General features: G+C 35.8%; 5 protein-coding genes and 2 long non-coding RNA genes across 8 annotated transcripts in view; 2 read left to right on the plus strand and 5 right to left on the minus strand.

Moving 5' to 3' along the window:
* Positions 1-14,445: 14,445 nt before the first annotated feature.
* Positions 14,446-45,467, minus strand: LOC132557821 (neuralized-like protein 4). Its single transcript, XM_060222348.1, has 26 exons — positions 45,297-45,467; positions 43,873-44,245; positions 41,537-41,820; positions 41,164-41,275; positions 39,116-39,204; positions 38,267-38,522; positions 37,390-37,486; positions 36,255-36,522; positions 35,521-35,683; positions 33,061-33,303; positions 32,347-32,425; positions 31,445-31,614; positions 31,014-31,148; positions 29,149-29,288; positions 27,198-27,410; positions 26,856-26,954; positions 26,230-26,364; positions 25,702-25,875; positions 23,738-23,896; positions 22,983-23,162; positions 22,161-22,242; positions 21,908-22,012; positions 21,358-21,496; positions 20,440-20,555; positions 15,941-16,088; positions 14,446-14,650 (listed from the first exon to the last, which is right to left on the minus strand). Exons 1-26 carry the CDS (start codon positions 45,465-45,467, stop codon positions 14,446-14,448), a joined length of 4,335 nt encoding a protein of 1,444 aa, XP_060078331.1.
* Positions 45,468-45,988: 521 nt separating this feature from the next.
* Positions 45,989-58,133, plus strand: LOC132557814 (inhibitor of growth protein 5-like). The gene is made up of 7 exons (XM_060222341.1): positions 45,989-46,049; positions 48,607-48,678; positions 49,008-49,174; positions 49,775-49,886; positions 50,994-51,081; positions 51,866-52,028; positions 53,731-58,133. Exons 1-7 carry the CDS (start codon positions 46,013-46,015, stop codon positions 53,830-53,832), a joined length of 741 nt encoding a protein of 246 aa, XP_060078324.1. The 5' UTR covers positions 45,989-46,012; the 3' UTR covers positions 53,833-58,133.
* Positions 58,134-60,026: 1,893 nt separating this feature from the next.
* LOC132557819 (uncharacterized) lies at positions 60,027-72,819 on the plus strand. Of its 2 annotated transcripts, XR_009554533.1 has the most exons (10): positions 60,027-60,069; positions 63,399-64,261; positions 66,551-66,733; positions 67,507-67,839; positions 69,082-69,190; positions 69,345-69,574; positions 70,084-70,210; positions 71,501-71,768; positions 72,074-72,681; positions 72,786-72,819. XR_009554533.1 is itself a non-coding variant. In XM_060222346.1 (8 exons), the coding sequence occupies exons 2-8, from the start codon at positions 63,524-63,526 to the stop codon at positions 71,638-71,640; spliced, it is 1,860 nt and encodes a 619-aa protein (XP_060078329.1). In that variant the 5' UTR covers positions 60,027-60,069; positions 63,399-63,523; the 3' UTR covers positions 71,641-71,870. The 2 variants fall into 2 exon arrangements, 1 of the variants encoding a protein (XP_060078329.1); XM_060222346.1 differs by lacking the exons at positions 72,074-72,681; positions 72,786-72,819 and having other exon boundaries at positions 71,501-71,870.
* A 24,553-nt stretch (positions 72,820-97,372) lies between these two features.
* Positions 97,373-105,860, minus strand: LOC132557806 (ADP-ribosylation factor 3-like). Its single transcript, XM_060222335.1, has 5 exons — positions 105,836-105,860; positions 105,132-105,209; positions 101,014-101,087; positions 100,143-100,380; positions 97,373-99,461 (listed from the first exon to the last, which is right to left on the minus strand). The coding sequence occupies exons 1-5, from the start codon at positions 105,858-105,860 to the stop codon at positions 99,235-99,237; spliced, it is 642 nt and encodes a 213-aa protein (XP_060078318.1). The 3' UTR covers positions 97,373-99,234.
* A 6,027-nt stretch (positions 105,861-111,887) lies between these two features.
* On the minus strand, positions 111,888-116,551 carry LOC132557815 (uncharacterized). Its single transcript, XR_009554532.1, has 3 exons — positions 116,454-116,551; positions 112,911-112,988; positions 111,888-112,056 (listed from the first exon to the last, which is right to left on the minus strand). It is a non-coding gene; the product is annotated as an uncharacterized LOC132557815 (long non-coding RNA).
* A 10,502-nt stretch (positions 116,552-127,053) lies between these two features.
* On the minus strand, positions 127,054-128,907 carry LOC132557811 (uncharacterized). Its single transcript, XR_009554531.1, has 2 exons — positions 128,458-128,907; positions 127,054-128,157 (listed from the first exon to the last, which is right to left on the minus strand). It is a non-coding gene; the product is annotated as an uncharacterized LOC132557811 (long non-coding RNA).
* A 206-nt stretch (positions 128,908-129,113) lies between these two features.
* Positions 129,114-144,179, minus strand: part of LOC132557810 (uncharacterized) — a 23,110-nt gene continuing 8,044 nt past the window's right edge. Inside the window, exons 2-5 of the mRNA XM_060222339.1 lie at positions 135,221-135,298; positions 131,181-131,254; positions 130,310-130,547; positions 129,114-129,676 (exon numbers count right to left, since the gene is read on the minus strand). Coding sequence (XP_060078322.1) covers positions 129,450-129,676; positions 130,310-130,547; positions 131,181-131,254; positions 135,221-135,298 — 617 coding nt within the window. The 3' untranslated portion in view covers positions 129,114-129,449. The remainder of the gene's footprint in view (positions 129,677-130,309; positions 130,548-131,180; positions 131,255-135,220; positions 135,299-144,179) is intronic.

Here is a 144,179-nt window from a genome sequence, read left to right on the forward strand (position 1 = left end):
TGCCTTAATATTAATATTTACCTAAACATACACTTCTTACTTGTTTCACTACTAAAGTGCATATACCACGCGGTATTACAGGTAAAACAGAACACACCTCTTTGGGAATGTACCATACCGCATTACAGGTGTAATAGACCACACTTCTTTGGGAATACAGGAGTACCAGACCACACTTCTTTGGGAATACAGGTGTAACAGACCACACTTCTTTGGGAATACAGGTGTAACAGACCACACATCTTTGGAAATATACCATACCGTATTACAGGTGTAACAGCCCATACATCTTTGGGATTACAGGTGCAACAGACCACACATCTTTGAGAATGAACAATATCCGTATTACAGGTGCAACAAACCACACATCTTTGGAAATGTACCATACCGTATTACAAGTGTAACAGACCACACATCTTTGGAAATGTACCATACCGTATTACAGGTGTAACAGCCCATACATCTTTGGGATTACAGGTGCAACAAACCACACATCTTTGGAAATGTACCATACCGTATTACAGGTGTAACAGACCACAATTCTTTGGGGATACAGGAGTAACAGACCACACTTCTTTGGGAATACAGGCGTAACAGACCACACATCTTTGGGAATGTACTATACTGTATTACAGGTGTAACAGACCACACATCTTTGGAAATGTACCATACCTTATTACAGGTGTAACAGACCTCACTTCTTTGGGAATACAGGAGTAACAGACCACACTTCTTTGGGAATACAGGTGTAACAGACTACACGTCTTTGGGAATACAGGTGTAACAGACCACACTTCTTTGGGAATACAGGTGTAACAGACCACACATCTTTGGAAATGTACTATACCGTATTACAGGTGTAACAGACCACACATCTTTGGAAATGTACCATACCGTATTACAAGTGTAACAGACCACACATCTTTGGAAATGTACCATACCGTATTACAGGTGTAACAGCCCATACATCTTTGGGATTACAGGTGCAACAAACCACACATCTTTGGAAATGTACCATACCGTATTACAGGTGTAACAGACCACACTTCTTTGGGAATACAGGAGTAACAGACCACACTTCTTTGGGAATACAGGCGTAACAGACCACACATCTTTGGGAATGTACTATACTGTATTACAGGTGTAACAGACCACACATCTTTGGAAATGTACCATACCGTATTACAGGTGTAACAGACCACACTTCTTTGGGAATACAGGAGTAACAGACCACACTTCTTTGGGAATACAGGTGTAACAGACCACACTTCTTTGGGAATACAGGTGTAACAGACCACACTTCTTTGGGAATACAGGTGTAACAGACCACACATCTTTGGAAATGTACTATACCGTATTACAGGTGTAACAGACCATACATCTTTGGAAATGTACCATACCGTATCACAGGTGTAACAGACCATACATCTTTGGAAATGTACCATACCGTATTACAGGTGTAACAGACCATATATCTTTGGAAATGTACCATACCGTGTTACAGGTGTAACAGACCATACATCTTTGGGTATTACAGGTGTAACAGACCACACTTTTTTGGGAATGTACCAATTACAGGTGTAACAGACCACATATCTTTGGGAATGTACCATACCGTATTACAGGTGTAACAGACCATACATCTTTGGAAATAAACCATATCGTATTACAGGTGTAACAGACCACACATCTTTGGAAATATACCATACCGTATTACAGGTGTAACAGACCATACATCTTTGGAAATAAACCATATCGTATTACAGGTGTAACAGACCACACATCTTTGGGAATGTACCATACCGTATTACAGGTGTAACAGATCGCACATCTTTGGGAATGTACCATACCGTATTACAGATGTAACAGACCACACTTATTTGGGAATACAGTTGTAACAGACCACACTTCTTTGGGAACACAGGAGTAACAGACCACACTTCTTTGGGAACACAGGAGTAACAGACCACACTTCTTTGGGAATACAGGTGTAACAGACCACACTTCTTTGGGAATACAGGTGTAACAGACCACACATCTTTGGGAATGTACCATACCGTATTACAGGTGTAACAGACCATATATCTTTGGGATTACAGGTGCAACAGACCACACATCTTTGGAAATGTACCATACCATATTACACGTGTAACAGACCATACAGGTATAACAGACCACACATCTTTGGGAATGTACCATACCGTATTACAGGTGCAACAGACCACACATCTTTGGGAATGTACCATACCGTATTACAGGTGCAACAGACCACACATCTTTGGAAATGTACCATACCGTATTACAGGTGTAACAGACCACACTTCTTTGGGAATACAGGAGTAACAGAATTCTTTAACAGACCACACTTCTTTGGGAATACAGGTGTAACAGACCACACTTCTTTGGGAATACAGGTGTAACAGACCACACATCTTTGGGAATGTACCATACAGTATTACAGGTATAACAGACCACACATCTTTGGAAATGTACCATACCGTATTACAGGTGTAACAGACCATATATCTTTGGAAATGTACCATACCGTGTTACAGGTGTAACAGACCATACATCTTTGGAAATAAACCATATCGTATTACAGGTGTAACAGACCACACTTCTTTGGGAATGTACCATACCGTATTACAGGTGTAACAGACCGCATATCTTTGGGAATGTACCATACCGTATTACAGGTGTAACAGACCATACATCTTTGGAAATAAACCATATCGTATTACAGGTGTAACAGACCACACATCTTTGGAAATATACCATACCGTATTACAGGTGTAACAGACCATACATCTTTGGAAATAAACCATATCGTATTACAGGTGTAACAGACCACAATTCTTTGGGAATGTACCATACCGTATTACAAGTGTAACAGACCGCACATCTTTGGGAATGTACCATACCGTATTACAGATGTAACAGACCACACTTCTTTGGGAATACAGGAGTAACAGACCACACTTCTTTGGGAATACAGGAGTAACAGACCACACTTCTTTGGGAACACAGGAGTAACAGACCACACTTCTTTGGGAATACAGGTGTAACAGACCACACTTCTTTGGGAATACAGGTGTAACAGACCACACATCTTTGGGAATGTACCATACCGTATTACAGGTGTAACAGACCACACTTCTTTGGGAATACAGGTGTAACAGACCATACATATTTTGGATTACAGGTGTAACAGACCACGCATCTTTGGGAATGTACCATACCATATTACAGGTGTAACAGACCACACTTCTTTGGGAATACAGGTGCAACAGACCGCACATCTTTGGGAATGTACCATACCGTATTACAGGTGCAACAGACCACACATCTTTGGAAATGTACTATACCGTATTACAGGTGTGACAGACCACACTTCTTTGGGAATACAGGAGTAACAAACCACACTTCTTTGGGAATACAGGAGTAACAGACCACACTACTTTGGGAATACAAGTGTAACAGACCACACATCTTTGGGAATACAGGTGTAACAGACCACACATCTTTGGGAATGTAACATATCGTATTACAGGTGCAACAGACCACACTTCTTTGGGAATGTACCATACCGTATTACAGGTGTAACAGACCGCATATCTTTGGGAATGTACCATACCGTATTACAGGTGTAACAGACCATACATCTTTGGAAATAAACCATATCGTATTACAGGTGTAACAGACCACACATCTTTGGAAATATACCATACCGTATTACAGGTGTAACAGACCATACATCTTTGGAGATGTACCATAACGTATCACAGGTGTAACAGACCACACATCTTTGGGAATGTACCATACCGTATTACAGGTGCAACAGACCACACATCTTTGGGAATACAGGTGTAACAGATCATACATATTTTGGATTACAGGTGTAACAGACCACACATCTTTGGGAATGTACCATACCGTATTACAGGTGTAACAGACCACACTTCATTGGGAATACAGGTGTAACAGACCATACATATTTTGGATTACAGGTGTAACAGACCATACATCTTTGGAAATGTACCATACCATATTACAGGTGTAACAGACCATACATATATGGAAATAAACCATATCGTATTACAGGTACAACAGACCACACATCTTTGGGAATGTACCATACCGTATTACAGGTGTAACAGACCACACTTCTTTGGGAATGTACCATACCGTATTACAGGTGCAACAGACCACACTTCTTTGGGAATAAAGGTGCAACAGACCATATATATTTTGGATTACAGGTGTAACAGACCACACATCTTTGGGAATGTACCATACCGTATTACAGGTGTAACAGACCACACTTCTTTGGGAATACAGGTGTAACAGACCACACATCTTTGGGATACAGGTGTAACAGACCACACTTCTTTGGGAATACAGGTGCAACAGACCCCACATCTTTGGGAATGTACCATACCATATTACAGGTGCAACAGACCACACATCTTTGGAAATGTACCATAACGTATCACAGGTGGAACAGACCACACTTCTTTTGGAATGTACCATACCGTATTACAGGTGAAACAGACCACACATCTTCGGAAATGTACCATAACGTATTACAGGTGTAACATACCACACTTCTTTGGGAATACAGGTGTAACAGACCATACATATTTTGGATTACAGGTGTAACAGACCACACATCTTTGGGAATGTACCATACCGTATTACAGGTGTAACAGACCACACTTATTTGGGAATACAGGTGTAATAGACCATATATCTTTGGGATTACAGGTGTAACAGACGACACATCTTTGGGATGTACCATACCGGATTACAGGTGTAACAGACCACAATTCTTTGGGAATACAGGTGTAACAGACCATACATCTTTTGGATTACAGGTGTAATAGACCACACATCTTTGGGAATGTACCATACCGTATTACAGGTGTAACAGACCACACATCTTTGGGAATGTACCATACCGTATTACAGGTGTAACAGACCATACATCTTTGGGATTACAGTTGTAACAGACTACACTTCTTTGGGAATACAGGTGTAACAGACCATACATCTATGGGATTACAGTTTAACAGACCACACTTCTTTGGAAATGTACCATACCGTATTACAGGTGTAACAGACCACACTTCTTTGGAAATATACCATACCGTATTACAGGTGCAACAGACCACACATCTTTGGAAATGTACCATACCGTATTACAGGTGTAACAGACCACACTTCTTTTGAAATATACCATACCGTATTACAGGTGTAACAGACCACACATCTTTGGGAATGTACCATACCGTATTACAGGTGCAACAGACCACACATCTTTGGGAATACAGGTGTAACAGATCATACATATTTTGGATTACAGGTGTAACAGACCACACATCTTTGGGAATGTACCATACCGTATTACAGGTGTAACAGACCACACTTCATTGGGAATACAGGTGTAACAGACCATACATATTTTGGATTACAGGTGTAACAGACCACACATCTTTGGGAATGTACCATACCATATTACAGGTGTAACAGACCACACTTTTTTGGGAATACAGGTGCAACAGACCGCACATCTTTGGGAATGTACCATACCGTATTACAGGTGTAACAGACCACACTTCTTTGGGAATGTACCATACCGTATTACAGGTGCAACAGACCACACTTCTTTGGGAATAAAGGTGCAACAGACCATACATATTTTGGATTACAGGTGTAACAGGCCACACATCTTTGGGAATGTACCATACCGTATTACAGGTGTAACAGACCACACTTCTTTGGGAATACAGGTGTAACAGACCATACACATTTTGGATAACAGGTGTAACAGACCACACTTCTTTGGGAATACAGGTGCAACAGACCGCACATCTTTGGGAATGTACCATACCATATTACAGGTGCAACAGACCACACATCTTTGGAAATGTACCATAACGTATCACAGGTGGAACAGACCACACTTCTTTTGGAATGTACCATACCGTATTACAGGTGAAACAGACCACACATCTTCGGAAATGTACCATAACGTATTACAGGTGTAACATACCACACTTCTTTGGGAATACAGGTGTAACAGACCATACATATTTTGGATTACAGATGTAACAGACCACACATCTTTGGGAATGTACCATACCGTATTACAGGTGTAACAGACCACACTTATTTGGGAATACAGGTGTAATAGACCATATTTTTTTATAACATACGACACATCTTTGGGATGTACCATACCGGATTACAGGTGTAACAGAACACAATTATTTGGGAATACAGGTGTAACAGACCATACATCTTTTGGATTACAGGTGTAATAGACCACACATCTTTGGGAATGTACCATACCGTATTACAGGTGTAACAGACCACACATCTTTGGGAATGTACCATACCGTATTACAGGTGTAACAGACCATACATCTTTGGGATTACAGTTGTAACAGACTACACTTCTTTGGGAATACAGGTGTAACAGACCATACATCTATGGGATTACAGTTTAACAGACCACACTTCTTTGGAAATGTACCATACCGTATTACAGGTGTAACAGACCACACTTCTTTGGAAATATACCATACCGTATTACAGGTGCAACAGACCACACATCTTTGGAAATGTACCATACCGTATTACAGGTGTAACAGACCACACTTCTTTTGAAATATACCATACCGTATTACAGGTGTAACAGACCACACTTCTTTGGGAATACAGGTGTAACAGACCACACATCTTTGGGAATGTACTCGTACCGATGAATCATTGCGTTACATGTGATGTTCAACCGGACAGGTAATTCTGGTAAGACTTCACAAATAAGGGCCTACGTACAGTCACGTGCAGGTCTTACTTGGATTAGTTAACAGGACGCTCAAAGGTCAGAGTCAATGGGAAGGTTAATTATGCCTTATTAATAGAGTTATTTTAACGGTGAATTTGAATACATTTCCAAGTATCCAGAAAAATATCAAAACAAAACTCCTTTAGTAGAAGACACTACCAGATCACTACCACTTCACTCAAATGATACGTGTAGGAAGGCTCTCAAAATTTTGAGTATTCTTCCCCTTGGAAACCAAAGACATATCCATACTCGCACACTCACCCCAGCAGAGGGCACTACTAGACAACTGAATTGATGAGAGTAAAACGTTTCTTGGAGTTATCTCAAACAGTTTTGGAAAATACTCCAGAAACACTGGAATCAGTTACTGTGAATTATTGTTTTCATGAAATAATGAAACTGAAGACAACTGAACCACTTCATTGATGTGTGTATAGGGTTGTGAAGTTATCTGAAACGGTGTTGTTAATAAGCCGCATGAACATCACCGGATCGGCGGACAAATGGACAGATGGACATACAAGACCAGTTTGTGTATCCCCTCCTCATCTCTCACCATAATTGGATGGAGATAATAACAACACTTCTGCTACTTTGTGAGTATCATATGGTAATTTATTCCATGAAATTTTAAAAAGTATTCCAACAAAATCTAACTAATCAAAATTATCACATGATCTGACAGTAAATCTTTTCAACACAACAATGACAATCACAAAGCTCTGCCACAGAACTCAAGCTCAATAGTAACAGCTCTCATTCACAATATATATCAATACAGCAGGCAGGGAGTTGTGGCCAGCAACAGAATATCAAGTCCAATGTCAAGTAACGGGAAATCAGGTCAAATGTCAAATAACAGGAAGTCAGGTCAAAAGTCAAGTAACGGGAAAGCAGGTCAAATGTCAAGTACCAGAAAATCAGGTCAAATGTCAAGTAACGGAAAATCAGGTCAAATGTCATGTAACGGGAAATCAGGTCAAATGTCAAGTAACATGAAATCAGGTCAAATGTCAAGTAACGGTAAATCAGGTAAAATGTCAAGTAACGTGAAATCAGGTCAAAAATCAAGTAACGTGAAATCAGGTCAAATGTCAAGTAACGTGAAATCAGGTCAAATGTCAAGTAACGTGAAATCAGGTCAAAAATCAAGTAACGTGAAATCAGGTCAAATGTCAGTAACGGAAAATCAGGTCAAATGTCATGTAACGGAAAATCACATCAATGTTATTGACTGATTATTGATTCAAACAATGACATGATCAATATTATTGGAAAATTGTTCTTTGTCATCTTTTCTGAACATTTCATCACTTTTAACAAAAAAAAGGAACACTTTATTGAAATTGAAAATGTAACAACGTCATATCTTTGGAAATCTTAATGCACCTTAAGCGTTATGTTAAAAAAATTGTGTGACAAAATAATATAACATTGTGATATTACATCGGAAATAAGTAAAAGTGATGATTTTTCACAGAATGTAGAAATAAGTCAGCCATTACAGTGATGTAATTCTCCATTACTGCTGTATAGATACACAAACACTCTAGTCTATTTATAACCACACCAGAACACAAATTAGCACTCACATATATAGCATCATACAAAATATTACCATAGCCATGCATACCAATAAGTACAGTGTGAGCTAGGTATTTAAATAGGATCTCTGTATCGTCTTACCATAAACCCAGTTATTTGTACTGAAAATTGATTCTTTTGCTTAGATTTAAAACAAAATTTAATGCATCAAAAGAAAACAGAAATAACTTCCTTTTAACAATGCACTAGAAAACATTTACACTAGTTAAATTGCTTGCTATCACTTGAAGTAGGCTAGAATATCCAAACATATAGAGTCGGAGTAAGATTATAATGCTTAAATTGAGTATTTATAAACAAGATATGTAGCATATCAGCTTTTTAAAACTTCCAGCTTTCAAATCAAGTGAGGCAACTTCGAATAAAAAATGAAAAATCAAGCAACCAGGTCAAATTTCAGTTTCTGACAATACTAAGAAATACGATCACATTTTCCTCCTCACTCTTTGGATTCTGAAACCTATTTAGAGGATAATTCAACGAAATTTTTTTTTTTTTTCGATAATCATATCATAAAACCGTTTATATATAGACATGATCAAGTTTAAAAAAAAAAAAAACTAAATTTTTATCCCTAACCATGGATTCCATAATTGTATAGTTGTACATTAAAGCAAATATTTTTATTTTTTATATCAAATATGCAAATATTATAATGTGTAAAGGGTTGAGGTTCCAATCTGATAATTAGACAGGATTCTGATCTTGATTCTTGTTTTGGTTTAGAATTAATCATAAAAAACTGTTTCTCACATTAGATAATGATACATACCTTTCATTGTACTTTTTAAATGAATGTGAATTTGCTGCATCATCCCGGTTTTTGGTAGAGCTGAGTTAATGGTCTGTTTCCTTAAGATAGAAACGGACCAGAATATTGGAAATAAGCTTTCTTATTTCTTATCAACTAGCAATGAACTGGATCATATGTAAACTTAGTACCTGTGTAATTGTAAATTTTCTGTTCGACTAAATTGTCCCTTTCAGGTGTCAATAACGGCAGGAAAATAAATGCTGCAATATACAATAATTAACCAACAGCCCCTCCCTCCCACACCCCCTCCCCCAACTGCCCAAAACAGACAAAGATGTCAATAAAATCAGATTAATCATCAATAACATAGAATATCACATTTGTTTGGTTTTTTATCAAAACAATCAATTGTGTCTGCAGTGCTGTAAGTACATCACTTGTACTTATAAGGTCAGCTGATATCAATGTAAGACACTGACACCCGAATAACCCAGTTCTAGGTCATATAAATAAATAATGACAATATCCTTATGTAATGTGTCCGAAAATAATACCTTACTGCTTGGAGGATGGACTTAACTAGCTTACAGCTCTGAGCTATGTTTTAACTAGTTCACAGCTCTGAGCTATGTTTTAACTAGTTCACAGCTCTGAGCTATGTTTTAACTAGCTCAAGGCCTTGAACTAGTTCACAGCTCTGAGCTTTGTTTTAACTAACTCACAACTCCAAGCTATGTTTTTAACTAGATCAAGGCCTTGAACTAGTTCACAGCTCCAAGCTGTGTTTTAACTAGCTCACGGCTTAGAGCTATGTTTTTGAAATTTGTTTAAACTAGCTAATAGCTCTGAGAATGGTTAAAACCAACTCATGGCTCTGAGCAGTGCCAAGGACCGTTTGAACAAGCTGACCATTCTGAGGATCATTTTAACTTGCTTATGCCTCTGAGCATCTTGAAGCACAGTTTTAACAAGCTTAGTGCTCTAATCATTAAAAAAATTCAAGCTTTGAGTATTAAAAGCTCACACTCTGATTGAGCTTTGTTTCAGCTTATGACTCTAAGCATTTGAAAGCTTACAGGCATTAGCATTGTTTAGAAACACATCACTGAACATAAAAAAATCACAGATATCACAAATAGCACATCAAAGGTATTGAAATTTGAAAATATAACAATGTGAACATGTATATTGTGAGATTATCAAATCCATCAAACACATACTGTATCTGTGAACATCTTATCCATTAGAATACACAAGTCAATCTAATGGCTGGATGAGGTTCTTATAAACATTTTGTAATTGTTTGAAATGTTAAACAGGAATCATTTTGGGTATACATTTCACATATTGCAGCTTTAAAAAGCGTTTTCTTTTATTATCCTTTTCTACATATCTGCATTAACAACACAATAATTGTAATACTGACCATTGTTGTGACTGCTCGTCATGATTGCTATAATGTTTCAGGAGACAGATTGGAACACATGTTTTATAACAATGATTCAGGTCAGTGAAACTCAATGATTATTAAAAATTTTGGTACAAAAGATGTGAAAATATTTCAGATATCTTGTAAAAAAAGCCAACATTTTGTGAGTGGAATGATTAACCTATAAGTATACACAGTGACTTGAAACATGAAAATTTGTTTATACATAACAATAAGGTTATTTTTCCAAAACCTGTATATTATTGTTTTGTTTCCAGTGTATTATTCACACACACCAATCAGCTTGCTCTTCTCCCACAAAACATAGACCTGTCAAATTCAGAATTTGCCATTTTATGGTCATTTTTGTTTAAAGACGTCAAATACTTTAATCATCAAAAGTATACAAATGTTAATGCTATGGGTAACAGACATCAAATCCTTCTTCAGAATTAAGCAGCTCAGAATATGAGTGTCGTGTTAATCTCGTAACAATTAATCTATTCTAAACCACAATTAAATTATCTTGTTCAACAAAGAGCGTATAAAACACAGTATTAAAGGAAATGAAACATGACATTCTCATTTAATAACCAACTAAAGGGTTTTGGTGGCAATTTTTCATAATGCCATATTTCAGCCTAAATTGGTGGAATAATGTCGGTGATATCCCATCTCTCTTGGCACATAGACAACCACAAAAGCTGGTCCCATGCCCTTTGGGTTAGTCTGGCGAATGTACACATTTTGAATGCTAAACAAGGTCACGTGACGTGTGAGGTGTTAATTTTGCAGGAGCGATACTCTATTTACCTACTGAGACCACACAGATCACACCTATGTTAATTTACAACTGTTCATAATCATTTTAAAGTGAAACATTTGTGTACAGTGTATTGTTTACAAAATGATGTAAGACAGTGAAAAATAATTTTTTTTTTTGTACTTTCCTTTAAAATTTATTTTGAAAGGATGCAATAACCCGAGTTGGCTATATACAGAGATGAAAGTGGCTGGCATTGGAAAAGGCGGAAATCTGCCGATCGATGGAAATTTTTCATCTCTGTTGTAATTCAACTATAGCTTTCAAACGTTCGACTGATGTAAGAGTTATCTTCCTTCATATTATCGATTTGACAATACCGGAAACTCGGTGCTCGTAACTGCTCGATGTTTAATTTTACAGTTTATAAGGGCATATAAATCGAAGGATTTAAGAACGGAGTTGATGAAGATTGCATCATCAAGACATACCTAACCTCCCCCCTCCCCACCCCCACCCCTGAAATTTTCTCACCGGATTTGCATCGATCTCAAAAATGACCAAATTTGTCATAAAAAATGCAGAAATCCACCGATCGGCGGAAATTTTTCATCTCTGCTATATATATGGAGATAGGTGAACAATCTTGTCATAGATGATGCTTAGTCTATGTCTGAAATAACTATAGTTAATCATTACTTAAAAAAACAATTTCATGGTATTTGTTGATAGCAAATATCATAAAAATGCCACAATTGTTAAATAACGCACATCATGGTGTTGCAGTAGTCCACACATTCTCAGTAACCATTAAAGTGATTCATCTCAAGCCCAAATCAAACTGAGGTTTTTTGTGTAACAATTGAAGTGGTGGGAAAAAGATAACAGGAGACATCACTGTTGAAACCAACCACTCCAGACAGACAACAGTAAAACTGAATGAAGACTATATCTCACAACACTGTTTAGTGTTCGTGTATGTAGTTACCCACCGATGTCAACTGGTTGTTTCCTCTTTTATACATGTTGTAATCATAATGTAAACAGAATGTCTTAGGATACCACTGTTTTGACTTGTACAACATGTACAGCTTGCCGAACATGGGAACACCACCCACACTACATGTATCTATACATATAAATCAGCCCTTTCATCCTGTCTCGGATACAATTTTACAATTGGAAACTATGTATCAAAAATTCTTCCTTGTAATTTGAAAAGTTTATGTACACATGATTTGTGCACGTAAATATATATACTATCGTAACATTTCCATACTGCATATGACCAATCAGAGCATGTATGCCATACAGATATTTGTATTGAAAAAGTTAAGAAATCTGAACACTATCCACTAACCATATTCAATTTTACATATCAAAAACTTATTTCATAATGGTAACAGCTGCTCGTACCATGATCATGTATCGGGAGATGTACATACATGTATAACTGAATATCGCCAACTCATGAATTGGAGATGTGGATTTTCCACTGATTTCATTTACTTAAGGTTTTGTCTGCTCAAGTTTATGGATTTATAGTGTTAAGCTAAAGCAAAATATTTAACTTTCAATCAGGGATATCTCACAAAAAATAGGATCAAATGAAAAGTGTCTTATACACTGCAGTTTACACATTTGACATGGTCAGTCAAAGGAATACCTGGAAGCCATTTGTACCAACTGAGCAGTTACCTCATTAAATTTCTCACTGATAAGTTACAAGTATATTTGACTGCTGAAAAACAGGTATTGGAATATCTTTTAGTGGCACAATCTTGGTGGTAGTGTTATCTAGATTACGATGTAACAGAATTGAAGAACTGGAATTATGACCAAAACTCTTTAAAGTTGATAATTACCTGCCCTAAAATATCTTGATTAATAATAATTATCAAATTCTACTAGCACTATATTTATGATTTACATAAACATCAATAACTGATGTCCGCCTGTATCAGTACAGAGAAATACAGAAGATGACGTGCGCCTGCATCAGTACAGAGAAATACAGAAGATGACGTGCGCCTGCATCAGTACAGAGAAATACAGAAGATGACGTGCGCCTGCATCAGTACAGAGAAATACAGAAGATGACGTGCGGCTGCATCAGTAAAGAGAAATACAGAAGATGACGTGCCCCTGCATCAGTACAGAGAAATACAGAAGATGACGTGCGCCTGCATCAGTACAGAGAAATACAGAAGATGACGTGCGCCTGCATCAGTACAGAGAAATACAGAAGATGACGTGCGCCTGCATCAGTACAGAGAAATACAGAAGATGACGTGCGCCTGCATCAGTACAGAGAAATACAGAAGATGACGTGCGCCTGCATCAGTACAGAGAAATACAGAAGATGACGTGCGCCTGCATCAGTACAGAGAAATACAGAAGATGACGTGCGCCTGCATCAGTACAGAGAAATACAGAAGATGATGTACGCCTGTATCAGTACAGAGAAATACAGAAGAATTGAGTAGACATCTGTTTCATTTTTATCCTGACAAGGTCAAAACACATTTATGCATTTCATATAAAACTGGAGTAATACAAAATAAACAATGTTATTGGAATCCTTGGTAGCTTATCACAGCGTCTTTGAAGACAATATCGGTGTGGGGGACACGAAAAAAAAAACAAAACTTTGAGTGGAGAATATTTTTTTCAGAACTGTCCAATCTTTAAAGGTTTGCTGAGTTTCATAAAAAAACGACATTTCTCCTAAGAGGTAGCTGGACAGCAGATTTATTATCAGTCATTTTTGTGCCGACTGCGACATTGGTTACCACCCAAATATAGAATTATTTTTTAATATTGACTTGAAAAATTATGGTATACTGGAGGGAAACTTTAAAACTATTCGAGCACTATAAAAAAAACATTAGCAAGTATTTATTAAAATCTTAACTATTTCTGTGAAGTGGTGCCAGTTGACGGTAAGAGAAGTTTGAAATGTGTACTTGTAGTACATCTTTGTGAAATTTGTAACGGACACAACGTTCCTATGAATCAATTTCAGATCTGACCTCACACACTCATTCTATCTTGACAAGTAGTCCATCCAACATGATTGAGCCACGCTCCTTTGTTGACCATTCAAGTTCATTGTTACTAATTTTGGGGTCAATTTGTTCATTGACCCCCAGAGACTGAGGTCCTACTTTGTAAGATCCTGGTTTCAGCCACACCTGGAATGCCACTCGAACATGATATGTCTTTCTTGTCTTAGGGTCGACCATTCTGTACAAACAAATACAAACAAATAGCTTTACTGTGAAGTGCAGAGTTAAAATCTGTCGCTCATTATCTAAGCTGCCAAGGAAAAAATTCTTCTTATCATCAACTAAAGTTCTGTTAAGTTTGACTTTTTCCTTAATTGTTTGCAGTTTTATCAAAAGCTTAAAACAAAGATATATTGTATCTATATGCAATTAAGCCTGTGCCTACAAATACGTCCAATCCTCATTTTAGCAGTGTCATCGATTCTACAGTAAGCATTTCACAATTCTGTCCTTCTTGGACTTTAATATGAAATCTTACAGTAACGGAGGGGGCTTTATTTGAGGATAAATATGGTATTTTTCATGAAAGTTATGAACCACAATATGGATTTATAAGTATTAATTTCAACATCAATTTTTTTTTATCAATCCTTGAAAATGGAGCCCTTCAATAATAAAATCCTATTCATACTTTATCTCTCTATTCCTACTGACTTTGAACACTACCTGATATCATTTAGGAACTATAACATTAACATCAGTTCAATAATTTGACTGCTCAGCCAGTATACATATTCCACAAATTAACTCAGAGTTAACTGATTCATTTAGCATCTTAACCATAGAGCAAGTTGTCTCATTCAGAAATCACTGAGCAAGTTGACTCATTCAGAAATCACTGAGCAAGTTGACTCATTCAGAAATAACTAAGCAAGTTGACTCATTCAGAAATCACTGAGCAAGTTGTCTCATTCAGAAATCACTAAGCAAGTTGACTCATTCAGAAATAACTAAGCAAGTTGACTCATTCAGAAATCACTGAGCAAGTTGACTCATTCAGAAATAACTAAGCAAGTTGACTCATTCAGAAATCACTGAGCAAGTTGACTCATTCAGAAATCACTGAGCAAGTTGTCTCATTCAGAAATCACTGAGCAAGTTGACTCATTCAGAAATCACTGAGCAAGTTGTCTCATTCAGAAATCACTGAGCAAGTTGTCTCATTCAGAAATCACTGAGCAAGTTGACTCATTCAGAAATCACTGAGCAAGCTGTCTCATTCAGAAATCACTGAGCAAGTTGACTCATTCAGCAATTTACCCACAGCTACCTTACCCATCTATCAATTTAACCAGAATTAGCTGGCAGATTAGCTTCGAAGTCAAATCATAGGGATGATTGATTAGTTGTTTGACTTTGACCTGCTAAACAACCTATGCTTTAAATTTTGACCTCTTCCTTATCACATAACAGTTTCATTTTCTGCTGAATGCCTGAAACTAGAAAGAAACTTTTAGGAGGAATTTACCGATATTTTGGAGAGAATTCATTACAGCCTGCATATCTTATTGTTGGTGAGAGGAAGATCTGTTTAAGACCACAGCCGTCTGGACTGGACTTTTCTGTGACTGGTACTGGCTGTGGCAACAGTATACTACCTCCTGTTGCCACCTCACCTAGAACATACAGCAGTAATACACTTACAACATCATACAGATTAAATACTTCCACCTGGACATACAGCAGTCATACACTTACATCATACAGATTAAATACTTCCACCTGGACATACAGCAGTCATACACTTACAACATCATACAGATTAAATACTTCCACCTGGACATACAGCAGTCATACACTTACATCATACAGATTAAATACTTCCACCTGGACATACAGCAGTCATACACTTACAACATCATACAGATTAAATACTTCCACCTGGACATACAGCAGTCATACACTTACAACATCATACAGATTAAATACTTCCACCTGGACATACAGCAGTCATACACTTACAACATCATACAGATTAAATACTTCCACCTGGACATACAGCAGTCATACACTTACAACATCATACAGATTAAATACTTCCACCTGGACATACAGCAGTCATACACTTACAACATCATACAGATTAAATACTTCCACCTGGACATACAGCAGTCATACACTTACAACATCATACAGATTAAATACTTCCACCTGGACATACAGCAGTCATACACTTACATCATACAGATTAAATACTTCCACCTAGAACATACAGCAGTAATACACTTACAACATCATACAGATTAAATACTTCCACCTGGACATACAGCAGTCATACACTTACATCATACAGATTAAATACTTCCACCTGGACATACAGCAGTCATACACTTACATCATACAGATTAAATACTTCCAACTGGTAATCCAGCAGTCATTCCCTTACAACATCATACAGATTAAATACTTCCACCTGGACATACAGCAGTCATACACTTACAACATCATACAGATTAAATACTTCCACCTGGACATACAGCAGTCATACACTTACATCATACAGATTAAATACTTCCACCTAGAACATACAGCAGTCATACACTTACAACATCATACAGATTAAATACTTCCACCTGGACATACAGCAGTCATACACTTACAACATCATACAGATTAAATACTTCCACCTGGACATACAGCAGTCATACACTTACAGATTAAAACATCATACAGATTAAATACATCATACAGATTAAATACTTCCACCTGGACATACAGCAGTCATACACTTACATCATACAGATTAAATACTTCCACCTGGACATACAGCAGTCATACACTTACAACACACTTACACATCATACAGATTAAATACTTCCACCTGGACATACAGCAGTCATACACTTACATCATACAGATTAAATACTTCCACCTGGACATACAGCAGTCATACACTTACATCATACAGATTAAATACTTCCACCTGGACATACAGCAGTCATACACTTACATCATACAGATTAAATACTTCCACCTGGACATACAGCAGTCATACACTTACAACATCATACAGATTAAATACTTCCAGATTAAATACTTCCACCTAGAACATACAGCAGTCATACACTTACAACATCATACAGATTAAATACTTCCACCTGGACATACAGCAGTCATACACTTACATCATACAGATTAAATACTTCCACCTGGACATACAGCAGTCATACACTTACAACATCATACAGATTACATACTTCCACCTGGACATACAGCAGTCATACACTTACAACATCATACAGATTAAATACTTCCACCTGGACATACAGCAGTCATACACTTACATCATACAGATTAAATACTTCCACCTGGACATACAGCAGTCATACACTTACATCATACAGATTAAATACTTCCACCTGGAACATACAGCAGTCATACACTTACAACATACAGATTAAATACTTCCACCTGGACATACAGCAGTCATACACTTACAACATCATACAGATTAAATACTTCCACCTGGACATACAGCAGTCATACACTTACAACATCATACAGATTAAATACTTCCACCTGGACATACAGCACAGATTAAATACTTCTACCTGGAACATACAGCAGTCATACACTTACATCATACAGATTAAATACTTCCACCTGGAACATACAGCAGTCATACACTTACAACATCATACAGATTAAATACTTCCATCAGGACATACAGCAGTCATACACTTACATCATACAGATTAAATACTTCCACCTAGAACATACAGCAGTCATACACTTACAACATCATACAGATTAAATACTTCCACCTGGACATACAGCAGTCATACACTTACAACATCATACAGATTAAATACTTCCACCTAGACATACAGCAGTCATACACTTACACAACATCATACACTTACAACATCATACAGATTAAATACTTCCACCTGGACATACAGCAGTCATACATCATACAGATTAAATACTTCCACCTGGACATACAGCAGTCATACACACCTGGACATACAGCAGTCATACATCATACAGATTAAATACTTCCACCTGGACATACAGCAGTCATACATACACTACAGATTAAATACTTCCACACATACAGATTAAATACTTCCACCTGGACATACAGCAGTCATACACTTACAACATCATACAGATTAAATACTTCCACCTGGACATACAGCAGTCATACACTTACATCATACAGATTAAATACTTCCACCTGGACATACAGCAGTCATACAGCAGTCATACACTTACATCATACAGATTAAATACTTCCACCTGGACATACAGCACATCATACAGATTAAATACTTCCACCTGGACATACAGCAGTCATCATACACTACTTCCACCTGGAACATACATCATACAGATTAAATACTTCCACCTGGACATACAGCAGTCATACTATTACAACATCATACTGATTAAATACTTACACCTGGACATAAATCAGTAATACACTTACAACATCATACAGATTAAATACTTCCACCTACAGCAGGACATACAGCAGTCATACACTTACAACATCATACAGATTAAATACTTCCACCTGGACATACAGCAGTCATACACTTACATCATACAGATTAAATACTTCCACCTGGACATACAGCAGTCATACACTTACATCATACAGATTAAATACTTCCACCTGGACATACAGCAGTCATACACTTACAACATCATACAGATTAAATATTAAATACTTCCACCTACAGCAGGACATACAGCAGTCATACACTTACATCATACAGATTAAATACTTCCACCTGGACATACAGCAGTCATACACTTACAACATCATACAGATTAAATACTTCCACCTGGACATACAGCAGTCATACACTTACATCATACAGATTAAATACTTCCACCTGGACATACAGCAGTCATACACTTACATCATCATACAGATTAAATACTTCCACCTGGACATACAGCAGTCATACACTTACATCATACAGATTAAATACTTCCACCTGGACATACAGCAGTCATACACTTACAACATCATACAGATTAAATACTTCCACCTGGACATACAGAAGTCATACACTTACATCATACAGATTAAATACTTCCACCTGGACATACAGCAGTCATACACTTACAACATCATACAGATTAAATACTTCCACCTGGACATACAGCAGTCATACACTTACAACATCATACAGATTAAATACTTCCACCTGGACATACAGAAGTCATACACACTTACAACATCATACAGATTAAATACTTCCACCTGGACATACAGCAGTCATACACTTACATCATACAGATTAAATACTTCCACCTGGACATACAGCAGTCATACACTTACAACATCATACAGATTACATACAGCAGTCATACACTTACATCATACAGATTAAATACTTCCACCTGGAACATACAGCAGTCATACACTTACAACATCATACAGATTAAATACTTCCACCTGGACATACAGCAGTCATACACTTACATCATACAGATTAAATACTTCCACCTGGAACATACAGCAGTCATACACTTACAACATCATACAGATTAAATACTTCCACCTGAACATACAGCAGTCATACACTTACAACATCATACAGATTAAATACTTCCACCTGGACATACAGCAGTCATACACTTACAACATCATACAGGACATACAGCAGTCATACACTTACAATATCATACAGATTAAATACGACAGCTACTCTCTTACAAATTTACATAGAAGTATTATCAATTTTCATTGTCCTATATTTAAGGAAACATTCAAAATATAGACCTAGACTACAACAACCCTGCCTCCATAGACCAATTTAACACAATCGGAACAACAACACATGATATAATGAAAAAGTAAAGGCAGCAGAAGATAACTTTGGTGCAATATATTGTCAATCATAGGATTTTCATTTTTAAATTATAAAGAATATGGATTGCTAGTCAAATCACTTGTACGCCCATATTTTATTTTTTTAAAACACATTCCTAGAGTTATGTGCCCCTTACCCACTGCATGAAGATCTCCACTATCGAGGATTCTCCGTACTGCTTCCATTCGGGCTCCATAATAACCAACATGCCACTTCTCCGCTATATTCAATGTATTTGCTTTATTTAGTAACCTGCAAGAATAAAATATAAAAAAGCAGTTTAGAATCACAGTTTTTACGTTATCATTAAAACTAAATGTACATTTAACAACTAATAATGATAATAAAGAGAACTCCAGTTGGTAATATATCTGTTATCAAATATCATCTTCTTCTTAATATCATCTTTTCTTGAATCACCATCGTTTTCTCCTTACAAGTTATGTAGAATTGTAGCTTTTCCTTATGTGATTGATTTTGGTGTGATTTCATAAATAACTTGGCTTTAGTTGTCATCACAGAACTTTACAAGGAGATGAGGAAATAGACTGTAGATTTATGGTCCATGAATCTGGGGTAACACCTGGAGGGTCACAATGATACAGACTAACAAGTCGACAATTATCAAATCCTTTTACACGAAATGTTTAGCCAGGTGTGTTGGGTGTGTTGTAAAACATTGTTATATTTTTTGTGTTGGGTGTGTTGTAAAACACTGTTATATCTTTTGTGTTGGTGTGTTGTTAAACACTGTTGTGTCTTTTGTGTTGGTGTGTTGTAAAACACTGTTGTGTCTTTTGTGTTGGTGTGTTGTAAAACACTGTGTAACTGCTAACTTATTCAACTGACAACTTTTTGTAGACATGGCTGGATCTATTTTCAAACAACATGAAATGCTTTTCAAGTCACCAGTTATCAAACCTGATTTGAAAGGCACAAAATCATGTCTTTGTTCCAGGTTTTTATAAATAATTGACATAAACAATGAAACATGAAGGTGCCTAGAAGTTAAGAAATCTTTGTCTATTGATGTTTAAAAGTCACAGTCTCTCACCTAATAGAGAATCTGCACCAGCCGTACGGAAGTGCATACTCGCGAGGAGGGTCCCCACGCTTATGATATACCTCCTCACGTCTGATCTTGTGACACGTCTCACAAAAACACATATTACTCTGAACATCAAAGTAATTTTCTGTAATACAAAATAAACAATTCATGATAAGGTTGTAGTGAAGTATACAACTTTGTTACACTATTCCAGATTAACTGCTGCAAAGACAAGAATTTTGTTTTTTTAAAGAAAACATCTTCCATCACATCTAGATGCAATAATAAAAAAACCACAGAGAATGTCAGAAGAAAAGATGTAAAATATTTAGTGAAATGTTCTTCATACTGAACTAACTGTTTGGTTGATGGGTTTATTGGCCTATAAACAACCTGGGCCTTTATTAGGTGTCCTAGTCCCTTTATAGTAGCTGATGTCTATGAAGAAATGAAAAACTAAATTATCCTACCATTGTAAAAACCATGACACATGACACCTCTTGGATTTACACAACTCTTCCACTATAGATATAGGTATATAATCTGGGACTATTACCTGGCAGTCCTAGTTGAGATTTGATCCTGGCACAGATGTTCTGGTATTCACAGTTTCTGTTGACATTTACATCACTGCTCACACGATGAAGCTTCTCCTTCACAACTGAATGTAATAACATCAACAGATGGTCAGTTTTGCATTGATATTAGTTTAAAAGCATTTTGTATATAGAACAACTTTCTCTAAATTTGGCTAAATTAGTCTGACTAATCAGGTCCTTTCTGTTTTCATTAACATTTCATTAACTCACCATCATCTATATCAGCTTTTTCTCTCTCGTCTACGGTACTAACCAGCGATGAGACACTTGTGTCTTCTGTTACCACCGTGATCTGTACCAACAGTAAAAATTCTCAATAAATATTATCATTGTTGATAGATTTGCAAAGCAATTACAAAGAGCAAGGCCATTTGATAAGTCCTTTCTTTCTGTGAAAGCAGCTTGAATTGGAATTCTATTTAATATGTCAAGTAAGTTTAAAAGCATGTCTGATGGCTATGATTCACTAAAACCTTTCAACCAGAGACCAGAAATGTGCCTTTACCCATGAGAGAAGTTACACTGTCCAATGAAAACATGAGTGTGATTGCATTTCATTATTTCAAATACCTTACACAAAATATAAATGATTTTAAATGAAATTATCTACATTTTGAAATCTTATGACTACAAATATTCACCAACTCTTGACCAATGTAACATTTACATTGAGAAAATAAAGAACTGAGTTTAACAAGAATTGTGGGCTATAGACTATCTTAACAGTCCCTCTATTACTCCATAGTCATCTAATGATTCTATGCTCACCAACAATAGATGAATAACGTCTTTTCAATGTTTTGCAAATGCCTTCCCCAATTCATTTAATGCAGAGTAAAGTCCTTTTAGTGATAAATTTGACCATTTCATCAACACTTCACCTAAATTAGAAGAAATCTGAGGCAAGTATAACAGTTTGGACTTTGAATTTGATTTTAACTTTGACACACACACTGTAATGAAGTGTTGGTGTACTTCGGCATACCTCCCAAGAGTAGATTATATAATACTTATAGTAATCTATGGTACTACCTCCTGACACTGGCCGTACAGGTCCACCAGAGCATGACAAGGGTTAGGGACATCACGAGCTGCCACACCCTGGTCTACCCCATTGACGTAAAGGTGAAGACACGCCTCTTCATCCACTAACACTCCTACACAGTGGCCTGATTGTAACTGGTCGATGTTGGGACCATAATGCTCCTTCATCTTGAACAGAAAACACTTATTTCATTACATGCTTTCCTTGTTATTCACTAAATGCACTGACGTCATATTACTGCAAATTCCATTTTGTTTAATGAGCTTTTTGTAATTTCACTTTAGCTAATGAAACGATGTTACAGATTCACAGATGGCATTGTGGGTAACAGTGGAGACGATAGACACTGAGCGGACGTGACTTCAAGTTTGACAAATAATTGTCAGTTTTCTAACATGTTTCTTAAATATCAATTTTGTGATATAAAGGACCTTAAATTTGTTTTAATTTCTTTGTGATTTACAAACTTATCACTGTTTTGTTATTGATTAAGCACGCCACAGACTCACTAAGATGAAAAATTCTGAAGGCTTACTTCATAAATTCACAAAACAAATGGAAAATCATGCAAGATCCTATGTATATTGTGAATTCCATCCAACATCTGAGAAATTTAAACACTTAGCATTACATTTATTGCTTCAGAATTCCTTTATATAATTCCTGTGTATGAACAAGTCTAAAACACTTCTCTATTGGTAACACCCTACCTTAGATCCTTCCTTGTATATAAATACCCTACCTTACAGCCACAGTTGTAGACTGAGTCTCCCTGGATGATCATACAGGATTTTTTAATACAGATTGCTGATACAGGTAAGTTGTATCGCTCAGGTGAGAAGCCAAGTATTCCTATCATCAGTGAAGCACTCCACTTGGAGTTCAGGCTATTCAAACGCACCTGTGACAAAATCAGATTTTAATTTCATTGTTCCTTTTCATGTCAATAGGATCTGAAATCAGGACAAATTAAAGGTGGCATCATATTTCTAATTATGTAGAAGTCAAATTAACATTTCTAAATGTAGGCAAGATTCTTACTTCAGTGGAATAACTAACTGCAAAGAGCTGGAAAGAAAGTTGTCATATTTGAAAGCACATGTACCTAGTATAATACAGTTCATTTCAGTAATTGGATGACTAGACAGACACATTCCTACCCATAGTTCAATTCAGGAGTTGGATGATTAGACAGACTTATCCAATAAACATACTTTCCCTATTGTTAAGTTTAGTATTTGGATGACTGGACAGAAACATACCTACCCATAGTTCAATTCAGGAGATGGATGATTAGACAGACTTATCCAATAAACATACTTTCCCTAATGTTCAGTTCAGTAGTTGGATGACTAGACAGACACATACCCCAAAGTTCAATTTAGGATGGATAATTAGACAGCCTTATCCCATAAACTTACTTTCCCTAATGTTCAGTTCAGTAGTTGGATGACTAGACAGACACGGACCAGTTCTCATATCTATAAAATATTTTTAGAGTATAAATATGGTAGAGATGCCAGTGTTTGATGACTGTGGCTACATCATACCAGGAATTTGAAGAGCATCAGTAGCTGTTGTAACAAAGACACTGGGCTCACAATGCTTGATCATCACTAGACTGATGCAGGACTATGATGGACGAGTGTAAGGAACAAATAAGACCAAAGTAACATCCTGATAGCGGTAACATGTTCAGAGTATAATGTCAACAATGAAATGTAGTACAAAGGAATAAGAAAGTAAAGAAAATGTGAAATGGAGCAAAGAACAGAATTGTTTTAAATTAGTAGTATCGTGATTGCCTTCACGCTAGTGGATTTTTCCTATTTTACCATGACCCTGTCACTATATCATAGATCATAAAACTAGTTTATCTTTGTTCCTTGTGAAGGGGCTTTAGTGGATGAGTGATATTACATTATCACATTTACATCAAATGATTTTGAAAGGCTTCTTTCTTTTTTTTGTTTTTGTTTTGTTTTGATTTTTGTTTAGCCTATTGGAATTAAAAAAAAAAGATTTCAGCATTGAATAAACACTGCAATCATTATCAGATTATAACAGCTACATTAATGTCATCTTCAATAGTTCTGATAAATTTATTTAGAAGTCATCATTTCTTACACAGAACTAGAAAAAAAATCTTATCATGAATGCAAGTATATTGAATTTACAACAAGATATCAATATTGTGTAAGTCTGCATTAGACCTGATCTGAATATGTAAAATCATTAAACTAGGAAATTCAAATTATTGTCAAATATTGATAACATAAAGAGAGCTCAGTGTATTTTTATTTCTTCAAACATGTTTGTAAAATAGACAAATTATTTCAATAGGTTACTGTATTTTCCCGGTTATAAGTCACACCAGTATATAGACTGCAGAGTAAAGTTTTTTTTATTTGATCCATAAGATTGTTCATATAACAGACAACAGAAGGCAGATTATCAAGATGTCAATCGAACAGTAAGTAAAGAGGCTTCTTATCCAGTAAATACTACACTTATATTGACAGGTACTTAACAGGCCTGTACAAAGTAAGCTTTCTTATCCAGCATCTGTGTAGTCTACACACATCAATCACTGTATAATATGTATTGAACTCCTGCGGTTGAGTATTGCCTAGTCAACACACATCAATTACTCTATAATATGTCTTGAACTCCTGTGGTTGAGTATTGTATGAATTAGATACTTGCCTGGAAGAGTTTGTTGCGTTGTAGTGGTCGACTAGATATCAGGATTCCCTGGTTATAGCTGGCTGTCCGCCGGGCTGTCAGGTTGTTGTTGCTAAGGAGAACATTTTTACCATGGTTACAGTGGAATTCAAAACAGCAAGATGTGTTAGTGTCCTGGTCTTGGTCCCGTTCAGTCTGAAATGTAAAACAACAACCAACTGACGATAACTAGTAATATACTGTTATATTACATCTCTCTCAATTACAATCTACCACATACTTACATCCTGTATGTTACAAAAAATATGCATACTTCTATATTTATTTTTGAATCAGAGCTAATGTACAGGTCTCCTGCACTTATTGTCCTGTGATAAGGGTGACCCCTACTTTTGAATCAGAGCTAATGTACAGGTCTCCTGGACTTTTGTTCTTTGACAAGGGTGAAATCTAACACTGAATCAATGGTTATTTATTAAACTCTGGGCTTATTGCAGAATAAACATGTCATGTATTTCATGCTTAACTCATTGTTTTGTATTTGTTTACCTCATTGTTATCTGTTAAGTCTGACACGACACTTTGTGACTGCTGACTGAGCATCATGAGATTGTCTGTCGAGGCACTACTGGTAACAGAAACTGTCTCCACAACACCAAACAGATCAATCACAGCAAAAACATTCTGTAAACCAAAGTTATTTCATAGAATTCTTCCACAGGATCAAAGTCATGGTCATGACTGATGCATTGACACATCAAGTTTATAAACACTTTTCATATTTGAGACTATTAACCTTGAATATTTTTGAAGCTGCTAATCTTTTGTATATTCACGACTGTTCCCCTTTCATTTATCTAAGACCACAATCCCTTTGTATATTTAGAGCTGCTAACCTGTATATGTAAGGCCGCTATATTCTACAGTACGTCTACAGCTGCTGACATTTTGAATATTCAAGACTCCTAAACTTCAGTGTATTTTAAACTGCTGTCCTTTTATATATATTAGGTTTAGAACATTTTGGATGTTTATAATTCTAACCTCTGTATATTTGAAGCTGCTAACCTTTTGTAACAGATTTATCTAAGACAGTTATCCTTTGGTTTATCTGAGACTATTTCCACCTAGTAAGTTAGAGTTTATTTATCTATTTCATGTTTGGGACTGTATACCTTTTGTATGTTGGAGGCTGCCACTCCTAAGTCCTCCCCATTCAGAAGTATATGCATAGTACCGTCCCGACATCTCTTTACACCAACCTTGTCACCAACCTACGAAACAATAACAAAAACATATCTAATACATAATAAATTACAAAAAATAAACAACACTTTTCTAACATTTAGTATATTCACAGTATTAGTGATTTCCGTGGAATGAAAATCATTATTTTCAATATTTTCTGATTTTTCAATCTCAATCTTTTCACTTGCTGTCTGTTTTTCTATAAACTCAAGTGAATGAATCTGAGAAATATCAAATCCATAAAAAACATACGATTTACAATGCCTCACCTCCAAACGTTCTAATGATGGGGCATAGTTTTCCTTGATGACAATGCCCGATTTCCTGACCTCTGAACTTGTGACAATCCAAGTAAGTTTTGTGGTTAAGGCCAGTGCAGATGAAGGTATAGACGAGATGGGTGTGGAGTCCGAGATGGCTAGAGTGGTCAGTCCAATGTGAAGTGACCCAGACCATACCTTTGACAACTGTTCCACTTTTATCTGTGTAAAAGGACATACAAGAATTACCTATATCATTTTTGCCTCTCTTGTCTCACTCTTGGTGTGATCTTAACAAAATGCAAAGTAAGATCCAAGACATGTATATCAATTTCCATAAGTCTATGAACCTGACAGCTTGATTAAACATTTACTAAACAAACATCACACATGCTCGTCAGGTACATTGTAGTCATGTTATGGTATATTGATGTGTTGCTTACTGTAAAGTCTTCATAATGTAAAAATTGCTTTTTCTCAAATTTGGTCAACAAGACAAATTTCATTTTTTAATCTTCATTTCAATATTGTGTTTAAATAAACCTTGAGATAGATAAATCATAACAAAATTGAACAAATGTAAAAAAATTAGGATTAACAGTAAATAACTAAAACTGACAAAGGTCCTCCTGACTGTTGTACCACTTATAACAGTAAATAACTAAAACTGACAAAGGTCCTCCTGACTGTTGTACCACTTATAACAGTAAATAACTAAAACTGACAAAGGTCCTCCTGACTGTTGTACCACTTATAACAGTAAATAACTAAAACTGACAAAGGTCCTCCTGACTGTTGTACCACTTATAACAGTAAATAACTAAAACTGACAAAGGTCCTCCTGACTGTTGTACCACTTATAACAGTAAATAACTAAAACTGACAAAGGTCCTCCTGACTGTTGTACCACTTATAACAGTAAATAACTAAAACTGACAAAGGTCCTCCTGACTGTTGTACCACTTATAACAGTAAATAACTAAAACTGACAAAGGTCCTCCTGACTGTTGTACCACTTATAACAGTAAATAACTAAAACTGACAAAGGTCCTCCTGACTGTTGTACCACTTATAACAGTAAATAACTAAAACTGACAAAGGTCCTCCTGACTGTTGTACCACTTATAACAGTAAATAACTAAAACTGACAAAGGTCCTCCTGACTGTTGTACCACTTATAACAGTAAATAACTAAAACTGACAAAGGTCCTCCTGACTGTTGTACCACTTATAACAGTAAATAACTAAAACTGACAAAGGTCCTCCTGACTGTTGTACCACTTATAACAGTAAATAACTAAAACTGACAAAGGTCCTCCTGACTGTTGTACCACTTATAACAGTAAATAACTAAAACTGACAAAGGTCCTCCTGACTGTTGTACCACTTATAACAGTAAATAACTAAAACTGACAAAGGTCCTCCTGACTGTTGTACCACTTATAACAGTAAATAACTAAAACTGACAAAGGTCCTCCTGACTGTTGTACCACTTATAACAGTAAATAACTAAAACTGACAAAGGTCCTCCTGACTGTTGTACCACTTATAACAGTAAATAACTAAAACTGACAAAGGTCCTCCTGACTGTTGTACCACTTATAACAGTAAATAACTAAAACTGACAAAGGTCCTCCTGACTGTTGTACCACTTATAACAGTAAATAACTAAAACTGACAAAGGTCCTCCTGACTGTTGTACCACTTATAACAGTAAATAACTAAAACTGACAAAGGTCCTCCTGACTGTTGTACCACTTATAACAGTAAATAACTAAAACTGACAAAGGTCCTCCTGACTGTTGTACCACTTATAACAGTAAATAACTAAAACTGACAAAGGTCCTCCTGACTGTTGTACCACTTATAACAGTAAATAACTAAAACTGACAAAGGTCCTCCTGACTGTTGTACCACTTATAAAAACAGGTTTCATCATACTCCGTAAAGGTCAACTTACTTCAAATAGCTCGTCCCGTCTCAGTGGATCCGAACTAAAGATGAGACCGTGTTGGAAGTTACGGGCTCTGCAGGCCATAGCCCCGTTATTTTTTATGGTAATGTTTTTTCCACAACATTGACTGAACCTATGGGTGACATCTGTGGACACCAATAAAACTGGATCAATGATATTCCAACATGCAGTGATGGGGTCTATATGTCTGTCAGGTCAACAGGGCACATCGGTGAGAGAGGGAGGGATGCTTCAGAGGGTACTATCTATTTAGGTCTGAGGGTGTGATGCTGTAGATTAACTGTCTCCATAAATCTCAAGTCTGTAAGAGCCTCAGAGATTAATGCTATAGAGTATAGTATCTCCCTGGGTCTATGAGTGTGATGTCACAGAAGGAGCTATCTCCCTGGGTCTATGAGTGTGATGTCACAGAAGGAGCTATCTCCCTGGGTCTATGAGTGTGATGTCACAGAAGGAGCTATCTCCCTGGGTCTATGAGTGTGATGTAGCTATCTCCCTGGGTCTATGAGTGTGATGTCACAGAAGGAGCTATCTCCCTGGGTCTATGAGTGTGATGTCACAGAAGGAGCTATCTCCCTGGGTCTATGAGTGTGATGTCACAGAAGGAGCTATCTCCCTGGGTCTATGAGTGTGATGTCACAGAAGGAGCTATCTCCCTGGGTCTATGAGTGTGATGTCACAGAAGGAGCTATCTTCCTGGGTCTATGAGTGTGATGTCACAGAAGGAGCTATCTCCCTGGGTCTATGAGTGTGATGTCACAGAAGGAGCTATCTCCCTGGGTCTATGAGTGTGATGTCACAGAAGGAGCTATCTCCCTGGGTCTATGAGTGTGATGTCACAGAAGGAGCTATCTTCCTGGGTCTATGAGTGTGATGTCACAGAAGGAGCTATCTCCCTGGGTCTATGAGTGTGATGTCACAGAAGGAGCTATCTCCCTGGGTCTATGAGTGTGATGTCACAGAAGGAGCTATCTCCCTGGGTCTATGAGTGTGATGTCACAGAAGGAGCTATCTCCCTGGGTCTATGAGTGTGATGTCACAGAAGGAGCTATCTCCCTGGGTCTATGAGTGTGATGTCACAGAAGGAGCTATCTTCCTGGGTCTGTAAATATGATATTACACACAAGTATCCTGGGTGTGACAGTGGGATGCTACAAAGAGTGTTATTTCCCTGGGTCTGTAAATATGATATTACACACAAGTATCCTGGGTGTGACAGTGGGATGCTACAAAGAGTGTTATTTCCCTGGGTCTGTAAATGTACACACAAGTATCCTGGGTGTGACAGTGGGATGCTACAAAGAGTGTTATTTCCCTGGGTCTGTAAATGTCATGTTACAAAGAGGGTACTAAAAAATGCAACAAGTAAGAAGTTGTACTTAAAATACATGTGTACGCTTATAGTCATCAAGATGAGGGTTTAGACAATTAAAGAAGATAAGCAGGTAACACTATCATGGGGTACTAATCAAACCATCAAGTGGCTAATTACATAGTTACCTGTTCCGCCACAGAGAGTATTATCTCCCTTGGTTTGAAATTGTGATTCTGCAAGGTCCACTATCTACCTTATTGAAACGAAAACGGCCCTGGTGTATGTTTATGCTGACAACCCAGTTTCTCAAATTTTCAATGTAAAGTTATGGTTGTTAATCATGTATATACCTGCATATTTTTAAACACAGACAGCAGGTTAAACAAAATTTTTACCTGTGATTACAGGTGAGTTACTGACTTGAAGCTACACAAAATTTTACGTCTGATTACAGGTATATTACTAACTGCCGATTACATTATATTATTACATGTATTTACAAGTAAAGAGCATTATTATATTCTTATATTTTTACCTGTGTTTACAGGTGAAGCAGCTGACTGTACCATCTCTGTATGAAGGACATTATTGTCTGTCGGTAGTATACCAGAGCCACTGGTTATTGACACCTGAGCACACTGACCGTACAGGTCAATCACAGCGGACACACCTGTTGGAGTAAGCAACTCATTTATTAGTTTAAAGAACAGATGTTCTTATATCATAACCAGTTAGAAAATAAAACTGAGAATGACATAAGAACATCTATTACATTTAACAACGAAGAGAAAACATTCCAAGATAAGGATCACTTTAATGAAAACTGTACATATTCCATTGAGATAGCAAAATATAAGTAGGAATGTTAGATCTGGACATTTAGGTTTGAGTTTGGACCAACCACTGATACACATCATTACTGAAGAAAAATAAATATGAAGTGAAGCATGAAGGAAGGTAACCAACCTGGTGGAACATCAGAGCATGCCACGCCCTGGTCCATGCCATTGAAATAGTAGTGTAGAGTGCCATCACAACACCTCATCATCCCAATACGACAGCCTACCGACATGACATCAAGGTCAAGTGGGTACCCATTTCGGATTGTGGAGCCATCCTGCATAATGGCAGAGCCACTGAAGCGAAGCCATGTAAATAAGCATTTAGGACGGTCGAGGGATTGAATTACAGTGTGTATTAAGATTATGTTTTGAACAGTATATATAGTAAATACTGTGTTATCGTTGTACTGGTTTCAATTGGTTTACCTGTGTCTCAGAACTCTTTAGCAAACGGCTCTCTATCTTCATTTTGTACACCATATAAAATATATCAAGAGGGTATCATGGGGAAGTAGTGGAATGTTTTTCTAAACACAAATGTTCTTTATGCTTAGATAATCTTTTATCTTACTCTCAAGATGTGATGATTGATATCAAAGTATCCAGTATCTCACTGTATTCTAAAGTATTACCTCAGTATCCAGGTATTGTCCTCAATATCTCACTGTATTCTAAAGTATTACCTCAGTATCCAAGTATCATCCTCAATATCTCACTGTATTCTAAAGTAAAGTATTATCCTCAATATCTCACTGTATCCTAAAGTATTACCAAACTATAAAGGTATCGTCCTCAATATCTCACTGTATTCTAAAGTATTACCTCAGTATCCAGGTATCATCCTCAATATCTCACTGTATTCTAAAGTATTACCTCAGTATCCAGGTATCATCCTCAATATCTCACTGTATCCTAAAGTATTACCAAACTATAAAGGTATCATCCTCAATATCTCACTGTATTCTAAAGTATTACCTCAGTATCCAGGTATCATCCTCAATATCTCACTGTATTCTAAAGTATTACCTCAGTATCCAGGTATCGTACTCAATATCTGTCATTGTATTCGGGAAGTCCAAATCTTCTGCCTTAATAAGGGTCACACCTGGAAACATTGAATAATGAATACCAATATGACAAAGGTTGTAATGAAAAAGTGGAGAAATTTTGAATTATTTCCATCAAGAAATTGGAAAATAACTTTGATTCTATAAATTGTGCAATAAAACATTATCATTACTTTAGAATTACTGGTAATGCAAATTCTTTTCAAATATGATTAAGATGAGAGTCAGCAAATTCATCTATGCATTCACTTTCCTTGATACTGACCAGCTACCAAGCTATTAGCTTCTTAAAATCATATACTTGCTTCTAAACAGTCTATAAAATTTTCTACATACAAACTTATATAAAGCCTAAAAAATAATCAGCTACCAGCTTCTATAAAGCGTATAAACTTAAAAGCCTACCAGCTTCTATAAAGCCTATAAACTTATCAACCTACCAGCTTCTATAAATCCTATAAACTTATCAACCTACCAGCTTCTATAAAGCCTATAAACTTATCAACCTACCAGCTTCTATAAAGCCTATAAACTTATCAGCCTACCAGCTTCTATAAATCCTATAAACTTATCAGCCTACCAGCTTCTATAAATCCTATAAACTCATCAACCTACCAGTTTCTATAAAGCCTATAAACTTATCAACCTACCAGCTTTTATAAAGTCTACTTACCTGCTTCTATTGAGCCTGACCATCTATCCACCATTTTCTCTATGATGACTTCAAACAGTTCGTTATCTTTCAGTGGGCGGTTACTCATGATTATGGCATCATTAAACTCTCCTGTAGCATTGGGCCGAGCTGCTGTTCGGCCATTATTTAATACAATGGCATTCTGACCATGCATGGTGTGAAATTTAAGTTCCTCTGTCTCCAGGGCACAGCTTGAATCTGCATCAGGTGAAGACAGTGATTCTGTAATAGCATATCAGTATCATTTAATCATTGGATGTAAATCTCTGGAGTTACTGGACTAAATATAATGATTTTAATTCTATAATTGTGTACATGTATTAGTGTATAATTACAACTTCCTTGTTTCCTTGGTAATGCTATGGGTAAAGACAAATGACTGTCATAACTACTGATTCTAATCAAATCATATTGGAAAAAGCTCTTTCCTTTGAATAAATCCACATCCAAATGCCATCTTTGATTTAGTATTTGAATAAATCTATTGACTAATAAAAAAAAGAAATGAAAAGTCTGATGACATGGATAATTGTAGACATCTATTTTGTAAAGATTTATGATATCTTGACATAATGATCATGTGTTCTGCCAATGACAACATAGGGTTCAAATTTGGACTTGAGAATTACAAAAGGCAATGGCATAATTTTTCCATTGCAAATAAAACTGATCTGTATATATGTATGCATTTTCAAAATTAAATAACATTGAAACAATGTTTTCTGTGGGGAAAAGTAACAAATACACACACATATTGAGCCATGTTTTTCAAAGTTCATACAGAAAGGACAGTAAAATCATATTGAACAAAGATTCCAGTTATTAATTGAGTGATTGACTTTTTTAGCCTGGGCAACCTTAGTGTCCAGACTGCTCGAGTTAGTACCTGAATGGTTGACTACTGTAGCCTGGGCAACCTTAGTGTCCAGACTGCTCGAGTTAGTACCTGAATGATCGACTACTGTAGCCTGGGCAACCTTAAAGTGTCCAGACTGCTCTCGAGTTAGTACTTGAATGATCGACTACTGTAGCCTGGGCAACCTTAATGTGTCCAGACTGCTGGAGTTAGTACCTGAATGATCGACTACTGTAGTCTGGGCAACCTTAAAGTGTCCAGACTGCTCTCGAGTTAGTACCTGAATGATCGACTACAGTAGCCTGGGCAACCTAAAAGTGTCCAGACTGCTGGAGTTAGTACCTGAATGATCGACTACTATAGCCTGGGCAACCTTAAAGTGTCTAGACTGCTGGAGTTAGTACCTGAATGATCGACTACAGTAGTCTGGGCAACCTAAAAGTGTCCAGATTGCTCGAGTTAGTACCTGAATGATCGACTACTGTAGTCTGGGCAACCTTAAAGTGTCCAGACTGCTCTCGAGTTTGTACCTGAATGATCGACTACAGTAGCCTGGGCAACCTAAAAGTGTCCAGACTGCTGGAGTTAGTACCTGAATGATCGACTACTATAGCCTGGGCAACTTAAAGTGTCCAGACTGCTGGAGTTAGTACCTGAATGATCGACTACAGTAGTCTGGGCAACCTAAAAGTGTCCAGACTGCTGGAGTTAGTACCTGAATGATCGACTACAGTAGCCTGGGCAACCTAAAAGTGTCCAGACTGCTGGAGTTAGTACCTGAATGATCGACTACTGTAGTCTGGGCAACATTATTGTGTCCAGATTGCTCGAGTTAGTACCTGAATGATCGACTACTGTAGCCTGGGCAACCTTAAAGTGTCCAGACTGCTGGAGTAAGTACCTGAATGATCGACTACTATAGCCTGGGCAACCTTAAAGTGTCCAGACTGCTGGAGTTAGTACCTGAATGATCAACTACTGTAGTCTGGGCAACCTAAAAGTGTCCAGACTGCTGGAGTTAGTACCTGAATGATCGACTTCTGTAGTCTGGGCAACCTTATTGTTTCCAGACTGCTCGAGTTAGTACCTGAATGATCGACTACTGTAGCCTGGGCAACCTTACAGTGTCCAGACTGCTGGAGTTATTACCTGAATGATCGACTACTATAGCCTGGGCAACCTTAAAGTGTCCAGACTGCTGGAGTTAGTACCTGAATGATCGACTACTGTAGCCTGGGCAACCTTAAAGTGTCCAGACTGCTGGAGTTAGTACCTGAATGATCGACTACTGTAGTCTGGGCAACCTTATTGTGTCCAGACTGCTCAAGTTAGTACCTGAATGATCAACTACTGTAGCCTGGGCAACCTTAAAGTGTCCAGACTGCTCGAGTTAATACCTGAATGATCGACTACAATAGCCTGGGCAACCTTAAAGTGTCCAGACTGCTCGAGTTAATACCTGAATGATCGACTACAATAGCCTGGGCAACCTTAAAGTGTCCAGACTGCTTGAGTTAATACCTGAATGATCGACTACAATAGCCTGGGCAACCTTAAAGTGTCCAGACTGCTTGAGTTAATACCTGAATGATCGACTACTGTAGCCTGGGCAGCCTGTCCATAAAGATCAATGACCCCGTACACAAACTCTGGGACATTGGAGGCAGCTTGTCCCTGGTCTATACCGTTAACATAGAAGTGGAGTGTTCCATCTGTCTTCCTCCTTACACCCACACGGTCTCCTGTCTGCATGTCCAGCAAATATTAATTAACACATAATAGTATCTCTCACAATCTTTTCAATTCTTATATTTGTGAATAATGCCTATTATAAATGATGACTTACATGCATCACTAAATCTTCATTATGACAAAAGATAATTTCATCATATTACAATATTATATTAATATTGTATTTCTAAAATGTTATGATACAGTATGATAAGACACTTAAATATGATTTTTCCAATACATAACATTATCTATTTCAATGTTTCTGTCAGTGAAATGTATATTCAGTATACTTGTTGAAAATTAAGTATTTGATGTACACGTCTTAATTTTTTCCAGTTCACTTTGAGGAAAAAAATATCATACAATATCTTACTCCATTACAATTCTTTTATGATAACTTTCAGAATTTTGAGCAAGAATAACTTTTCAAAAATACCTAGGTTTTTGATCTTTACAATTTTGTTAATTTATTTCAAGAAAAAGGTAACAGAGAAAATATATTACTTGTAAAAATTTATTTCTAAAGATAGTATACTTTTTGATATCTGATAATTAATTGTAAATCATTAAAATATCTTCCTACCTTGAGTCTATCTAAATTTTGTCCGTACTCATCAATGATCGTGGTTCCATTGTGCATCACACCGTTCCCCGTCATCATCCATGTACCAGATCTGATGTTTGTCATTGTAGAGGGAAAGTCAAGGTCATGTGGAGAGTGCAAAGTTACACCTATTTCTATTGACCCTGCCCACTTGTCAATCATTCTGTCTATCCGCACTTCAAACAGTTCCTCTGGCCTCAGGTGTCTACTTGTCAGGACAACGCCATTGTTAAAATCATCTAAGGCACTGTGTACAAAGTTAGATTATCAGTATCAGTATTTTTCATCCTCCAGTTTATGTCAAACATTGTTTATATTTCACACAATAAATATCCTAAACTTCAAATTTAAATCTTGTCCCAGTCTTCAATTGTTATTACAGAACTTACTTAGGTCCATTGGGTGTAATAGAACTTACTTAGGTCTATGGGGAGTAACAGAACTTACTTAGGTCTATGGGCTATAACAGAACTTACTTAAGTCTATGGGGTGTAACAGAACTTACTTAGGTCTATGGGCTATAACAGAACTTATTTAGGTCTATGGGGAGTAACAGAACTTACTTAGGTCTATGGACTATAACAGAACTTACTTAGGTCTATGGGGAGTAGCAGAACTTAGTTAGGTCTATGGGGTGTAACAGAACTTACTTAGGTCTATGGGCTATAACAGAACTTACTTAGGTCTATGGGTTGTAAAAGAACTTACTTAGGTCTATGGGAAGTAACAGAACTTACTTAGGTCTATGGGCTATAACAGAACTTACTTAGGTCTATGGGGAGTAACAGAACTTACTTAGGTCTATGGGGAGTAACAGAACTTACTTAGGTCTATGGGGAGTAACAGAACTTACTTAGGTCTATGGGCTATAACAGAACTTACTTAGGTCTATGGGGAGTAACAGAACTTACTTAGGTCTATGGGGAGTAACAGAACTTACTTAGGTCTATGGGCTATAACAGAACTTACTTAGGTCTATGGGGAGTAACAGAACTTACTTAGGTCTATGGGGAGTAACAGAACTTACTTAGGTCTATGGGCTATAACAGAACTTACTTAGGTCTATGGGTTGTAAAAGAACTTACTTAGGTCTATGGGGAGTAACAGAACTTACTTAGGTCTATGGGCTGTCTTCTGTCCACTAATGACTGCTGCATGAGAGCCACAGTGTGGATGGAAAAGAAGTTTCTCCACACATCCCTCTTCCTCAACTGTGATTTAAAAAAATGGATGACAATGGTTTAATTTCTCAGAAATTTTATCAAACAAATAGATTTCCCTTATTAAATTTCATTTGTTATAAAAAATATCTTTAAACTTTTTAAAATCAACTCCTGGACCCAAGAACCCATTAAAATGTGCTGGAAATGAAATATCACTGTTTTAGTATGATGACAAGAACTATGAACCATCACCTTTCCATCTACTCCTGTTTATATCCCATATATGTTCCACTGACATTCATTAACACTTAATCTGTATCAATTAACAACCCATCAACAATTAGTATCATTCATGTACAAACAAAACTTTGTCTACAAAAAGATACTTCCAATTGGAAGAAGAAATACCTTAAATTTAATGAAACCACAACATAAAAGTATATTAGAGACAATGGCTAATATATAATCAATTATAAATCACACGGTAACAAACATCAATTTTTCTCACAGATTGTAGCTTAAATCACACGGTAACAAACATCAATTTTTCTCACAGATTGTAGCTTAAATCACACGGTAACAAACATCAATTTTTCTCACAGATTGTAGCTTAAATCACACGGTAACAAACATCAATTTTTCTCACAGATTGTAGCTTAAATCACACGGTAACAAACATCAATTTTTCTCACAGATTGTAGCTTAAATCACACGGAAACAAACATCAATTTTTCTCACAGATTGTAGCTTCGAGAATGATCCACAAGAGATTAAATTCCAATTGAGTGTAGTATCAAATAAAACAAAGTTACTAGTAGATCCTCTTACCCTCCTGTTCATCATCATACATGTCTGGGTATTGTCTGAACACATTGGTGTTGCGTGGCGCAGCCACAGGTAAAGTGTTGGGATAGTTAGGATCATTCCGGTCCAGTATGGTTACCTTCACAGCCATACCATACAGGTCAACCACACCCCAGATTGTGACTGGAGCTTCAGTTGAGGCCACCCCCTGGTCTTGACCATTGATGTAATAGTGGAGATGACCGTTTGATTTTCTCATCAACCCAATTCTGTCTCCTTGCTAGATTCATTTTTGAAGAAATTAAATCTGATAGTTTTTTTTTTTTTTTTTGCATTATCAAAATATACATATATTTGCATATAATTTACTTACAACACATGATGAATAAATCAAAAAATAAATGACAGGGTCATGTTGTTCAACATTAGTGAATTTTTGGCATTTGGCATTCCTGCCAAACTGTCATGCTACATTTAAGACTATAAGTGTATTGAGAAAAACCTTTTTCAAGAAAACTTCCGACATGTTTTACAAAAAAACATGACAAAGTTTTACTGTTCTACTTTTATAAGCTGGAACTGATTCTCAATAAATATAGCACAAGAAGCATTATAATTGTCTTGTATTGCTACCATTAGCCTATGTATCTCAAGGGGAGATAATCTGTAAATAAAGGGAAAATATGCAAGTAAATTTTACAAAAAATGTTTACGGTATGTATCACTGTGTGACTACTTTAATTGTCTGGGTGATCCCTGTTTGATAAATGTGGAATCATACAATATCTTCTCTTACTTAAGCTCCCTAGGGGCATAAATCTTTAAAAATAAAAATAAAAATCCTTCCAAGTCTCAGAGATTCAGAAAACTAACCTCTAGTTCATCTAGGTTGTATTGACCATACTCTCTCCGTGTACCTTTCCCATTGGTCAGTATCCCGCAGCCACTCATCATTATTGTACCTTCAAAAAAAGATGAATATCACAATGCTTAATTCCTTTGTATGATCAAACAAAATTTGCAATTATATGTTTAAAAAACTTGTAAAATTACAACTCTGTAAACAAGTAGTTGACACAAGTACATCTGTGTATGTATTTAAATTATGGCATATAAAGAAGGCTTAAAATTGATGGTTAAAATATTTCAATCATTCCTAAAATGTAGAGGAAACACTGTGTCAAACTCTTGTAATGTCAAACTCCTCATTTCCACCAATCAGTGGCCATAGAAGGCAACCTCCACTCTTGTCCATCAAAGTAGTTAGATTTCTTAATCAGGGATCAAGGAGGGGGAGAAGATTCCAAAACAAAATTTCGATAAACATGATGAATAGCATTCATATAGCCAGTGTTTCATCTATATATCAATAGTAATATTATGTCAACATTGAAATTTGATTTTCTCTTCACATGATGAGAGCTAGAGGACATAAGTCACACAATCTACTCATTCCATGAATGAATGAAGGAATGCTTCATAGCAAAATTGGTTGAGGTCCTTTAAGTATACTAAATGTTTATACTATCCTGTATGCAGACTACCCAGCACTTCTTGACAAAAAATTAGGGCTAATTTTAGGACTGAAAATTACAAAATTTTAGGGCAAATTCAGGGCTAAAATTAGGAATTTTGTAACTAGAATAGGGAGTATGAAAGCATTAAACTGACTTACCTTGCATATTTGACAAAATAGAAACTAACATACAATGCCTTAATTGCAGGAAAGGTGTCTTCCAGGGTTTCAGTGTCCCAGCTGCTGTTGGCTGTGACCTTAAGAATCACATCTCTGTCACTCAGTCACAACCAATAACAATCTGGGTACATAGATCCACTGGTCAACTGCCTTTCATTGTCTACCCTGAATTAGAACTACAGACTACATTAAAATACATTTTAAGTATGAATTTAATGAAAACATTTTCAGTAAATTGTAAGAAATATAGAAAAGTAGGAACTGAAGTGAAAAATTAGGGCTTTTTTAGGAATTCCCTTTGGATTTTTCATTTTTTAAGGAATTTTAGCAAAACTGATAAAAATTAGGGCTTTTTTAGGAATTCCCTTTGGATTTTTCATTTTTTAAGGAATTTTAGCAAAACTGATAAAAATTAGGATTTTTTAGGAAGTTTAGGGACGCTGGACAGCCTGTGTATGGCCTAGACATGACATTTGTTTCAAAACGGAGTGGAAATGTTGTGTGGGTCTTCAGTTCAACAGCAAATGGCTGTTAAGATATAAAACATTTCTGCCAGCCACAAGGTCTTCGGTTATTCTCAACTTATTAATAGATGTATCATAATGAAAAAACTTCTCAGAGGTGAAAACTTAACATATCTTTTTTTAAGTATGCTGTTTTTAAGTTCCAAGAGTTGTTGATAAACCAGTTCTCTTAAACCTATTAAGAGAACTGGTCTATCTTCCCAATGAGTGTTTGATAAATGAGATTGTGATGTCAATGATCTACACACTTATTACCATGTATGTTTTGTATGAATATATTAATAAGTAAAGTTTCAGAGAGAGAAAATCAACATACATGTCCATACACTAATGCTACTCCTTGTAGCCATTCATGGATGTTTTTTTCATAAAGTTTACAGTAAAGGGAGGAACCAGGTACGCATTGTGTAGAGGTGAGCGGTATTACCGGTATACCACGGTACTTTATTTTTCGTGGTACCCAGATTTAGCATTGTGTAGAGGTGAGCGGTATTACCGGTATACTGCAGTACTTTATTTTTTTGTGGTACCCAGCTCTAGCATTGTGGTATTTCCTTGACTACGTCATACCAAGATCAAACTTTGTCCAAATCCACAGTTGTTTTAAACCCTCTTCTCAAGGTTTTAACAGTAAAGTTAAGAAAAGATGCCATCCGAATCCAACAGAAAGATAACGGTATTTACAGTATATTCATTTATACCTGATCTCATATTTGTCATTGTTGCAGGGAAATCTAGTGTTGATGGGTTATGTGTTGTGATGCCGACTTCTATAGACCCCGACCACTTGTCCACCAAGATGTCAAGTCGTATCTACAAGTAATCAATGATGATTTATTCCTGAAAATAAATGTTATTCAAAAGAACTTTCACAACAAATCTGAACAACTTCTTCAAATCCTTAACTGAATCTGATAAAAGGTGTTGACCATTACCAATTTTCTTCTTTTTACATACTGTATTGTGCATGACGTTGTGTTCAATTCAAAATGAAAAAAAAATAATGAAAATACTACAAAATGTTTATGATAAAGCTCTGACATGCATTAAAAAGTCATGCTGCATTTTCCTTACTTCAAACATTTCATCATTTTTGAGTGGTCTGTTGGTCATGACCACTCCATTGTTGAACTCGTCCAGTGGTCGCCGCCTCTCAGCTGTTCTGTGACTCTTGCTTAACTTCACTAGGCTTCCACAACGTTCATGAAAGGTTAATCTTTCATTTGAATGAACAACACTCTCATCAGAAACGCTAAGGGCCTCAGCACCTCTTGTTAAGTCATTCACTATCTGGTTGGACAATTGTGTCAAAAACTCATTGGCTAACTGACTAGCAACATCATTGGTCACTGAAACAGCTGTAAAGAGATAAATACACATTTGAAGACATTTTAAAGACTTCTTTGTATAAACAATATAAAAATTTGTTGTTATTTCTACTAATTCCACATCCGCCTTGATCATCTGCAGTTAGCTACAAGGTAATCATATGTCACATAATGAGTGATTGACGGCCCCAGTAGGTACCCACAGTATGTCAGTAATTTTTGAAGGATTTCTTCATGCAAGTCCAGAGCACCATTTCCAAAATTTTATGAGTTAAGCTATGCAAAAATTATAACAGGTTCTCAAAATCTGATTAAGACCCACAGGAAAAGCATGAGTTCTGATCTCAATTATTTGAGTTCTAGAAATTACTGTTTGTCTGACTCAAACAAATGGAACGATTTGTGACAGATACAAAACAGTGTTTTGTACTTTAGTAATAGTTTGGCATTGCTAATTTCAAAGTAACCTCAGATGAGAAAATATTACAACCATCACACACACTTATGATATTCTATTTTCAAGACTAAAGTATTATGATAACCAAGAAAGTTATTAATCACAAGGACTGCAAGTTAAATAACCATAATAGTCAAACCATGGAATTAGATTATGTGTTTATCTAAATCTGCATTACAACCTATTACTACATACTTTAGACAGAGATGAAGAGCATTGTAATATCAATGAATAATTGCTTTTTAGAAAAATTAAAACCAACATGAACTATTATTTTTACAAATGCCAATTGATGTATATTTTGTTTTTGGTCAGCAGTGATTTTGGATAAGATAATAATTTATACTTCCACTTTTAGTTGCGATTTTAAGAACCAAGTTGAACTGAAGGCAGAGAAGATAAATGTAATGCAATTTTCAGTTAAGCTTATGTGAAAAAGACTAATCATTACCATTTCATAATGATGTCAATTTTGCTGAAAAAATCTGTTGCTTTGCTCTGGTAAATGTCTATACCATTTTACCATGTGAAACAAGAATGCCATGGACATAATATACACTGACAAAATATATAATTCTTACAAAAATCTTACAACGTTGCGTTCACAAAGCTCCACTAAGAGCTAGCTACAGATACAAAGTTGAAAATGGCATAAATCTTACAAAAATCAACAAACCAAAAAATTGCCCCTTCATGCGCATCTACCCATTGTAGTAGTGACATTGAGCAAGTTTCATGAAAATCTGACGATTAGTTTAGGAGGAGTTGCATTCACAAGAAATGGACATACGGATGTATAGATGGAGAAGATGACCCCAATATACGACCGCCTCCGGCGGCAAATAAAAAGTTGTGACTATCATGTCTCATAAGTAATAAAATTATGTAATATTCCAATTTGATTTGATAAATCTTTTCACTAGATCCTCTGTAAGTGTATTGATAGGAAAGAAAAAAAAATGTTGAATCCCTATACATGAATAAATATGACACTGGTGTGAACATCAGCCTACTTCTGACACCATGTTTATCTACAAGTACATGAGATGCAAAACTGATTTTCTTGCAGAGAACAGATGTTTTCTGGTTATCAAAAACAAAACTCTTGTTAAATAGGAGAGTGCATTGATCCTATAAGCCATGCTGGAACATAAAATTACTGTCTGTGCCATAAGTGTCTAGTTAGACTTATTTAAGTAATAAATGGTTTTATATATAATGTTGACACTGTTTACTGAATGTAAGGGTTTAATCTTACCTAAACTGAATTAAAAAGGTGGGACTGGCTACCTAGGGGTGTCTCCATGATAATTAGCAGATAATTAGTGTCACAAGGAACAGCCCAAGTGTCAGACAATAAATTATATATAATGTTCAACTGTATCATAATAACTGCTTTCTTTACTTGATTTATATAGAGAACATTCAATACATGGAAAAAATATCATAATAAGTAGAATCCACTATACGCCAATATTCTAAAGTTAAAATTGAGTAAATCATACTTGGCACGTGAAATCAAATTTCACACATTACACAGAGTGTTACAAATACATGTGATCTTCTCTTGTGGCAACTTAAATAGTTACATCCAACTAGCTTTCTGAAACTAGATATTTCATTACCGTTCTGTTGATTCTCTTGGTTGACATTGGACACACTTTCAATGATAGATACTTGAGCACATTTCCCATATAGATCTACAACTGCATACACCACTGGTCCTATATCCACAGCAGCCATTCCTTGGTCTGTACCATTAACAAAAAAGTGCAGAAGTCCATGTGAAGTCCTCATCACCCCAACCTTGTCACCTTCTGAAAGCTGATCAAGATCTGCTCCATACTCCTCTATCACAGAATGACCATCCTTAAGGATGGAACTACCAGACATTACCCATGTGCCTTCACGGAAACCTGTAGCACTTATAGGAAAGTTAAGATTATTTGGGTCACAGGTGGTGACTCCAATTTCTATTGAACCACTCCATGAGTTCACCTGTAAAAAAGAGAGAAAAGGCTTGTGTACAATGTTATATTGTATATGTAATAGGAAGGAAAAATGCACCTACTATGGCTTGATCTGTATTTAATTGTCAATCTCAAGGCTGTTATCATACAACTAGCTTTAGTCTAAAGAGAAATACCACAAGCCAAGACTAGTAAGGTCATGTGGCTGAACTGTGGTCTTTAAAAATAATGGGACAAATTCATAATTATCCAATGTGTTCAAGTAAAACCAGTTACTTGCTTATTATGTGTATTGATATCATTCTTCAAAGTAGCAGACAAGAAAAATGATCAAACTGACTTTTGTAGCAGCAAATTGTACATTTTTTTAAATTTATTTATTTATTTATTTATTTTTTTTTTTGCAATAAAACACACCATCTGAGTACATTTAAAAGTAATTACTTGTTATAGAATACAAGATACTAGAACTTCTGATAAGTTGCTGTATTCCTTTACAAATACACACACGTACAAACAGGATATCAACTTCTACAAAATTAAATGAATATCAGGGATACAGATTTCTCATCAAGTGCATGGAGATTGCCTATAATAAGAATAAAATATGTGATTCAGATTGAACAGTTTTTATCATTTTTTACTCTCACGATGTTACTCCTATACCTATAAGAAGCCTTAGTCTGGCTGATGAACCTATGTTTGAGCAACAGAAAGGTAAAGTATTCGACCATCTTATTATGTAAATACTTATTCAAACTCTTAAGTTATATAGGAGTATGGACGTGCTGGCGTTGTGCTTTCTTGAGAATTAGGTTTTGGAGTAATCAGAACATCTGGATCGTTTTCATTATTCAGTTTGACCAGTCATAAACATATAGCTGATGATATCGGCACAGCGAATAGGCTCAGCATATTTCGGACTAGCTAACATTAAAATTAACATGACTGTCTGATGTGAATAACAGTTATGATACCTATTCACAGGTGAGCTGCCCTATATAAGATCGATTAAAGTATTGAATGAGTTTGGGTTAGTTTGTTTGATTAAAAATAGTAAAAATGCAGTCTGACTTCACCTTTTTATCTATTTTCACTTCAAATACTTGATCATCTTTCAGTGATTCTGCACTCAAAACAACACCGTTGTTAAATTCTTGTGTTGGGTGGCTTCTCTGTGCTGTCCGACCGTCGTTACTTAGAGTGACTAGCGACCCTGTCCGACTATGAAATTTTGGCAGGGCCGCCATGTTTATGTGGGTTTTATAAAATGCCGGTGACCGTATCAGAACGAACAATAAAGCTTTTCAATGTGCCAATTCCTCATATATTCCACAACAATTTATATTGCTATTTATGTTGTAATTCTAAAAGGTAGTGATGCATTGTTCATGTTTTGAAAGTAGCTTGCACTTTTAAAAATGCTGTTAGTGCGTTTCGGTTATTCAAACTTACAATATATAACAACATAATAATAATAATGTACACAGTGATTAAAGACATCATGTTTGTGCAAAAACATGACAATTCTCTTCTTAAATTTTGAATTAATAGAAAAGTTTTTTTTTAAATAAGAAAATCATGGAACGACTATATATTTAAAAGGGTTATCATTTAGAAATAAGATACATGTTAGATTTTTTGATAGTTTGACAAGAGCGATAGACCCTTAACTGATCTGTGTTGTAAAGACGTTTGTTTAAATATTCATTCTGTGTACACTTGATTCAAACACTTCGAAGAATGGATGTGTTAATCACGTGATATATCGATATATGTGAAAAAATCTGCCGAAATGGCGACTGCTATGTATCTTGAACATTACTTGGACAGTAAGTGTGTTTCTTAACGATCGACTGAAGTAATAATGGGTTTATGAAAATAATTGGTTTCAGTTCTTTTATTCGAACTATTAAGTTCGATTGATTTGTTCGTTTTGATGCCTTTAACTGGCTGACACACTTCCCGCCTCCGCATTTGGCCGCCTTTTCAATTTATAAATTGCGCGGTCGACACATAATGCATGACCTAAATTTGAGATAATTTATGGTTACTTATTGCGTTAGTAACATCTTTTGTCAAGTGAGTCTGTAAGCATATGTCCAATACGACTACGTTGGCCAACTTTTGCGTAGGCCTAGAATGTCTCTTATTTTGACAGGCCATGGAAATTTTAGCTGTTTTAAAAGCAAAACATCTATTTAAAAATGTACCCAGAATATGACAACATACCATTTTAAATAATAAGTAACACATATATTCCATTTTCTAAATCTGACAAATCGGTGATGGGAAGTGATGTTGGAAAATGAAGTCTTCCCCGATCTAGTGCCCATTTATTGATGGAGAAAATAAGGTTCATCAGTATGATAAAAGCATTATGTATATATAGCATTATTTTTATAAATAGGTCTACTACTCCTGGATATCAGGAGCAGGTTGTTGTGGCTTGTTTATAGAGTTATGTACTGTCTCTGTCACTCAGCTGATGGAGCATGCTTCTTTTGCTTAGTTGGTAGAGCTGGTCTATTACCAGGTTTGATTTCTGGTTGGGGCACTCAACAAGAATGTGTATTTCTCTTGTTCTTTCACATTGGCGCCCAACAAAATCCCACCATTTGTGGTATTTGGAGTCTCGAGTTGAGATTTAGGAAGTCTCAAGAAAAATGGGGGAGTAGTGTAATAGGAGCAGGTTGATGTGGCATGTATATACAGTGTCTTCCACTCAGCTGATGCAGCATGCTTTTTTGGCTCAATTGATAGATCTGATCGATTATCATGCCAGAGAATCAGGTTCAGTTCCTTGTTGGGGCACTCAACAAAAATATGAATTTTCCTAGGTCTTTCACAGATGTTAACTATGACACTAGAGAAAAGTAACTTTTTTCCTGGATTTTATCCTGACAACTCGTCATGCTCTAAAATTGACTTAAGCGAAGTATCTTTCTTAGGTAGCATAAAAAGAACAGTAGGTAACTGACACAATACATTTTTAGCTTGCGTGAAACATGTAACGGAGGTTATTATTCATTTCATTTTCTCCACTACGACTTGAGCCCCTGGTTTACAAGTCAGACACTCTACCGATCGAGCTATTCTCTATAGCCGAGTGGTATATTGCCGCTAGTATCATATAAGGGTAGCATACTCCACCTTCCGGAAATAACTCGCATGAGTTTCTAGGGTTACACAATACTTGTGAAAGTAATGCCAAGTATTATTCCAGAGTCCTTACATGGGCACCAATGTAACAGAGGTCATTTTCATTTATTATTTCAATGCCTCTCTTAGGAATTGAACGGAAGACCTATGGGTTACTAGCCAGATGCTCGACCAATTAAGCTAAAGATAAGTTCTCTGTAGAGGAGTGGTATATTGCGGCTAGTATTTTACCAGGGTCACATAATCCCCCTTCAGGAAATAATTGTTCTCAAGTTTCCAGTGGTTACAGTTTCGCTAAGTATTATTCCTGAGTCCCTACATGGGTGCCAATGTTATGGTGTCATTATTTATTTCAATGTCTCTGCTAGGATTCATACTGGCCACCCTGGCTTACTAGTTTGACGCTCAACAGATTGAGCTAAAGAAAAGTTCTCTCTAGCTGAACGGAACAATGTGGCTCGTATTTACCAGGATTACAAACATTTTTGTCAATTTTCAAGGCAATTCTTTAAATATGTAGTAAAAAACTATTTAGAAAGGAAAAGAAAGCTTTTTAATTAGGACAAAAACTTGAACCTGATGAGACTTATATATGAGCAGCAGGTCATGATACAACAGTGGTAATGTATGACTGTAGCTCAATTGATTTAGACAACTTAACCTTACATTGTCATGACTCGGAAGTAATCCTATGCTGTTTAATACAGAAGGGATGTTGGGAAACAGACTCCTTTGTTATTGCTAAGTCAGTACACTTTGTAACAAGAAAAAAAATACACTCGGATAGAATATAGTTATGTTTTGTCTATCGTCCCGATAATAGACTGTCAGTACTTGGTTTTATGTGAATGGTATGTAAATGAAATCAAAATGATAAATTATTGTTGTTGTAAAATATCCTTAATGTAGCTGTAAAATTAGATAATTTTCCTTGATTAAGAAAAGATAAGTCTTGTGAAAGAAATAGAAAGAAAGAAAACTGCTCCTGTGACACAAACCCATATTGAGTTACTCTTCCTTTACTGTAAGTCTGCAGAGTGTCAAAAGTTATTTAACACTTTAATATTGAATATTAATGAAAAATTAATATTGTTTCCTATATGTATTACACATATTTATAAAAAAAAAAAAAGAGGTGTTAAATCAATAACTCTAACCATCGTTGATAAGATGTATTGATAATTACATTGTTAAGTTTTAGACATTTTACATTTTCTTCTTTTCCAGGTCTAGAGTCCTTACCAACTGAACTTCAAAGGAATTTCAATCTGATGAGAGACCTAGATCAGAGATCACAAGGTAGATTTTAAGACTGAGTAATTGTAAGAACTTTTTCTGATGTAAATATTTAGCTGGACATCAGCTAAAAATGAAAAGCACTGATTGTTTGGTGAAAGAATATAGGGGAAAAAATTCCTGAAAACTTGATTATTTATAGACAGAAAGAAATCACATATAAGTGAAATAAAAGGATATTGTAGTTTTATACAATGTAATATTTATTTGTATCGCACATGTAATTGAAGACCAAGTTTACGTGTGCTATCGGTCTTATAAAAAAAATTTGTATCTTGAAGTCATTGTCCACATGTTCATATGTTAAGAAAAGTTGAAATTTTCAATTCCAGACCTGATGAAGGACATTGACATGATGGCTGATGAGTATTTGGTGAATGTTCGTGGCATGACGACAGACAAAAGAACAGAACACCTTGATTCCATCACAAGTCTTTACTCCAAGAGTAAAGAGTTCGGGGATGACAAAGTTCAGTTGGCAATGCAGACATATGAAATGGTATGTATTGACAACTAGGATGAGTTGTAATGGAACAATACAATATAAGATGAAATTAGCAATCAATTTTAGATTTTATTTCCTGCTTAACAAATAATGATCTGGCGATGCAGTGGTATGTAAACACACTTGCATTTCACCTATCAGTCTGGGATTCCTTGAGCACATGTGAAAATGTATGAGGTTTGTCGCCTGTGTTTTGTCTGGGTACTTCGGTAACCTCCCACATTAAAACCCTTGCATGCTTCTGTCCGTGCCAACAAGATGTTGGATATAAACTGGTAGCTTGTTTTGCAACTGTCGTAAAAAAAAATAAAAGTTTGAAGAAAAAAAAGTGAAAAAAACCCAATATACTTGTCTGCCACATCTTCCAAGTGAGAATCAAATGAAGGAGTTGTTACAAATGTTAAGTATTGTAATTAATTGTCATATATTTCATAATAATTAACAAGCAAAATTACCATTATTGCTTTCTGTCTCAAGTTTTTAAAGAAATGATACCTAGTTGTGCTATTATTTATCTTTTTTCCTTTAGAGATGTGAGACTGGCTCTAACAGGTTAAGATTGACTATTTATAAAGGATGCAATTTTTCATGCAGGTTGACAAACATATACGCAGACTTGATGCAGACTTGGCTAGATTTGAGGCAGACCTGAAGGAACGAGGATCTTCAAACATGTCAAACACAGATTCTGATTCTGGGAAGAAAAGTAGGGGTTTTAGTGAACACCTTACGCTGTTGTTATTGTCATGGAGTTCTATAATTTAACATTTTCAGGAGTGGAATAAGATAGCCATTTTTTTTTCAAGAGTGGGACAATATAGTCAAAGGTAGAATAAGTGAAAGTCACATTTGTAATGAAAAACATATTCTGTGTATTTGAGTTTTTTTTCTACTGAAAGATTAGATTTCTTGAATTTCAGTTAAATATCTTATCATGGGGAGGATTTCATTTTATATATACACTTGGCCATAAGTTAGGGACTATCAATTTTATCAAAACTGGTTGTTCTTTTTATAAAGATAAACCTTGTACACCTTGCATTCTCAACTTTTGTATTTGGTGCCACCAAGCAATTCACCCAACTTAATGGTTATCTACACTTAACTTAGGTACCCCATAATCTGGTAAATCACACATGTGGTCATACTGCATTTAAAATTTGCACATCAAAAAATAACTAACATGTTTTGGATGATATGATGATGTATCTGTTAATAAGAGACAGTTAAAGCTTTTTTTTAGACTTTGAGCAATTTTATTTCAAAAAGTGATACAGCATAACATGTCCTTAAATTTTCCTATCGACTGTGTATACTTTCCTTAGATGTCTGAAAAGTATTCCTACGTATCTTGTTGAGCTGTCATTGAATATTTTTCATAAATAGAGCAATTAAAAGCGAGCACCATCTCAAATATGGGTAGTCCCTACTTAAGGCCAAGTATATATTATCAAAAGGGGCAAATTCATATTACACTATACACAGTTACACACAGTTTTCTACAATTTCTCCAACATATTTTACAATGGTGTTTAACTGAAATACTGCTCAGCATCTTTCACTGTGATATCTATAGCTGCTGTTGTAAAATATTACTGTTGATTTAAGTTCTGTTTGTAATGAAACATTATTTGTTTAGCAGTGAATGAAAATTGGTTTCAAAACACTGAAAATTTCTCTACGAATATTTTTTCTGTCATTGAAAAATGCACTAAACAAATTAAACTGTAAATTTGTGAAAAGTCTTGTTGACAGTAGTTGTTTGCCCAGCAATTTAGTGTCGGAGTATCAAATTTCCTACATTCACTTTCAGCTAATAAAGACAAGGACAAGAAAAGAAAGTCTATGAAAGAAAAATTTGAGGATGAAATTCCAAGGAAGAAAAAGAAAAAAGGACAATCGTTAGTACCATTATTTTTGTCATCATTCTTGATTTGTTTCTCAAATTAGAGTTAGAGGTTCAGTTAATTACAACATTGATTTTCAAATGATAATGTGTAGTATGGCGGCATCAAGCTGTATACATTGCAAAACATATTGACAACTGCATAACTATTTCAACTGCCTGTTTCATTTTGAACTGTTTTACATATATTGTGTTATTGAACCCCCCCTCCCAAAAAAAAAAAAAAATATTAAGTACAGACATGTTGTATTATGTTACTGTCATTAAAATCTTATTTACTTTCTATAGTTAGCTGTAGTTATATGACCTTAACATCAAACTAATATTCTACATATAGCATCTTAGCTCACCATTTGTGATAGGGTAGCCAGCAGAGCATTGAATTTCACAAACTCCAGTGAAGATTTGCTTTGTCACTGTGTAGGTTAACAATCCCTACCTGGGACAGTTTGTGTTCATACTTGCTAAATTTTCCCCGATTTAGGTGTGAGTTTTCTGAATTTGACATTCCATCCCCACATCCACATCATATTGATCATAAATTGGGTTATCTCTTGATTTCAGAGGTCCTGCTAGATAGGTCACAAATAACCTTGTCATGCATAAAAATAGTCAAGTTCTAGGGCCAAGGAACCATCATTATTTCAGTATGGGGGAAAAACCAGAAAAGATAGAAAGAAAGAAAGAGAAAAATGAAATCATATATTGTATAGCCAGGTGATTGAAATTCAGAATTTTTATAACAAACTGACTTCTTTTATTTGCTTGTATGTTTACAGTGTTCCTGAAGTAGAGGAGCCCCCAGCTCCAGTAACCATTATCCCTCTTCCCATTACCCATCCCTCTGACGTCCTCGACATGCCAGTAGATCCCAATGAACCTACATACTGTCTCTGTCATCAAGTGTCCTATGGTGAAATGATTGGCTGTGATAATCTTGAGGTAAGGATAGGGAAAAGTCTTTGGGATTTCATCAAGTAGAAAACACTGAAGAAAATCACTCAGAACTTTTATAGACTTTTGAAACATTAATTAATTGAGTAGTTATTACTACGCGAAAAAAACAAAAGTGAAATTAAAATGTTAAATGTCTCATTTTTGTGCATGTCATTGTCAAGATTAGCCTTTAGATTAGTTTTGAAACATATTTTTAAGTTGTAGGATATACTGCTTAAATCAAGATATTAATAAGGATTTGGGATGCCTTGATCAAAAGTTTTGGTGGGAAAATATGAAATCGTTATATAGTTTGAGAATTGACGAAAATCTGAAGTCCTTAGGTTGGAAAGAGCCCTAAACAAAACCTGGAGGCCATGGGTGGAATAGATGTTTTACTGGAATAGGCCTAAACAAAACCTGGAGGCCATGGGTGGAATAGATGTTTTACTGGAATAGGCCTAAACAAAACCTGGAGGCCATGGGTGGAATAGATGTTTTACTGCAATAGGCCTAAACAAAACCTGGAGTCCTGGGGGTGAAGTAGATGTTTCACTGGAATAGCCCTAAACAAAACCTGGAGGCCATGGGTGGAATAGATATTTTACTGGAATAGGCCTAAACAAAACCTGGAGGCCATGGGTGGAATAGATGTTTTACTGGAATAGGCCTAAACAAAACCTGGAGGCCATGGGTGGAATAGATGTTTTACTGGAATAGGCCTAAACAAAACCTGGAGGCCATGGGTGGAATAGATGTTTTACTGGAATAGGCCTAAACAAAACCTGGAGTCCTGGGGGTGAAGTAGATGTTTCACTGGAATAGCCCCAAACAAAACCTGGAGGCCATGGGTGGAATAGATGTTTTACTGGAATAGGCCTAAACAAAACCTGGAGGCCATGGGTGGAATAGATATTTTACTGGAATAGGCCTAAACAAAACCTGGAGGCCATGGGTGGAATAGATGTTTTACTGGAATAGGCCTAAACAAAACCTGGAGGCCATGGGTGGAATAGATATTTTACTGGAATAGGCCTAAACAAAACCTGGAGGCCATGGGTGGAATAGATGTTTTACTGGAATAGCCCTAAACAAAACCTGGAGGCCATGGGTGGAATAGATATTTTACTGGAGTTGGCTTTAGTGCTGTCTTTAGTCCATCGTCATTAGATAGTGGGCTGTTTGTATTGCTCTGCATTCCATTCTGTCTGCCTGTTGTCAGTCCTTGAACAATTCTTGTTATCTCAGTTTCAAAAGTATTGCATTGGATTGTTCTCAAATTTCATAGTAGATTTCTGTTGGTTTTTAGTCGTGCCCTTTGATTTAAATATTAATCAGAAAAGTAAAATGGGTGACAGAAGGCCATCTGGAATTTTGACAATGAAAGCTTATAGTTGCTATTTGAGATGTCTTGATGCATCACTCTTTGATTTCGTATGTAGCTTCCCCTTGGACATTCACTATTAGTGTAGTTTTGACACTGATCAGAAAAACGAAATGGTGAATATTTGGTCACTGTGGATTTCAACAATGAATATTCTTATTGTTGCCAATATTATTTTCTTAAATTGAAAGCAAAATCAATTGAAAGAAGAGAAAAGGTCCATCTTTTAAATAACAAATAGTGATGGACGCCAAGATCCCTCTAGGATCTCTGGTATGTGTAAGTACATGGTAGACCTGATATTATTTAATATTTTTATTGCAGTGTCCCATTGAATGGTTTCATTTTGCGTGTGTGGGTTTAAAAACAAAACCTAAAGGCAAATGGTACTGCCCACGTTGTACAGAAGAACGGAAAAAGAAATGATAGTACTGCAATAGTACTGTAGAACTGTTTATAGGATTCTATAACGAGGGGCATTCCTGTGATTGACAGCTGTGACATGTTGAACAGGGCAAGGAAGTGAAGAATCTTCCATCATCACCACTCATCATGGTCTGGCTTGACTGGTCCATGTCGCATCTCTGGAATGTGCTGTTATGCATGCCAAGGATTTCTACAAACTAGAACAGCAACATCTTCATACAACATACCCTGCTCCTTCAGCTACCATTATACAATTTTCATTGGTATCATCTATCATCTCGAAGGGTTCAAAAGAGCTGTGAAAAAAATGCCTGGTCAACAGATGTTCTATGATGTTGGTTCATCTTCTGTGTTCCAATATTTATCCAGTTCCTAAGAACTAATCTTGCTATTACCAGGTACCATACTAACTGGCAATCACTACTGCATGTGACAAAAATTCTCTGTACAGGTGATTATTGTCAAGATGGAATATGTATTATTTCCTTTTTTCCCTTCAAAATGGATATTTAATGAATGATAGGCTACATTTCCTAAGTAAGGTGGGAACAATTATTTTTCAGGTGTGCAGAAATATTATTCCTGAAGTAAAATATTTATATCCGGGAATTAACCCATCTCTGTTGATAATCCCACCCACATTTATTGCAGTTTTATACAATATTTTGTTCAGGGCTTAACTTATTCATCATTGTAGACATATTGAATAAAACTCCAGACATATCTGCATTATAGCTATACAGAGCACTTTGTATTATATGCGTTAGACTAAGGTCAACATTAGTGTTTAATTTAATACACTTAACCTGGTATCAGGACAGCTGGTCATATGATTTATTTATCAAATGTAACAATTGTGGAGCCTTCAGTCTGTTTCACAGTATTAAGAATTTACAATACAATTGAAGTGCACTAGGAAAACAAGTGAGTATATATTTTTAATTGTGATAAAATGTTTTGTTTAATTTCTCCACTTTTAAATTTTGTACATTTGCAAATTTGTGAAAATGTTAAATGTAACTTGTATCTAAATATTAATGTACTTCACAAGAAAGTTTAATCATCTCATCACTGATAACATTATTATGTGGTATTACTGGGTATAGGCCAGTCATACCGGTAGTACACTGGACCACCATGTATCATGGGCCAGTCATACCGGTAGTACACTGGACCACCATGTATCATGGGCCAGTCATACCGGTAGTACACTGGACCACCATGTATCATGGGCCAGTCATACCGGTAGTACACTGGACCACCATGTATCATGGGCCAGTCATACCGGTAGTACACTGGACCACCATGTATCATGGGCCAGTCATACCGGTAGTACACTGGACCACCATGTATCATGGGCCAGTCATACTGGTAGTACACTGGACCACCGTGTATCATGGGCCAGTCATACCGGTAGTACACTGGACCACCATGTATCATGGGCCAGTCATACCGGTAGTACACTGGACCACCATTCAATCTCATTATAAAGAACACCTAATGTTATTGTTATATCATACTACCATCCATTCTTGTTATATGAAGTTGGTTTCACTGCAATGAGCATCTTTTTATATTATTTAATTCACAGTTATCAATATTGAAGAAGCCAATATGTATTATCTCCATCGTAATGAATTTAGAAAATCAGAGAAATATTGGGATTGTGTTGGACTGATACCCCTACTTGTCTACTCGTTTGTGTTGAACTCAATTTTAGAGCAAAGTTTGCTTAAATTGTAGTTCCTTTTTTCATGATTTTTTAAAAAAATATTTTGGAAAATAATGTCACTTTTCAGCTATGAATATTTATTGGGCTCTAAATCAAGGTTTGAAAAAATCTCTTGATTTGGTGTCAAATCATTGTTGTGATGAAATATTGTTATTTGATGGAATGTTAGATCACAAATTTATAATTTCTACAGTCATTCAAATTTGTCAGAAATTTGTGGTGGTATTGTTAGTCGAGACATCCGTAGAGGATGTATCAGATATTAACTCCATGGTATTAAAACTAGGATTAACAAGATGAATATTTTCAGTATTCTAGTTTTTGAAAAAAAAACAGTGAGCTGTAGTTTTCTTTTCTAATGATGGTACAGTTGTCAATATATACCAGTACCAAAAGATGTGTAAAGATTATAGAAAAATGTACATGTAGGTAGATACTGATGAAATCAGTGATATTATTTAATTTTCAAAGTGTTACAATCAGTATTATGTTCTGCAATGTAATCTAGACTGATTGATTTGCCTTGTGAAATCCTAACAGCAAGGTAAGTAATATAGACCGGTGTTGGTTCTGTACCCAACAGGGAAAAGTTGGTTAGATTTTTTTTTTTTTTTTCCTCATTAATTGCATTTCTTAATCAGCATGTGTCAGTTGATATCCCCTATATCATTTCAAAAAATATATTTAGAATTGTAGTTGGTGTCATATATATCACCAGTGTCCTGGTTCCAGTTATGTATTATATAAATAATTCAATCAAAAGTAATGAAAATTTAGATCGTATTGTTTCTTTCAGAAAAGAAATCACTGATAAAAAAGTGTTATTTAGAAAATTAAAAAAGAAAAGGAAAACAATTTGAGTTTTCAGTAAGCCTCTATAAGATGTTAACTTCCATACGCAGTTGAATGGTGATGCTCCCTTCTGAATCTCTTGATTTTAATGGTATATATTTTATCATGTCATCAACATATTGGAGGTTCAGATTTTAATTGTGAAGTGAATGTATTCTTGGTTGGTCAGTAGCTAGAGAGAGCTTTTCTAGCTTGATTATTAGGCTAGTAATCCATAGGTTGGTGTTCCTAACCTAGTAAAAGCACAGAAATAAATCATCATGTCTGTTACATTAGTGTCCATGGAAGGGCAAGGGATTAATAGTTAGAATGGCTCCACAGGATTCATTCCAACTCTTGCAGGAAACTGAAATATTGAGTTGTTTCCTTAAGAAGGACGAACAGGTATGTAACCCTGGTAAATGCCAATGTTGATGCACTGCTTTGTTTAGCACTGATGAGGGTACTCAACATCTCAGGATTCTTCTCGCTTTATGTTGATACTGAGTGTCTTATTGTACTGCACACTTTGCTCTCAAACTACACAAGAATTACGATGATGTTGATCAGATTGTGTTTTATCAAATTGAAGAAGTGAATACACTTGTTCAAATTTTATACACAACTTTTAAATGAAAGAAATGTTTTCCGTATAGATATATGACAAAATCAGCTCTGCTGTGCAAAATGAGAATCATTTGTTTGTAAAAAATGAAATGGAGAATCCTATCTGAGTCATTTTTGTAACCATTTTCTATATTTTCACAAAGTATGGTAACTATTGTTTTTAGAAAACAACATCAGTGGTTTTAGGCAAGGCTACACCAGAAAACCTGAAAGCTGTTGAGACAGCCAGAAAGTGGTTTATGTAGAGGAAATTCAGTATCAAGCAGAAAAGTGCTATCTGTTAGACTACTAGAGATATATCATATTAGTAAGATTTTTCTGGAAAAAGTTGATTTATTGATTTAAGTTGACAAGGAGTTTGATATTTTGTTGAAATTAAAGTTGAAATTTTCTAGGAATTGTTTTATTGATAAATGTACCAGACATTCGGTTATTTTTTTTATTCAACATGAAGAAGTGTTTAAATTGTATTTCATGGCCAATTTTGAGCTCTGATAAATATTGTTTTAGCATAATATTATGTTACTCTTTTGACACAACATATCTTCTGTAATTTGCAGTCCTCATGAAAAATACCCACAGGACTGTATAATGTCCTCATTTTCCATCAGAGGTCCATAATACACCTCCGTAATAAAACTCTTCTAAATAATAACTAAAAAATTCTAATACAGAAAATATGTTTGTGGAAAATAGTGCATCACATTCTATAGAATTCGTAATTTGGCAAGTTAGCAGTAATAGATTGAATCAGTAAAGAAACTGCTATATCCTTGCCACTATACTCTTTTATTTTCCCATTTAAAGATAGACCTTACTTTTTCAACTTGGCTTGTGAATTCTATATCCTTTGAAATTAACTAGCGCTTGTGGGATCCATACACATTGGTCCATACAGGACTCGAGATTGTGAGTTTAATAAATATTGGACAACGGCTGGAACTTGTGGGGTCCATACACATTGGTCCAGACTTGAGTGTTTTAATTCTGTACACATTGGTTTATGACTTAAGCTTATCTGTGTGTTCTGTAAATAGTTAGAGCTCCCAGGTGTCAAAAGCTTGTTTAACTGTTAACTGCATCATTAAATGTTGGTGTTATCTGCATCTAATATTTTGTTTTAGTTGTTTGTTATAAATTTTAATTTCAGCGTTGAACCACAGACTGTAGTACATTATGTAGATGTTGTTACGAGAGAAATATCCCAGTTATAAATTTTAATTTCAGCGTTGAACCACAGACTGTAGTACATTATGTAGATGTTGTTACGAGAGGAACATCCCAGCTTATAGCATACTTTAACACTTCTAGTAGCTTATAATTATCTAGACAGATGACTTTTGAGAAATGAAATGGACTTAAGGCGATTAACCAAAACAGCTAGACTGATAATATTTAGGCTGCAATGACGTTACCCGGGTGAAATTGTTCAGGTGGTCAGGAATTATTCCACTATACACAAACGTGCTTGTACTGGATGCTGGATCTGATATAAAGTTAAAAATGCACAGTTTCCGAATTTACTGTCCAGCATAAATCAATTAACTTACATTAAGATACCATTCATTTCACTCACACTTTATAACACAATGCTCTTGGAAATACGTGAGTGTACCCATCCTACTTTTTATGATTAAATTCTGAAAACTAATGTTATTCAGCAAATTGGTTTTGTACAGGAATGGCCGGACCCCTCAAACTGCACTGCCAAATATTCAGCAGTCCAGCCTCAGTCCCGATCTCTACCTGGTTCATGCGGTCCAACCATTTCAACTGCTTACACAAAAGTGCCTGAATTCAGTAGCTTGCTGATGTTAAGTGGTTTTTTTTAAGTTTGTGGGAAGGGATCATCTTGGCTTAGATTAAAGGTCACATGGGTCATACTAGTGCGACAGCTTGGACTGATTGAAGGACAGTAAATGGTGGTAATAAAACAATTGCATAGAGTACTGCGTAAAAGCTGGTATTATATTTGCACATTGCAAATATAAATTGCCCTAACCTTTATTCAAGGTCAAAGACTTGAAATATGGTTACTCTCCAACAACTCCTTATTAACTCCTGTAGACGGTGTTTGGTGGTGTTCAGAAAAACGACCATTATTTACTTTAGTGCATTACAACACTCTGTAATCCCGATCAGGAAATATTAACCAGTGAAAAAAATGCCTGAAGGAGAGGCCTCCGAGGTGAAATTGGTAAAACTCTAATTGTAAGGATTCATGAACCGAACGGCACATGATTGTTATATTAGATAGAATCCTGGCATTGAATGTTACAGTACAAAGTTTTCTTGGTGTGCCATATCAACCTAACAGCTTGTCTGGTTTTACAGTTTTGCCACATAAAATGTATATATTCAATGAATAATTGAAAAATAACATAATGGATGAATGTGTTTGTGATCAGAGCTGATTTCCATTCCAGGCCAATATTGAACTGTTGGTGTGTGGCTTTACAAAATTCAAACCATTCTTCATATAAATACATGTCTGTCAATTGTCTAGACCTCGAAGAATACAAACAAAGACGTTTATATTTGTTAGATTGTACACTTAAATTTAGATTCTCTTCTTCATAAACTTCATGATAAAATGATCCTCTTCATTACCACTTGACTTCGAGCACTCGAACCCTGATGTCCTTAGGGGGATGCTGTAAGCAATCGTCTGCCATCTTGAAATTCCAGATATTGGTATATCCGAGACCCTGATAGTATTAATTAATATCTCGGAGCAAGGGAATATAATTTAATACCATAAGTTTACATGAATTTCCAATTGATTTGTGATTTATGAAACGATTTTAACTATTTCAAAATAAATTACTGCACTAATCTTACACGAGCTAAAAGGAGGAAGAAAAAAGAATTTGATATGAGATATTAGCACGAGATACCGTCTTTCTAATCATTTGTGTTTACATCCCCATGAGGCGTTGCAATTTGTTACTCCAAATAGGACTGCGCTCCTTTTAGTATACATTTTGGTAATACTGTTAGCTTCCGGTTGATATCGCTCGCTCCAAACTCCAAAGGTAATCAAAACGGTGAGTAATATCTGATGCACTATATAAATGCTATGACAATTTAGAATCTGGCATTTTATATGCATGTTCTTCTCAATATTCAAACAGAAATTGATCAAAAATTGTCAGAAATGATGATCAATACATTTCATGCGTCAGTGATGATCGTGCTCATTCTAACCTCCTGATCAAGACGTTTTCATGGGGGAAAATGATCATTGCTGGGGTCTCACGGTCTCTTGTTCTGTCTAAAAGAATACAACTTGTGACAATCGTTGTAACCCGTGTATTATGATCAAACACTACACATTAATACATTCTTGTCGACAGAACGTCAGATCCAATTGATCCACCCTCCTGCCATACAACCAATGTTTACATGTAGAGAGGAGAACAAGGGTCACCTTACTAGCTGCGGATAGCGTTGATTTCCCTTTACTGAGTTGAAGAGTCGCTAATCCGAACACAAGAGGGAACAGGGTGTTTTCCATAATTCATATAGCTGTTGACTCTTTTTAATCTTAAATGGAAAAAAAGCCTAAAATAAATGTAGTTTTATGAGTGACATAGAAAAATCAGAACAAAACAAGGTATAGATAAATGTATACTGTGTGTAATCAGATTTCGTTTGTGACTAAAGCAAATAAGAAGGAGTCATGCTACACTGATAACAAATTTAGTTGTTTCTAGTTTTGATAGCTGGCCTTTTATGCCCTATTTTCATCTGCACCAATAGTGTGTCACCATGTCTGGTTGGTTAACATATTTAACATCCACATTTACCTAGTTTTCATTAGACACAGGGGTAGTGATTTTCAATATCCTGACCTCTGGTGAGATAGGGCTCTGTTCATCTAGAGAGTCGGGACAACTCTCTGGAATAAACTGTTGTACAGCAGAAGGCAGGGGTTCCTCAAGTGCTGTTGTCACTCCAATGCTATCACTTTATATAAAAATCTGGTATCAAAATTGTTCTTCTAAGGATCTACATGTACCACCCTGTATGTGAAAAAAATCATCCTGCTTTCAAGTCGACATTGTTTTCTATAGATCTTCAAAGAATGATCTGAGGTTCTACTGAGAGTGTCCATCTAAAACAAGTTCTCAGTTACCCTGCTGTCATATATACTTTTAACTATTTAATAAACATTTATCAAATCTCCTCTCTTTCTTCTATGAACAAGTGTTGGAAGATTGAGTTTCTCCAAAAGTTGGGAATATGTTAAGTTCTTGAAACTGGGAAGAAGCTTTGTTGCTCTTCTCCGAACATTTTCAGTCAAATTGATGTCCTCTATTTTGAATGGATTCCATACACGTCCAGCATGTTCCAAATGGGGTCTGACTAAAGCTTTAAACAGTTATTTAAACATTGATTCATCTAAATAAATAAAATATCTTCTAATAAGCCGAACTATACTGTTGGCTTTGTTCACCATCGCCTGAATATGAGTTTTGAAGTTCAAGTCCTCATCTATTATGACGACAAGGTCCTTTTCGTGTGTTAGATTTTCTAACTGAATAACTTCGCCTTCTGTTCCCCACATAGAATAGTTTCCTTTTCCATCTCCCTTTACTGTCATGACCTTGCACTTGTTCGGATGAAATTTTGATTGCCATTTCTTCGACCAAATTTGAAAATAATCTAAATCTGCCTGGAGAATTTTTAAATCCCCAGGATTACTTATTTGTCGGTATAATTTAGTATCATCAGCAAACAAAGGCAATGAAGAAACAGGTATTTCTGGTAGGTCATTGACATAAATAAGAAATAGGATTGGTCCCAAAACACTTCCTTCAGGGATACCGCTAATCACAGGATATTTTTTCAAAGACTCTCCATTAACAATAACTCTTTGGCATCTATTACTCAGAAAGTCTTTGATCCAATTGATAATTTGTAAATTTATTCCATAGCCGGCAAGTTTTGTGATTAAACGTTGATGTGGCACCTTATCAAATGCCTTCATTAAATCCATATAGATTACATCCAGCTGACCTCTGTTGTCAATTATATCTGTCCATTCTTCCAACACTGTAAGTAGTTGCAATTGAGTTGACCTGCCAGAAATAAATCCCATCTGCTTAGAACTTAATAAATCATTTTTGTTCATGTGGTTTACAATACTATCCCTGACTAGTTTTTCCAAACTTTTTACCACAATACTAGTAAGACTAACAGGTCTCTAGTTCCTCCATGACCTTATTGATTTACTCCAGAATTTATCTGCTTTGTCAGCATCGTTTGTTGCCATCTGTTGGTTATTCCCGTTCAAACCTGTCAAATCTGATATCCCAGTTTTTACCTTCCTTTTCAAATTTACGTATTTCCTAAAACGTTTTGGCTGTACTTTGATGTTTTCTGCTATACTTCTTGCAAAATCTTTTCTTGCTTTCATTATTTTACATTTGAGTTGGTTTCATATTTTTGCATATTCTTTATATCTGACCTCACCTTTGGTTTCCATATATCTCTGCCAAATTCTGTGTTTTCTTTTGATTTTTTTCCGAATGTTCCGTTTAAGTGGTGGTTTTTCATTGCCATTTATCTGTTGTCTTGGATTACTCTTTGGAATATGTTTAGTTGCACTATTATTCATAACATCCATAAGTTTTTTGTACATATCCTCGATGTTGCTGTTTAATATCTCATTTCAATTTACCAAGACGTCCTCTCTCATGCTTTCATAATCACTTTTGTCGTCTCGCAAACATGGTGTTTTGTTAACAGGTGAAGTTGCTTCACAGAAGAAATCAAAACTTGGAACTAAATGGTCACTATTTCCTATTGGGCTATTATATTAAATTTCTCTAATCATTTCCTCTTCGTTTGTTATCACTAGGTCTAAAATATGTGGATCATTTCCTCTTCTAAATCTTCCATTTGTGAATCCCAGTCAGGTTTTCCTGGTGGTTGCTAAGGCCTGCTCCGATTTGTTTACATCCTGGCTCAATGAGCAAGAATCTGGCATCATTAATATTTATTGTTTCACTAGGATTACACCAATATAGAATGTCCCGTGGGTGTGACAAGCAATATGAAATTGATTCACCAATAATAATCAGGAGTTGAATTTCACGGAAAATTACTTAGCCTCATCAGAGCTTTGAATAATTACATCCACCGCCATTGACAGCAGAAATAGTATTCCTGTTGATTGTATATTCCACACAAAACATGTTGCAATTAAGTAAACGGAGATGAAGGATTTCAAGCTGTTTATTAGCAACATTATTGGCTATCCTCTAGTCATCTCTCTCTATATATATATATTTGTTTCAAAGATCAATTACATTTATGTTGTAATGCTTAAACATGTATGATATTTACTAGATCTGTCTTTATTTTTTAGGTTTATGTTTATGTAAACTATTAACATGATGCCAGGGTATCACCATTGACACTGAAAAGAAGGTTTCTCAGGTTTGTGATGATGCTTGACTTACTTCTGGTGTAGCTGTCATCCACAGCATCATTATGGGTGTTCAGGGGCTGTTGTCTGCCTGTATGAGGCAGAGAAATGCTTGTGTTGATGAAGTTGACCTTGTACAGGTGGCTCGAGATCAAGGCGGAATAGAGATACTTGTAGACTACTACTCTTTTGAGATGTATGTTTCGGAGCAGTTTTGGTTTTCATTGTGTCATCACCAAAGTAATGATTACCTGTGGATCATGGGGGGTGAATATGCCTCCATGCACGCTTACCTGAGAAAGCTTATCTTAGACTTGAAAGCTTTACGCATCAATTTAGTGTTTTTTGTGGACGGTGCCAAAGGGGCATCCACAGAAACGACTCGCGAAAAAATGGATACATGGATTGAAAGACATCATCGTGATATCGGAAAGATAAGCAACATCATGCAAGTATGTTGTGGTGCACTACCTATCACTGAACTTCAGGAAAATGTGCGACCACTTCTACAGGAGGAACAATTTATACACACCCTGAAACAATGTGATTGTGAGGTTTATCTAGATCCGGCAGGAGAAGCTGACTGCGTCATAGCACAAGCTCTGCATCAGCGTGAGAAAGCTTTCGCAGTGTTCAGCAATGACTCAGACTTCTGTATATTCAAAGACAGCACATTTATTCCTAACACACAGTTTGACCTAATGGGAGACCTCAAGCTAGGCGAAGCATGTGACATGCCTATTAAACCAGAGCGTTTGATAGTTGGAGTAATCACAACAAATCGGGTCATGTCCATTCTGGGTGTAAGTATTTGAGTATAAGGCCAAAAAAAGGTGTTTTCATTTCCTGTTTAACACCTCCCTTGAATTGTCTAAGAAGAAAAAAAAATATTTTGGAGACTGTTCAGTTTTGAAGAAAAAAAATCTTAGATTTACATGGTTTTGATTAAAGGTGACAGAAAGAGGGAGAAATGACAGCTTAGTTAAAAGATTTCATTTTGACAAGAAATGAACAAATGTATTTTTATTTAACTTCATATTCTACATTTATATACTGGTATATATTAGCTCATCTTGCATATTGGTCCACCTGTCATCAGTCTGGCATCAATGTTTTCTCTTGAAAAAGAATATTAATACCAAAGTGGTTAAAAAGTCAACGTTTGTGGCTGACAGGACAGCTTTCCAGTATGTTTGGAGAAAAGAATTTATCTTCTTATATTCTGGGTCAAATCGATCAATGTTTTTGTGTAGTTAAAATGTTCAAATGACATCATCTGCAAGGCTTAGAATCATTTTTTATTTTTTTTTTTTTAATTTTTGAAAGTTTTATATATATGCATAATATACATAAATAAATGCCAGAAAAAACAAATGTCACACAGACTGGCAGAGGCAGCTCCTAGTGGATTTCAGCCAAATATATTCTTGTTAGTTATCATATATAAAAGTTATGGCAAGCTAGTTAGGCATTGGTATAAAAAAGTGTCTTGAACTTTAGTGAGACAAATAATGAAATGATATAAATATTTTGAGAGTCTATTAACTTTTAACAGAATTAACACCTACTGATAAACACTATAAACCTTCAGTAGAATTGTATAGTTGGCTGGTACACCATGTGGAGTGGCTCTGTATTTACTTTGTTAGTAAACGTTTATAACGCTAGTATATATACATCAAATTTATTTCCAGTACAAGATCATTTATGATCATGTACACCAAACTTATCAATACATCAAAATTATTGTAACAAATACTGACAAATTTCAAGGGTTTTTTTATTTAAGTGAATTTACTGTTGGTGATGAGAGTCAACAGATATATAACTTAGCATTATTTTGTTAAACTGCTAAATTTATATTTTAAGAATACAAAATTCAAATTTTAAACTTTTACATCATCATTAAAAGTCCCTCAAGATAAAATGTATTTCATGCTTGTTTTGAAACAGTTCAGATATCTGACTAGTAATTAGTTAATTATTTTCATTAATGTTTGATACATGTAACAGATGTGTTTCTCATGCATGGCATTTAATGAAATATTGAAACATCAAATATTAAATGAAATAGAATTACATTGTTAGTGTGTCATGAGGATACAGATATGCCTGTCAATATACATGTGTATATTACGTAACTCTATTCTTATCAGCACTTCGTTCCTTCAAGGATTTTGATCAAACTTCACACACTTCTAAAAGTTTTGATGTCAAATTTCAGGGTCAGGGTCAGCTTTACAAATGTTTTAAAATCCTTGTTAGAGGTCTGACTTCCTTTCTTGAGGGATTTCAATCTACCATCACACATATAGAAAAGATCATATTTTCTCACACCAGTTGGAGTTTCCAGTTGGAGTTTCAGGGTTCTAAGGTCAAAGACAAGGTCACTGGTTTTTTTTATTTTTTTTTTTTTTTGTTTAGAAAATCTTTGTCAGCAATCTAATGATTTCATTCCTTGGGTGACCATATTATTACAGACAGGTTTGAGGAATGCCGGGGTAAGGTCAAGGCCATTTTTTTTATTTCTAGCAACCTTGTGGCTTCATTCTTGGAGGGATTTATAAAATTCTTAACTTTCATATAAAGGAAAATAATATTACAGACAAGTTTAAGTTACAGGTTTGTTGGGTCAAGGTTAACGTTACTCTGTGATGGAAATCCCTGTCAGAAAATCTAGTGAGCTCATTCCTTGGGGGATTTTGATTAAACTTCCAATAATTGACTATCTTGTTAATTACAATTATGTCATGGTGGAATTGTAAAGGAATTTGAATTATAAACCTCACCTTGTGTTCTTCATTATGAAAATATGACTAGAATTAGTCTTTAAAAACTCTTTGACATCAGATGTTGCAATTTGTGGGAAGCAAAATAAATCTGATGTATTCTGGATGTTATGGGGGGGGACAACTGTTGTGTGAAATATGTGTAAACCTTTCTATGGTATTTTATAAATTGTTACAGTGTGAGGTATTCATGATAATTGATATAAACAGTTTTGTGACTGTATTATAGAGTTATATTTGTATACCGTACTTATCAAATGACACCTTTTGTGTTTCATAACTCATGGATTTTTTATTTTGTAGCTTCCCAGACATGACCTCTTGGTTGAACTAAGTATAGTAGCAGGAAATGATTTCACCGGTCCGTACATGAGAAATGGACTTCAACGCAAACTTGAGATCAAAGGTCGTGGGATTGAAGGTGTGGCTGAATGGATCAGAGAGCAGTCTGTACCGGAAACTCACCCAGTCTTTGCTCAGGAAATGGTAGGTGTGATATGAAAAATGTCATTGATGTTGACACCTCTCCTCTCTTTCACATATCCTATCACTTCAGATCATGACTCTCATTAAACAAACTATGTCTGATAAATGAACCAGCTGTCAAGTCACTCATGGTTGACATAATGAGCATTTTATTAGGTGACTATATAGTGTGGATGTATATTGTCCAAACAGTATCTCAGCAATGTTTAGTGTTAGAGCAGATAATGGTTGTCACAGCTGGATGTAATAAAGGGAGGTAACACCTGCGATATTTACTTTCCATCTCCCTTATGCGGTGCACCATAATACAGTTCTCAGCCCGATAGAAGTATCTTAACATGTACAAGTGTTTAAAAGGAAAAATTATTTAAGTTATTTTGGCCTGTTCATGCCTCCAGTTACCGTTTCATCCCTACATGTATCTATACATTATACTTACCATGTTACTATAGGTAAGAAGAAAAGACTTAACCTAGTTCTACCGCTTGAAACAGATCTCATCCCAAGTAAATGATTAAAATCAAAAAGCTAATGTGTTACAAGTTACTTAGTAATAACTGGTCAATGTGTCTGTTCAGCAGTCAGTACATTACATCAGACATTGGTTCAGCATGATGACTGTTTTGAATTACGATTGACATTTTAATCAGCAATAGATGTTTAATTAACATTAGTAATCAGATGGTGATGTTTAACTCATTTGATTACCACCTTTGTCAACTGTTGTCTAATGTCTGCCTCAGATCCTCTACAGTATGTATGCTTCGTTCTAGAGACACAATATGAGATTTCGTGGAGCAGTAGTCCACAGTCGTAACTTCTACAACCTTGGAATTCCCCCAGAGAAACCCAGCAAGACTGGGTACCTGTCCCAGATTTTGGAGAAGGGAATTCGAGAAGGTCGCTTTGTTGCTAGGGTGATGGGAATACATAACAACTTCTATTGGCATCGTGCAGTCGCAGAGGACATGAATCAAGGCCAGCCATGTGCCGAGGTTGCCTTGACTCCACTCAGAGCTCATGTGTACAGAATCGTTCTTCAGCGACATGAGAGTATGGTTGAGGAGTATGGCCGTAGTCCATGGGAACCTCTAAGAACAGCAGGGGTAAAAATTATTTTATTACAGAATACATATATTTTCTTGTATTTGACCTCTGTGGAAATATGTTTTGATATTTTTTTTTCTCTTTTTTTAAATTGTGCATTTCAAAAACTGAAAGCAAAAAAGCAAAAGACAGGAAGTATCTTCTTCCTATAGAAATGTCATGTATGTAATATATAACTGGTATTATTGTGGCTCCTGTATGCTCCAGAGTAAGGTTGATGGGAGACGAGGATTGATAGAGATTGTGAATATGCTGGATTCAAGCTGTCTAACTGTTTGTTTGTAGAAATCTGTCCTACTTGAATTTTCTTGATTTCTTAACCAGGTTCTGTGGAGTGTAGTTGACATAATGTAATCAGTTTCTCTTAATAAATGTAATTCTGTGTACAAGATTGTATTTTACTTAAAATGTTTGTGTCCCACTTATAAAGGAGTGGCTAATTGAATTTAGATAGTCATAATGATTGAAGCAAGCTTGTTTTAAGGATGTTTCTCTTTCCATGAAGCTTGCCATTGGCTTTTCTGATAAAGTTGTATTTCAGTTGATGTGTAGATGTAATAACCAATAAATGCATACAAATTCTGACATATTGTTAATTCTTAACAGTCCTTAAGGGTTGACCAGAAAGTATCATATTTTCAAAGTTCAAGGAATTGATATTAATACTGGATGATTTGATGGTGCAATGGTAAAACACTCGCCTTTCACCTGAGTGTTCAGGTTTGGATTCTTCCATAACAGACCTGAAAAGGTTTGGGATCATCTGGTATTCCAGTTTCCTCCCACAGTAAGACCCATTGCGCTATTCCATCCTGGACCAACAAGAGTGGTATATGTAAGCTTGTTTCACAATTGTTATAAAGGAATAAAGTTTATATTTTAATGTTAAAGTGCATTAAAAAAATTCCTACATAATACTTGGTAGTTCGACTTGTTACTATCCCCAAAGTTAAAAGTAATACCTTGCTGTGTATGTCTACTAGGTTATCTCCCCTTCCCATGAAACTCTGAAAGAGATCAGAACTCAGCAATGTTTTATTTTTTTCCCATATGAATTAAATAGTCTAGAGACAGGGACCTGTCTACTAGGTATGTAAACTTAGTATGATGTTTGGTTTGAAGGGATTCAGCCATTTTCTAAAAACCATTTGTTCTGACTGATGTGTACTCTTAATTTCACTAGGTATATAACTTATCAGAAATATTCATGTTGGAAATGTGGTTTGATTTATATATTGTAGGTTTTGGCCGTTGAAGATGACATGATTCCTTCTATAAACCGTATACAACCAAATAAGATATTCTGGAATCTCAAACATTTCCATTACATTATGTCACACATGGAACAAAGTAAGTCTGTCTCTGATACATTTGTTTTAATTCTTTTGCAAAGTATTTGAAAAAGGTACGATGAGAAAGAAGAATTAGAATACACAACACTTACTGTATCTATCTGGCACACAGCTATACATGGTCTTCACACTAATATACTGTTTATTGATAGGAACAGGGTCAGAGAGTAAATGGTTTGAACGCTACGGAAGGAAAACAGGCTTTTCAGTGTATGTTCTACGGTACTTCCTATTACTTAACTGGGGTCGCAACCTGTATGTGACAGAGAATGAGTTTCTGGCCTTACTGGCGATGATGTTGGGACGTCCATCAGCAGCTAAATATCAAGGGTTATGTATACGGCCGACACCACGATGTGTCACCTTGGGCAACTGGTACCAGGTAACTGTTACTCTGTCTGTGTTAGGAGGCTTTGTGAAATATCTTTCTGAGGTACTCTGCATTGTTAATATTAATTTTATTAGAATTCCTGGCATATGATCTTTTGGGGTGTTACTGTGGCATAGTTGTTGAATATCTACAACAATTTCCCAGCAGTCAATTCAGCTAGCACAAATATTATCTTCATTTGTCATTTAGGACTCTATCGAATATATAATGTGTCTGTGTACAGTTGAAAAAAAAAACTATTAAGTAAATACAGTGTACATTGTATTTTTTTTAGAGGGTTCAAGATATACACTACCTATCATGGCATATATTTTGATTTCTATACATATTTAATAGATTGTAAAGTATAAAAAAAAAATAATTATCACATCCCATGACGGGATATATGATGATTACCAACAGGACAAAATACAACCTTAACATGACAAGTAAAACATAAAATGTACTCAGTAATGTACTGTTATATTTACTGAATGCCTCTATAATATTGTTTTCTGTAGGACCTATACTACCATGCCTACTGTTTCCTGGGAAAATTGTTGAACATTAGTCATGAATTCCCGCTGCCCAGTGAGGTCTACTCTGGGGCAGTGTGGACAGCCTTCTACACCTGTGCCAAGGATGAAAGTGAGTACCCAGTAAACAGAAATATTTACATGTCACTAAGAGCAGTTAACAGAATTATGTTAGGTGTCACTAAAAACAATAAACAGAATTATGTTAGGTGTCACTAAAAACAATAAACAGAATTATGTTAGGTGTCACTAAAAACAATAAACAGAATTATGTTAGGTGTCACTAAAAACAATAAACATAGTGATGTTAGGTGTCACTAAAAACAATAAACAGAATTATGTTAGGTGTCACTAAAAACAATAAACATAGTGATGTTAGGTGTCACTAAAAACAATAAACATAGTGATGTTAGGTGTCACTAAAAACAATAAACAGAATTATGTTAGGTGTCACTAAAAACAATAAACATAGTGATGTTAGGTGTCACTAAAAACAATAAACATAGTGATGTTAGGTGTCACTAAAAACAATAAACATAGTGATGTTAGGTGTCACTAAAAACAATAAACAGAATTATGTTAGGTGTCACTAAAAACAATAAACATAGTGATGTTAGGTGTCACCAGAGCAAATACAGTGGAGTTATAATCCACTTGAAGATGAATCTTTGTTTTCATTTCATAGAAAAAATTGGTGACATTGGATTGATCAACTATGATGTGATTAGTATGGTAACTAATTTAGTTATTACAAGCCTGATAACATTTGTAAAACAATAATCAGTTAAAAGTAATAATTAACAAATTAATCAATTATCAAACAAGTGTTTCGAGGAACGGATCAAAATTTCAATCAGGTCATTAATTATAATTTATTTAAAAACTGTCCTGTTAAAGATGTTTTCTCCAGTACCAGTGCCTATATATAGCTAGTATATGAAAATTTACATCATTGGAGCCAGAAAACTTTTGTTAAGTGAATTCTTTATGCGGTCTTGATTTTTCATATCTTGTATGTAATTGAATTTAGTACGAAGCAATGTGTATAGGTGTTTCTCGTGTTATTTTCTGGCTTGCCATTAATATCACTGTGAAAAACTTCATTCTCTGTAGCAAGTTTGGCAGAGTGTAAACAAGGTCAGTACTGTTATCAGTTGGTGATAGCCTTCATGCTGTAGTCACTGGCTACCTATTGTAATGTAATATTAGATATTTGATTGTGTGAATTTCTAACACAGACCTCTTGCAATGTTCAAACTATTGCAGTAAAAATGCAATTACTTGTATATTTTCTCATCTTGTATAATGTTGTTGTAAAATTACCTTTTGATATTTATATATAATGTATTAAAAACACACGTAATGTTGTAGAAAATGAAAAACAAATAACTTACTCTTCCAGCTTTCAAGGCAGCACTGCATCAAGTACCTTTTGATGTGTTGAGAAAAACCCAAGGAGAAATGAACGACATTATAAAAGAAAAGCGTCACATGATTCGATACATAGCAGAAGGGGTTTTCCCTTTTGATGATCGATTCTGATTGGTTGAGATCAGACACATTACTATCAAGAGGACGAGATATTTTGATAATGAACTCTGATTGGATGGTGGTATCGTGAATTGCTACCAAAAGGACAAGATATTTTGATGATGAACTCTGATTGGAAGGTGGTATCGTGAATTGCTACCAAAAGGATAAGATATTTTGATAATGAACTCTGATTGGAAGGTGGTATTGTGAATTGCTACCAAAAGGACAAGATATTTTGATAATGAATTCTGATTGGATGGTGGTATTGTGAATTGCTACCAAAAGGATAAGATATTTTGATAATGAACTCTGATTGGAAGGTGGTATCGTGAATTGCTACCAAAAGGACAAGATATTTTGATAATGAACTCTGATTGGAAGGTGGTATCGTGAATTGCTACCAAAAGGATAAGATATTTTGATAATGAACTCTGATTGGAAGGTGGTATTGTGAATTGCTACCAAAAGGACAAGATATTTTGATAATGAACTCTGATTGGATGGTGGTATTGTGAATTGCTACCAAAAGGATAAGATATTTTGATAATGAACTCTGATTGGAAGGTGGTATTGTGAATTGCTACCAAAAGGACAAGATATTTTGATAATAAACTCTGATTGGAAGGTGGTATTGTGAATTGCTACCAAAAGGACAAGATATTTTGATGATGAACCCTGATTGGATGGTGGATTGTGAATTGCTACCAAAAGGACAAGATATTTTGATAATGAACTCTGATTGGATGGTGGTATTGTGAATTGCTACCAAAAGGACAAGATATTTTGATAATAAACTCTGATTGGAAGGTGGTATTGTGAATTGCTACCAAAAGGACAAGATATTTTGATAATAAACTCTGATTGGATGGTGGTATTGTGAATTGCTACCAAAAGGACAAGATATTTTGATGATGAACTCTGATTGGATGGTGGATTGTGAATTGCTACCAAAAGGACAAGATATTTTGATGATGAACTCTGATTGGAAGGTGGTATTGTGAATTGCTACCAAAAGGACAAGATATTTTGATAATGAACTCTGATTGGAAGGTGGTATCATTGCTACCAAAAGGACAAGATATTTTGATAATGAACTCTGATTGGAATTGCTACCAAAAGGACAAGATATTTTGATAATGAACTCTGATTGGAAGGTGGTATCGTGAATTGCTACCAAAAGGACAAGATATTTTGATAATGAACTCTGATTATTGTGAATTGCTACCAAAAGGACAAGATATTTTGATGATTGTGAATTGCTACCAAAAGGACAAGATATTTTGATAATGAACTCTGATTGGATGTTGGTATTGTGAATTGCTACCAAAAGGACAAGATATTTTGATAATTAACTCTGATTGGAAGGTGGTATTGTGAATTGCTACCAAAAGGACAAGATATTTTTGATGAACTCTACCTGTGAATTACCAAAAGGACAAGATATTTTGATAATGAACTCTGATTGGAAGGTGGTATCGTGAATTGCTACCAAAAGGACAAGATATTTTGATAATTTGCTACCAAAAGGACAAGATATTTTGATAATGAACTCTGATTGGAAGGTGGTATTGTGAATTGCTACCAAAAGGACAAGATATTTTGATAATGAACTCTGATTGGAAGGTGGTATCGTGAATTGCTACCAAAAGGACAAGATATTTTGATAATTTGCTACCAAAAGGACAAGATATTTTGATAATGAACTCTGATTGGATGGTGGTATTGTGAATTGCTACCAAAAGGACAAGATATTTTGATAATGAACTCTGATTGGAAGGTGGTATTGTGAATTGCTACCAAAAGGACAAGATATTTTGATAATAAACTCTGATTGGAAGGTGGTATCAAGAATTCCTACCAAAAGGACAAGATATTTTGATAATGAACTCTGATTGGAAGGTGGTATTGTGAATTGCTACCAAAAGGACAAGATTGGATTGTGAATTGCTACCAAAAGGACAAGATATTTTGATAATTTGCTACCAAAAGGACAAGATATTTTGATAATGAACTCTGATTGGATGGTGGATTGTGAATTGCTACCAAAACGACAAGATATTTTGATAATGAACTCTGATTGGATGGTAATATTGTGAATTGCTACCAAAAGGATAAGATATTTTGATAATGAACTCTGATTGGAAGGTGGTATCGTGAATTGCTACCAAAAGGACAAGATATTTTGATAATGAACTCTGATTGGATTGGTGGTATTGTGAATTGCTACCAAAAGGACAAGATATTTTGATAATGAACTCTGATTGGAGGTGGTATTGTGAATTGCTACCAAAAGGGATATTTTGATAATGAACTCTGATTGGAAGGTGGTATTGTGAATTGCTACCAAAAGGACAAGATATTTTGATAATGAACTCTGATTGGAAGGTGGTATTGTGAATTGCTACCAAAAGGACAAGATATTTTGATAATGAACTCTGATTGGAAGGTGGATAATGAATTGTGAATTGCTACCAAAAGGACAAGATATTTTGAACTCTGATTGGAATACAAGATATTTTGATAATGAAACTCTGATTGGAATGGTGGTATTGTGAATTGCTACCAAAAGGACAAGATATTTTGATAATGAACTCTGATTGGATGGTGGTATTGTGAATTGCTACCAAAAGGACAAGATATTTTGATAATGAACTCTGATTGGAAGGTGGTATTGTGAATTGCTACCAAAAGGACAAGATATTTTGATAATGAACTCTGATTGGAAGGTGGTATTGTGAATTGCTACCAAAAGGACAAGATATTTTGATAATGAACTCTGATTGGATGGTGGTATTGTGAATTGCTACCAAAAGGACAAGATATTTTGATGATGAACTCTGATTGGATGGTGGATTGTGAATTGCTACCAAAAGGACAAGATATTTTGATAATGAACTCTGATTGGAAGGTGGTATTGTGAATTGCTACCAAAAGGACCAGATATTTTGATAATGAACTCTGATTGGAAGGTGGTATTGTGAATTGCTACCAAAAGGACAAGATATTTTGATAATGAACTCTGATTGGAAGGTGGTATGTGAATTGCTACCAAAAGGACAAGATATTTTGATAATGAACTCTGATTGGAGGTGGTATTGTGAATTGCTACCAAAAGGACAAGATATTTTGATAATGAACTCTGATTGGTGGATTGTGAATTGCTACCAAAAGGACAAGATATTTTGATAATGAACTCTGATTGGAAGGTGGTATCATGAATTGCTACCAAAAGGACAAGATATTTTGATAATGAACTCTGATTGGATGGTGGATTGTGAATTGCTACCAAAAGGACAAGATATTTTGATAATGAACTCTGATTGGATGGTGGTATTGTGAATTGCTACCAAAAGGATAAGATATTTTGATAATGAACTCTGATTGGAAGGTGGTATTGTGAATTTCTACCAAAAGGACAAGATATTTTGATAAAAATTGGAAGGTGGATTGTGAATTGCTACCAAAAGGACAAGATATTTTGATAATGAACTCTGATTGGAAGGTGGTATTGTGAATTGCTACCAAAAGGACAAGATATTTTGATAATGAACTCTGATTGGAAGGTGGTATTGTGAATTGCTACCAAAAGGACAAGATATTTTGATAATGAACTCTGATTGGAAGGTGGTATTGTGAATTGCTACCAAAAGGACAAGATATTTTGATAATGAACTCTGATTGGATGGTGGTATTGTGAATTGCTACCAAAAGGACAAGATATTTTGATAATGAACTCTGATTGGATGGTGGATTGTGAATTGCTACCAAAAGGATAAGATATTTTGATGATGAACTCTGATTGGAAGGTGGTATTGTGAATTGCTACCAAAAGGACAAGATATTTTGATAATGAACTCTGATTGGAAGGTGGTATTGTGAATTGCTACCAAAAGGACAAGATATTTTGATAATGAACTCTGAATTGCTACCAAAAGGGATATTTTGGATGAACTCTGATTGGAAGGTGGTATCGTGAATTGCTACCAAAAGGACAAGATATTTTGATAATGAACTCTGATTGGATGGTGGTATTGTGAATTGCTACCAAAAGGACAAGATATTTTGATGATGAACTCTGATTGGAAGGTGGTATTGTGAATTGCTACCAAAAGGACAAGATATTTTGATAATGAACTCTGATTGGAAGGTGGTATTGTGAATTGCTACCAAAAGGACAAGATATTTTGATAATGAACTCTGATTGGAAGGTGGTATCATGAATTGCTACCAAAAGGACAAGATATTTTGATAATGAACTCTGATTGGAAGGTGGTATCGTGAATTGCTACCAAAAGGACAAGATATTTTGATGATGAACTCTGATTGGATGGTGGATTGTGAATTGCTACCAAAAGGACAAGATATTTTGATAATGAACTCTGATTGGAAGGTGGTATCATGAATTGCTACCAAAAGGACAAGATATTTTGATAATGAACTCTGATTGGAAGGTGGTATCGTGAATTGCTACCAAAAGGACAAGATATTTTGATGATGAACTCTGATTGGATGGTGGATTGTGAATTGCTACCAAAAGGACAAGATATTTTGATAATGAACTCTGATTGGAAGGTGGTATCGTGAATTGCTACCAAAAGGACAAGATATTTTGATAATGAACTCTGATTGGATGGTGGTATCGTGAATTGCTACCAAAAGGACAAGATATTTTGATAATGAACTCTGATTGGAAGGTGGTATCGTGAATTGCTACCAAAAGGACAAGATATTTTGATAATTTGCTACCAAAAGGACAAGATATTTTGATAATGAACTCTGATTGGATGGTGGTATTGTGAATTGCTACCAAAAAGGATAAGATATTTTGATAATGAACTCTGATTGGAAGGTGGTATTGTGAATTGCTACCAAAAGGACAAGATATTTTGATAATGAACTCTGATTGGATGGTGGTATTGTGAATTGCTACCAAAAGGACAAGATATTTTGATAATGAACTCTGATTGGATGGTGGTATTGTGAATTGCTACCAAAAGGACAAGATATTTTGATAATGAACTCTGATTGGAAGGTGGTATTGTGAATTGCTACCAAAAGGACAAGATATTTTGATAATGAACTCTGATTGGAAGGTGGTATTGTGAATTGCTACCAAAAGGACAAGATATTTTGATAATGAACTCTGATTGGAAGGTGGTATCGTGAATTGCTACCAAAAGGACAAGATATTTTGATAATGAACTCTGATTGGAAGGTGGTATCGTGAATTGCTACCAAAAGGACAAGATATTTTGATAATTTGCTACCAAAAGGACAAGATATTTTGATAATGAACTCTGATTGGAAGGTGGTATCGTGAATTGCTACCAAAAGGACAAGATATTTTGATAATGAACTCTGATTGGAAGGTGGTATCGTGAATTGCTACCAAAAGGACAAGATATTTTGATAATGAACTCTGATTGGAAGGTGGTATTGTGAATTGCTACCAAAAGGACAAGATATTTTGATAATGAACTCTGATTGGAAGGTGGTATCGTGAATTGCTACCAAAAGGACAAGATATTTTGATAATGAACTCTGATTGGAAGGTGGTATCTTGAATTGCTACCAAAAGGACAAGATATTTTGATAATGAACTCTGATTGGAAGGTGATTGTGAATTGCTACCAAAAGGACAAGATATTTTGATAATGAACTCTGATTGGAAGGTGGTATTGTGAATTGCTACCAAAAGGACAAGATATTTTGATAATTAACTCTGATTGGATGGTGGTATTGTGAATTGCTACCAAAAGGACAAGATATTTTGATGATGAACTCTGATTGGAAGGTGGTATTGTGAATTGCTACCAAAAGGACAAGATATTTTGATAATGAACTCTGATTGGAAGGTGGTATCATGAATTGCTACCAAAAGGACAAGATATTTTGATAATGAACTCTGATTGGAAGGTGGTATCGTGAATTGCTACCAAAAGGACAAGATATTTTGATAATGAACTCTGATTGGAAGGTGGTATTGTGAATTGCTACCAAAAGGACAAGATATTTTGATAATGAACTCTGATTGGATGGTGGATAATGAATCTGATTGGAAGGGGAATTGCTACCAAAAGGACAAGATATTTTGATGATGAACTCTGATTGGATGGTGGATTGTGAATTGCTACCAAAAGGACAAGATATTTTGATGATGAACTCTGATTGGATGGTGGATTGTGAATTGCTACCAAAAGGACAAGATATTTTGATAATGAACTCTGATTGGAAGGTGGTATCATGAATTGCTACCAAAAGGATAAGATATTTTGATGATGGATGGCAGGTACATCTTTCTATAAAAGGCCATTGTCATTGGGCATAATATTTCACTTGATTTGGATCTACGCACGATTGACAATAGTTGTAATAGCATGACATCAATCAAAATGACAAGATATGTGTATATTTCCAGAGATAAAAAATTAACTCATGATTAAGGAATGTACTAATTGAAAGGTGGTAAGGAGCAATTAAAAGTATATTTGGTATAGATTACTGGTATACATTAATTTCTATATGAAGTTTCGTTAGGTCTTCTGTTGTCATTGATACAGTTTTTCATTTGTTATCCAGATCTAAAACATGTATCCATGGAGATGTGTTTTGAGTTTCTATCTTAGACATAAACACACATCTGTGTGAATAGGTATTCCCAAATTGTTTTGTTGCGATATTTGGTTCATGTTTTTGTAACATGATTTTGTTAGAGTAGGTACGAGTGGCAAATTTTCAGACCAGAAAACAGTAACTACAGGTGATACTAAATAGCATAATAGAAACTTTCAGATAGAACTTTGTTTTTACCTTGTTACACAAATCTGAGGTTTTTTTCACTTCCTGTTGAAGTTTAAAGTTACATTATAAGATGAATGTTTTTTATTACCATTATTAGTTATTTTCAGTGTGAAGTGAAACTTACTGGTAATACAATAGCTTTATTTTGTAAATTTTATATAAAAACCTGTCTAATGTTTGTTTTATGCATAATAATACATTGCAGCTCAAATAAAAAAGAAAAAAAAATACTTTCATGGTAATGAATAAAGTCAACAAGTTATCAAATGTCAAATGCTGTTTTATTTATTCATTTCACATCTGTGTCTGTTAAAATGTATAACTGCTTTTATTCAAATCGCCCTGCCGTCTGTGGTCCGTCCGTCCGTAAACAATTCTTGTTACCGCTAATTCTGGAAAAGTACTGGATGGATCTTTCTCAAATTTCATATGCAGTTTCCCCTTTGTCCCTAGTTGTGCATTGTACCTTTTTTGGGCTGATTCGAATTCAAGATGGCCGACAGGTGGCCATCTTGGATTTTGGATGTGAAAGGTTGTTACTGCTATTTCTTGGAAAGTACTGGATGGATCTTTCTCAAATTTCATATGCAGGTTTCCCTTGGTCCCTAGTTGTGCACTGTACCTTTTTTCGACTGATTCGAATTTATTGTTTTATTTATAAGTTAATTGTTGCTTGGGTTTGGATACGTTTTGGGAATGGGAGACTGTCAAGTTTGGTAGAAAAAAAAAACTGATATTATTCATTGTGTTATATGAAAACCTAAATGGTCATCATTATTGAAAGATCTTGATGCAAGCTTTGCAAAAAGTTCTACTGCTATTTAATTTACCTCTTTAATATCAGTGTTACTGATTGATGAACAGTGCAGTTAGGTCAATACAAGCTGATTTAAAACTAATGTTACTTCAAGAGTGATCAAGCTGTAAATCGACCAAAATCACATCAAATATCTTAAATTTCATAATACATAAGGTTGATCCCCTTGGATGGGACGCTGATCTGATGTAATTGATTATTTGTTTTTTGTGGGATGGAAAGCCAGACAAAATAAAGAGAAATATTATGTATAGTGAATATGGAAATGGGGGATTGTGTCTTCCACATGTTTTAAGTTTTTGTCATTCTCTCAAGATGTCTTGGATAAAAAAAATCATTGATCCCTTGAACCATTCAGCATGGAAAATACAACTCATAGATGAATTGGAGGGTGTTGGAGGTGATAATATCTTTAAAATGACCTAAGAAGGATTAACAGAATTATCAAAGCATTTTAATACTTTCTGGAGAGAAGTGTTTACCGTTTGGGCTTCTATACAGGAAAATGTGTCCCCCACAACCCCTGAAGAGGTGGTATCACAGCCTCCCCACAACCCCTGAAGAGGTGGTATCACAGCCTCCCCACAACCCCTGAAGAGGTGGTATCACAGCCTACCCCACAACCCCTGAAGAGGTGGTATCACAGCCTCCCCACAACCCCTGAAGAGGTGGTATCACAGCCTCCCCACAACCCCTGAAGAGGTGGTATCACAGCCTCCCCACAACCCCTGAAGAGGTGGTATCACAGCCTCCCCACAACCCCTGAAGAGGTGGTATCACAGCCTCCCCACAACCCCTGAAGAGGTGGTATCACAGCCTCCCCACAACCCCTGAAGAGGTGGTATCACAGCCTCCCCACAACCCCTGAAGAGGTGGTATCACAGCCTCCCCACAACCCCTGAAGAGGTGGTATCACAGCCTCCCCACAACCCCTGAAGAGGTGGTATCACAGCCTCCCCACAACCCCTGAAGAGGTGGTATCACAGCCTCCCCACAACCCCTGAAGAGGTGGTATCACAGCCTCCCCACAACCCCTGAAGAGGTGGTATCACAGCCTCCCCACAACCCCTGAAGAGGTGGTATCACAGCCTCCCCACAACCCCTGAAGAGGTGGTATCACAGCCTCCCCACAACCCCTGAAGAGGTGGTATCACAGCCTCCCCACAACCCCTGAAGAGGTGGTATCACAGCCTCCCCACAACCCCTGAAGAGGTGGTATCACAGCCTCCCCACAACCCCTGAAGAGGTGGTATCACAGCCTCCCCACAACCCCTGAAGAGGTGGTATCACAGCCTCCCCACAACCCCTGAAGAGGTGGTATCACAGCCTCCCCACAACCCCTGAAGAGGTGGTATCACAGCCTCCCCACAACCCCTGAAGAGGTGGTATCACAGCCTATCTTTTTTAACAGTTTTATTAAAAGAGACAATTGATGGTTTTTTTTATAAACATTGGTGTAAAAAGGGCATATTTTTTGTTTCTGACTTACTAGAAAACAATATACTTATGTCTTATGATAATTTCTCTATTAAGTATAACATTGATGTGAATTATTTAGATTACAATGGCGTTATTAATGCCATACCAAGAAATTGGAAAGCAATTCTGCAGAATGTAAATGTTGATACACCTACTGTTGAATATAAATTAATCAATCACCTCACTACACATGATAAAGTAACAAAATACTTTTATCATATTCTTATTCATTTATTTTCTGAAAAGCCAATAAGTAGTCAAAGAAAATGGCAAGAAATTCTCACTACTGATATCAGTGAAGAAACTTGGGAACTGATTAATCTCATGCCAAGGGAGGTAACTGATGATACAATATAAACTTTCAGTATAAAATAATACACAATATATTGTATACTAATACAAAGTTAATGAAATGCAAACTAACAGAAAATGAAAGATGTACTTTCTGTATAAATGAGAGGGAAACTATTATTCACCTGTTCTGGGAATGTAGTGTTGTCAAAACATTTTGGCTTTTGTTCATGGAAATGCTAGAAAACATATACCAAATAACCTTACTTAGGCATCCAAAAATCTTTATTTATGGTGTAACAGATGTAGATATTGAACACCGATTTGAAATTAATTTTTTACTAATTCTCATGAGATACTTTATTTACTATTGTAAGATGAAAAATACAGTACCTACAATTTCTGAAGGGAAAAAATACATTAATCATTATAATAAAATAGAAGAATATAGGGAATATATGCATATACATATAAAAAACAAGAGATCCCAGAGGGATCTTGGCGCCCACCATTTGAGGATCTGTTTTCAGTTCTTGAAGATTTGTTTATTTTTTTTTTGTTTGTTACAGGTGTTGTAAATGTTCATGAACTGGTCTTCATTCAATGTACTCAATGATGGCACAAGATATTTTTATTAAGCACCTATTAGCAAATATCATTTGAAAAAGATCCCAAAGTATTATTAGATAGCAGTCAGTTACAGGTGGATAATGGACAATATGCTTGTGCTGTATTACTGTCGACATCCAAGATGGCTGCCTGTGGGCCACCTTGATTTCAAATCAGTCCAAAAAAGGTACAATGCACAACTAGGGACCAAGGGGAAACTGCATATGAAACTTGAGAAAGATCCATCCAGTACTTTCCAAGAAATAGCAGTAACAAACTTTTACTTCCAAAATCCAAGATGGCTGCCTGTCGGCCATCTTGAATGCGAATCAGTTCAAACTAGAAAATGTCTGTATGAAATTAATGCCCCCCCCCCCCCCCCCCACCTCCCCGATGTGAAATAATAGTGAAAGGTCCGAAGGAGATGATTTTGTTAATTTGTATACAACTTAAGTTTCATACTTAAATTGACAAGTTGATTTAACGTACATGAATTTGGAATTTTGTTCTCTGGAAAAAATGAGGGAGTATATTAGTTCCTTATGCCTTAAAACCCACAAGTACCAAATTATGTAGAAATAAGATGATGTTCCTCTTTTTTGAGTTATCTCCCCCTGGTGGCCATCTTTTTTTAGAATGCCGAGGAATTCAACACTGCATGAGGTCTTTCCATACTTGATATTTGTATGAAGTTTCATGAAAATTGCCTTCCGAATGAAGTTGTTAGGTGGTATATACTGATTTGGGATGCGACGTGACGCGACGTGATGGGACAGACGGACATGGGCAACGCTATATGCCCCCGGCCATAAATGGCGGGGGCATAAAAAGGTACAATGCACAACTAGGGACCAAGCGGAACCAGCATATGAAATTTGAGAAAGATCCATCCAGTACTTTTCCAGAAATAGCGGTAACAAGAATTGTTTACGGACGGACGGATGCCTAGACGGACGGAGGACGGACCACGGACGCAGGGCGTTTGAATAACCCACCATCTATTAGATGGTGGGCTAACAAGAAAAGATAAAAAACAAATGGATTTTTATCAACCAGTAATTAAGTTAAGATAATCTGCTGATTAAAATAAAAATTATACAACTATACTTTAAGTTACCAACTTGACATACAGATATATGCACGTTTTTTTTTTGTGAAAATATAGTATATTACTAACTACATGTGTATACAAATTAAATAATTATGTGTAAGACGTAAGTACAATATACATATGTGTACCTCTAAAGTACCTGTATATACAAATTTATATCATGATGTGTAAGTTGTATAGTACAGTATACTATTAAAAAGTACCTGTATATACAAATTTATATCATGATGTGTAAGTTGTATAGTACAGTATACTATTAAAAAGTACCTGTATATACAAATTTATATCATTGTGTGTAAGTTGTATAGTACAGTATACTATTAAAAAGTATGTGTTTATACAGATTTATATCATTAAGTGTAAGTTGTATAGTACTGTGTACTATTAAAAAGTATGTGTTTATACAAATTTATATCATTGTGTGTAAGTTATATAGTACAGTATACTATTAAAAAGTATGTGTATACAAATTTATATCATTGTGTGTAAGTTGTATAGTACAGTATACTATTAAAAAGTATGTGTATACAAATTTATATCATTGTGTGTAAGTTGTATAGTACAGTATACTATTAAAAAGTATGTGTATACAAATTTATATCATTGTGTGTAAGTTGTATAGTACAGTATACTGCTAAAATGTATGTGTGTACACAAATTTGGATCATTGTCAGGTGAGATTGTATAGTTGTATGTTATTATGGAGAAAAACTTGAATAATAAAAAAAAAAAACATTTCACAAAACAAGGGACAGACACAGACATCAGTCTCTAGACCATCCTCAATAACTATTAACACGCTACCTCAGGATGTGTTCGAACCCAGGGTTCAAACTGACAGTTCAGTAATTCTAACAATATGCAATGCTGAGGGTATAACAACTGATATGAAGATTCTCTGAATACGACCGACAAAAAGAGGCTAAAGATTCCTGCTTGGAGCCTTGGATCAGCATCAGGACAGCTATACATACAACCTATATTGTAACAGTGGTATAGTAATAGTCAACCGACAAAAAGAGGCTAAAGATTCCTGCTTGGTGCCTTGGATCAGCATCAGGACAGCTATACATACAACCTATATAGTGACAGTGGTATAGTAATAGTCGACCGACAAAAAGAGGCTAAAGATTCCTGCTTGGAGCCTTGGATCAGCATCAGGACAGCTATACATACAACCTATATTGTAACAGTGGTATAGTAATAGTCAACCGACAAAAAGAGGCTAAAGATTCCTGCTTGGAGCCTTGGATCAGCATCAGGACAGCTATACATACAACCTATATTGTAACAGTGGTATAGTAATAGTCGACCGACAAAAAGAGGCTAAAGATTCCTGCTTGGAGCCTTGGATCAGCATCAGATGGCCTGTATCGTTCACCTGGATCTTTATGACCAACATTACTATATCTGTGCACATGTTCCATGTTTAACTCATTTGACCCCTGTGACCTTGACTATGGGTCAAGGTCATTTCTTTTAATTTCTTGGACTTCATAAAAGGAGCACACTGGCCAAATATAATGATTCTAGGCTTTTTGATATTTCAGAAGACATTGTTTAAACGTTTTAACACATTTGACACCAGTGACCTTGAAGATTGGTCAAGATCATTTCTTTTTGCAAACTTTGTATGACACCATAAGAGGAACATAGTAGCCTAATATAATGATTCTAGGCCTTCCAGTATTTTGGAAGAAGTGGTTTAAATGTTTTAACACATTTGACCTCTGTGACCTTGAATATGGGTTGAGGGGTTTTTTTTTGCAAACTTTGTTAGGCTTCATCAAAGGAACATTCCAGCCAAATATAATGATTCTTGGCCTTCTGGTAATTTGGAAGAAGTCGTTTAAAGGTTTCAACCCATCTGACCTCTGTGACCTTGAATATGGGTAAAGGTCATTTCTTTTTGCAAACTTTGTTGGGCGTCATCAAAGGAACCTTCAAGCCAAATATAATGATTCTAGGCCTTCTGGCATTTTGGAAGTTGTCGCTTAAAAGTTTTAACACATTTGACCTCTGTGACCTTGAATATGGGTCAAGGTCATTTCTCTTTGCAAATTTTGTTGGGCGTCATCAAAGGAACCTTCAAGCCAAATATAATGATTCTAGGCCTTCTGGTATTTTGGAAATAGTCCCTTGAAAGTTTTAACACATTTGACCTCTGTGACCTTGAATATGGGTCAAGGTCATTTCTTTTTGCAAACTGTTATGAGTTTCATCAAAGGAACCTTCCAGCCATATAAAATGATTCTAGGCCTTCCAGTATTTTGGAAGAAGTCGCTTAAAGGTTTTAACACATTTGACCTCTGTGACCTTGAATATGGGTCAAGGTTATTTATTTTTGCATACTTTGTTGGGCTTCATCAAAGGACCCTTCCACCCAAATATGATAACTCTACGCCTTTTGGTATTTCAGAAGAAGTTGTTTAAATGAAAAGTTGACGGACGATGGACGGATGTCGGACAGCCAGACGGATGAGCTAAAAATGATCAGGTGAGCTAAAAATAATCAGACAAACAAATCGATAAATATCTCTGTGTATCTCGAAAAGCTATCAAGTAATATAAATTTTCCCATACGGTGTATTTTGACAAATTCTGCTGTCAAATTAGGAATAAATGAAGGTAATTTGAAAAATTAAGATTTCAATAAGCCTCAAGTTTTCTTTAATAGAGTTGCAATTGAAATTGAATTGAGTCTTTTTTGCTTCTGTTAATTTACATATCTGAAAAGTAGAGTGATACCACATATATATACCGGTATATTCTTAGTAGTCTTATTTATGATGTCATAGTAACTGGTGATGTCATCAGTACTATGATGTCATCAATTGCTAATGATGGCTTCAACAATACACTGTGATGTCATAGTGAAGGCTAGAAATCAGAAACTCACTGTTCGAAAAATAGTATTTTTTACAGCTGTAACTATGGAAATGTTATTTAATGACAAAATTGACATAATTGTTTGCTCAGTCTATGAGAAATACACAAACATTATTGAGTAAAAATGATCAAACCAGATAATTTATCCAAAATTCAAAAACAAACACTTTCCTTATAAGTTACCATGGATACTACACATTAAACTATTGAAATTGCCCTGAAATTTAGTCAATACATTCTAAGGTTGTTCCTGACCTATTTATTAACCTGTTACCTGCTGTAAAACAGTTTTCCAACTGATCCTTTAAAAACAGTTGAAATTCTCATCCAAAAGAACACCCAAAATTTCCTCCCTTTATGCACCCCAGATGAAATTTAAATAAAATCATTATGAACAAGTTTCAGTATGTTTTTTTTTATGTATTGATAGCAATTATCAATAGAATTAATTTCAATTAAACACAGTAAAGCACATTTTACATAAAGTTTATTTTTTGATGTGCTATAAGGTAGCAGGTAAAAAATAATTAGTATTTTTCCTGAAATCATTTGTCATGTTTGAGATATACATGTACAGTAGTTTGGTTATGAAAAAAACATCATTACATGTATATGTGTGTGTAAACTATATGATAATAACATTAATATTAGAGAGATAAGATTTGTGTACATAAAAAATTTCCTCTGATTTCTGACATGTGATTGCCTTGGTTACCAACTCAAAAAACACTGAAAAAGCAAAAATACTGCTAATTCCAACCTAACACTACAACTTTAATGAAGAAATTTATTTCTGAACACCTGTCTTAAAATCAACAAAACTGTCATGGTAACAAACTATTTACATTTCAGCAAATTCCAACTTGGACATCCTTCACAATATGACCACGTATAAACAGTATGAAAATTTCACTTCCCGTAAAGCTAGTTTTTGGTGCCTAGACACAGACTCAAGACTTCCCAAATAGTAATCTCCAACACAAAGCTAAAATATTATTCTGAAAAAACATGACATGACTAATTTTAGCAAGGATTTATTTTTAAAATCTTAATCAAAATTTTTATGAGGTAATCTAACGACCAAAAATATCACTCATGGCCACACATATAAACTGTTTAATGCTATATATTTTTCTATGAATTTACACAGTTGTTAAAGGCTATAAATGGCATTATCAAGTAATTGTAGATTTCATACAAACATTATACGAATAGACGTCGAGAGTAGGCACAACACGAAGCAGTTCCAGTCCAATTCACTATTCATTCATGCTAAGAGTTGTTTACATGTTTCGGATCCAAGCGATCCGTCATCCACCCCCCCCCCCAACCCCAGTATGTTTGGCGTAATTACCTCCCCTTTCTTCTTACATTAATTACATTTCAATTCATACTAATCATAACAATAACTTATTTAAAAGCAAACCTTCATGCACATTGATCTAGTAAAAGGAGTGTATGGTACATTTTTTTAACACCTTTCACTTTCTCCACCGAGTCATGAAATCTTACGCATGCACATGGCAAACCTTCTCATTGCAAAGAATTTTTTAGTTCCCAGGACACTAACTACAGTGAACACAGTATTTGTCAGTACTTGCAATATCTACAGTTTGATATGGTGTTATACATGTACTAATGATTGCTTCAAGGAATTAATTCAACTTGTGTTTTGACTGCAATCTTCCAAAGCCTTGTATATTCATGTCATACATACAAGGCCCTTGAAAGTGAAATACATTTATTCTATTACATATTGACAAACCTGTATTTGTGTAACTAATTCATTACCCTTCCCAATCTCTCAACGGTTGACGGACGGAAGACGGACACTGCAGTGTGTCATAACAAGGTCACTGGGTACTGCGGGCCAGTTGAGCTAAAACACAGTTTGTGGGTGACAGGATATATTCCTCTACTCTCTATGTAGAACAATTATCGCAATATGTATATCTGATCACATCTAGGAAGGTTGTTGTGCATTTTAGAAATAGTTACTAGCACAGTTATCGCAATATATATATCTGATCACATCTAGGAAGGTTGTTGTGCATTTTAGAAATAGTTACCGTGTGCTTGCATATCCGTATCTAAATATTTGTTGGCATTTCATCACCAGACGATCAGTATTCGGATATCATGGCAGACGACCGTGTCACGAACCCTTTTTGTGCTGTAGGGCGTAAGATGTTCAAACACAACTCCACTCTTCGAATGGCGGACAGAGACTGACTTTTTTACTTAAGACACTAGAGAGGTAGACAGGGGCGATAACCAATGCTGGCTAAGCTAATACTGTTACATCTCTCTACCAAGATTTAAGACTCTACTAAAATGACTTAACAGACTTATTAAAAAGTTAATCATATTAGATTTACAGGATCAAAGGAATTAAATATTCACATTTGACCAGTCTCTTGTTTTCATTTTAAATACCGCACTGCTGTCTCTGGAAAAATATCCGTCCGCGGATAGCTATCACGTGATAAGGTCTCGTTGGATAATTACATGACGTCATAGCTACAAGAAGCTTAACGACCGCAAGAGGGATCATGAAGTTTTTGCGCGAAAACAAAGATGGTAAAGTTTAATTTCAATAGCAACAATCTTTCCACATTTTCCAACAAGTGCGACGGACAAAATACGGTGAGAAAGTTATATATTTCATAGATTTTAGAGTTTGACTTATAAGTATAGAATCTGGAATTAAAATTGCTTGAATATCTTTTACATTAAAAGTATAAGTGATATGATCTGTAGCTAACTAATTGTATTACTATAGATTATATACAGAATATCCACGTGTAGAGAAAAAAAGTTATTTCTCGGAATCAGGTGGACTTGTAGAAAGCATCGATTGTGTATTTATACCAACTGGGACACTGTTTGTGATATGCATTATTCCTGTTCAACTTAAGCAATTTTATCTTTCTGAATAGTAAAAAACCTCTCTCTGTAATTTGTATTTATATATCAAAGTATTATGGAAAGTGCGATTACAAGTTGCAATGACTTGTGCCAAATCAATTTGTAATATTTTTGCAATAAAATGTTTAAACTTTTCAATTTTTTTTCTGATCCAACTTAGGACTACAATAGTTTGTAACTCTGACCTACCATGCATTTTATATACGTAGATTGTCACTATAAAGAATGAAGAACCCCTCGTCCGTAAATCGAGCTGGATCCAGGAAAAAGTCATGGTTTTAGTCTGCCAACCGACGAAGAATCCGGCACCAGTTGACCTTGGTTTTCTGAAACTCACCCAGCCACCACTTGACCTTGGTCATTGGAAGCTCAACCACAAAGAACCAAGACTATGTACATTCAATCGATACAAGGTAATTTGAAAATAATAATAATCTTCAACGATCTCCCACCTGCATAATTTTTCAATTTCCTCAAAACGCGCATCCAATAATATACCCTCCTACCAGCAAAAACTTTGATTCAGCTGTACAGGAAATCATCTTTTACTCACGCCTGTGGTAGGTTCGAACTCAGATCTTTTTCTTTCTAAGCTTATGGTCAATCTGTTGAGTAAAACAGAAACCCTCCCTAGCGGAGTCGGTAGAAGCGGCTAGTGTTTTACCTGGTTGATTCAGTTGTATAGAATCTTACCTCTATATTTTATCATTTCCTGAAACCTTTGTCTAACACATTTTTTTCTCTTTTTGTTTTAACACAATCTAAAGACGGGACAATCTTTAATGTTGCTTTATTTGTAGCAAATTTACAAATATCATCAAAACGTTCAACTTATGACTATCAATAGATTCCATAAGTCAGGAACCATTTTCATAACAGGACACCACATTTCGTCGATTCTGCTAAAATCAACCTCAAATTCCCTATTATCAGTAACAAAAACGATGTCTTTGTTTAGTTCCAGAGGAACATGATTCAAGAAAAACTGATGACATTGGTTTGTAGGCCAACGTTTCGTCCACAATACAATTTCGATCAGTTTAACAAACCAACTAATACTGCTAAGGTAAGATCAGTTATTACGCTATATCTAACTCATCCGTCGGTCTGCTTATAGTGTAATTATCTCCCTTGTAAATATCATTTCTTATCATTGTTTATTTACCAGAAAGGTTTGTTGATATATTTTAATCATATCAGAATTTGAGTATCGAAACAAGATCTGATATCTGTGTTATCAATAAATTATATTTCATTATTTTCATATATATAAATACCGATGTCCAATAACATTAATTCTAGATTGATGTTTAAATGTTTAAATTCATGTTTAAATTTTATCATTTAGCGTGATGATATCTGTGACCTGTTGTGTTCTGGTACATTTGGAAACATTCCCACAAAACCATCAGCCTCTCCTGAAGTGGAGAAAAATATTCCGTCCTCTGATAGAATTCACGAAGCGAGGCATTTGAGATCAACGATGTTGATCGAAGTTGATCTCTACAATCTCAGCCATTCACCTGGACTGGTACACGATTTTTATTACGTTGATGTTTTAAATTCTAAAAGATATCTTGAAAATGAAGTCTTATCACAGACAAAACTGCTGGTCGTATTTCTTTATTCTAAATCTCTTTTTATATTAATTTTCTATTTAATGATACAATGGCAGTTTTCTCTTCACATGATATACATAATATTAATGGATGTTTTGTTTTCTTCAAACATAGAAATCTCCTGTTTTGTTACTTAAGTATTTTCAGTTGTGTTATCTAAAATCCTACATGTACTATTACCAAGTTATCACTGTTTGTTTCCAGGAAGTCAAGCGTCTCACTCGACCAACGTTGTCTCTCGGGTATTCACCAAGAACAGAATCACCCACCAGTTCACCACCAAATCTATATCCGGTAAGAGACGTTTAATCCAATGCTAAGAATGGGAGACATTATCTTGAGCTGTGACAAAAGTTCATTACTAGCTGATGACTACATTATATATATATATATATATATATATATATAGAGAGAGAGAGAGAGAGAGAGAGAGAGAGCACTTTAATTTTCTTAGAATTATGCCTTGATTAATTCGCGTGAATGATAAAAAAAGAAATTTTATCAAACATTGTTGAACAATAATTTGCTCTACATTCTGTTTGCATTTTCATTCTAAGACATTACAAAATAAAAACAGGGTTGTTTTCCTTCTGTATTACAGGTGACAATGACCCCAGCACTGATTTGTAGAGCAAGGAGAATGTCTGCAGAAGCCACTATGTCTACATCACAAGCTGTACCAGCCATCACGTCATCAAGCTTGTCTCTAACTGAATCCATATATCTACAATCATCTTCAATGTCACCAGTTGTACCTCAAAACTGGTCTTGCTCTGTAATGGTGAATATTAGTTCAAGTACGTCAGCCAGGGGACAACAGCTGATGATAAGCATCACCGAGACCATCGAATCTCCACTTCAGCGACTGGCAATCAACACCGAATTTACAGCCTCAGTTGCAGGTGCACCATTGCATATCGCTGAACCTTCTTCAACCAGGCCGGACAGCGGTAGATTTGCGTCACTGGAGGCACAGTTAACTGCTATAGTCGAATCAAACGAAGACCAGCCGCCTCCCCTTCCCATGGGAGTAGCAAGAAGAAGGCCCCTCTATCGGGTAGCCACGCCTCCTCCAGGCGCCTGTATGGGAGCTGCGCTTCTTCCTAACAGAGCAAACGAAAATGGTAAGTTTAAAAGCTGTAGATGTATACATGACCCGTGCTATCAACTATCAATGTTTTGCTTGTATGCTCAATCCTCTGAGTATAAAGTGTTAATTAATTTTTTGGATGTTCTTTCTCTTTAATTGCAAAAGGTGAGATCTTCTTATTCGAAGAGGATCATTACAATTATCGGATTGTTGGACAGAAGATACAAACGGTGGATTGTTCAATCGATATCCTGTCAAATCTACATTATATCATTCAAACTGACCCCACGGCAGGAATGATAAATATCCTGGGATCCGGAGTGTTCGGCACGGTGAGTAGAAATGCTGCATTGCCTTTAGAAGACATCGCTCTCAGGCTTTCTGAAAAAAAAAATAACGATTTACGGAGGACACAAAAGAGACAAGAGTGAATGACAACATACATTACAAATTAAGAATTAGGTAGAGCCAAACTATGAACTATAAACCGTACAACAGAGCTGTTAGATTGTTATAACATTGTATGTAACGGGTTGGGTTTACTTGATGGGGTGGGTGTGGCATACCGTGTTGTACAGAACAGGATACGATCCTCTGGCACACTGTGAAAAGTTGTAAGATCGTATGCCACAATAGCATTTTACAACTATGGGTAGATTTCATTTTTAAAAAATACAATTAATAAAAGAGAATTAAAACAAGGTATTTTCATCCGTACTGAAAACACACTCGTATTTATTTTTCTGAATCACGTATCGGGAAATATTTCAAGATGTGATAATATGACTGTGTGAAAATTCTTTAAACATATAAACCCACATATTTATACAATGTGCTATTCTATTTTTACTACTGTCTATTTTACATAACAAAGCATTAATATATACAGTTGTTAATGGAGTTGATTTTACATTTGTTAATAATATTGTTTCTATTGATCAGTAACAAAAACGATGTCTTTGTTTAGTTCCAGAGGAACATGATTCAAGAAAAACTGATGACATTGGTTTGTAGGCCAACGTTTCGTCCGCAATACAATTTCGATCAGTTTAACAAACCAACTAATACTGCTAAGGTAAGATCAGTTATTACGCTATATCTAACTCATCCGTCGGTCTGCTTATAGTGTAATTATCTCCCTTGTAAATATCATTTCTTATCATTGTTTATTTACCAGAAAGGTTTGTTGATATATTTTAATCATATCAGAATTTGAGTATCGAAACAAGATCTGATATCTGTGTTATCAATAAATTATATTTCATTATTATCAGATATAAATACCGATGTCCAATAACATTAATTCTAGATTGATGTTTAAATTCATGTTTAAATTTTATCATTTAGCGTGATGATATCTGTGACCTGTTGTGTTCTGGTACATTTGGAAACATTCCCACAAAACCATCAGCCTCTCCTGAAGTGGAGAAAAATATTCCGTCCTCTGATAGAATTCACGAAGCGAGGCATTTGAGATCAACGATGTTAATCGAAGTTAATCTCTACAGTCTCAGCCATTCACCTGGCCTGGTACACGATTTTTATTATGTTGATGTTTTAAATTCTAAAAGATAACTTGAAAATGAAGTCTTCTCACAGACAAAACTGCTGGTCGTATTTCTTTATTCTAAATCTCTTTTTATATTAATTTTCTATTTAATGATACAATGGCAGTTTTCTCTTCACATGATATACATAATGTTAATCGATGTTTTGTTTTCTTGTTATTTTCAGTTGTGTTTACTAAAATCCTACATGTACTATTACCAAATTTTCACTGTATTTTTCACAGGAAGTCCAGCGTCTCACTCGACCAATGTTGTCTCAAGGGTATTCACCAAGGACAGAATCACCCACCTGTTCACCACCAAGTCTATATCCGGTAAGAGAGATTAATCCAATGGGAGAGTTTATCTTAACGGAAACCGAACAAACATGAAGGAACTTCTTACAAACATCACAGTGAAATTGAGCTGTGATAAAAGCTCATTAATGGCTGATGTCTACAATATATATATATACAAAGACAGCTCTTAACAATATTAAAATAACAATAATTTGTGAAAACACCTACAATCTAAGCCGTCCTACAACAGAGATCACCATCACTCCCAGTTATTTTATCGGGAGTTCAACCTGCATCATTATCATCAACATCGACAAATCTAGTCAATGCTGCAGCAAGTTCGGACAGTATCATTCATTCCTTGAATCATGCCTCCATTAATTCATATGAATGATAAAAAAGAAATCTTATTGTACATTGTTGAACAATAATTTGCTCTACATTCTGTTTGCATTTTCATTCTAAGACATTACAAAATAAAAACAGGGTTGTTTTCCTTCTGTATTACAGGTGACAATGACCCCAGTACTGATTTGTAGAGCAAGGAGAATGTCTGCAGAAGCCACTATGTCTACATCACAAGCTGTACCAGCCATCACGTCATCAAGCTTGTCTCTAACTGAATCCATATATCTACAATCATCTTCAATGTCACCAGTTGTACCTCAAAACTGGTCTTGCTCTGTAATGGTGAATATTAGTTCAAGTACGTCAGCCAGGGGACAACAGCTGATGATAAGCATCACCGAGACCATCGAATCTCCACTTCAGCGACTGGCAATCAACACCGAATTTACAGCCTCAGTTGCAGGTGCACCATTGCATATCGCTGAACCTTCTTCAACCAGGCCGGACAGCGGTAGATTTGCGTCACTGGAGGCACAGTTAACTGCTATAGTCGAATCAAACGAAGACCAGCCGCCTCCCCTTCCCATGGGAGTAGCAAGAAGAAGGCCCCTCTATCGGGTAGCCACGCCTCCTCCAGGCGCCTGTATGGGAGCTGCGCTTCTTCCTAACAGAGCAAACGAAAATGGTAAGTTTAAAAGCTGTAGATGTATACATGACCCGTGCTATCAACTATCAATGTTTTGCTTGTATGCTCAATCCTCTGAGTATAAAGTGTTAATTAATTTTTTGGATGTTCTTTCTCTTTAATTGCAAAAGGTGAGATCTTCTTATTCGAAGAGGATCATTACAATTATCGGATTGTTGGACAGAAGATACAAACGGTGGATTGTTCAATCGATATCCTGTCAAATCTACATTATATCATTCAAACTGACCCCACGGCAGGAATGATAAATATCCTGGGATCCGGAGTGTTCGACACGGTGAGTAGAAATGCTGCATTGCCTTTAGAAGACATCGCTCTCAGGCTTTCTGAAAAAAAAATTAACGATTTACGGAGGACACAAAAGAGACAAGAGTGAATGACAACATACATTACAAATTAAGAATTAGGTAGAGCCAAACTATGAACTATAAACCGTACAACAGAGCTGTTAGATTGTTATAACATTGTATGTAACGGGTTGGGTTTACTTGATGGGGTGGGTGTGGCATACCGTGTTGTACAGAACAGGATACGATCCTCTGGCACACTGTGAAAAGTTGTAAGATCGTATGCCACAATAGCATTTTACAACTATGGGTAGATTTCATTTTTAAAAAATACAATTAATAAAAGAGAATTAAAACAAGGTATTATATCATCTACGTTTTACTGAAAACACACTCGTATTTATTTTTTTTCTGAATCATGGGGTGGGTGTGGCATACCGGGAAATATTTCATAGAAAAGTTGTGATAAGTCTCTGGCGTGGATGAAATAAGCCCTGTAAACTTGTGTATCGACACAATAGGAAATTATTTGAAAAAAAAAACATATAAACTGAAAACCACATATTTATACAATGTGCTATTCTGGAAATTCTTTAAACATATAAACTCACATTTACTGCTGTTCATTTTACATAACAAAGCATTAATATATACAGTTGTTAATGGAGTTGATTTACATTTGTTAATAATATTGTTACTATTTATATCTTTTATCTACAATTGTTTTGACTGGTGAATGCTTCCTCAACGGTGATAATGAATTAATTGATAACTTCCACTATTAAGCCTATTTTGTCAAATTTAAAACACACCAATAAGTATGTAAGGGGTTGGGTTTACTTGATGGGATGGGTGTGGCATACCGTGCTGTACAGAACAGGATACGATCCTCTGGCACACTGTGGAAAGTTGTAAGATCGTAAGTCTCTGGCGTGGATGAAATAAGCCCGTAAACTTGGCCTGCTGTACATCAGAGCTTGACACAATAGCATTTTACAACTATGGGTAGATTTCATTTTGAAAAAAATACAATTGATAAAAGAGAATTACAACAAGGTATTTTCATCCGTACTGAAAAACACTCGTTTTTTATTTTTCTGAATCACGAATCGGGAAATATTTTAAGATGTGATATTATGACTCTGTTTGAAAATTCTCATATATTTATACAAGGTGCTATTCTGATTTTACTGCTGTTCATTTTACATAACAGTTTTAATATTTATAAGTAATGCAGGTTTAATCTACTGGTATATTCATAAAAATGTTTTTTTTTACTTTTAAATACATGAATTGTTATCACCGGTTTCATAAACAATTTACTTTACAAATTCAATTGATTTTCCAATGTTGAGCAATTTCGTCTCCGAGCAATACATGTAAGTACTTATTCACTATGGTTTGTGTTCTACATGTGTACGTATTGATCTAGTCACCTCCAGTATCACCACAAGTACTGTATAAAGATTTTCAATTACTTTTCCGTTGTGTATTTATGTATCAAGACATGTGAATATTTATTTCCGATTGAATTTTTTCGGAACTGATTTTCCAGTCTTCCCAAAGACTGGCTAACCATGCTTCTGTATTACAATGATTTAGATTGACTTTTTGAAAATGATAACGACTCTGACTGTGGAATTTAAAGAACTCCAGAGAGCTTTTGACCAATATTTAACACCTCCCTCTGAAAAAAAATTAGAATATTGAATTTTTCTACCCTGGACATCACCATACCCCATTCTAAACGGAAGGAACGCCTTCGTTCTCTTGTTAGGAGAGTTTTCTTTTCCAAGACACGTGAACAGCGGTATAAATACAAACGTATTTCATAATAAATAAAGATACGTCCGAATCAAGAAATAGACGAAGGAAAAAATCATAAAGTTTCTGGTTGACCACATCTTCGTCGAGTCCGGCGGTAAGATCCTCCATCAGACTTTTGGCATACCTAGGGGAGATAACTGTGTCCCTCCGTCGACTGATTTGTTGTTGTTTTCATACGAGGCTGAATTTATTGAAGATTATTTTCAAAAGCAGGTCACAAAGATCTTGCAAAGTCGTTTAATTTCACTTTCAGACATATTGATCTGATTTGTCGACTGGTAAAACTCACATTTTTTATCTGATTTGTCTGCTGGTAAAATTCACAGCTCTGATCTGATTGGTCTACAAATCTCACAACTTTGATATGATTGGTCTACAAATCTCATAACTCTTATCCGATTGGTCTGCTGTAAATCTGAGATTATTGATCAACATTAATTTCTTATCATCAATAGTCTTTTCATTTATTTGTGATAGCAACAAAGATCACATAAAACGAAGTGATTTTAACAAACCTTTTTATTTTCCATTATTTATAACAATATCTTCAGTAACACTTCAGCCATACACACAAATAAACGAAAAAGAAAAAAAACATAAAAACAAAAATAGCTGCTCACTGATCTATAGCGCCAGCTTAAACTAACACATTACAAGCAAAATATACTCAAAACAAGGGACATAATCCTCAGAAACGAAGAACAGTAGAAACTACAACACAGATCAAATAGATCGATAAGACCGTAGTTCTGAAACGATATTAGTAAAATTAAGTCTGTTGATGGATAAAAGGGTATTTAATCATTATTTCTGTGTAGTTTACATAATATCACAGTTACTATATATAAAACACACATTTCACCAAAAAACAAACAGCATTGGAACAAACAATCTTTAACTAATAAAAACACACTTGGCTAGAGTCTTAAATGTTTTTAAAACATCTATTAGTATCAGTTTACACGTGACAACGATATACACATGTATGGTTACAGCCTTTAAAAACAACGATAAAGTATACAAACATGTCGTGTTTTAGTCTTGTTTATACCACAAGATTTTAGTAGAATCTTAACTACACTAACGCATGACATCAAAAGGCTTTTAGTAGAAGATTATAGTGTGATAATTTTCACTCGATATCAAAGGGTTTAGTAGAATCTTACTTCACTAAGTCGTCAAACTAATGTATGATTTTATTTCAATAAATAACTTATATCCTCTGAAGCATATCAATACTTGAATTTGTTCAACAAACACTTTTTCACTAATTCAATCTTTAACTTTCAGATTTCTCATATTTTCAACCTTTTTTGTGATCTTCCTGGACTGACCCAGCACATTCACACACCCATCTCTGAACCATTTGTATAAGGATGAGACACTTTCAAGAATGACTTTGCTCTTTGAATTCTAGTCCAACATATAAAGGGAGACAACACCTTATTTATTCCAAGATTATGCAATGTTCAGTATATTGACCACTTTTTTAAATGAAGTGACCTGATTTTTTATTGAATTATTAAATGAATGTAGTGACTGTATATTTTAGTGGTATTCAGAATAATCTGTGTGTTTACCTGTAACTTGTGTATAGTGACCACCTGTGTATAGTGACCACCAGTGTTTACCTGTAACTTGTGTAGTGACTACCTGTGTATAGTGACCACCTGTGTTTACCTGTAACTTGTGTAGAGTGATCACCTGTGTTTACCTGTAACTTGTGTAGTGACTACCTGTGTTTACCTGTAACTTGTGTAGAGTGACCACCTGTGTATAGTGATCACCTGTGTTTACCTTTAACATGTGTAGTGGCTACCTGTGTACAGTGACCACCTGTGTTTACCTGTAACTTGTGTAGAGTGACAACCTGTGTATAGCGACCACCTGTGTTTACCTGTAACTTGTGTATAGTGACCACCTGTGTTTACCTGTAACTTGTGTATAGTGACCACCTGTGTATAGTGACTGCCTGTTTACAGTTACACGTGTTTAGCTGTAACATGTGTATAGTGACCACCTGTGTTTACCTGTAACTTGTGTAGTGACCACCTGTGTATAGTGACCACCTGTGCATAGTGACTGCCTGTGTACAGCTATACATGTGTTTAGCTGTAACATGTGTATAGCTGCCATCTATGTTTAACTGTAACCTGTTTACAGTGACCATGTGTTTTGATGTATTCTGTACTTTACAACCTCATGTGTTAGGTGGTCCCTTGTGTATAGTGACCACCACCAGCATTTGGTAATGAAACTGACCACTACTACAGTGCAGGTGTAATGAACATATTTTTCTGTTGAGTGTAGACCTTTTTAATCTGTTGGGTGAACACCTGTTTTTCTATTGTGTGGACGCCTGTTTTTCTATTGTGTGGATACCTGTTTTTCTATTGTATGTACACCTGTTTTTCTATTGTATGTACACCTGTTTTTCTATTGTGTGGACACCTGACTTTCTACTGTGTGGACTCCTGTTTTTCTATTGGGTGAACATCTGTATTATGTGAACATCTACTTATTTTTATCGTCCATACTTAGTGACAATCTCTGTTTGCTGACTACATGGTCATCTATATTAAACACAAAGAATATCTTACAAAATAAATATAATAAAACGAAATGAAATGATCTATATTAATGAAATACATATCAATGTAAACAACCGATGAAAATCAGAAATATTCTCTCGCCAACATTTACATAAAACAGAGTTATCTCCCCTCAATAATAGTTGGTGTAAAATATACTATTTTTATCTGTAAAACGAGCATCACCATTGCTGACAATGAAAACATCATGTTTATCAATCATATTTATATAACTTTAGAAGTTACATCAAAATTCACTTCCAAATTCATCCACCAATCACAATCCTCTTTGATGTCACATGGTCACTTTTATGGCATATAAAACGGATTTACGAATGAAGCAAGGGAAATCATTGTAGACACTTCATCGTCCATCCTCCACTTTGTCTTGTCGACTCGGCCTAAAAAAGAAACATTTAATAGCGGTGTAAGCCCGACTACAATATGGGAGATCATTCAAGGTTCTGTCCACTTTGTCCTCACTATCTGGAGTGACACTTCTCCGGATTTCTTCGGATCCAAGTTGAAATGCCAACCAGTCTAAAGCCTCAGTCAATCCGTCCCCTCTTAAGGCACTTACGTGGAAAAGATCTGAAAATAGTATGTTACAATAGAAACATTTCTGGTCTTCATGTTATGGTCACTACAAATCATGATGGAGGTCATTTTTCAATGTCTCGAACTTGGGACCTGAAGATCTAGCTTACTAGTTTCCAGGTTTACAGCTATTATCATGGGGCATGACAAAGTCCCTACTTACTCACCGATGTAACATTAGGTCATTATAACATTCAAATATCTCCACTAGTACTCATTTCTGGATTTGGAGTATGTAACCCAGGTAAAATACTTTGTAATCTCTGGAAATTTGAGGGCCAGTTATTTCTGGATTTGGAATACGTAACCTAGGTAATATACTATCTGTAAAACAATGCTCAACTAGTTCAAATTTTCACAGGTTTACCAAAAGCATGTGAAAGATAGGTGTATATTTACATCAGTCGAGACACACACTAAGGATATCAATAGCTTACTAATTTTATTCCCTCCTCTAAAAAGAACGCAGATATGATCCTGTCAAAAATCATTTTGTCTTTCACAATAGTTGACTAACCACCATCACCAAGTAAACCCTGCCATAATTTTGAATTTTCTTAATATACTGTTTTTAAAATTTTTTAAATGAAATAAATGGGCTGTTAAACATTCTGTAAAGATTTGACAAATATTTTTAATATTTTAGAACAAAGGATAAGTTTTCAATCGACCTACTCCAGGCATGTTTGAGCTGTCGTAGTCCGAGACGATCTTGAATTTCCTCGGACGTCATGTGTGGCTCAATGTCGCACTTGTTGGCCAGGAAGAGAAAACATGCACTGGAAAGTTCCTCTGCCTGAAGTGCTGGTTTGATGACGTCATGGTTCAGTTCATCCAGTCGTTCCTTGTCATGACTGTCAATCACTATGACGACGGCCTCCGTTCCCTTGTAGTAATGGCGGAACAGTGGCCTCTGTAAAGTTGATTTTCAACTATTGTAAATGATGTTATTTTTGATGGCTCAAATTTTAGGAGTTTTACCGAAACCATGATTTTTAAACCTAATTTCCTAAATATTGTTCATGATTTAATACAACATAGAACACCATAAAAATAAAAATCTTTGCAAACCTTTTGAAAATGGTAGTAAAACAGAATTAGAAAGTACAGGCTCCCTTAGTTTTCTTGGCTAGGGAGAATTTCCTTAGTCAAGTGGTACTCCAGCTAGACAGTGAGAGGTCATTAGTTTGAGCCCTAGTGAGGGGCTCATCATTTTTCTTGTAAACTTTGATTAGGAGGAAATAATGTAGCAGTAGAACATACAGCTACTTTACTTGTCTTGTCAAGAGGAACATTTCTCTTTAAATAGATACACGATACATCTGTTATTTCTGTGTGTATCACATAGCAAAGAATCTTGTCCCAGACAGGTCCATACAAGATCACTCTAAACTGATGATCTGATACAAAACGACAGGTGTTAACATTCAAAGTGTTTGAGTCTGTTGACATGTTCGTACCAAACAGTACCATCATCACAACTACTGCAGTGATTCTGCATCAAATGGGAATGAGAAACAAGAGGAAACAAAGGGGAATAACTCACCATTTTGTCTCGACTGCCTATATCCCAGGCAGTGAAGTTTATATCTTTGTATTGAATGCTTTCAACATTGAATCCTGGAATAGACAAAACAATTCAATCAAAACTATTGTTACCTATCATAAATTGTATTTCACTAGCTAAAACATACTCCAAACATTGCATTGACACATGTTTCACTTATTTACTTGTGATTCTAATTTGAGTTGTCTCCCTTGGAATCCTTTTGATAACAACTGAAACTATTACTACAGTAAAGAGACTAAATGGTTAGATTTGCATTTTATAACTGATAAAAAGCATTATAACAGTTAAATATCTGTTACAATTTGTATATTTTCTGTTAATTATGATATTTCAAAGTTTGCAGAACCATTTTATTATCAACTCAAAAATAGGAGCACTCCAACACTAATTCATATCATTATCGTTCAGAGAGCGTAAATGTCTTTGTGCATGCAATTTAGATTAAGATTAATTTAAATTAATTTATTTTGCTCTGTCGCAAGAGAAACAAGAAACAAGAGGTCATTTTACAAAGTAAGAAGTAAAACATGGCTTACACATTAAGTTTTGGCTAATTACATAATTATACAAAGTAAGAAGTGATATCAAAATGGCGGGTTATAGTGAGGGTTCAAAAGGTCACGTGATGAACTAGACTATCGTGATCTAAAGAGCGATGGATGGTAGACACAATAGCAAGTATCAACTAGCGTTAGTTTAAAGCTGATAATCTTTATGAATTTCTCTCAGAGAGCTTTTTAATTTTGTGAAATTTAATAAAATTTTATTTTAAGTATAACAATGCTTGTCAAAAATCAAAGGCAGGGTAAAAAATAATGACATCTAACCATTAAGTCCCTTTAAGGATATATGCTACATTTCACAATATCACAATGTTTTGTTTGAATGGTTTCCCTTGATACAATTTTCACAACAGCTGCGAGACATTTAAGGATATATGCTACTTTACAGAATATCTCTATGCTTTGTTTGAATTGTCTCCCTTACACAATTTACCATTACTTTATTTGAAGGGTTTGCTGATGGCTCATTCAGTTTAATGTTAGATTTTGTATAGCTTGACTGAAGATCAGAGTGGATTGTGTTTTTTCAGGATGCTGAGAAATGGAACTGTTCTGTGCTGTTGTGGTTGCATTCAAGGTTAAGACACATTGCCCAGTATCTTTGAAGGGCATATATGTACATGAATCATGAATGCTCTTCTGTAAACTGTTCAGTGAAATAGCCACCAGCAATCCCAAGGAGACCGACCCCATGTCAAAATGACCCTGATTACTGAACAGGTCCCAGTTTCCCAGCAGATATACAAATTGTTATGGTATCTCTCTGTAAGTGTCAACATGCCTTTCAGACAACTCATTGTACCATAATATACGCGTCTTAAGAGTTGAACTATGAATGAAGGTATATTGCACGGTAAGATACATCCCTCAGTGTAAATTTCAACTATATGTAAGATCAGTCAAATAATATAAAATGCCCAAAGGGCCTGTACTGTACACCTGATTTTGCTTAATCCAACCTATAGGAAAAGGATTTTAAAGACTTTTTCCCCTTGGGGACCTGTCCTTAGCAATTTTTGACAAATCATTGTCATTGCTACAACAGAAGGATTTAAAATAAAAAATCTATATTTCCCCTTTTGGACCCCACCCCTCTCTCCCAAGAGGGCTGAGACCCATCATTTATACAAAACTGATTCCCCTTCACCAAAGAATGCTCATAATAATTAAATCAAATTGGGACAGAGTCCAGACATTCCAGCAGAAGAAGGGTTTTAAAGGATTGGCTCTATTTACCCTATTGGGCCCTCTTCCCTCTACCTCTATTTACCCTATTGGGCCCTCTTTCCTCCCTCTCAACAAGTATGAGACCCAACATTTATACACATTGATTACCCTTCATCTGAACATGCTTCATCCCCATTTGGAGCAAAATCCAGGCATTCCTAAAGAAGGAGAAATATTGGGCTTTGCCCCTCCCATCCAGGGGGCTAAGACCCACCATTTATACCAGATTGATTTCTTTCCCTCCAAGCATGCTTCAGACCAAATTTGGACAAAATCCAACAATACCTATAGAAAAGTAAGGACATTAATGAACTTGTAAGTTTCCACATTTGGGCCCCTTAGGCCCTCTTGAGCCAAGAACTGTCATTATACAAACTTGGTTTGCCATTCCCAAAAGATGCTTCTGACCAAATTTGGTCAAAATCTGTTCAGTCATTCATAAGAAGTATAATTTTTAGTAAAATGATTATGGATGCCAGACAGCAAAAGCTGGACAGACAACACTCACCATACCATGGCTAATAAGCTTATGGGGTCTTCAGACCAGGTGAGCTAATAAATAAATTACCTGCAAATGCTTTAACTGATTTGTCCCTCAAACAATTTCCTGTTTTCTTATTTCGCGTGTTGTCGAAAACATATCGCATTCACCTTTAAATATATCTTTAGAAATACACAAAATTGTTCGGACTAAAGCATTTTGTTCAACAAAGTGTTTTAAATAGCTTCTACAATATTAACTTAAAATACAGGATGTTTGAAATCAGTATTGACCTTAGGTGTTATTTTCTGAGATAAAATACCCTGCCAGATATAGTATGTATGTGATAGTACTGTGGAATGGAGAAATGTTTCTGTTAGTCCCCACTATAGTTAGTTGTCTGCAATAGCAAACCATTATCTGACGTTGTTCAAATTTACATTATTTCAGAGTGATTTAGATGAGGAGAAGAGATGGAATTCATACAAGTTCACAATAATTTGAATTTATCAAGTATTTCACTCAAGTTCCCCGAGACATTTGACATGAAATATTGTCCCAATTTTAATTACTGTGAAACCATTAATTTTCGCAGGGTTTATTTTCACTGAACTTATGTGTCCACAAACTGTTATAACTAGTATTAGTCAAACTTATTGAGCAATGGTTATCCACAAAAACAAACGTACAAGGAAATGTGGAAAAGTGACCCACGAGAATTTATCATTCTACAGCAAATATACAGGTACAAAAACCTTTAAATCAGTAAAGCTAGCCATCTTTGTTTTTCTGTCAATGGAAATATACCTCCAGAGACTGTTACTAGTGTACAAACTGTATCATAATGTATCTCACAGACATAAATGTTGGTGATAACACTTTCAACAATCTGATTACAGAGCAGATGTTTTCCTCAAGTACGGGGACTATGATACAAGAAAAGTAAGATTTTGATCAAATTGCACTTTTGATACAAGGACAAAATTTTTAAAACAGGTAATGACTCAACTTAACACAATCCTGAGAATGTTTGTGTCTACCTATCTCTTTACGGATTCTGTCTGGAGTCTTACATTTGCCTCCATTCTGTTTTTCAGTGAGGTAGTCAGGGCTACAGCAAGGACATTCTGACTACCTCACCAGGGTCCCCCTTCTCTTGTTCAGTGACGGAGCCAGTGCTACAGCAAGGACATTCTGACTACCTTACCAGGGCCTCCCTTCTGTTGTTCAGTGAGGGAGCCAACGGTTACTGAAAGGACATTCTGACTACCTTACCAGGGCCTCCCTTCTGTTGTTCAGGGAGATAGCCAGGGCTACAGCAAGGTGGCTTTCTCACTGATCCTGGCTGTTCACAGGGCAATGAGTTCAACAACTAAACAAACTTAGTGACTTCTCTTATTATAATGCAGTGAAACTTTTGAGGCAGATGAACTTTTGCCGATAGAGCCAAAATAAGAGACGGACAATTGCCTGATGTTGAAACCGTGATAATGTTCTTATGCATTATAGGGCAAACTCATCATTGGGTGTCAGAATTCAGTTTTACATGAAGATGATTAAAAATCTAGGCAGATGTTTGTGAACATGATACTATCAAGAATTTAATCTTCACGGGGGATTTATTTTTATTAATCCATGAATTCATGGTCCACTGAATGTTAAAATTAGTATCAGATGATATATAGAGCTTTATTAATCAACAGAATCATGTGTCCACAAAATAGGGCGTTTCTGAAAAACCACGAAAATTTAGCCCCACAAAAATATAGGATTTTACAGTACAAACCTCTGGTATTATTTATAATGTTATCTATATTTCTTACCTATAGTAGGTATGACAAGGTTAAATTCCCCAAGTTTGAGTCGGTACAGCAGTGTTGTCTTCCCCACGGAATCCAAACCTGAAATTATAACACAAAATACTTTAAACACCAAAAAAAAACAAAATTCTGAAAAGAAAATGATTTTGTTTAACTCTGACCTCCTAATGTGACCTTGATTCATCCATAGCTGTAACACTCATCAATGGTCATTGAAAATAATATCTTAAGTTTCCTGGGTTTAACATTAAAATTTTAGCCTGGATCTCAGTTTAACTTGAAAATTTGCCCTTGACCTTGACTTAAAATTCAACTTTAAGATGTAGCCTGGATCACAGTTGAACTTGAAGTCTTGACCTTGACTTAAAATTCAACTTTAAGATGTAGCCTGGATCTCACTTGAACTTGATGTTTTGACCTTGACCTTGCATGATTTAACATTTAACTTTTACTATTTATCTTTCATGTTTATCTGATGATGGTGATCTAAAATAAGGTTTTACTACATATACCAAACCAGACAAGTGATTACATTAATCAATTATTGTACCAAGATTTATCTTATCTTTACAAAATATCTCCCAATACACCAAAACATCTGAATATTTATACAAATATTTCATTTTATTTATGTCCTCTTGTACAATAATTCTTAGTAACTTTAAATGATGATATGTTCATAGTGTTTCTTCTATATTTATGCCAACCCCATTTGGCCTCCGACACATACATGTTAACCCAATATGGCCTCTGAAACATGTTAACAATGTTCGTCCCAAACAGATGTTAACTTAATTGGGCCCATTACATATGTTAGCCTCATTGGACCCCTTACAAAGGTTAACCCAACTGAGTTCCTGATATATGTTAAACCCACTGGGCCCCTGACACATTTTAATCTCATTGGGACCCTCACACTTGTTAACATATTTGGCCCTTGCACGTGATAACCCCAATGGGCCCATGACATATACCAATCCCATTGGGCCCCTGGTACATCTCAATCCCATTGGGCTCTTGACACATGTTAACCCTATTAATTTGAGCAACACCTGTAAATTGTGACCATGGCAGTAAATAGCTGCACATTTCTCTCCTCTCTGAAAAATTTGGTAACCAAATGTAGCTAATTGAAACAACAGTGAAGGATCTGAGAATCTGCAATCACTGTTCTTTGATAAAAAAATTAAAATGCAATTATATTTTTACACTGACAACTCTTTGATTGGAAAGCAGCCAAGTTATGGATAAATTGAAATATTTCAATTGTAAAATTTTACTTCGTTTTCAAATCAAGAGAAAATGAAATTGTTTTTAGGAGTTGAAACCTTAAAAGTGAATCTAACATTGTTTTTTTTTCAAATGAAGAAGCAGAAATTTGCAGAGGTATTATTGTATATTGATAGAAATTAAGGAGATACAAGAGACAAGATGGTTCACCATTGTGACATACATCTAGCTGTGTCAGTAACAAGTGACTTGATGGTTCACCACTGTGACATACCTCTAGCTGAGTCAGTTACAAGTGACTAGATGGTTCACCACTGTGACATACCTCTAGCTGAGTCAGTTACAAGTGACTAGATGGTTCACCACTGTGACATACCTCTAGCTGAGTCAGTAACAAGTGACTAGATGGTTCACCACTGTGACATACCTTTAGCTGAGTCAGTAACAAGTAACTAGATGGTTCACCACTGTGACATACCTCTAGCTGTGTCAGTAACAAGTGACTTGATGGTTCACCACTGTGACAAATCTCTAGCTGAGTCAGTAACAAGTGACTAGATGGTTCACCACTGTGACATACATCTAGCTGAGTCAGTTACAAGTGACTAGATGGTTCACCACTGTGACATACCTCTAGCTGAGTCAGTAACAAGTGACTAGATGGTTCACCACTGTGACATACCTCTAGCTGAGTCAGTTACAAGTGACTAGATGGTTCACCACAGTGACATACCTCTAGCTGTGTCAGTAACAAGTGACTAGATGGTTCACCACTGTGACATACCTCTAGCTGAGTCAGTTACAAGTGACTAGATGGTTCACCACTGTGACATACCTCTAGCTGAGTCAGTTACAAGTGACTAGATGGTTCACCACTGTGACATACCTCTAGCTGAGTCAGTAACAAGTGACTAAATGGTTCACCACTGTGACATACCTCTAGCTGAGTCAGTAACAAGTGACTAGATGGTTCACCACTGTGACATACCTCTAGCTGAGTCAGTAACAAGTGACTAGATGGTTCACCACTGTGACATACCTCTAGCTGAGTCAGTTACAAGTGACTAGATGGTTCACCACTGTGACATACCTCTAGCTGAGTCAGTAACAAGTGACTAAATGGTTCACCACTGTGACATACCTCTAGCTGAGTCAGTAACAAGTGACTAGATGGTTCACCAATGTGACATACCTCTAGCTGAGTCAGTAACAAGTGACTAGATGGTTCACCACTGTGACATACCTCTAGCTGAGTCAGTAACAAATGACTGGATGGTTACCACTGCGACATACCTCTAGCTGAGTCAGTAACAAGTGACTAGATGGTTCACCACTGTGACATACCTCTAGCTGAGTCAGTAACCAGTGACTAGATGGTTCACCACTGTGACATACCTCTAGCTGAGTCAGTAACAAGTGACTAGATGGTTCACCACTGTGACATACCTCTAGCTGAGTAAATAACAAGTGACTAGATGGTTCATCACAGTGACATACCTCTAGCTGAGTCAGTAACAAGTAACTAGATGGTTCACCACAGTGACATACCTCTAGCTGTGTCAGTAACAAGTGACTAGATGGTTCACCACTGTGACATACCTCTAGCTGAGTAAGTAACAAGTGACTAGATGGTTCACCACTGTGACATACCTCTAGCTGAGTCAGTTACAAGTGACTAGATGGTTCACCACTGTGACATACCTCTAGCTGAGTCAGTAACAAGTGACTAGATGGTTCACCACAGTGACATACCTCTAGCTGTGTCAGTAACAAGTGACTTGATGGTTCACCACTGTGACATACCTCTAGCTGAGTCAGTGACAAGTGACTAGATGGTTCACCACTGTGACATACCTCTAGCTGAGTCAGTAACAAGTGACTAGATGGTTCACCACTGTGACATACCTCTAGCTGAGTCAGTAACAAGTGACTAGATGGTTCACCACTGTGACATACCTCTAGCTGAGTCAGTAACAAGTAACTAGATGGTTCACCACTGTGACATACCTCTAGCTGAGTCAGTAACAAGTGACTAGATGGTTCACCACTGTGACATACATCTAGCTGAGTCAGTTACAAGTGACTAGATGGTTCACCACTGTGACATACCTCTAGCTGTGTCAGTAACAAGTGACTAGATGGTTCACCACTGTGACATACCTCTAGCTGAGTCAGTTACAAGTGACTAGATGGTTCACCACTGTGACATACCCCTAGCTGAGTCAGTAACAAGTGACTAAATGGTTCACCACTGTGACATACCTCTAGCTGAGTCAGTTACAAGTGACTAGATGGTTCACCACTGTGACATACCTCTAGCTGAGTCAGTAACAAGTGACTAAATGGTTCACCACTGTGACATACCTCTAGCTGAGTCAGTAACAAGTGACTAGATGGTTCACCACTGTGACATACCTCTAGCTGAGTCAGTAACAAGTGACTAGATGGTTCACCACTGTGACATACCTCTAGCTGAGTAAGTAACAAGTGACTAGATGGTTCACCACTGTGACATACCTCTAGCTGAGTCAGTAACAAGTGACTAGATGGTTCACCACTGTGACATACCTCTAGCTGAGTCAGTAACAAGTGACTAGATGGTTCACCACAGTAGTATAGTAACATTGAGTTGTATAGTAAAAGTGGTACAGTAACTGTGGTATAGTAACAGTAGTAAAGTAACAGTGGTACAGTAATAGTAGTAAAGTAACAGTGATATAGTAACAGTGGTAGAGTAACAGTGATATAGTAACAGTGATATAGTAACAGTATTAAAACAACAGTGATATAGTAACAGTGGTAGAGTAACAGTGGTACAGTAACAGTCGTAAAGTAACAGTGATATAGTAACAGTGAAATAGTAATAGTGGTACAGTAACAGTGATATAGTAACAGTGGAGTGTTATAGTAACAGTGGTATCGTAACAGTTGTACAGTAACAGTGGTACAGTAACAGTAGTATAGAAACAGTGGTACAGTAACAGTAGTAAAGTTACAGTGATATAGTAACAGTGGTAGAGTAACAGTGATATAGTAACAGTAGTAAAGTAACAGTGATAAAGTAACAGTGATATAGTAACAGTGGTACAGTAACAGTGATATAGTAACAGTGATATAGTAGTAACAGTGGTATAGTAACAGTGGAGTGGTATAGTAACAGTGGTATAGTAATAGTGGTATAGTAACAGTGGTACAGTAACAGTGCTATAGTAACAGTGGTATAGTAACAGTGATATAGTAACAGTGGTATAGTAACAGTGGAATAGTAACAGTAACAGTGATATAGTAACAGCAACAGTGGTATAGTAACAGTTATACAGTAACAGTGGTACAATAACAGTAGTAAAGTAACAGTGATATAGTAACAATGGTATAGTAACAGGAGTACAGAAACAGTGATATAGTAACAGTGGTACAGTAACAGTGATATAGTAACAGTGGTAGAGTAACAGTGGAGTGATATAGGAACAGTAGTATTCTAATAGTGGTACAGTAACAGTAGTATAGTAAGAGTGGTACAGTAATGGTGGTATAATAACAGTGATATAGCAATGGTGGCATAGTAACAGTGATATAGTAACTGTGGTATAGTAACAGCTGTACTGTAATAGTGGTACACTAACAGTGATATAATAACAGTGTTATAGTAACAGTAGTATAGTAACAGTGGTATATTAACAGTGATATAGTAACAGTGGTATAGTAACAGTGGAATAGTAACAGTAACAGTGATATAGTAACAGTAACAGTGGTATAGTAACAGTTATACAGTAACAGTGGTACAATAACAGTAGTAAAGTAACAGTGATATAGTAACAATGGTATGGTAACAGGAATACAGAAACAGTGATATAGTAACAGTGGTACAGTAACAGTGATATAGTAACAGTGGTAGAGTAACAGTGGAGTGATATAGTAACAGTAGTATACTAATAGTGGTACAGTAACAGTAGTATAGTAAGAGTGGTACAGTAATGGTGGTATAATAACAGTGATATAGCAATGGTGGCATAGTAACAGTGGTATAGTAACAGTGATATAGTAACTGTGGTATAGTAACAATGGTATGGTAACAGGAATACAGAAACAGTGATATAGTAACAGTGGTACAGTAACAGTGATATAGTAACAGTGGTAGAGTAACAGTGGAGTGATATAGTAACAGTGGTACAGTAATGGTGGTATAATAACAGTGATATAGCAATGGTGGCATAGTAACAGTGGTATAGTAACAGTGATATAGTAACTGTGGTATAGTAACAGCTGTACTGTAATAGTGGTACACTAACAGTGATATAATAACAGTGTTATAGTAACAGTAGTATAGTAACAGTGGAACAGTAACAGTGGTATATTAACAGTGATATAGTAATAGTGGCATAGTAACAGTGGTATAGTAACAGTGGAATAGTTACAGTGACAGTGATATAGTAACAGTGGTATAGTGACAGTTGTACAGTAACAGTGGTACAATAACAGTAGTAAAGTAACAGTGATATAGTAACAGTGGAACAGTAATGGTGGTATAATAACAGTGATATAGTAATGGTTGCATAGTAACAGTGGAACAGTAACAGTGGTATATTAACAGTGATATAGTAATAGTGGCATAGTAACAGTGGAATAGTAACAGTGACAGTGATATAGTAACAGTAACAGTGGTATAGTAACAGTTGTACAGTAACAGTGGTACAATAACAGTAGTAAAGTAACAGTGATATAGTAACAGTGGAACAGTAACAGTGATATAGTAACTGTGGTATAGTAACAGCCGTACTGTAATAGTGGTACACTAACAGTGATATAATAACAGTGTTATAGTAACAGTAGTATAGTAACAGTGGAACAGTAACAATGGTATAGTAACAGTGATATTATATCACTGTTACTATACCACTGTTACAGTATAATTGTTACTATGCCACTGTTACTATGTAACAGTAGTATAGTAACAGTGATATAGTAACAGTGGAGTGGTATAGTAACAGTGGTATAGTTATAGTGGTATAGTAACAGTGATATAGTGATATAGTAACAGTGGTATAGTAATAGTCAACCGACGAAAAGAGGCTTAAGATTCCTGCTTGGAGCCTTGGATCAGCATCAGGACAGCTATACATACAACCTATATTGACTGGTAGATTGTAGGCTATCTGAGATTTGATGTGATGAACTCAAGACAGTGGGGAAGGTTTTGGACAGAACAGCTTTACAGTCAAACATGTGGAGATGTCAGTAAAGGCCAGAAGCTATATAAGGAGGAGAGCGGTTAATGAGACCCTGAGGAGAGGCCGTCAAAGGAGTCAACTAAACATGGGTATACAGACTGCACTTAAGGCTGCATCAGTATCAAATTCAGCCACTGGAATAAGACATTTCTGCCAGAAGGGGACAGTGATTTGCCTTAGAGCTGAAGATGAGCATCAGTTCAAACAATGTGATCTTACATACCTCAAGCAACACAGTGTGTCTGGACAGCATAAAGTTACTTACCAGTACTCACAGATCAGAATCTTTCAACCGCATGCTGCAGAAAACAAATCCAAAGATGATGACTTGTTCCTGCAACTTCTCTGCAAGTCTCCACATCACTGTACATCTGTGTAACTTTGATATTGCGGACTCTGTGACGTTGAGGTTAAAAGCCATTAGCAGTGCCTTGGTCAGTGGATCATAAGTTGTCTGACGAATCAAGTACCTAAGAAAGAGACAGATATATCATAAACAGTGACAAAGACATTTAGCCTTTAGAGTGACAAGAGAACGGCACAGGATCAGAAGATAGTGCATGTATGCAAAAGCATGTGTTCCCAATATTACCTTTATATCTAGAGTTGACAATCCCAAGACTTTGTGTTAAGAGATGTGCGAAGAACTTTTCTGACAGATATGTTAAGAACAGTGCTGAGAGATGTGTTAAGAACTGTGCTGAGAGATGTGTTAAGAACTGTTCTGAGAGATGTGTTAAGAACTGTTCTGAGAGATGTGTTAAGAACTGAGCCGAGAGATGTTTTAAGAACTGAGCTGAGAGATGTGCTAAGAACTGTTCTTAAAGATGTGTTAAGAACTGAGCTGAGAGATGTGTTAAGAACTGAGCTGAGAGATGTGTTAAGAACTGAGCTGAGAGATGTGTTAAGAACTGAGCTGAGAGATGTGCTAAGAACTGTTCTGAGAGATGTGTTAAGAACTGAGCTGAGAGATGTGTTAAGAACTGAGCTGAGAGATGTGTTAAGAACTGTTCTGACAGATGTGCTAAGAACTCAATGTGCTAAGAACAATCTTTCATTACTGTGCTTTGAAAATTATGTTAATAAATATATCTTGAACTTGATGTAATATTTTTGATTGTGCTTATTAAATATCTTAAATCTAGATTGCTTTTAGTTATCTTTTCTTGACAAAAATAATGATTTTGAGGGCTGTTGTCTTCTGATATCTGAGGCTGACTCAGCTTGTAAGATTGACTTACCTTGCTCAGGATGCTTGTCATCAAACTTTGTAAACTCACCATTGTCTTGAAGAAAACATTTATTTTCAAACACTTGCACTTACCTGCATCCTTTCCACAGCCTTGTACATCGTGGAGACTCTGAACATGATGATTCTGTATTCATGCCTTCAGCCAATCAACTGTTAAAGGGTGTAATTTGAGTTTTTGATAAAATAAAAATCTTCAAAACATCAATTTAAATATCCATTAGCATGACTGAAGTGCTGTCACTTGAAAAATAATACATTACAATAAAAAATCAGTGAAAGATGAGGTCATCTCAGCATGTGCTATATTCTCCTCAAAGGACTCATGCAACTGAATCAGGATATGTTATTACTTAGCACTTATGCTAATTATATTAATATTTGAAGCTCGACATAATACAGCACATTCGTTTTTTGGAATTTGATTTAAATCCCTCTGTGTGTCTAGACAAGAGGCCTAGAGGGCCTGTATCGCTCACCTGGATCTTTATGACCAACATTATCATATCTGTGCACATGTTCCACATTTAACTCATTTGACCCCTGTGACCTTGACTATGGGTCAAGGTCATTTCTTTTACTTTCTTGGACTTCATAAAAGAAACATACTGGCCAAATATTATGATTCTAGGCTTTTCGATATTTCATAAGACCTTGTTTAAACATTTTAACACATTTGACTCCTGTGACCTTGAAGATTGGTCAAGATCATTTCTTACTGCAAACTTTGTACGACACCATAAGAGGAACATAGTAGCCTAATATAATGATTCTAGGCCTTCCAATATTTTGAAAGAAGTCATTTAAGTGTTTTAACACATTTGACCTCTGTGACCTTGAATATGGGTCAAGGTTTTTTTTTTTGCAAACTTTGTTAGGCTTCATCAAAGGAACATTCCAGCCAAATATAATGATTCTAGGCATTCTGGTATTTTGGAAGAAGTCGTTGAAAGGTTTTAACAAATTTGACCTTTGTGACCGTGAATATGGGTCAAGGTCATTTATTTTTACAAACTGTGTTGGGTTTCATCAAAGGAACCTTCCAGCCATATATAATGATTCTAGGCCTTCTGGTATTTTGGAAGAAGTCATTTAAATGTTATAACACATTTGACCTCTGTGACCTTGAATATGGGTCAAGGTTATTTTTTTTGCAAACTTTGTTGGGCTTCAACAAAGGAACCTTCCAGCCAAATATGATACTTCTACGCCTTTTGGTATTTCAGAAAAAGTTGTTTAAATGAAAAGTCGGAGACTGGAAAAGTCCAGACGGATGATGGACTCCACGCTATGGCATAAGCTCACTTGGCTCATTGGGCACGGTGAACTAAAACTGATCAGACAAACAAATCGATAAATATCTCTGTGTATCTCGAAAAGCTATCACGTAATATAAATTTTCCCATACGGTGTATTTTGACAAATTCAGCTGTCAAATTAGGAATAAATGAAGGTAATTTGAAAAATTAAGATTTCAATAAGTTTTCTTAAATAAAATTGCAATTGAAATTGAATCAAGTCTTTTTTGCTTCTGTGAATTTATATAACTGAAAAGTAGAGTGATACCACATATATATATATATTCTCATCAGTACTGTGATGTCATCAATTGCTAATGATGGCTTCACCAATGCACTGTGATGTCATAGTGAAGGCTAGAAATCAGAAACTCACTGTTCGAAAAATTGTATTTTTACAGCTGTAACTATGGAAATGTTATTTAATGACAAAATTGACATGATTGTTTGCTCAGTCTATGAGAAATACACACACATTATTGAGTAAAAATTATCAAACCAGATAATTTATCCAAAATTCAAAAACAAACTCTTTCCTACTGTAAAACAGTTTTCCAACTGATCCTTTATAAACAGTTGAAATTCTCATCCAAAAGAACACCCAAAATTACCTCCCTTTATGCACCCCAGATGAAATTTTGATAAAATCATTATGAATAGGTTTCAGAATGTTTTTTAAGTATCTATAGCAATTATCAATAGAATTAATTTCAATTAAACACAGTAAAGCACATTTTACATAAAGCTTATTTTTTGATGTGCTATAAGGTAGCAGGAAACAAATAATTTGTATTTTTCCTGAAATCATTGGTCATGTTTGAGATATACAGGTACAGTAGTTTGGTTATGAAAAAAAAATCATTACATGTATATGTGTGTGTAAACTACATGATAATAACATTAATAGTAGAGAGATAAGATTTGTGTAAATCAAAAACATCCTATGATTTCTGACATGTGATTGCCTTGGTTACCAACTCAAGAAATGCTGAAAAAGCAAAAATACTGCTAATTCCAACCTAACACTACAACTTTAATGAAGAAATTTATTTCTGAACACCTGTCTTACAATCAACAAAACTGTCATGGTAACAAACTATTTACATTTCAGCAAATTCCAACTTGGACATCCTTCGCAATATGACCACGTATAAACAGTATGAAAATTTCACTTCCCGTAAAGCTAGTTTTTGGTGCCTAGACACAGACTCAAGACTTCCCAAATAGTAATCTCCAACACAAAGCTAAAATATTATTCTGAAAAAAACATGACATGACTAATTTTAGCAAGGATTTATTTCTAAAATCTTAATCAAAATCTTTATGAGGTAATCTAACGACCAAAAATATCACTCATGGCCACACATATAAACTGTTTAATGCTACGTATTTTTCTATGAATTTACACAGTTGTTAAAGGCTACAAATGGCATTATCAAGTAATTGTAGATTTCATACAAACATTATACGAATAGACGTCGAGAGTAGGCACAACACGAAGCAGTTCCAGTCCAATTCACTATTAATTCATGCTAAGAGTTGTTTACATGTTTCGGATCCAAGCGATCCGTCATCCATCCCCCACCACCACCACCCACCACCCCCCGGTATGTTTGGTGTAATTACCTCCCCTTTCTTCTTACATTAATTACATTTCAATTCATGCTAATCATAACAATAACTTATTTAAAAGCAAACCTTCATGCACATTGATCTAGTAAAGGGAGTGTATGGTATATTTTTTAACACCTTTCACTTTCTCCACCGAGTCATGAAATCTTACGCATGCACTTGGCAAACCTTTTCATTGCAAAGAATTTTTTAGTTCCCAGGACACTAACTACAGTGAACACAGTATTTGTCAGTACTTGCAATATCTACAGTTTGATATGGTGTTATACATGTACTAATGATTGCTTCAAGGAATTAATTCAACTTGTGTTTTGACTGCAATCTTCCAAAGCCTTGTATATTCATGTCATACATACAAGGCCTTTGAAAGTGAAATACATTTATTCTATTACACAATGACAAACCTGTATTTGTGTAACTAATTCATTACCCTTCCCAATCTCTCAACGGTTGACGGACGGACGGAAGACGGACACTGCAGTGTGTCATAACAAGGTCACTGGGTATTGCGGGCCAGTTGAGCTATAACACAGTTTGTGGGTGACAGGATATATTCCTCTACTCTCTATGTAGAACAGTTATCGCAATATGTATATCTGATCACATCTAGGAAGGTTGTTGTGCACAGGGACGTATATATTAACGTATGTATATACGTCCCTGTTGTGTGTATTTTAGAAATAGTTACCGTGTGCTTGCATATCCGTATCTAAATATTTGTTGGCATTTCATCACCAGACGATCAGTATTCGGATATCATGGCAGACGACCGTGTCACGAACCCTTTTTGTGCTGTAGGGTGTAAGATGTTCAAACACAACTCCACTCTTCGAATGGCGGACAGAGACTGACTTTTTTACTGAAGACACTAGAGAGGTAGACAGGGGCGATAACCAATGTTGGCTAAGCTAATACTGTTACATCTCTCTACCAAGATTTAAGACTCTACTAAAATGACTTAACAGACTTATTAAAAAGTTAATCATATTAGATTTACAGGATCAAAGGAATTAAATATTCACATTTGACCAGTCTCTTGTTTTCATTTTAAATACCGCACTGCTGTCTCTGGAAACATATCCGTCCGCGGATAGCTATCACGTGATAAGGTCTCGTTGGATAATTACATGACGTCATAGCTACAAGAAGCTTAACGACCGCAAGAGAGATCATGGAGTTTTTGCGCGAAAACAAAGATGGTTAAGTTTAATTTCAATAGCAACAATCTTTCCACATTTTCCAACAAGTACGACGGACAAAATACGGTGAGAAAGTTATATATTTCATAGATTTTAGAGTTTGACTTATAAGTATAGCATCTGGAATTAAAATTGCTTGAATATCTTTTACATTAAAAGTATAAGTGATATGATCTGTAGCTAACTAATTGTATTACTATAGATTTTATACAGAATATCCACGTTTAGAGAAAAAAAGTTATTTTTTCGGAATCAGGTGGACTTGTAGAAAGCATGTATTTATACCAACTGGGACACTGTTTGTGATATGCATTATTCCTGTTCAACTTAAGCAATTTCATCTTCCTGAATAGTAAAAAACCTCTCTCTGTAATTTGTATTTATATATCAAAGTATTATGGAAAGTGCGATTACAAGTTGCAATGACTTGTGCCAAATCAATTTGTAATATTTTTGCAATAAAATGTTTAAACTTTTCAATTTGTTCGGATCCAACTTAGGACTACAATAGTCTGTAACTCTGACCTACCATGCATTTTATATACGTAGATTGTCACTATAAAGAATGAAGAACGCCTCGTCCGTAAATCGAGCTGGATCCAGGAAAAAGTCATGGTTTTAGTCTGCCAACCGACGAAGAATCCGGCACCAGTTGACCTTGGTTTTCTGAAACTCACCCAGCCACCACTTGACTTTGGTCATTGGAAGCTCAACCACAAAGAACCAAGACTATGTACATTCAATCGATACAAGGTAATTTGAAAATAATAATAATCTTCAACGATCTCCCACCTGCATAATTTTTCAATTTCCTCAAAACGCGCATCCAATAATATACCCTCCTACCAGCAAAAACTTTGATTCAGCTGTAAAGGAAATCATCTTTTACTCACGCCTGTGGTAGGTTTGAAATCAGATCTTTTTCTTTCTAAGTTTATGGTCAATCTGTTGAGTAAACCAGAAACCCTCCCTAGCGGAGTCGGTAGAAGCGGCTAGTGTTTTACCTGGTTGATTCATTTGTATAGAATCTTACCTCTATATTTTATCATTTCTGAAAACCTTTGTCTAACACATCTTTTCTCTTTTTGTTTTAACACAATCTATAGACGGGGAAATCTTTAATGTTGCTTTATTTGTAGCAAATTTACAAATGTCTTAAATCCACGATACAAAACGTGCAACTTATGACTATCAATAAATTCCATAAGTCAGGAACCATTTTCATAAGAAGACACCACATTTCGTCAATTCTGCTAAAATCAGCCTCACATTCCCAATTATCAGTAACAAAAACGATGTCTTTTAGTTCCAGAGGAACATGATTCAAGAAAAACTGATGACATTGGTTTGTAGGCCAACGTTTCGTCCACAATACAATTTCGATCAGTTTAACAAACCAGCTAATACTGCTAAGGTAAGATCAGTTATTACGCTATATCAAACTCATCCGTCGGTCTGCTTATAGTGTAATTATCTCCCTTGTAAATATCATTTCTTATCATTGTTTATTTACCAGAAAGGTTTGTTGATATATTTTAATCATATCAGAATTTGAGTATCGAAACAAGATCTGATATCTGTGTTATCAATAAATGATATTTCATTATTTTCATATATAAATACCGAGGTCCAATAATATTAATTCTAGATTGATGTTTAAATGTTTAAATTCATGTTTAAATTTTATCATTTAGCGTGATGATATCTGTGACCTGTTGTGTTCTGGTACATTTGGAAACATTCCCACAAAACCATCAGCCTCTCCTGAAGTGGAGAAAAGTATTCCGTCCTCTGATAGAATTCACGAAGCGAGGCATTTGAGATCAACGATGTTGATCGAAGTTGATCTCTTTAATCTCAGCCATTCACCTGGACTGGTACACGATTTTTATTACGTTGATGTTTTAAATTCTAAAAGATAACTTGAAAATGAAGTCTTATCACAGACAAAACTGCTGGTCGTATTTCTTTATTCTAAATATCTTTTTATGTTAATTTTCTATTAACTGATACAATGGCAGTTTTCTCTTCACATGATATACATAATATTAATGGATGTTTTGTTTTCTTCAAACATAGAAATATCCTGTTCTGTTACTTAAGTCTTTTCAGTTGTGTTGATCTGAAATCCTACATATACTATTACCGAATTATCAATGTTTGTTTCCAGGAAGTCAAGCGTCTCAGTCGACCAACGTTGTCTCTCGGGTATTCACCAAGAACAGAATCACCCACCAGTTCACCACCAACTCTATATCCGGTAAGAGACGTTTAATCCAATGCTAAGAATGGGAGACTTTATCTTGAGCTGTGACAAAAGTTCATTACTAGCTGATGTCTGCAGTATATACATATATATATATAGCATTTATTTCTTTAATTTTGTTAGAATTATGCCTTGATTAATTCGTGTGAATGATAAAAAAAAAAGAAATTTTATCAAACATTTTTGAACAATAATTTGCTCTACATTCTGTTTGCTATTTCAATTTTAGATATTACAAAATAAAAATAGCATTGGTTTTCTGCTGTTTAACAGTTGACAATGACCCCAGCACTGATTTGTAGAGCGAGGAGAATGTCTACAGAAGCCATTATGTCTACATCACAAGCTGTACCAGCCATCACGTCATCAAGCTTGTCTCTAACTGAATTCATATATCTACAATCATCTTCAATGTCACCACTTGTACCTCAAAACTGGTCTTGCTCAGCAATGGTAAATATTGGTTCAAGTACGTCAGCCAGGGGACAACAGCTGATGATAAGCATCACCGAGACCATCGAATCTCCACTTCAGCGACTGGCAATCAACACCGAATTTACAGCCTCAGTTGCAGGTGCACCATTGCATATCGCTGAACCTTCTTCAACCAGGCCGGACAGCGGTAGATTTGCGTCACTGGAGGCACAGTTAACTGCTATGGTCGAATCAAACGAAGACCAGCCGCCTCCCCTTCCCATGGGAGTAGCAAGAAGAAGGCCCCTCTATCGGGTAGTCACGCCTCCCCCAGCCGCCTGTATGGGAGCTGCGCTTCTTCCTAACAGAGCAAATGAAAATGGTAAGTTTAAAATCTGTGGATGTATACATGACCCGTGCTATCAACTATCAATGTTTTGCTTGTATGCTCAATCCTCTGAGTATAAAGTGTTAATTTGTTGGATGTTCTTTCTCTTTAATTGCAAAAGGTGAAATCTTCTTATTCGAAGAGGATCATTACAATTATCGGATTGTTGGAGAGAAGATACAAACGGTGGACTGTTCAATCGATATCCTGTCAAATCTACATTATATCACTCAAACTGACCCCAGGACAGAAATTATGCATATCCTGGGATCCGGAGTGTTCAGCTCGGTGAGTAGAAATGCTGCATTGCCTTTAGAAGACATCGCTCTCAGGCTTTCTGAAAAAAAAAACCATTTAATGATTTACGGAGGACACAAAAGAGACACGAGTGAATGACAACATACATTACAAATTAAGAATTAGGTAGAGCCAATCCATGAACTATAAACCGTACAACAGAGCTGTTAGTTTGTTCTAACATTGTATGTAACGGGTTGGGTTCACTTGATGGGGTGGGTGTGGCATACCGTGCTGTACAGAACAGGATACGATCCTCTGGCACACTGTGAAAAGTTGTAAGATCGTAAGTCTCTGGCGTGGATGAAATAAGCCCGTAAACTTGGCCTGCTATACATCAGAGCTTGACACAATAGCATTTTACAACTATGTGTAGATTTCATTTAGAAAAAAAAATTAATAAAAGAGAATTAAAACAAGGTATTTTCATCCGTACTGAAAACACACTCGTATTTATTTTTCTGAATCACGTATCGGGAAATATTTCAAGATGTGATAATATGACTGTGTGAAAATTCTTTAAACATATAAACCCACATATTTATACAATGTGCTATTCTGATTTTACTGCTGTTCATTTTACATAACAAAGCATTAATATATACAGTTGTTAATGGAGTTGGTTTTACATTTGTTAATAAAATTGTTTCTATTTATCAGTAACAAAAACGATGTCTTTGTTTAGTTCCAGAGGAACATGATTCAAGAAAAACTGATGACATTGGTTTGTAGGCCAACGTTTCGTCCACAATACAATTTCGATCAGTTTAACAAACCAACTAATACTGTTGAGGTAAGATCAGTTATCACATTATGACTAACTCATCCGTTGGTCTGTTTATAGTGTAATTATCTCCCTTGTTTATGTAAATATCATTTCTTATCATTGTTTGTTTACAGAAAGGTTTGTTGATATCTTTTAATCATATCAGAATTTGAGTATCGAAACAAGATCTGATATCTGTGTTATCAATAAATGATATTTCATTATTTTCATATATAAATACCGATGTCCAATAATATTAATTCTAGATTGATGTTTAAATGTTTAAATTCATGTTTAAATTTTATCATTTAGCGTGATGATATCTGTGACCTGTTGTGTTCTGGTACATTTGGAAACATTCCCACAAAACCATCAGCCTCTCCTGAAGTGGAGAAAAGTATTCCGTCCTCTGATAGAATTCACGAAGCGAGGCATTTGAGATCAACGATGTTGATCGAAGTTGATCTCTACAGTCTCAGCCATTCACCTGGACTGGTACACGATTATTATTATGTTGATGTTTTAAATTCTAAAAGTTATCGTGAAAATGAAGTCTTACCACAGACAAAACTACTGGTCGCATTTCTTTATTCTAAATCCCTTTTATGTTAATTTTCTATTAAATGATACAATGGCAGTTTTCTCTTCACATGATATACATAATATTAATGGATGTTTTGTTTTCTTCAAACATAGAAATCTCCTGTTTTGTTGCTTAAATATTTTTTATATTATTAAATATATATTAAATATAAATTGTGTTTATCTAAAATCCTACATGTACTATTACCAAATTTTCACTGTATTTTTCCCAGGAAGTCCAGCGTCTCACTCGACCAACGTTGTCTCTCGTGTATTCACCAAGGACAGAATCACCCAACAGTTCACCACCAAATCTATATCCGGTAAGAGAGATTAATCCAATTGGAGAGTTTATCTTAACGGAAACCGAACAAACATGAAGGAACTTCCTACAAACATCACAGTGAAATTGAGCTGTGATTAAAGTTCATCAATGGCTGATGTCTACAGCTCTTAACCATATTAAAATAACAATAATTTGTGAAAACACCTACAATCCAAGCCGTCCTACAACAAAGATCACCAACCCCAGTTATTTTATCAGGTGTTCAACTTGCATCATTATCATCAACATCGACAAATCTAGTCAATGCTGCAGCAAGTTCGGACAGTATCATTCATTCCTTGAATCATGCCTCCATTAATTCATATGAATGATTAAAAAAAGAAATCTTATCGAACCTTGTTGAACAATAATTTGCGTTACATTCTGTTTGCTTTTTCATTTTAAGACATTACAAAATAAAATCAGGGTTGTTTTCCTTCTGTTTTACAGGTGACAATGACCCCAGCACTGATTTGTAGAGCAAGGAGAATGTCTGCAGAAGCCACTATGTCTACATCACAAGCTGTACCAGACATCACGTCATCAAGCTTGTCTCTAACTGAATCCATATATCTACAATCATCTTCAATGTCACCAGTTGTACCTCAAAACTGGTCTTGCTCTGTAATGGTGAATATTGGTTCAAGTACCTCAGCCAGGGGACAACAGCTGCTGATAAGCATCACCGAGACCATTGAATCTCCACTTCAGCGACTGGCAATCAACACCGAATTTACAGCCTCAGTTGCAGGTGCACCATTGCATATCGCTGAACCTTCTTCAACCAGGCCGGACAGCGGTAGATTTGCGTCACTGGAGGCACAGTTAACTGCTATGGTGGAATCAAACGAAGACCAGCCGCCTCCCTTTCCCATGGGAGTAGCAAGAAGAAGGCCCCTCTATCGGGTAGTCACGCCTCCCCCAGCCGCCTTTCTGGGAGCTGCGCTTCCTCCTAACAGAACAAACGAAAATGGTAAGTTTAAAAGCTGTGGATGTATACATGACCCGTGCTATCAACTATCAATGTTTTGCTTGTATGCTCAATCCTCTGAGTATTAAGTATTAATTCATTTGTTGGGTGTTCTTTCTGTTAATTGCAAAAGGTGAAATCTTCTTATTCGAAGAGGATCATTACAATTATCGGATTGTTGGAGAGAAGATACAAACGGTGGATTGTTCAATCGATGTCCTGTCAAATCTACATTATATCATTCAAACTGACCCCACGACAGGAATGATGAATATCCTGGGATCCGGAGTGTTCGGCTCGGTGAGTAGAAATGCTACATTGCCTTTAGAAGATAACATTCTTAACTTGTTAATCAAAGACAACCTAGTATAATATGGTATTAAATGTCTATGTAGGTGCTATTGTAAAATGATCACAAAGAAATCAGTTGTCTCTAATGTAATGATTATATCTGAATTATGTTAATTTTTCAGGTTTTCACAGCAACACATCTACCATCAGGGGAAACAGTGGCATTAAAATTACAACACGATGGAGACGAGAGAACCGTAGAAGTAGTTGCTGAAGCAAGGATAATGGCATTGTTGTCGCAAACAAGATTTACACCAAAGCTGTATGGGTTATTGCCAGACCCAACAGATCCCAGAAATCTACTTATTGCCATGGAAATGGTTGGAACAGGCATAACATTGAGGAAGAAGATTGAGGAAAACACACTAACTGAAAGGCAGAAACTATCGATATCATTGCGCCTCAGTATAGGACTTCACACCATTCATGACAAGAACGTTCTGTTGAACGACCTGAAAGACGACAATGTTATTGTTTATTCGTTAAATGGAACCGAATTCCAAGCAAAGTTAGTATTATGCTTAAATATGTGTATCAGTTCGTTTTAGTCAAAAGAAGTTCACATACTAAGTATGATTGTCTATGTAATACAGAATGATGGTAGAATTTGTTATCAATATTACTAACAACAGACTGAATCATTAAGATATGTACGTGCTACTTATTAAGCCAAACATCATTTGGTTGCAATGTTGCAAACTTAGAGTTCTAGTGAGTCACTTCGACAATCCATGGTAACTTCAGATAAAAACCATATCGTTCTCATGCTTGATATTACAGATTTATTGACTTCGGGCACGCATCATGTGGATTTGAGAAGCGGTACGGTGGCAATGCCACAACGAACGCCAGATGCACTCACTTAGCTCCTGAAGTCAGAGCAGGAGAACCAACCACGGCTTCCTCTGATGTTTACAGTTTGGGATTTGTAATGGCTCTGTTTCGGATAGACAAACTAGCAAACATTGTGAGTCAATGCATGGGGCACGAACCAGCTCAACGACCCTGCTTACCTACTGTCGTGAGGAATTTGATGGATTTGATGTAAATTACGTAAATCTGATTTATATCAACAATGTACATTCTAAATACCGGCTACCTACTTCGATCATTTTCAACAAGAACTCATCAAACCACAAAAATTTTCTTTCATTGTGCCAAATATTTTAATTGTTCATTCCAAAAGATTGTATTTTTAAGATACGTTATTCGTTATCGTGTTTATACAACTAAAGACTGTTCTATTTTTAGTACTGTTTATTTTACATAACAAAGCATTGATATATACAGTTGTTAATGGCGTTGATTTACATTTGTTAATGCTATTGTTACTATTTATATCTTTTATCTACAATTGTTTTAACTGGTGAATGCTTCCTCAACGGTGATAATGAATTAATTGATAACTTCCACTATTAAGCCAATATTTCAAATTTAAAACACACCAATAAGTGTGTAAGGGGTTGGGTTTACTTGATGGGGTGGGTGTGGCATACCGTGTTGTACAGAACAGGATACGATCCTCTGGCACACTGTGAAAAGTTGTAAGATCGTAAGTCTCTGGCGTGGATGAAATAAGCCCGTAAACTTGGCCTGCTGTACATCAGAGCTTGACACAATAGCATTTTACAACTATGGGTAGATTTCATTTTGGAAAAAATATAATTAATAAAAGAGAATTAAAACAAGGTATTTTCATCCGTACTGAAAACACACTCGTTTTTTATTTTTCTGAATCACGTGTCGGGAAATATTTCAAGATGTGATAATATGACTGTGAGAATTCTTTAAACATATAAACTCACATATATATACAATGTGCTATTCTGATTTTACTGCTGTTCTTTTTACATAACAAAGCATTAATATATACAGTTGTTAATGGAGTTGGTTTTACATTTGTTAATAATATTGTTACTATTTATATCTTTTATCTACAATTGTTTTAACTGGTGAATGCTTCCTCAACGGTGATAATGAATTAATTGATAACTTCCACTATTAAGCCAATATTTCAAATTTAAAACACACCAATAAGTGTGTAAGGGGTTGGGTTTACTTGATGGGGTGGGTGTGGCATACCGTGCTGTACAGAACAGGATACGATCCTCTGGCACACTGTGAAAAGTTGTAAGATCGTAAGTCTCTGGCGTGGATGAAATAAGCCCGTAAACTTGGCCTGCTGTACATCAGAGCTTGACACAATAGCATTTTACAACTATGGGTAGATTTCATTTAGAAAAAAAAATACAATTAATGAAGAGAATTAAAACAAGGTATTTTCATCCGTACTGAAAAACACTCGTTTTTCATTTTTCTGAATCACGTATCGGGAAATATTTTAAGATGTGATATTATGACTCTGTTTGAAAATTCTCATATATTTATACAAGGTGCTATTCTGATTTTACTGCTGTTCATTTTAAATAACAGTTTTAATATTTATAAGTAATGCAGGTTTAATCTACTGGTATATTCATAAAAATGGTTATTGAGTCGAACAAGTTTTTTTTTTACTTTTAAATACATGAATTGTTATCACCGATTTCATAAACAATTTACTGTACAAATTCAATTGATTTTCCAATGTTGAGCAATTTCGTCTCCGAGCAATACATGTAAGTACTTATTCACTATGGAATATAACAAATATGTGGACGTATTCATTGTTTTTATCCATAACTTTATATTTGTGTCCTTATGTTTCCATCATACTATGTAGCAAGGATACATATTAATGTTGCTCTCATTAAATTAATTTGTTATCAATTCGTCTTTGTGTTCTACATGTGTACGTATTTATTTAGTTACTTGAAGTATCACCACAAGTACTGTTTATAACCATTTGCATAAAGATGTTCTTTTGACAAGTTCAATTACTTTTCCGTTGTGTATTTATGTATCAAGACATGTGAATATTTATTTCCGATTGAATTTTTTCGGAACTGATTTTCCAGTCTTCCCAAAGACTGGCTAACCATGCTTCTGTATTACAATGATTTAGATTGACTTTTTGAAAATGATAACGACTCTGACTGTGGAATTTAAAGAACTCCAGAGAGCTTTTGACCAATATTTAACACCTCCCTCTGAAAAAAAATTAGAATATTGAATTTTTCTACCCTGGACATCACCATACCCCATTCTAAACGGAAGGAACGCCTTCGTTCTCTTGTTAGGAGAGTTTTCTTTTCCAAGACACGTGAACAGCGGTATAAATACAAACGTATTTCATAATAAATAAAGATACGTCCGAATCAAGAAACAGACGAAGGACAAAATCATAAAGTTTCTGGTTGACCACATCTTCGTCGAGTCCGGCGGTAAGATCCTCCATCAGACTTTTGGCATACCTAGGGGAGATAACTGTGTCCCTCCGTCGACTGATTTGTTGTTGTTTTCATACGAGGCTGAATTTATTGAAGATTATTTTCAAAAGCAGGTCACAAAGATCTTGCAAATTCGTTTAATTTCACTTTCAGACATATTGATCTGATTTGTCGACTGGTAAAACTCACATTTTTTATCTGATTTGTCTGCTGGTAAAATTCACAGCTCTGATCTGATTGGTCTACAAATCTCACAACTTTGATATGATTGGTCTACAAATCTCATAACTCTTATCCGATTGGTCTGCTGTAAATCTGAGATTATTGATCAACATTAATTTCTTATCATCAATAGTCTTTTCATTTATTTGTGATAGCAACAAAGATCACATAAAACGAAGTGATTTTAACAAACCTTTTTATTTTCCATTATTTATAACAATATCTTCAGTAACACTTCAGCCATACACACAAATAAAGGAAAAAGAAAAAAAACATAAAAACAAAAATAGCTGCTCACTGATCTATAGCGCCAGCTTAAACTAACACATTACAGGCAAAATATACTCAAAACAAGGGACATAATCCTCAGAAACGAAGAACAGTAGAAACTACAACACAGATCAAATAGATCGATAAGACCGTAGTTCTGAAACGATATTAGTAAAATTAAGTCTGTTGATGGATAAAAGAGTATTTAATAATTATTTCTGTGTAGTTTACATAATATCACAGTTACTATATATAAAACACACATTTCACCAAAAAACAAACAGCATTGGAACAAACAATCTTTAACTAATAAAAACACACTTGGCTAGAGTCTTAAATGTTTTTAAAACATCTATTAGTATCAGTTTACACGTGACAACGATATACACATGTATGGTTACAGCCCTTAAAAACAACGATAAAGTATACAAATATGTCGTGTTTTAGTCTTGTTTATACCACAAGATTTTAGTAGAATCTTAACTACACTAACGCATGACATCAAAAGGTTTTTAGTAGAAGATTATAGTGTGATAATTTTCACTCGATATCAAAGGGTTTAGTAGAATCTTACTTCACTAAGTCGTCAAACTAATGTATGATTTTATTTCAATAAATAACTTATATACTCTGAAGCATATCAATACTTGAATTTGTTCAACAAACACTTTTTCACTAATTCAATCTTTAACTTTCAGATTTCTCATATTTTCAACCTTTTTTGTGATCTTCCTGGACTGACCCAGCACATTCACACACCCATCTCTGAACCATTTGTATAAGGATGAGACACTTTCAAGAATGACTTTGCTCTTTGAATTCTAGTCCAACATATAAAGGGAGACAACACCTTATTTATTCCAAGATTATGCAATGTTCAGTATATTGACCACTTTTTTTAAATGAAGTGACCTGATTTTTTATTGAATTATTAAATGAATGTAGTGACTGTATATTTTAGTGGTAATCAGAATAATCTGTGTGTTTACCTGTAACTTGTGTATAGTGACCACCTGTGTATAGTGACCACCAGTGTTTACCTGTAACTTGTGTAGTGACTACCTGTGTATAGTGACCACCTGTGTTTAACTGTAACTTGTGTAGAGTGATCACCTGTGTATAGTGATCACCTGTGTTTACCTGTAACTTGTGTAGTGACTACCTGTGTTTACCTGTAACTTGTGTAGAGTGACCACCTGTGTATAGTGATCACCTGTGTTTACCTGTAACATGTGTAGTGGCTACCTGTGTACAGTGACCACCTGTGTTTACCTGTAACTTGTGTAGAGTGACAACCTGTGTATAGTGACCACCTGTGTTTACCTGTAACTTGTGTATAGTGACCACCTGTGTATAGTGACTGCCTGTTTACAGTTACACGTGTTTAGCTGTAACATGTGTATAGTGACCACCTGTGTTTACCTGTAACTTGTGTAGTGACCACCTGTGTATAGTGACCACCTGTGCATAGTGACTGCCTGTGTACAGCTATACATGTGTTTAGCTGTAACATGTGTATAGCTGCCATCTATGTTTAACTGTAACCTGTTTACAGTGACCATGTGTTTTGATGTATTCTGTACTTTACAACCTCATGTGTTAGGTGGTCCCTTGTGTATAGTGACCACCACCAGCATTTGGTAATGAAACTGACCACTACTACAGTGCAGGTGTAATGAACATATTTTTCTGTTGAGTGTAGACCTTTTTAATCTGTTGGGTGAACACCTGTTTTTCTATTGTGTGTACGCCTGTTTTTCTATTGTGTGTGTGGACACCTGACTTTCTATTGTGTGGACACCTGACTTTCTACTGTGTGGACTCCTGTTTTTCTATTGGGTGAACATCTGTATTATGTGAACATCTACTTATTTTTATCGTCCATACTTAGTGACAATCTCTGTTTGCTGACTACATGGTCATCTATATTAAACACAAAGAATATCTTACAAAATAAATATAACAAAACAAAATGAAATGATCTATATTAATGAAATACATATCAATGTAAACAACCGATGAAAATCAGAAATATTCTCTCGCCAACATTTACATAAAACAGAGTTATCTCCCCTCAATAATAGTTGGTGTAAAATATACTATTTTTATCTGTAAAACGAGCATCACCATTGCTGACAATGAAAACATCATGTTTATCAATCATATTTATATAACTTTAGAAGTTACATCAAAATTCACTTCCAAATTCATCCACCAATCACAATCCTCTTTGATGTCACATGGTCACTTTTATGGCATATAAAACGGATTTACGAATGAAGCAAGGGAAATCATTGTAGACACTTCATCGTCCATCCTCCACTTTGTCTTGTCGACTCGGCCTAAAAAAGAAACATTTAATAGCGGTGTAAGCCCGACTACAATATGGGAGATCATTCAAGGTTCTGTCCACTTTGTCCTCACTATCTGGAGTGACACTTCTCCGGATTTCTTCGGATCCAAGTTGAAATGCCAACCAGTCTAAAGCCTCAGTCAATCCGTCCCCTCTTAAGGCACTTACGTGGAAAAGATCTGAAAATAGTATGTTACAATAGAAACATTTCTGGTCTTCATGTTATGGTCACTACAAATCATGATGGAGGTCATTTTTCAATGTCTTGAACTTGGGACCTGAAGATCTAGCTTACTAGTTTCCAGGTTTACAGCTATTATCATGGGGCATGACAAAGTCCCTACTTACTCACCGATGTAACATTAGGTCATTATAACATTCAAATATCTCCACTAGTACTCATTTCTGGATTTGGAGTATGTAACCCAGGTAAAATACTTTGTAATCTCTGGAAATTTGAGGGCCAGTTATTTCTGGATTTGGAATATGCACCCTAGGTAATATACTATCTGTAAAATAATGCTCAACTAGTTCAAATTTTCACAGGTTTACCAAAAAATCAATAGCTTACTAATTTTATTCCCTCCTCTAAAAAGAACAAAGATATGATCCTGCCAAAAATTGTTTTGTCTTTCACAATAGTTGACTACATCTCACCATCACCAAGTAAACCCTGCCATAATTTTGGATTTTCTTAATAAACTGTTTTTAAAATTTTTTAAATGAAATAAATGGGCTGTTAAACAGTCTGTAAAGATTTGACAAATATTTTTAATATTTTAGAACAAAGGATAAGTTTTCAATCGACCTACTCCAGGCATGTTTGAGCTGTCGTAGTCCGAGACGATCTTGAATTTCCTCGGACGTCATGTGTGGCTCAATGTCGCACTTGTTGGCCAGGAAGAGAAAACATGCACTGGAAAGTTCCTCTGCCTGAAGTGCTGGTTTGATGACGTCATGGTTCAGTTCATCCAGTCGTTCCTTGTCATGACTGTCAATCACTATGACGACGGCCTCCGTTCCCTTGTAGTAATGGCGGAACAGTGGCCTCTGTAAAGTTGATTTTCAACTATTGTAAATGATGTTATTTTTGATGGCTCAAATTTTAGGAGTTTTACCGAAACCATGATTTTTAAACCTAATTTCCTAAATATTGTTCATGATTTAATACAACATAGAACACCATAAAAATAAAAATCTTTGCAAACCTTTTGAAAATGGTAGTAAAACAGAATTAGAAAGTACAGGCTCCCTTAGTTTTCTTGGCTAGGGAGAATTTCCTTAGTCAAGTGGTACTCCAGCTAGACAGTGAGAGGTCATTAGTTTGAGCCCTAGTGAGGGGCTCATCATTTTTCTTGTAAACTTTGATTAGGAGGAAATAATGTAGCAGTAGAACATACAGCTACTTTACTTGTCTTGTCAAGAGGAACATTTCTCTTTAAATAGATACACGATACATCTGTTATTTCTGTGTGTATCACATAGCAAAGAATCTTGTCCCAGACAGGTCCATACAAGATCACTCTAAACTGATGATCTGATACAAAACGACAGGTGTTAACATTCAAAGTGTTTGAGTCTGTTGCCATGTTCGTACCAAACAGTACCATCATCACAACTACTGCAGTGATTCTGCATCAAATGGGAATGAGAAACAAGAGGAAACAAAGGGGAATAACTCACCATTTTGTCTCGACTGCCTATATCCCAGGCAGTGAAGTTTATATCTTTGTATTGAATGCTTTCAACATTGAATCCTGGAATAGACAAAACAATTCAATCAAAACTATTGTTACCTATCATAAATTGTATTTCACTAGCTAAAACATACTCCAAACATTGCATTGACACATGTTTCACTTATTTACTTGTGATTCTAATTCGAGTTGTCTCCCTTGGAATCCTTTTGATAACAACTGAAACTATTACTACAGTAAAGAGACTAAATGGTTAGATTTTCATTTCTTAACTGATAAAAAGCATTATAACAGTTAAATATCTGTTACAAATTGTGTACTTTCTGTTAATTATGATATTTCAAAGTTTGCAGAACCATTTTATTATCAACTCAAAAAAAAATTGAGATAAAATAGGAGCACTCCAACACTAATTCATATCATTATCGTTCAGAGAGTGTAAATGTCTTTGTGCATGCAATTTAGATTAAGATAAATTTAAATTAATTTATTTTGCTCTGTCGCAAGAGAAACAAGAAACAAGAGGTCATTTTACAAAGTAAGAAGTAAAACATGGCTTACACGTTAAGTTTTGGCTAATTACATAATTATACACAGTAAGAAGTGATATCAAAATGGCGGGTTATAGTGAGGGTTCAAAAGGTCACGTGATGAACTAGACTATCGTGATCTAAAGAGCGATGAATGGTAGACACAATAGTGAGTATCAACTAGCGTTAGTTTAAAGCTGATAATCTTTATGAATTTCTCTCAGAGAGCTTTTTAATTTTGTGAAATTTAATAAAATTTTATTTTAAGTATAACAACGCTCGTCAAAAATCAGAGGCAGGGTAAAAAATAATGAAATCTAACCAGTAGGTCCCTTTAAGGATATATGCTGCATTTCACAATATTACAATGTTTTGTTTGGATTGTCTCCCTTACACAATTTACCATTACTTCGTTTGAAGGGTGCCATGATGGTTCATTCAGTTTAATGTTAGATTTTGTATAGCTTGACTGAAGATCTGTTCCCTTATCAGAGTGGATTGTGTTTTTTCAGGATGCTGAGAAACGGAACTGTTCTGTGCTGTTGTGGTTGCATTCAAGGTTAAGACACATTGCCCAGTATCTATGGAGGGCATATATGTACGTAAATCGTGAATGCTCTTCTGTAAACTGTTCAGTGAAATAGCCACCAGCAATCCCAAGGAGACCGACCCCATGTCAAAATGACCCCGACTACTGAACAGGTCCCAGTTTCCCAGCAGATATACAAATTGTTATGGTATCTCTCTGTAAGTGTCAACATGCCTTTCAGACAACTCATTGTACCATAATACACACGTCTTAAACTATAGTTGAACTATGAATGAAGATATATTGCACGGTAAGATACATCCCTCAGTGTAAATTTCAACTATATGTAAGATCAGTCAAATAATATAAAATGCCCAAAGGGCCTGTATTGTACACCTGATTTAGCTTAATCCAACCTATAGGAAATGGATTTTAAAGACTTTTTCCCCTTGGGGACCTGTCCTTAGCAATTTTTGACAAATCATTGTCATTTCTACAACAGAAGGATTTAAAATAAAAAATCTATATTTCCCCTTTTGGACCCCACCCCTCTCTCCCAAGAGGGCTGAGACCCATCATTATACAAAACTGATTCCCCTTCACCAAAGAATGCTCATAATAATTAAATCAAATTGGGACAGAGTCCAGACATTCCAGCAGAAGAAGGGTTTTAAAGGATTGGCTCTATTTACCCTATTGGGCCCTCTTCCCTCTACCTCTATTTACCCTATTGGGCCCTCTTTCCTCCCTCTCAACAAGTATGAGACCCAACATTTATACACATTGATTACCCTTCATCTGAACATGCTTCATCCCCATTTGGAGCAAAATCCAGGCATTCCTAAAGAAGGAGAAATATTGGGCTTTGCCCCTCCCATCCAGGGGGCTAAGACCCACCATTTATATCAGATTGATTTCTTTCCCTCCAAGCATGCTTCAGACCAAATTTGGACAAAATCCAACAATACTTATAGAAAAGTAAGGACATTAATGAACTTGATAGTTTCCACTTTTGGGCCCCTTAGGCCCTCTTGAGCCAAGAACTGTCTTTATACAAACTTGGTTTGCCATTCCCAAAAGATGCTTCTGACCAAATTTGGTCAAAATCTGTTCAGTCACTCATAAGAAGTATAATTCTTAGTAAAATGTTTATGGATGTCAGACAACAGAAGCTGGACAGACAACACTCACCATACCATGGCTAATAAGCTTACGGGGTCTTCAGACCAGGTGAGCTAATAAATAGATTACCTGCAAATGCTTTAACTGATTTGTCCCTCAAACAATTTCCTGTTTTCTTATTTCGCGTGTTGTCGAAAACATATCGCATTCACCATTAAATATATCTTTAGAAATACACAAAATTTTTCGCTCAAGCATTTTGTTCAACAAAGTGTTTTAAATAGCTTCTACAATATTAACTTAAAATACAGGATGTTTGAAATCAGTATTGACCTTAGGTGTTATTTTCTGAGATAAGATACCCTGCCAGATATAGTATGTATGTGATAGTACTGTGGAATGGAGAAATGTTTCTGTTAACCTGCAAACCTGACGTTGTTCCAATTTACATTATTTCAGAGTGATTTAGATGAGGAGCTAAGATGGAATTCATACAAGTTCACAATAATTTGAATTTATCAAGTATTTCACTCAAGTTCCCCGAGACATTTGACATGAAATATTGTCCCAATTTTAATTACTGTGAAACCATTAATTTTCGCAGGGTTTATTTTCACTGAACTTATGTGTCCACAAACTGTTATAACTAGTATTAGTAAAACTTATTGAGCAATAATTATCCACAAAAACAAACGTCAAGGAAATGTGGAAAAGTGACCCACGAGAATTTATCATTCTACAGCAAATATACAGGTACAAAAACCTTTAAATCAGTAAAGCTAGCCATCTTTGTTTTTCTGTCAATGGAAATATACCTCCAGAGACTATTACTAGTGTACAAACTGTATCATAATGTATCTCACAGACATAAATGTTGGTGATAACACTTTCAACAATCTGATTACAGAGCAGATGTTTTCCTCAAGTACGGGGACTATGATACAAGAAAAGTAAGATTTTGATCAAATTGCACTTTTGATACAAGGACAAAATTTTTAAAACAGGTAATGACTCAACTTAACACAATCCTGAGAATGTTTGTGTCTACCTATATCTTCAAGGATTCTGTCTGGAGTCTTACATTTGCCTCCCTTCTGTTTTTCAGTGAGGTAGTCAGGGCTACAGCAAGGACATTCTGACTACCTCACCAGGGTCCCCCTTCTCTTGTTCAGTGACGGAGCCAGTGCTACAGCAAGAACATTCTGACTACCTTACCAGGGCCTCCCTTCTGTTGTTCAGTGAGGGAGCCAACGGTTACTGAAAGGACATTCTGACTACCTTACCAGGGCCTCCCTTCTGTTGTTCAGGGAGATAGCCAGGGCTACAGCAAGGACATTCTGGCTTTCTCACTGATCCTGGCTGTTCACAGGGCAATGAGTTCAACAACTAAACAAACTTAGTGACTTCTCTTATGATAATGCAGTGAAACTTTTGAGGCAGATGAACTTTTGCCCTTTTGCCGATAAAGCCAAAATAAGAGATGGACAACTGCCTGATGTTAAAACCGTGATAATGTTCTTATGCATTATAGGGCAAACTCATCATTGAGTGTCAGAATTCAGTTTTACATGAAGATGATTAAAAATCTAGGCAGATGTTTGTGAACATGATACTATCAAGAATTTAATCTTCATGGGGGATTTATTTTTATTAATCCAAGAATTCATGGTCCACTGAATGTTAAAATTAGTATCAGATGATATATAGAGCTTTATTAATCAACAGAATCATGTGTCCACAAAATAGGGCGTTTCTGAAAAACCACGAAAATTTAGCCCCACAAAAATATAGGATTTTACAGTACAAACCTCTGGTATTATTTATAATGTTATCTATATTTCTTACCTATAGTAGGTATGACAAGGTTAAATTCCCCAAGTTTGAGTCGGTACAGCAGTGTTGTCTTCCCCACGGAATCCAAACCTGAAATTATAACACAAAATACTTTAAACACCAAAAAAAAACAAAATTCTGAAAAGAAAATGATTTTGTTTAACTCTGTCCTCCTAATGTGACCTTGATTCATCCATAGCTGCAACACAAATTAATGGTCATTGAAAAACATATCTTAAATTTCCTGGAGTTTTGACCTTGACCTTGACATAAAATTCAACTTTAAGATGTAGCCTGGATCACAGTTGAACTTGAAGTCTTGACCTAGACCTTGACTTAAAATTCAACTTTAAGATATAGCCTGGATCTCACTTGAACTTGAAGTTTTGACCTTGACCTAGCATGATTTAACATTTAACTTTTAATATTTAAATTTTATGAAATATCTTTCATGTTTATCTGAAGATGGTGGTCTAAAATTCAGGTTTCTCTACTTATACCAAACAAGACAAGTGATTACATTTATCAATTATTGTATCAAGATTTATCTCATTATCACAATAAGAGGCACAAGGGGCCTTAACTGTCACCTGAGGAATATATGTCAATAATCTGGGGATTTTAAAAATGTAACAACACTTGTGCAGGACCGTGTGTAAAACATCTGTACCAAGTTTGAACATGATCCACCCAGTGGTTCTTGAGAGGAAGTCCAAACAGAGGCCAGGGTGGCCATCATGGATTTTGAATCGCCCCAAAAAGTTAAAACACTTGCCAGGACCTTGTGTAGAACATTCATATCATCAAGTTTCCCCTTTTTCCCCCTCCTGGGGCCCCTATTTGGGCCATGCCCTTTTTCTTCGCAAACTTGAAGCGGCTTCCCATGGGGATGCTTTCTGCCAAGTTTGGTCAAAATCCATCCACTGGTTCTTGAGAAGAAGTCGTTTAAAGAAGGTTTTTACATATGGCCCCTTTTACACCACTTATGGGCCCCAAAGGGGACATAATCACTTTTTTCAACATAATTTCATATGTCCTTCACTAAGGGATGCTTTCTACCAAATTTTGTTGAAATCGGTCTCAGTTGAATTTTTGACCCTTTTGAGCGCCCCCTAGTGGGGCCGTTTTTAACCCGAATTTTTTTCATTCGCAAACTTTGTAGACCTTGCCATAAGGATCCTAAATATCAAATATGAACTTAATCTGATTGTTGGTTCATGAGAAGAAGATTTTAAAGATTTACCTAATTTTACCCCCTTATTCCCCCTCCTGGGGCCCCTATTAGAGCCAGGCCCTTTTTCTTTGCAAACTTGAAGCGGCTTCCCATGGGGATGCTTTGTGCCAAATTTGGTCAAAATCCATTCAGTGGTTCTTGAGAAGAAGTCTAATATGTGAAAAGTTAACGACACACGACGGACGACGACAGACAAATCATGATGGCAATAGGTACCATGAGCCTTTGACTCAGGTGACCTAAAAGAACTCTCAATACACCCAAACATCTGAATATTTATTCAAATATTTCATTTTATTTATGTCCTCTTGTACAATAATTCTTAGTAACTTTAAATGATGATATGTTCATAATGTTTCTTCTATATTTATGCCAACCCCAATGGGCTTCCGACACATACATGTTCACCCAATATGGCCTCTGAAACATGTTAACAATGTTCCCCAAACAGATGTTAACTTAATTGGGCCCATTACATATGTTAAACCCCATTGGACCCCTTACAAAGGTTAACCCAACTGAGTTCCTGATATATGTTAAACCCATTGGGCCCCTGACACATTTTAATCTCCTTGGGTCCCTCACACTTGTTAACATATTTGGCCCTTGCACGTGATAACCCCAATGGGCCCATGACATATATAAACCCCATTGGGCCCCTGGTACAATCCCATTGGGCTCTTGACACATGTTAACCCTATTGGGCCCCGACACTTAATTTGAGTAACAACTGTAAATTGTGACTATGGCAGTAAATAGCTGCACATTTCTCTCCTCTCTGAAAAATTTGGTAACCAAATGTAGCTAATTGAAACAACAGTGAAGGATCTGAGAATCTGCAATCACTGTTCTTTGATAAAAAAATTAAAATGCAATTATATTTTTACACTGACAACTCTTTGATTGGAAAGCAGCCAAGTTATGGATAAATTGAAATATTTCAATTGTAAATTTTTACTTCGTTTTCAAATCATGAGAAAATGAAATTGTTTATAGGAGTTGAAACCTTAAAAGTGAATCTAACATTGTTTTTTTTTCAAATGAAGAAGCAGAAATTTGCAGAGGTATTATTGTATATTGATAGAAATTAAGGAGATACAAGAGACAAGATGGTTCACCACTGTGACATACCTCTAGCTGAGTCATTAAAAGTGACTAGATGGTTCACCACTGTGACAAACCTCTAGCTGAGTCAGTAACAAGTGACTAGATGGTTCACCACTGTGACATACATCTAGCTGAGTCAGTGACAAGTGACTATATGGTTCACCACTGTGACATACCTCTAGCTGAGTCAGTTACAAGTGACTAGATGGTTCACCACTGTGACATACCTCTAGCTGAGTCAGTAACAAGTGACTAGATGGTTCACCACTGTGACATACCTTTAGCTGAGTCAGTAACAAGTAACTAGATGGTTCACCACAGTGACATACCTCTAGCTGTGTCAGTAACAAGTGACTAGATGGTTCACCACTGTGACATAAATCTAGCTGAGTCAGTTACAAGTGACTAGATGGTTCACCACTGTGACATACCTCTAGCTGAGTCAGTTACAAGTGACTAGATGGTTCACCACTGTGACATACCTCTAGCTGAGTCAGTAACAAGTGACTAGATGGTTCACCACTGTGACATACCTTTAGCTGAGTCAGTAACAAGTGACTAGATGGTTCACCACAGTGACATATCTCTAGCTGTGTCAGTAACAAGTGACTTGATGGTTCACCACTGTGACATACCTCTAGCTGAGTCAGTAACAAGCGACTAGATAGTTCACCACTGTGACATACCTCTAGCTTAGCCAGTAACAAGTGACTAGATGGTTCACCACTGTGACATACCTCTAGCTGAGTCATTAAAAAGTGGCTAGATGGTTCACCACTGTGACATACCTCTAGCTGAGTCAGTGACAAGTGACTAGATGGTTCACCACTGTGACATACCTCTAGCTGAGTCAGTGACAAGTGACTAGATGGTTCACCACTGTGACATACCTCTAGCTGAGTCAGTTACAAGTGACTAGATGGTTCACCACTGTGACATACCTCTAGCTGAGTCAGTTACAAGTGACTAGATGGTTCACCACTGTGACATACCTCTAGCTGAGTCAGTAACAAGTGACTAGATGGTTCACCAGTGCTAATAAGTATTTGAAGAGAAGAAAGACGTTGAGATTCTTTTATAACAGCTTATCAAGACACCTTCACCAGGAGGTTATGATAGTTATATTATGATGAATGTCTCTCCCAAACATTAGCATGTGTCTGGTAATAAACATGGGTGTTAATTACAGGCGTAGATTTCCACCACAGACAGCTGAGAGAGACACCGATGCTGGATCTGGCTGCCAATCTGTTGTGAATCTCACAATCTAAACACCCTACAGAATTAACATATAAAAATGTACATAGCTTTCTTTATCATACCAACTAAAGATGATTCATTAAATATACACTTTACACACCTATCTGACAATCATGGACTTATCTCTGTAAACATTTAGACAGGTTTATGTTATTTAGGAGGGAAGATGGGTTATTTATTTATTCAGTGTTGCAAACAAATTTTGAGAGAAAACCAGACCATTTGTCAAAATTCCACATATCGGAATATTTTTGCCATATTTTCATGACTTCTTTGAAGACCTAAACTAAAATATTCAGGAGACTGGCAATATCAGAAAGCTTGTTGAGACGTTTGAGATTTCACTTCACAATGGCTATATAGTGAGGAATAGAGCTTCCTTTCATTGATTTGACATCAAAGGAATAATTTCAGATCTTGTAAATATGAATATATTTTTAATGCAGATTACCACTACTGAAAAAAACATGAATTCTTATTTCAAAACTGGATGATATGACATTACCATTTTTTTCATACCTCAAATTTTCTTCTTTTAATCAAAAGTTGAAGAGATTTATTTATTTTTATATCTATTTTTCGTAGGCTTATTAATTCATCCTAAAGCAGAATCCTTGGAAAAAGACAAGCTTAACAGTATACAAAAGTATGAAAAACACTCGGCTGTTAATTAGCTTGTAAGCTAATGAGTCTCTTTTTGTCCCAACTGAGTTAGTGGCAAAGCTTAAACTGCTTTGTATCATAATAAATACACTTTCATCCTCACTGTCTCTGAATTCCTTTCTTAATAACTTAATTTAAACAATCTTCACTGATGATAAGTATATTAAGAGTTTTGTTTCACAACGTACATGTATTTATCAAAATGAACACTGCACTTGCTATAACTAAATAACTGGGACTTGAATACCTCGGATCTACAATGGCTGATGTCTTTACCAACTTGTACAGTTTTCTGACAAGCTGTTTTCCTTGTCCGACGTTTCGCTAATACGCATAACAGATCATATCGTGTGCATTAGCTGTTTACTAAGATGAACAAAACATTTACAGTTTGGTAATGCCAGAGCACTGTGGAATATATCACCTTGAGTAATAACTCAAATTATTGAAGCAAACACAATATACAGACATTTTGTGTGTATCATATATGTTGAAACTCCATTAAGTTAACAATCACAAGAGCCCCTGAATTATATTCAGGTCTGTACCAGATCTGATTTATTTATCAATTGTGAAAATCAGACTGGATCACAGTATCTTATCTCCAACTTTACCTTAAATCTCCCTAACTTATCTCTAACTTAACCTTCAATCTCACGAACATAATTCTAACTTAACCTTCAATCTCCCTAACTAATGGTATTTAACTTAACCTTAAATCTCCCTAACATATCTCTAACTTAACCTTAAATCTCCCTAACATATCTCTAACTTAACCTTAAATCTCCCTAACTTATCTCTAACTTAACCTTAAATATCCCTAACTTATCTCTAACTTAACCTTCAATCTCCCTAACTTATCTCTAACTTAACCTTCAATCTCCCTATCATATCACTAACTTAACCTTAAATCTCCCTAACATATCTCTAACTTAACCTTAAATCTCCCTAACATATCTCTAACTTAACCTTCAATCTCCCTAACATATCTTTAACTCAACCTTCAATCTCCCTAACATATCTTTAACTCAACCTTCAATCTCCCTAACATATCTCTAACTTAACCTTCAATCTCCCTAACATATCTATAACTTAACCTTAAATCTCCCTAACATATCTCCTTCAATCTCCCTAACTTATCTCTAACTCAACCTTCAATCTCCCTAACATATCTCTAACTTAACCTTCAATCTCCCTAACATATCTCTAACTTAACCTTAAATCTCCCTAACATATCTCTAACTTAACCTTAAATCTCCCTAACATATCTCTAACTTAACCTTAAATCTCCCTAACATATCTCTAACTTAACCTTAAATCTCCCTAACTTATCTATAATTTAACCTTAAAATCTCCCTAACTTATCTCTAACTTAACCTTAAATCTTCCTAACTTATGGTATTTAACTTAACCTTAAAATCTCCCTAACGTACAGTATCTCTAACTTAACCTTAAATCTCCCTAACTTATGGTATTTAACTTAACCTTTTAAATCTCCCTAACGTACAGTATCTCTAACTTAACCTTAAATCCCCCTAACTTACAGTATCTCTAACTTTAAATCTCATTAACTTGAAACATTACTTAACTTTAAAGCTGGGTAACTTGATATTTTACTTAACTTTAAATCTTGCTAACTTCATATGTTACTCAAACTTACTAATGCTCTGTATAGCTTTACCTTGACCTCTAAATGAAATAAACGTTTAATGATGTATAAATAGTACTTGTCTCCCATCCTACTAGCACTAGCAATTCTTTTATTCACATTTTTCCTTGCATTTTATGCAGGAGAGTCTCAATAATAGACAATATTAGTAATTGTTCATGTCAGGTCTCATCAAATCCTGTCCATCTCTTCTAGAGAAGTAGACTTTTGAATAAAATGCTAATGAGATGAATGACAAATGACAGATATTGTACAATGTGCTGTGAGTGTTGAGTAATCCACATTTAACTCTCCCTCAAGTAGATAATCAAAAAGTTAAACAAATTCTTATTTTTTTATCCTGAAAGGTCTAAGCATGTTACATACATGAAATAAATGATAACACACTTCACCGCATTTAAAGAAAATCTGATAACACACTCAACATAGTTTATAAATCACAAGATATTTTGGGTAAAAAAAAACCCTGTGAAATTCATTGCATGAGGAAGTGTATTTTATAAACAATATATTACACATCTATGTCCCGTAGTTTCCCAGTGGTGATATGTGTTTCATTAACGTTGGCTGGTTGCTAGGCAACATCCCTTAGGAAAAAAAAATGGCAGATTTTCTGTTCTAACTGCAGGAAACACAATATACAATGGTAGAACATGTTGCTAATTTTTAACATCAAATAAAATTCTTTCTGACTGCATATTTATGTATATATATATAGAGAGAGACAGAAAGAGAGAGGAAAGGCAGGAGAAAATTTGAATTCAATCTCATAACTGTATATTCAAACTAATGGTTCACAGGTTCACAGAAAGTAATTCAGGATTGTCTATAAATAAGAAATGCTTACAAAGACCCCCTGGAGGAATCTTCCAGCACCCACCATTACGTCCATATCATTAAATCACAGAACACTGTTCATTTGTCTTTGTTTTCCTCAGGCCTCATTTCTAATACTGTTAATTTTATTGTAATTTAAAAAGGAACTACCAAGACATTGACCCTTGACCTTTAAACAATAGGAAGTTTAGGTCTTACACTATAAAAAAAACCTCAAATTTTGGTCATTTACAACTAAACTATGAAAAAAATGAGGTATTTATTTTATTAAGGATATAGCATGACAAAAGGTGTTACATTATACCCAGCTTAATCAATATCCTGGATGTAAGCCTGTGATGGACCAGGGTCACTACAGTCTACCCAGCTGTATCAATATCCTGGATGTAAGTCTGTGATGGACCAGGGTCACTACAGTCTACCCAGCTGTATCAATATCCTGGATGTAAGTCTGTGATAGACTGAGTCACTACAATCTACCCAGCTTAATCAATATCCTGGATGTAAGCCTGTGATGGACCAGGGTCACTACAGTCTACCCAGCTGTATCAATATCCTGGATGTAAGTCTGTGTTAAACCGAGTCACTACAATCTACCCAGCTGTGTCAATATCCTGGATGTAAGTCTGCGATGGATCTGGGTCACTACAATCTACCCTGCTTAATCAATATCCTGGATGTAAGTCTGTAATAGACTGGGTCACTACAATCTACCCAGCTGTATCAATATCCTGGATGTAAGTCTGTGATAGACCGGGTCACTACAATCTACCCAGCTGTATCAATATCCTGGATGTAAGTCTGTGATAGACCGAGTCACTACAATCTACCCAGCTGTATCAATATCCTGGATATGAGTCTGTGATGGACCTGGGTCACTACAATCTACCCTGCTTAATCAATATCCTGGATGTAAGTCTGTGATAGACCGGGTCACTACAGTCTACCCAGCTGTATCAATATCCTGGATGTAAGTCTGTGATAGACCGGGTCACTACAGTCTACCCAGCTGTATCAATATCCTGGATGTAAGTCTGTAATAGACCGGGTCACTACAGTCTACCCAGCTGTATCAATATCCTGGATGTAAGTCTGTAATAGACCAGGTCACTACAATCTATCCGGCTGTATCAATATCCTGGATGTAAGTCTGTGATCGACTAGTGTCACTACAATCTACCCAGTTGTATCAATATCCTGGATGTAGGTCTGTGATCGACTAGTGTCACTACAATCTACCCAGTTGTATCAATATCCTGGATGTAGGTCTGTGATCGACTAGTGTCACTACAGTCTACCCAGCTGTATCAATATCCTGGATGTAAGTCTGTGATCGACTAGTGTCACTACAATCTACCCAGCTGTATCAATATCCTGGATGTAAGTTTGTGATCGACTAGTGTCACTACAGTCTACCCAGCTGTATCAATATCCTGGATGTAAGTCTGTGATGGACTAGTGTCACTACAATCTACCCAGTTGTATCAATATCCTGGATGTAGGTCTGTGATCGACTAGTGTCACTACAGTCTACACAGCTGTATCAATATCCTGGATGTAAGTCTGTGATGGACTAGGGTCACTACAATCTACCCAGCTGTATCAATATCCTGGATGTAAGTCTGTGATCGACTAGTGTCACTACAATCTACCCAGCTGTATCAATATCCTGGATGTAAGTCTGTGATAGACCGAGTCACTACAATCTACCCAGCTGTATCAATATCCTGGATGTAAGTCTGTGATAGACCGAGTCACTACAGTCTACCCAGCTGTATCAATATCCTGGATGTAAGTCTGTGATAGACTAGGGTCACTACAATCTACCCAGCTGTATCAATATCCTGGATGTAAGTCTGATAGCCCACGGTCATAACATAGTGAATAATTTCTATTAGAAATAATTACATTTATTCCTACAAGTGAACTTACTTTTATGACCTTTTAGTTTCAAAATCACACAATTCCAGCCTTAAGAGCTTTATTAGTTTCCATCAATAAAAATATTTGATTGTCAGGAATAAAATGGCGGAAGAGTTTTCTAAGTTTGCACGTTATTGATTTTTACGGATTCAAGGATTTCATGCTTCAACACATGAAATGTTTCCCAAATTACATTTCAATTTGCCTAAGTGCAATTAGTTGAATTACGTTTTGTAGTTGATGATTAATGCCCCATTCAAAGCTGATAATACAGTCAT

Source organism: Ylistrum balloti, unplaced genomic scaffold, assembly GCF_031769215.1.
Source record: "Ylistrum balloti isolate Yb309-2 unplaced genomic scaffold, AGI_CSIRO_Ybal_v1 Utg370728, whole genome shotgun sequence".
Lineage (NCBI taxonomy): Eukaryota > Metazoa > Mollusca > Bivalvia > Pectinida > Pectinidae > Ylistrum > Ylistrum balloti.

What these genes read in the sequence shown, in the direction of transcription:
- LOC132557819 (XM_060222346.1), top strand. Translation starts at nt 63,524, where the DNA reads ATGGGTGTTCAGGGGCTGTTGTCTGCCTGTATGAGGCAGAGAAATGCT. An exon ending in GGGTCATGTCCATTCTGGGT is followed by an intron (nt 64,262 to 66,550) that starts GTAAGTATTTGA and finishes TTTATTTTGTAG; the next exon opens with CTTCCCAGACATGACCTCTT. An exon ending in AACCTCTAAGAACAGCAGGG is followed by an intron (nt 67,840 to 69,081) that starts GTAAAAATTATT and finishes TATATATTGTAG; the next exon opens with GTTTTGGCCGTTGAAGATGA.
- LOC132557814 (XM_060222341.1), top strand. Translation starts at nt 46,013, where the DNA reads ATGGCGACTGCTATGTATCTTGAACATTACTTGGACA. An exon ending in TTCTGATTCTGGGAAGAAAA is followed by an intron (nt 49,887 to 50,993) that starts GTAGGGGTTTTA and finishes ATTCACTTTCAG; the next exon opens with CTAATAAAGACAAGGACAAG. An exon ending in AAAAAGAAAAAAGGACAATC is followed by an intron (nt 51,082 to 51,865) that starts GTTAGTACCATT and finishes GTATGTTTACAG; the next exon opens with TGTTCCTGAAGTAGAGGAGC.
- LOC132557806 (XM_060222335.1), bottom strand. Translation starts at nt 105,860, where the DNA reads ATGTATGTGTCGGAGGCCAAATGGG. An exon ending in TGTGTCGGAGGCCAAATGGG is followed by an intron (nt 105,210 to 105,835) that starts GTTGGCATAAAT and finishes TTATAATTTCAG; the next exon opens with GTTTGGATTCCGTGGGGAAG. An exon ending in CCTTGTCATACCTACTATAG is followed by an intron (nt 101,088 to 105,131) that starts GTAAGAAATATA and finishes TGTCTATTCCAG; the next exon opens with GATTCAATGTTGAAAGCATT.
- LOC132557821 (XM_060222348.1), bottom strand. Translation starts at nt 45,467, where the DNA reads ATGGCGGCCCTGCCAAAATTTCATAGTCGGACAGGGTCGCTAGTCACT. An exon ending in TGCTTCACCTGTAAACACAG is followed by an intron (nt 29,289 to 31,013) that starts GTAAAAATATAA and finishes TGGTGTCCACAG; the next exon opens with ATGTCACCCATAGGTTCAGT. An exon ending in ATCTCAACTAGGACTGCCAG is followed by an intron (nt 21,497 to 21,907) that starts GTAATAGTCCCA and finishes TTTGTATTACAG; the next exon opens with AAAATTACTTTGATGTTCAG.